Source organism: Panthera leo, chromosome A3 (assembly GCF_018350215.1).
Source record: "Panthera leo isolate Ple1 chromosome A3, P.leo_Ple1_pat1.1, whole genome shotgun sequence".
Classification (NCBI taxonomy): domain Eukaryota; kingdom Metazoa; phylum Chordata; class Mammalia; order Carnivora; family Felidae; genus Panthera; species Panthera leo.
Genome location: NC_056681.1, coordinates 91423632 through 91567810, shown reverse-complemented (window position 1 = coordinate 91567810; position 144179 = coordinate 91423632). Strand labels below are relative to the sequence as shown.

General features: G+C 38.4%; 2 protein-coding genes and 1 pseudogene across 5 annotated transcripts; 2 read left to right on the top strand and 1 right to left on the bottom strand.

Annotated features, from left to right (window-relative positions):
- Positions 1–39570: 39570 nt before the first annotated feature.
- Positions 39571–86867, top strand: GCFC2 (GC-rich sequence DNA-binding factor 2). 4 transcript variants are annotated; one of them, XM_042932816.1, is made up of 14 exons: positions 39571–39913; positions 43004–43129; positions 47391–47615; positions 48740–48837; positions 51849–51964; positions 64352–64538; positions 66711–66834; positions 67808–67889; positions 68377–68489; positions 69694–69893; positions 72855–73005; positions 78229–78350; positions 81203–81277; positions 84994–85070. In XM_042932816.1, exons 1-13 carry the CDS (start codon positions 39643–39645, stop codon positions 81203–81205), a joined length of 1818 nt encoding a protein of 605 aa, XP_042788750.1. In that variant the 5' UTR covers positions 39571–39642; the 3' UTR covers positions 81206–81277; positions 84994–85070. The 4 variants fall into 4 exon arrangements, with proteins under 4 accessions (XP_042788750.1, XP_042788751.1, XP_042788752.1 ...); XM_042932817.1 differs by lacking the exons at positions 78229–78350; positions 81203–81277 and adding an exon at positions 86845–86867; XM_042932818.1 differs by lacking the exons at positions 81203–81277; positions 84994–85070 and having other exon boundaries at positions 77971–78238.
- LOC122216249 lies at positions 55918–56501 on the top strand (annotated as a pseudogene).
- Positions 86868–115581: 28714 nt separating the features above from the next.
- MRPL19 (mitochondrial ribosomal protein L19) lies at positions 115582–125931 on the bottom strand. Its single transcript, XM_042932815.1, has 6 exons — positions 125825–125931; positions 125534–125651; positions 120440–120558; positions 120091–120225; positions 116125–116306; positions 115582–115970 (listed from the first exon to the last, which is right to left on the bottom strand). The coding sequence occupies exons 1-6, from the start codon at positions 125925–125927 to the stop codon at positions 115749–115751; spliced, it is 879 nt and encodes a 292-aa protein (XP_042788749.1). The 5' UTR covers positions 125928–125931; the 3' UTR covers positions 115582–115748.
- Between the last annotated feature and the right edge of the window lie 18248 nt (positions 125932–144179).

Here is a 144179-nt window from a genome sequence, read left to right as displayed (position 1 = left end):
TCAGCATAACCTAGTCTATTCCTACTGATACATTTATAAATCTTTTTCCAATATTTTTCCTCTAATTCAAATTTAGTTTGGAATTTTTTGACTTTATAAACATTTTTATAATGCAAATATCTCCAGTTTTGAAAATTGTAGGTTCTTTCTTTGCTTTTCCTCACTGAAAGCTCTTTGCTAATGATGAAATAAATATTCATCTATATCTCTTTCTGGTTCTCTTATGATTTGTTTTTCACATTTAGTTTTTCTTTTCTAAATAGCATTCATTATATATTTTTCTAACTATGGGATTAACACATACTTAAAGCAAAAAAAATCCTTAAAAATGTAACAACAAATGACATAAAGACAAAAATCTTATATCACCACCCAAAGATAAGCAGTGCTAAATATTAAATTATATATGTTGTCAATAAGTGTTTTTCCTATGCAGAGATATACATTTAGGTGAATAAATGGAATAATACTTTGTGTAAGATTTTGAAACCCATTTTTCAATTACAGAAAACAGCATAAATATTTTCTTAAATGCTTTTTAAAATCCTACTTAGTATTTTGCCATGTGCAGATACCAAATGTAATCTTTTGAATTCATTCATTTGGGGGCTTAAAATGGTTTCCAATTGTTCACTTTTATAAATAATAGCATGAAGACTATCCTTGTACATGCAACAGACAGCAATAAGAAAAAAAAAACTGGGTACCCACTTGATCCTGGTGTTAGCAAAGAATGATTGCTCCTTTGAAGGCTCACTGAAATCCCCAGATCTTATGGTCTCTTGTCTCTGTATCCCTCCCCATTTCCTTTTCCCTACCTGTAGTGTCTTTTCCCTACTATGCATGTAGGAAAAGTAGGATTTCTGTCTACCTGATTGATTTCATTCTCTCTTTGGTCTTGTTTTCGCTTTATTCCAGAAACATTATTATGACTTGTGTTCATCATTTCAGAAGGCCTCATTTGTGTAAATTTTCAGTCTCCCAATCTTGTTCCAGTAACATATCTCATGTCTAATTAGTTCCATATATTTCAATAGCAGCTGATAGTCTGGCTCAGACTAATTACAGCTATTAATGCAAGATAATGATATAGTGGTAATAAAAAGACCACATCTCTTTTCATATTTTGGAATTTACTATAAGCTCCTCTGTAGCTCAAAGAGGATCATGTTTTCATCGCTCAGCTCTGAGACTAAAAGAGATGTCAGAAATCACATTTCAGTACATCATTAATATTTTTTTGCCCAGCTGGCTGTGTGGGCTTTCAGATTGCAATCTAATCTGTTTTGCAAGCTTTGTACCTAATTCTTGGCTTTATCTCCAGATTAGATATTGAACACTGTTTTAGTTGCTAATTTCCTTGGACAGGCCATCAGTACTACAAAATAGAGGCAACATTTGCAGTCATTTCTCAAGTCACAGAGATAACCGGTATAGTTTGCTGTAGAGCAGCTAGAGAAATGTATCAATTAATATCCTACCATTCATAGATCTCTTAAAGGTCCAGGGACAAGTAAAATGAATAATAAAGAGGTTGACAACTGCCTTATAAGAAGATTGGGAATTCTTTTATGTTTGTTTTTAACTTAACGCAAAGTCAGACAAGATAATGTAATTAAAATCTCTAGCATCATAAACTCCATGAATACAAATGACAAGGAATTGTTCTAGAAATTCCAAAATTCAGTAACATCTGTATCAAAAAAAAAGGTGAATGAAGAGGCATAGAGGTCACTGATAATTCCAGATTAAAACTCGTCAAAGCACAGTACAAAATGGACTTGACGTGCACTTAATCATTCTATAGATGATATGCAAATGTGTTTTTTTAAGATACAAAAGATTAAAATAGTCTGTTGTTATGGTTTCTTATGAGAATGAAAGACTGAGAAATGAGATCTGAACTTAGAACACTAAACATAGAAATTTACCAAGATGATTTTAAAAAGCAAGGCCTACCCCCATTGCCACATACTTCTCTGGAAAAAAAAAAGCTAAAACCCTAAAAGTTCTAGTGACCAACCTGCTTGAAAACCCCATTCTATGCCCCTGAAACAATTGAAAGTGACGGCAACCAGCCTATGTCACCTAATCCCAAATTGTAAAATTATACCCTCGAGTCACCCAAGCTTTCAACCCAATTCCAATCCTAGGCTGATAAAAACCATTCTGTAAATTCTCTTTTTTTAAAATTTATTTTTTAATGTTTGTTTATTTTTGAGAGAGAGATAGAGCACAAATTGGGAGGGGCAGAGAGAGAGACACACACACACAGAATCCAAAGCAGGCTCCAGGCTCTAGGCTCTAAGCTGTCAGCATAGAGCCTGACACGGAGCCTGAACCCATGAACTGTGAGGTCATGACCTGAGCTGAAGTCAGATGCTTAACCGAATAAGCCACCCAGCCCCTGTAAATTCTCTTTCAAAACAGCATTGAGCCTTTGTTCTCAGAACATGAGTAAACTAGCATGTATGGTTGACATGGGTTTCCCCAATAATGTTGGAGAGGTCTATAACACATGTTAGCCGAGCTTTCTTTTTCTTTTTTGATGAGAGACAGGGAGAATGGGTTTGTTTACCTTCCTCTATTTGCTTGTTGGGATTTTTATTTATTTTTTTATTGTGATAAGAACACAACCTGAGATTTATCCTCTTAACAAATTTTAAGTGCACGATACCATATTGTTAAGCCTGGGTGCAAAGTTGTACAGATCTCTAGAATTTTTTCATCTTGCAAAATTGAAACCCTGTACCAACTGATCAACACCTCCCCAGTTTCCCCCTATCTCCGGCCCCTGGCCATCACTACTCTACTCTCTGTTTTATGAGTTTGACTACTTTAGACATCTCATACAAATGGAAGCATGCAGTATTTGTCTTTCTGTGACTGGCTTATTTCGCTTAGCATGATGTCTTCAAGGTTCATCTGCATTATCATATATGGATATCACGTAGGATTTCCTTTTCTCTTAAGGCTGCATGATATTTATTGTATGTGTATACCTTATATTCTTTATCCATTCATTGGTGGATAAACGTTTAGATTGTTTCCACATCCTGGCTATTGTGAATAGTGTTTCAATGAACATGGGAGTGGATGTATGTCCTTGAGATCCTGACTTTAATACCTTTGGATAAATATCCAGAAGTAGGATTACTGCATCATATGACAGTTCTACTTTGAGTATTGTAAGGAACCACTGTACTGTCTTCCATAATGGCTACACCTCTTTACATTCCCATCAACAGTGTGCAAGGGTTAAAATATCTCCAGATTCTCACCAACACTTGTCTTTTTTTTATATACACTGTTATAACAGTGATTCTGAGAGGTATGAGATGATTTATCCTTATAATTTTAATTTGCATTTCTCTGACAATTAGTGACATTGAGCATGTTCTCATATACCTGGTGACCATTTTTATGCCTTCTTCAGAGAAATGTGTGTTTAGGACCTTTGTTCACTTTCTAAAAAATTGTTTTAAGTTTATTTATTTTTGAGAGAGAGAGACAGAGGGAAGGAACATGAGCATGAGCAGGGGAGGAGCAGAGAAAGAGAGGGGGAGAGAATCCCAAGCAGACTCCGCAATGCCAGCATAGAGCCGGATGCAGGGCTCGAACTTATAAACCATGAATTCATGACCTGAGCTGAAATCAAGAGTCAGATGCTTAACCAACTGAGCCACCCACATGCTCCTCCTTTGCTCATTTTTTAATCAGGATTTTTTTTTTTTTTTTTTGCTCTTGAGTTGTAAGAGTTCCTTACATATTTTGCATATTAACCCCTTATCAGTGAATTTACAAATATTTTCCCCCATTTTATAGGTTGCCATTTCACTCTCAATTATTTCCTTTGCTGTGCAGAAGCTTCTTAATTTGATGTTGTCCCACTAATCAATTTTTGCTTTTGTTGCTTGTACTTTTCTTGTCATAGCCAAAAAATGATTGCTAAACCAATATCATGAAGCTTTTCCCCTGTTTTCTTCTAGGAATTTAACAGTTTCAAATCTTATGTTTAAGAGTTTAATACATTTTGAGTTGATTTTAGTGTATGGTATGATGATCCAATTTTATTCTTTTTTGTGTAAATATCGAGTTTTTCAACACCATTTGCTGAAGCCGACTGTCCTTTCCCCCACTGCCATTCAAGGTACTCATAAAATAAATTTACACATATACGATCAACTGATCCTTCACAGGGGTGCCAAGATCATACAGTGGAGTTTTTTAATTGAGGATTTAAAGAAAATCAATGCACCATTAGCTTTCCACTGTGCAAACTGTTCTCCTCACCTCCTAAACACTGCAACTACTGTCTTAGTAAGCAACTGAATGTTCACACAGCGTATCTTGCTCACCCTTCACGCTGTGCCCCCTGAAGCATCTGCCTAGTGCTGTGAAACCACGGTTCATCTGCAACATGCTTAAGACACTCATTCAAAAGTTCCATCACCCCCCTCCTCAATGTCAGAGCCTTGCAGTTTTTCTTTTCTTCCTCACATTGTCTTCCGAGCCTAGAAATATTGTATAAGTGTGGTGAAAAAATATTGGATCAAAGTTTAAAAGACAAGTTCTAGCCTACATTCTTCTTCTTTCTTAAAATATGTATTTATTTTGGGGAGAGCACAAGCAGGAGAGGAGCAAAGAGGGAGGGGGACAGAGGATCACAAGCGGGCTGACAGGCTGGCAGCAGCAAGCCCGATGTGGGTCTCAAACTCACAAACCACAAGATCAGGACCTGAGCCAAAGTTGGACGCTCAACCAACTGAGCCACCCAGGTGCTCCTGGCCTATATTCTAACTGCTGTCCAGACTTTGTTACTCAATACCACCATTTTCCCATTTGGGCAATTATACTTGTGGAGTAGAGAATGAACAGATATATGCCTATAGATCTCATAAATTCAGTCACATGTACTCAGAAAAGTGCTACTAAACACACACACACACAACAACAACAATTACAACAACAACAACAATTTCAGAATGGCTCAAATCTTTACTTGGGTGTCTTGAAAACCAGAAAGAGATCTTAGTACCTAATCCACAGAAATTCTAAATTAAATCTTTACCTCCTTCATATACCACAGCTGCTCCTGGGCCTCTCTCTGAAACTCCTTTTCCACCCCCAGCCCACTGGATTTATCTGTCTTCTCTCTCTTTTCCTATCTCACTAGTGTGTTATATAATGTGTTTAATGTGCATCAGGATCACTTGGAGAGCTTGTTAAAACACAGATTACTGGGCTCATCTCAGAGTTTCTGATTCAAGAGGTCTAGGATGGAACCAAAGAATCTGCATTTTTAGCAAGTTCCCTAGTGATGCTGGGTGTTCCAGAGATCCCTCTTTGAGAATCTCTGATGTATATCATTCTAGTTTCTCTGGCTGTGTTCTCTTTTCCTCCCACCTCTATAATCTCATCTCCCACTTTCCATTCTCCCAATTCTCTGCCACAAAAATACCAAAAACACAAGCTTGAGAGATACTTCACTCTTTTGAGATGACAAGGCTGAATTCTTCTGGGTGGGCAGATTAATAGGAGAAAATGAAGTGGTCTCATTAATAAAGATTGTGCCATGATTTACATAAAATATGCAATACCATGGATGAATCTCAAAAACGTCATGCTAAGAGAAAGAAATCAAACACCAATTACATGCTGTATGATTCTCTTCACATAAAATCCTAGAAATAACAAAAGTACAGTGACAGAAAACAGATTAATGGTTGCCTCAGGCTGGGGACATGGGGAAAGGATTGACTCTAAAGGGGCACAAGGGAACTTTTCGGAATAATGGAAATGTTCTAAATATTGATTGTGCTGGTGGTTTCATAGATGTATACAACTGTCAAAACTCACTAAACTGTGCACTTAAAAATGAGTGCATTTACCACATATAAATTATGAATCATTAAATCAGGGGAAATATATGTGTATATATAAAATGAAATGTCTCCAAAAATAAAAAGATTCCATTTAATTCAGCCTGTGGCTTCTGCCCACTTTCCCTCTGACTTTGAAAGAGTTTTCTTATTTTTATTTGTTTCTCTTCTGCCACATCAGGCGGAAGGACACCTATGCAAGCCCCATTACACAAAATCCATGTCTGAATTCATGAAAGTGGGTGAGACTCCTCCCCCTCTCCCCAGCTTGGGTTCAAAGGAGACTGTGGAACTTCATTTGTGAATCAAGAAATACTGACTACAGTAGCCTTAGACCGAACATGGTTTACCCTATGGAGAAAATGTAAACAAAATTCAACCGAAGAAACCGTGTGGTTTAGGGCAGATCTTCCCAAATCTTTCTCTGTGGCAATGCTTGATGTGGTTCCTTCTCTTCCATCTCCCAGAGGAATAATTACACAAGTTCTGCTTTCTGCTCACCTGCCTCCTCATGTCAGATTTGGCATCTCTATTGCAAGATAATTGCTGCCTAGAATATTCAATTAGCTTTTAATTAAATATTGCTCATTAATATAACTGCAAGACAATAAAACATATGTCATTTGATTAGCCAAAAATTCAAATATAAATTACATTCATTTTTATGCCAACATGCACTTTACCTAATGAGACATTTGTCACCCTGCTATAAAAAGATTGTATGTGATCTTATTTTCTGTTAGAGATTTTTTAAGTGCCTGCAAGCAAAGTTTTTAAATTGCACACAACTCCTATTCTTTTCCTTATCTTTACATTAACTGTCTAGAACAGAAAGTTATACACAGTTACATACAATGAAATTTCATAACAGCAGGTGTTTGGGTATTAGCTTAACCTCCAATTTTTGACTCTGCTACTTTATATATCAAAATGTATCATCTGTTAAGGGACAGATGTCTTTTAATTTAACAATGTATTTTTATGATTGTAAAAGTAATATGTATTTATATAAGAAATTTTTGAAAATATAGAAGAGAAACTTATTAATACATTGAATATTTTCTCCCAGTTCTTTTTTTCTAAGAATGTTTTCAACATTTGTTAATCTGCTTTAAAATTTTTAAATTATAGCACATATTGTAACATTTAACTATGCTTTTTTCCATTTAGTATTACACTGTGACCATGTGCCATGTCACTAACTATCCTGAGAATAAAAGTTATATGATGTTCTATCATATAAATGAACTGTAAGTTTTGGACATTAGGGGTTTTCTCCTTAAATTTTTTACTATTATAGGTAAAAGTTAAGGCAAACATTTATGCATAAATCTTGACCACATCTCTGATTATTTCCTTAGGATTGATTTCCAGAAATAGAATTATTGGATTAGAAGTGTTAAGAGAATACTCTATTTTCAGCTCCCCATGTCTTTACAGTGCATGGATAGGCCAGGTGCAAACACTTCCAGACCCTGCATAGACCCTGAACTTGGCCCTCCCATAGGAAGGAAGAGTGCTAATATGGTTGGAGAATTAGAGAAAGTGAGCCTCTGGTATAGGTTTGGAGGTTTGCTTACTGTGAAGTACATCCCATCCCTTGACATCTTCTCACTTAGCTCCTGAAATAAGATCACCAGGCTGGGACCCCACCACAACCACCACCGCAGGAAGGAGTGACTACGTTTTTTGTTTTGGGGTTTTTTTTTTTAAGTTTATTTATTTTGAGAGAGAGAGAGAGAGAGAGCAGAGGGGCAGGGGCAGAGAGAGAGGGAGAGAGAATCCCAAGCAGGCTCACACTGTCAACACAGAGCCCAATGTGGGGCTCGAACTCACAAACCATGAGATCATGATTTAAGCCAAAACCAAGAGTCTGATGCTTAACTGACTGAGTGACCCAGGCGCGCCGGTGTGACTGCATTTTTAAGCCTCACGACCTATAAGTGAGATGGGTGGGGGTGGGCAGTAGGAAGTCAGAATTAGCAGATCCCAAGGTCTAGGATTGGAAGGAGAGGCGCCACCAGTTCTTCAATCCACTTTACTCAACAGGCTTATACTTCAGGGGCACGTGCAAGGCTCAGTTGGTTAAGCGTCTGACTCTTGCTTTCAACTCAGGTTATGATCTCACAGTTCATGAAATTGAGCCCTGCATCAGGCTCTGCACTGACAGCCTGCAGCCTGCTTGGATCTCCTTTCTTCCTCCCTCTCTGCCCCTCCCCCACTAGCGCACTCACACTCTCTCTCTCTCTCTCAAAATAAATTAATTAGTTAAAAAAAAAAAAAAACAGGCCTATACTTTAGAATGCTTTGAACTCCTTGACTCAGTTTGGGACTCTACTTCATCTACAAAAACCTAAATAGGGAATAGGGGCAATTAGCAGGATTCGAACAATAAACTTCACTAAACCTCTAACAAAAAGATACAAAGCAAGAGCTCAGGGAAGGGAGAGCAGTAAATTCACACTTTGAAACACTCTTTCTGCTGCAAATACATAGCAGTAATAATTTAAAAAATGAAAATGACAAAACAAGCAAAAAGTGTTCAAAAACAAAAGATAAATACCTTCATAGGCCATACATGGAAAAGAAATGCAAAATGGGAGCTGAGCTCTGGATCAAGAAGCAGAACAGGAGCTATTAGAAAGTCAGTTCCAGGGCGCCTGGGTGGCTCAGTGGGTTAAACGTCCGACTTTGGCTCAGGTCATGATCGCACAGTTTGTGAGTTCAAGCCCCACGTGGGGCTCTGAGCTGACAGCTCCGAGCCTAGAGCCTGCTTCGGATTCTGTGTCTCCCCTTCTCTCTGCCCCTCCCCTGCTCATGCTCTGTCTCTCTGTCTCTCAATAATAAAAAAATAAACATTTAAAAAAAAAGAAAGAAATGCACTTCCTAGGAAGTAATGGGGAATAAAAATGATTCACTAAACCAGGCAGTGAATCAGAGCACACCCACTGCCTAAGACAGGGTTCAGTAAAGGATCCTCACTTCACGAAAGCAGGCTAAAGAAAACCATCAGCTCTGGCTGGACTGCAGATAATAAGAGCCATGGGGAGGCCAAAGACACAGATAAAACACAATTCCAAATACAAGATGATATCTAATGCTAAGAAAGACATTTAACAAACTGAATATGAGCTTGAATTCATTCCAAGTGAGATTAATTTTATAGAACAGTCTGAATGAGTCTTAAATAAACATTTTAGGCCTTTCAATTACATAAATAAAGGATATACAGCCTTAAAAAAGAAAAGGAAACTATAGAATAAAAGCAAGCAGAAGTTTTTTAAAGTATAGGTGGATATAGAAAAGATACTTGGAAAAATTAAAATATGAAAATATCAAAAAACTTTAAATCAATGAATGAGACAAACTGTAGAAAGGATATAGCTGAAGAGAGAATTGATTAAGCAGAAAATAGCCTGAGATTCACCACAAGTACAACAGTGAGGACAGGAAAAAATTATACATACACACATTTATACATGTGCATATATGCACATACATACACACACACATGCATGCATAGAGAGAGAGAGAGCAGTAAGAGACATTGAGGAAAAATTGAGAGCTGTCAAGGTATGTCTCATAGGAATCCCACAGACTAGAGGGAGGAGTGGAAGAGCAATTTTTGAGAAATTAGTGGCTGAAATTTTTCCAGCATCAAAAGCATACGTCCTCACATTAAACACATACTCCAACTACTGAGTAAGATATATAAAAATAAACCCAGACTTAACTAGAGAGAGGAATTATAGAACATTAAAAAAAAAAGAAAAAAATCTTAAAAGCTACCAGAAAGAAAAGATATTATTTAAAAAAACACTGAGATTGGGGTGCCTGAGTGGCTCAGTTGAGCGTCTGACTTCGGCTCAGATCATGATCTCACTGTTTGTGGGTTCGAGCTCTACATCAGGCTCTATGCTAATAGCTCAAAGCCTGGAGCCTGCTTTGGATTCTGTGTCTCCCTCTCTCTCAGCCCCTCCTGCATTCACACTGTGTCTCTCTCTGTCTCTCAGAAATGAATAAATGTTAAAAAAAATATATTTTTAAGGGGCGCCTGGGTGTCTCAGTCGGTTGAGCATCTGACTTCAGCTCAGGTCATGATCTCGTGGTTCCTGAGTTCCAGCCCCGTATCCAGCTCTGTGCTGACAGCTCAGAACCCGAAGCCCGCTTCAGATTCTGTGTCTCCCGCTCTCTCTCCGCCCCACTCCTGCTTGTGCTCTCTCTCTCTGTCTTTCAAAAATGAATAAACATAAATTTTGTTTTAATTTTTTTAAATAATAATAATAGAATAAAAAATACTGAGATTGACAGCAGATTTATCTCTTCCAGAAAGACATTTCAGAAGACAACAGAATAAAATCTTAAAAGCATTGAGAGATACTGTCTGTCTTGCATTTATACATGTAGGTATGTATGTATGTATGTATGTATGTATGTATGTTCTTCATGACCTGTCCAACATGTAAATGGTGGAACAGTCCAGGGTTCAATCTTTGGATCTCTTCCTTCCTTTATCTCTTCTTCCTTATGAGCTCCTCTGGCCTCATAGCCTTATGCCATCTATCTAAGAATTCTGTTTCAGTTATCTACTGTTGCACAACAAACTTCTCTACTACTTAATGGCTTAAAATAGCAATTTACTATTATCTCTCACTATTCTGGGGTTGACAGACTCAGCTAGGCAGTCTGAAGGAGGAGGCACATAAAGTTTATTTATTTACCAATTTGGTGCCTAGGTTAGGATAACTCTACAGTTGAAGGCCAGTTAGGCATCTCTATCACCATGAAGTGTTCTAACTTCCTCACAGCATGGTAGTCTCAGAGTAATAGATCTTTCTTACATGGTGCCTGATGCCCAAAGTAAATATTTAAGAGACCCAGGCAGAAGTGCAAGGGTTCTTATCACTCAGCCTTGAAAGTCCTAGAAAAGCACTTTTACCACATACCATTGGTTAAGAAACATCACTAAGGTTTAGAGTGTGTTTTCAACACAGTTACTAGAGTGGTTCTTTTCTTTTTTTTCTTTTAAAATTTTTATTTAAATTCTAGTTGGTTAACATACAGTGCAATATTGGTTTCAGGAGTAGAATTCAGTGATTCACCAACACTTACATACAACAGCCAGTGCTCATCACAACAAGTGCTCTCCTCAATGCCCATCACCCATCTAGCCCATTCCCCACCCACTCCCCATCAACCCTCAGTTTGTAGAGTGGTTCTTTCTTTTTTTTTTTTAATTTTTTTTAACATTTATTTATTTTTGAGAGACAGAGAGAGACAGAGCATGAGCAGGGGAGAAGGAGAGAGAGAGAAGGAGACAGAATCCAAAGAGGCTCCAGGCTCTGAGCTGTTTGTTAGCACCGAGCCTGACGCGGGGCCGGAACCCATGAACTGCAAGACCATGACCTGAGCTGAAGTCGGACACTCAACTGACTGAGCCACACAGGTGCCCCAGAGTGGTTATTTTCAATCTATGATCATGTTACTTCTTTGACCAAAACCCCTCAATGGCTTCCCATTATCATTCAGAATGAAAAGCAAAGCCCTCATACTGAATAACATTACCTTATCTAATCTGATTTTTTGTTCTACTTAGACTTCATCTCAAAGTGTTCTTGTTCCACCACCTCCCAGCCTTCATCTCACTCAGAAGCTCAATAGACAACTTGATGTTCTTTGAACACAGCAGACGTCACGCCTTCCCGCATCAGGGCTTTGCAGTTGTTTTCTCTACTCAGACCACTCTTCCATCAGATATCTGCAGTCCTCACTCCCTCACCTCCTCTGAGCTTTGCAAGAGTGAGTGAATCTTCCCTTGCAAATCCACCCACTTATCCAACACTCCTTATCCCCTCCCCCACTTTATATTTTCACCACAGCAGTTATGATCATTAGAAATACTATTTATGTATCAATTTATTTAATCAATTCTTGCTATCTCTGTCCACTAGAGTGTTAAGTTCCCCAAAGTCAGGATGTTTATCTATTTTGATTCCTGATGGATCATACAACTAAAACAGGACCTGGCATACTATAGGTGCTCCATATATAGTACTGTGCTGATAAATGTTTAGTGACCAGCTCTCAGAAACAAAAAACAAAAACAAAACTCTGATTTGTAGCATTTGCCAATTTCAACGGGGAATATACTCCCACCATCCAATTTCAAGCTATGTGACACTAAATATGGTTAAGGAACAATAGGGACAATTGGTTCTCATGAGCCAACATAAGTTGGCTTCAGCACACCACTGTTATTTGTTAAAAGAATGGAAAAGAAAAAAAAAAAAGGAAGGAAGGAAGAAAAAATATATCTATACTATAATTCCAAGATGGAAGGAAATAAAGACGTTTTCAGATAAGCAAACATTATGGGAGTTTGTCAAGAACAAACCCTCACTGAAGGAACTACTAAAAAATCCTTTATTAGGAGAAGGGCAAAACCAGAGAGATTTCAGGGAACACAAATAAATAATGGCGGTGCAGCAAGTGCTTAAATGTGCTGATAAATGTAATTAGCTATCAACTGTAAAAATGTTTTGAATAGGAACTAATTTTGTATGTTTAAAAATATGCCCACTCGGGGCGCCTGGGTAGCTCAGTCGGTTAAGCTTCGACTTCTGCTCAGGTCATCATCTCGTAGTTTGTGAATTCGAGCCCCGCGTTGGGCTCTGTGCTGACAGCTCAGAGCCTGGAGCCTACTTCAGGTTCTGTGTCTCCCTCTCTCTCTACCCCTCCCCCATTCGCGCTCTCTCTTTTTGCCTTTCAAAAATGAATAAATGTTAAAAAAAATTTTAATAAATAAATAAAAACATTTAAAAATTTTAAAAAAACCCAATATGCCCACTAAAACTCTAGACAAAAAAGGAGGGTTCAATGATAAACAGATGATTGATATGGCCCTTGTCCTGTTTAGGAGTTGATTAGAGATATCGAACAACTTTATATTAAATATGTAAGGAAAACCAACAAAAGTCTAAAAAATACAGTCTATAGTTTCCAAACCTCCTTGGGAAAAAAATAGGGAGAAAATATGGAAACCTTCACCTTCCAGTATATGGGGGGAAATAAAGCAAAGGAAAGGGACAATAAAGAGAAAACATAAAATAAAATGGTAGAAATAATTCACGATACATATAAACAGATTAAATGCCTCTCTTAACTGACAGAAGTATTTTTTTGATTCTAATTTTATATCTAAGACATGCACCTAAATGAAAACAATACGGGAAGGTTGAGAATGAAGGGATAAAAAGCTATACCAGACTTGCAGGTAAAAAAAAATGACAGATGAAACACATGAATTTATTTGTGATCCAGTCTGAAATTCCACTAAAAATAGCAGTAAATGCTTTTAAGGCCTACACCTACAAAAACAAAGACGAAGACAAAAGAGACATTAGCCATAAAATCTTGGAAGCTGTAAAGCAAGTGGGTTCTTGGTAACTGACTTAGCTGGTAGTGAAAAAAACAAGAAAGCAACGTGATTTACACTGCAGACACAAATGCTTAGGATTTGGTAGCACCAGGGATCTCTGGAATGGGGAGAAATAATGAAAATTATACTGCAAATAGAACACTGGCTGAAAGTGTTTAAGAAGCAGTTCCCCAGATCCCCTCATAGGACTATAGAGGGTTATATGAGTCATGTATGTAAAACATGTAAGAGTAGTGTCTGCCACAAAGCAAGTCTTCTATATATGTTTGCTGTTATTGCTCCATAGTGAGAAGCCAACAGATATATTTACAAAAAAAAAAAAAAAAGTGGAGAAGGAGCAATATTAGCATACTACGGAGGGAGAGATAAATACTAAGAGACTCATCTAAAAGAACTTAAAGGTATTTCATCTAGGAGGAGAGAAATAGGGTGTGCTAGTTTTTTTACAACAAGCCTCACAGGATATTTGACTCTAATTGTGTTTACAAAAAAAAAAAGAAGAAGAAGAAGAAGAAGAAATAAAAGAAAACGAGGAATAAAAAGCCAGGGAAGCTGGCAGGCACACTGACAAATACTAACCCGAAGAAAGCTGGTGTAACAATATTCATACCAGATAAAATGGAATTGAATTATTTAAAAGGGATAAAGAGGGGCATTACATAATTACAAAAGAGTAATTCTTTTGAACTTGCGTGTAGTAGCAGCAAAGTTTTACAGTAGATAAAGCAAAACTTGACAGGATTAGATGAAGAAATGTTTTTAAAAACAAAACAATCATGTTACCACAGTCAGAAGTTAGTTTATTAAGCAAAGGAAAAAAATAGTATATGGATTATTTGAGCAAAAAACTTATAAACTAAAAAGTCTCAACAAATAAAGTAAAATTTGGGGTGCCTTGGTGTCTCGGTTAACCATCTGACTCTTGGTTTTGGCTCAGGTCATGATCTCATGGTTCATGAGATCAAGCCCCATGTCAAGCTCTGTACTGACAGCACTGAGCCTGCTTGGGATTCTCTCTCTCCCTCTTTCTGCCCTCCCCCCACTCATGTGAGCACTTATACACACACACACACACACACACTCTCTCTCTCTCTCTCTCTCTCTCTCAGAATAAATAAACATTTTTAAAAATAAAGTAAAATTTAAAAATCCGTATCATACAGACCTCTTTCTATGACCACAATGAAGTTGAATTACATATCAATAGTAAAAAGAACATTTTTTCAAAGATATCCATATGTTTGAAAACCTAGATAAAATGGTTTCTTAACTCATAGGTTAAAACAAAATAATAATAGAAATTCCTAAATAAATAAAAGGATAATGATGAAAGTTCTATGTATTGAAACAAGTGAATGTTGACAAGGCACCTGACTGGCTCAGTTGATGGAGCATGAGACTCTTGATCTCAGTGTTGTAAGTTCAAACCCCACGTTGGGTGTAGAGATTCCTTTCAAAGAAAAAAAACAACTAGGGGCGCCTGGGTGGCTCACTCAGTTAAGCATCAGACTTTGGCTCAGGTCATGATCTCATGGTTCATGAATTCAAGCCCTGCATCGGGGCTCTGTGCTGACAGCTTAGAGCCTGGAGCCTGCTTCAGATTCTGTCTCTCCCTCTCTCTCTCTCTCCCTCCTCTCTCTCTCTGTCTCTCAAAAATAAATACATGTTAAAAAAAAAAACAACTATTGGATATAACTAAAGCAATGTTTAGTGTTACAGTTATGTCTTTAAATGCATATATAAAAAACCAAAGAGATAAAAATTAAATGAGTTAACTATACATCTCAAAAATCAAAAAAGTTGACAGAAAATAAAAACTAAGGAAGACTCAGAATTAATTCATTAATTAGAAAAAAAAGCAATAGAGACTATCAACAAAACAAAAAGCAGTTTATTTGAAAATATGAATAAGATTTAAAATGTCTGGCAAAAATGACCAAGAAAAAAAAGTAAGAAGTATTAGGAACAAAAAAATACACATAGAATTGAGATTTTTATATAATAGAATAGTATTAAAAAAATACCTTGTCACCCCAAGTTTACTCATAAGCTTGAGTAAAATGGAAAATTTCCTAGAGAAATATAAATTAGCAAAATTGACTCAACATGAAATAAAAACCAAAGTGAACCAATAACTATTAAATAAATGGGATGGGCTAACCCAAAGCAATCTACACATTCAATACAATCCCAATCGAAATTGCATAAGCATTCTTCTCAAAGCTAGAACAAACAATCCTGAAATTTGTATGGAACCACAAAAGACCCAAAATAGCCAAACTTATGTTGAAAAAGAAGACCAAAGTGGGAGGCATCACAATCCCAGACTTTAGCCTCTACTACAAAGCTGTAATCATCAAGACAGCATGGTATTGGCATAAAAACAGACACATAGACCAATGGAATAGAATAGAGACTCCAGAATTGGACCCACAAATGTATGGCCAACTAATCTCTGACAAAGCAGGAAAGAGTATCCAATGGAAAAAAGACAGTCTCTTTAACAAATGGTGCTGGGAGAGCTGGACAGCAACATGCAGAAGAATGAAACTGGACCACTTTCTTACACCATACACAAAAATAAATTCAAAATATATGAAAGATCTAAATGTGAGACGGGAAGCCATCAAAACCCTAGAGGAGAAAACAGCCAACAACCTCTTTGACTTCAGCCACAGCAATTTCTTACTCAACACGTCTCCAAAGGCAAGGGAAATAAAAGCAAAAATGAACTGGGACCTCATCAAGATAAAAAGCTTCTGCACAGCAAAGGAAACAATCAACAAAACTAAAAGGCAACCCGATGGAATGAAGAAAGATACTTGCAAAAGACATATCAGATAAAGGGTTAGTATCCAAAATCTATAAAGAACTTACCAAACTCAACACTGGAAAAGCAAATAATCCACTGAAGAAATGGGCAGAAGACATGAATAGACACTTTTCCAAAGAAGACATCCAGATGGCCAACAGACACACAAAAAGATGCTCAATGCTGGAAATACAAATCAAAACCACATTGAGATACTACCTCACACCAATCAGAGTGGCTAAAATTAACAAACCAGGAAACAACAGATGCTGGCCAGGATGTGGAGAGATGGGAACCCTCTTGCACTGATGGTGGGAATGCAAACTGGTGAGGCACTCTGGAAAACATGAGGACGTTCCTCAAAAAGTTAAAAATAGAAATACCCTATGACACAGCAGTAGCACTACTAGGAATTTACCCAAAGGATACAGGAGTGCTGATGCATGGGGGCACTTGTACCCCAATGTTTATAACAGTGCTTTCAACAATAGCCAAATTATGGAAGGAACCTAAATGTCCATCAACTGACGAATGGATAAAAAAGATATGGTATATATATACAATGGAATGCTACTTGGCAATGAGAAAGAATGAAATCCTGCCATTTGCAGCAATATGGATGGAACTGGAGGTTATTATGCTAAGTGAAATAAGTCAGTGAGAGAAAGACAGATATCAAATGTTTTCACTCATATGTGGAACTTGAGAAACTTAACAGAAGACCATGGGAGAAGGGAAGGGGAAAAAAATAGTTACAAACAGAGAAGGAGGGAGGAAAACTGTAAGAGACTCTTAAATACAGAGAACAAACTGAGGGTTGATTGGGAGGAGGGGGGAGAGGAGAGGGGAAAATGGGTGATGGGCATTGAGGAGGGCACTTGTTGGGATGAGCACTGGGTGTTGTATGTAAGTGATGAATCACAGGAAGCTACCCCCCAAAACCAAGAGCACACTGTATACACAGTAGATTAGCCAAGTTGATAGTAAATCATAGAAATAAATAAATAAATAAATAAATAAATAAATAAATAAATAAATGGGATGGGCTAAATGGGTGATGGGCATTAACGAGGGCACTTGTTAGGATGAGCACTGGGTATTATATGCAAGTGATGGATTACTAAATTCCACTCCTGAAACTAATATTACACTATATGCTAACTAAATGGAATTTAAATAAAAACTTGAAACTAAATAAATGAATAAACAAACAAACCATCAAAAATATCCTCTCTCACCCAACAAGTGACAACAGGCCTAGATAGTTTCGTAAATGAGTTTTACTAAACCTTAAAGGAACATCTAATCTAGTGTTTTTCCATAGAAATATTATGTGAACCCCTGTGTGATTTTATTTTTTCTGGTGGCCACACTATAAAGGTGACATTCATTTTAATAATATTTTTATTTACAATAATGAAAATATTTCATTTTGATAATGGTTGTAGAAAGTTTATTTTCAAAGCATTAGTGAGAGGAGTGCCTGGGTGGCTCGTCAGTTGAGCATCTGACTCTTGACTTGGACTCAGGTCATGATCCCCAGGTCGTGGGATCAAACAATGCATCGGCCTCCGTGCTGAGCACGGAGCCTGCTTGAAATTCTCTCTCTCTCCCTCTGCCTTCTCCCCAGTTTGTGCACTCTCTCTTTCACACATAAAAAAAAAAAAAGTATTAGTGAGACAATTTACATACTTTTTTTCCACACTAAGCCTTTGAAATCCACTGAGTATTTTCTATTCAGTTCCTAGTAGCCACATTTCAAGTGCTCACGAGCCACATATAGCCACTGATTACTATAATATATGGCATAGGTGTAATTCCTATATTAGATACACCGTTTCATATAATAGAAGAGGAAGAGCTGTCCAACTTATTTTTTAATTTTTTTAATGTTTGTTTAATTTTGAGAGAGAGAGACAGACAGACAGAGCACAAGCCGGGAGGAGCAGAGAGAAAGGGAGACACAGAATCCGAAGCAGGCTCCAGGCTCTGAGCTGGCAGCACAGACCTGACGCAGGGCTTGAACTCACGAACTGCAAGATCATAACCTGAGCTGAAGCCAGATGCTTAACTGACTGAGCCACCCAGGTGCTCCTGTCTGATATTTAATGAGGCATAGAAAACCCTGATGCCAAAACCAGACAGGAACAGTATAAGAAAAAATATGTAGCCCAATCTCACTTAAAACATAGTAAATAAATTCTTTAAATATATACATATAATTCATATGAAAAAATTAAGGCCAAGAATATTGAAGATGATTTGGAAACAAACAACAGAGTACAATTTGCCCCACCAGATATTAAACTCATTTAAACTCATGGTAATAAGATTGCATTGTACTGGTACAGGACCAGACAAATAGTCCAAAGGAACAATATAGAGAACATGGTATGTGACAGAAATAACATTGAAAAGCAGAATGTCCTGTTCAGTCAATGCCATTAGGACAGTTTATCCACAATTAAAAGAGAAGAGAAGGGAAGGGAAGGGAAGGGAAGGGAAGGGAAGGGAAGGGAAGGAAAGGAAAAGAAAAGAAAAGAAAAGAAAAGAAAAGAAAAGAAAAGAAAAGAAAAGAAAAGCAAAAGAAACTGAATTACATTCCTACTTTCCATCCTATACAAAAATATGTGCTAAGTGATTTAAAGACCTAAACATAAGAAAGGAAACTTTAGGAGCACCTGGGTGGCTCAGTTGGTTAAGTGCCTGACTCTGGATTTTGGCTTAGGTCATGATCTCATGGTTTGCAAGATGGGGATCCCCGCTGACAGTGTGGAGCCTGCTTGTGATTCTCTCTCTCTCCCTTCTCCCTGCCTCTCTCTCTCTCTCTCTCTCTCTTTCTCTCTCTCTCTCAAAGTAAGTAAATAAACTTTAAAAAAAAAGAACTGAAATTTTAAAAGAAAATACAACTTTGTACTCAGGTATCTTAAACAAGATTTCTTAAACAACATCCCCCAAAACACAACTTACTTAGGTAAATATTGATAAATTTTACTACCCTAAATTTTAAAAATTCTGTTTCTGTTTCACAGAAAGAATGTTTAAAAACCATGTCCAGTCCAGGCTAGGAGAATATATTTATAATGATAAAACTAACAAAGGCATAGATCTGGAATGCATAAGGTATACTTAAATATTAGTGAGCAAAAGATGAAAAATCCAAAAGAAAAATGGACAAAGATTATGAAAAGAAAAATGTTCACACCAAAAAATGAAAAACAAATGGCCATTAAGCATATGAGGAAATGTTCAACCTCAGCAGTGACCAGGTTAATGCAAATTAAAACAATAATGGGAAAACATGCACACTCATGAGATTGGTAAAGTTTAGTTTGACGATTCCAGAGATCAGTGAGAGTACAGAGCAACAGGAACTCTTCTGTAACTGCAGACGCAAGTATGAATTTGAACAAGCACTATGGAAGGCAATTTAATAATACCTAGTAAAGTAGAGAATGTGAGACTGCATAACCCAGCTAATTACACTTCTAAATAAACACCCTTGAGAAAACTTTCTTATCTATTATGCAAAATGATTTAATTTTCTTTTTTTATCCTACCTTTACCCCCTCCAGACTAGGTCAGAGGAGGCTCCAATCCCTCAACCCCAAAACACATCAAGCTATATTACGATGGTCTCTTTTAATAATTTCTTTTAGTACATTTGACATACAGTGTTACATTAGTGTCAAGTGTACTGCATAGTGATTCAACTTCTCTATATGTTATGCTACTCTAACCACAAGTATAGCGACCATCTATCATCATGCAACACTATTGCAATATCATTAACTATATTCCTCATGCTGTGCCTTTCGTTCCTGTGACTTGTTCATTCTTTAACTGGAAGCCTGTATCTTCCACTCCTGTTCACCCATTTTGCCCATCTCTCCAACTTCCTCCCCTCTGTCAACCATCAGTTTGCTCTTTGAATTTATAGGTCTGATTCTACTTTTTATTTATTCATTTGTCACGGGGCGGGGGGAGCTGATTCCACATGTGAGTGAAATCATATGGCATTTGTTTTTCTTGGTCTGACTTATTGCACTTATCATTATACCCTGCAGATCCTTTCATGTTGTCCCAAATGGCACGATCTCATCCTTTTTTATGACTGTGTAATATTCCAGGGACTGAGTGTGTGTGTGTGTGTGTGTGTGTGTCCATTCATCTATCAGTGGACATTTGGGTTGCTTCCACATATTGGCTATTTTAAACAATGCTGCAATAAATATAGGGGTGACTGTATCTTTTCAAATTAGTGTTTTCATTTTCACTGGGTATATGCCTGGTAGTAGAATTATTAGATCATATAGTATTTATATTTTTAATTTTTTGAGGAATATCCATGCTATTGCCACAGTGGTTGTACCAATTTACATTCTCATTAACAGTTCAAGAGACTTCCTTTTTTTCTACATCCTCATCAAAAGGCTCTTGTTATTTCTTGTCTTTTTTATTTTAGCCATTCTAACAGGTATAAGGTGATATCTCATTGTGATTTTATTTGCATTTCCCTAATGATTAATGATGTTGAGCATCTTTTCATTTGACTGTTGGCTAGCTATGTCTTCTTTGGAAAAAAATGTCTATTTGAGCCCTCTGCCCAGTTTTTAACCAATTATTTTTTGATAATTGTGTAACTTCTTTATATTTTTTGGATACTAACCTTTTATTAGATATATTATTTATAAAATCTTCTCCCATTCACAAAGTTGTCTTTTTGTTTTCTTGATAGTTTCCTTCACTGTGCAAAAGCTTTTAATTTAGATATAGTACCAATAGTTTATTTTTACTTTTGTTTTTCTTGCCTTAGGAGTCCTATCTAGAAAAAATGTTGCTCTGGCCAATGCCAGACAAATTACTGCCTTTGCTCTCTTCTAGGATTTTTATGTTTTCAGGTCTCACATTTAGGTCTTTAATCCATTTTGAGTTTATTTTTGTGGATGGTTTAAGAAAGTGGTCCAGTTTCATTGTTTTGCATGTAGCTGTCCAGTTTTCCCAACATCATTTATTAAAGAGACTGTCATTTCCCCACTGTGTATTCTTGCCTCCTTTGTCGTAGATAATTCGACCATATAAGTGTGGGTTTATTTCTGGGCTCTCTATTCTGTTCTGTTCACCTATGTGTCTATTTTTGTGCCAGTGTCATAATGTTTTAATTATTACAGCTTTGTAGTATATCTTGAAATCTGGGATTGTAATACCTCTAGCTTTGTTTTTTTTCTCGAGATTGCTTTGGCTATCTTTTGTGGTTCCATGCAAATTTTAGTATTATTTGTTCTAGTTCTGTGAAAAATACTGTTGGTATTTTGATAGGGATTTCATTGAATCTGTAGATTGTTTGGGGGAGTGTGGACATTTTAACAATATCAATTCTTCCAATCCATGAGCATGGAATATTTTTCCATTTGTTTGTGTCATCCTTTTTAAAAAATTTTTTTAATGTTTATCTTCGAGAGAGAGAGAGAGAGAGAGAGAGAGAGAGAGAGGCAGAGCACGAGCAGGGGAAGGGCAGAGAGAGAGGGAGACACAGAGTCCTAAGCAGGCTCCAGGCTCTGAGATGTCTGCACAGAGACCGACATAGGGCCCGAACCCACAAACCATGAAATCATGACCTGAGCCAAAGTCAGGTGTCTAAATAACTGAGCCACCCAGGCACCCCCGTTTGTGTCATCTTTAATTTCTTTTGTCAGTGTTTTACGTTTGCAGAATATAGGTCTTTCACTTCCTTAGTTAAGTTTATTCCTAGGTATTTAATTCTTTTTGGTACGATTATAAATGGAATTGCTTTCTTAATTTCTCTTTCTGCTACTTTGTCATTAGTATATAGAAACACTATCAATTTCTGCATATTAATTTTGTATCCTTCAACTTTACTGAATTCATTTATCACTACAAGTAGTTGTTTGATAGAGTCTTCAGGGTTTTCTATGTATAGTGTCGTGTCATCTGTAAACAGTGACAGTTTTTCTTCTTGACAAATATGGATGTCTCTTGTTTCTTTTTCATCTCTGATTTCTGAGGCTTAGACTTCCAGTGTAAAGTGGATGGACGCTTTGAATAAAAGTGTAAAGATAGACATCTTTGTCTTCTTCCTGATCTTAGAGTTAAAGCTCTCAGTTTTTCACCATGGAGTATGGGGTCACCTGTGGGATTTTCATCGATGAGCTTTATTATGTTGAGGTATGTTTATTATGGTGTTTTCTTACAACAAATCCAAAAAAACACAAAAAAAACAAAACCAGCTTCCCTGAGATTATACCACTGCCCGATAATATAAAAGTTGCTACAGTCAATTTTGCTTAAAATAGTAGTTTTCCTTCTCATCACAGATATAAATCCCATTATAGTTAGAAAGCATTGCCAGAAGGAGAAATAAAAATGCAAGTTATCTTTGAGTCGTGCTGCATTTAGAATAAAGCCCCAAATGCTTAGCAGGGTCAGTAAAATTATGGATGTCTCTCACTGGCCTGCCTTTCCAGCACCATGTAGCCCCACTCCCTAGCTCTTCCCCACTCCAACACAATGAGCATCACCTTGCTCCTTGAACTCACCATGCCTCTCCCATCAAAAGGCTCTTGTTTTCCCTTCTGCCTGAAGGCTGCCTTCTCTACCTCTTTGTCTTACTAACTAATACTCAATTTACAGGTAGCACTTCTCGGCAAACAATAAACGCTCACTCAATAAATATTTTGATAGCCAACATGGATTGGCTAAGCACTCAAATTATTTGTCCTGTTTGACCATGTGTCTTCAGGAATTGAGTCTGATATAACACCCTTCAAATCAGGCTACAAACTAAGAGTTGTGTCCAATCCCAAGGGGATTAGCAGCCTGAGAAGGCAGACAGCAGGATGATATCAAGACGCCAGTGGGATGAGATGCGTGCAGGATCATGTCTGGTATGGCATCTTAGAGAAAACGTCCATCACTCCCAAAGCATGACATGAATGGAAACATGAAAAGGAATGTCCTGTAAAGCAAGACCATCTCAAGGGGACACAGCAGCTCTTTTAGGTACAGGGGTCTTTTCATGGTCCTGTCAAAAATATCAGAAGTGATGATGTTGTGCCTTTGATCCAACAAAAGCCCATTTGGATCATCTTTTGTGATTCAGCTAGCCAGATGGTATCATGGCATAGTCAAAGTGCCTGGGTAAGGTATCCAGAAGGGATACACAGTCTCCCACATTCGAGACTAGCTCCCCTACCTATTTGGCCCCAGCCAGTCCGGCAGCTGTGAGCAACTGGTTCTCAGAGCAGCACTCTTGTGTGTAGTTATCTGCCTGCTGCTCTTGCCAAGCTGCAAAAGCTCAGGTGACAGGGTTGCTGAGGGTGCAAGTGTCTGCTCGAACCCATAGCACCCTAGATTCCAGGATAGAACATGCCTTGGCTGTTCAGGCTGACAGTTACAGGATGATAAGAGATTCAGATAATACATCTCTGGAGCACTGTGAATACCCCAGTCTCCCTCAGCTGCCCCGACCTTAGGTCGTCTGCGTGTCTTGTTCTGGCATGCTGTGCCCTCTTGGGGCGGACTTCATGCAGCCTAGTGTCAGTGGCAGCTGTCTCCTCATGAGATAACTGGCCTTAGATGTGCCCAGCTTCCTGGGCCTTGGGTCAAAACACTGGGTCCATCATTATTTAAATGCAAACGCAAGAACAAATCACCCAGAATTCCATGAAGCATCAGTTCCTGTAGCCAGAACCTAGGATGTGGTACAAAGTTCCGGAGCGTTCAGTCTTGTATTCGAATGAACGTCCACCCATAGACCCAGCACCCTTGGAGGAATTTGTCTGCCCACAGGAGTGTGTGCTTGCCAGTGGGATTTGTAGTAATTAGGAGAATAGATGGGCCAGCAGTCCCGGGACAATAGCCAGTAAGTTGTAGACATGGTACCAAATGTACTCCACTATTTGCAGTGAATGTATCTATTCAGAAATCCTCAGGGCCTCAGAAACCTTATCTAATACCTCACCCAGCAAGCCTTGAAGCTGACCCATAGATATTGCCAGTCACCCAAGTTCTGCCAGGGTCTATGGGTGGCATTGTTGACCATCTATGTCAGGCCAGGCCACCAAACAGATTGCTTGGCTCAGGCTGGAGGACCACACTGTTTTCAAACAACAGACAAGAGCTTTTGGAGAAGTACTACCCACTTTTCCTTTTCTATAAGGCAAGGACCTGCCATGCTCAACTCCCACGTAAAACTGCAGCCTGACAGTTACAGATGCAGTAGAGTTAAGCAGATCTAGAAGGGGTGCTACGACAGCAATGGGCAAAATGGGAAATGTGTCCTCAGAGAACTGCCAAAGCCAAAGTAGACAGTGCCCTCATGTGGAAAAAAATATATATAATTTTTAAAGAAAAACAGTCCTATGGGTGACCTATTGCTATTGAGTATTTTTCAGAAATATGCAGGAAGCTGATTATACTCTACAAACCAAGAGTAGCCAGCTAACAGTCCTCCACAGATCAAGATGGCTAAAATCCTGAAGCCAAATACTACACGACAAAATACTATGTGCAAAGAACAAATGATTAATGTTATCCTATAAAATTTAAGAAGTTGTATGGGGCTCAACAAAACCAGGTAAATTATTTTTACTATAAAGAAGTAAATATAGCATCTAGTTAATAGAAAATCCACTTTTCCTGTCCCCAGTAAATAAAGGTGAATTTTTATTTATTTATTTTTACTTTTTTGATATCATATTTTCTTTTTTAAATATTTTTATTTATTTCTGAGAGAGAGAGAGAGAGAAACAGGGCATGAGCAAGGGAGGGGCAGAGAGAGAAAGAGAGAGACACAGAATCCAAAGCAGGCTTCAGGCTCTGAGCTGTCAGCACAGAGTCCGACCTGGGACTTGAACTCATGAACCGTGAGATCATGACCCGAGCCGAAGTCCAAGGCTCAACAGACTGAGCCACCCAGGTGCCCCTATATCATATTTTCTATTGCATAGAAGTACACACCATATGAATTTTTATTTATATATTTATTTATTTAAATTTTTTTAACATTTATTCATTTTTGAGAGAGAGAGACAGAGCATGAGTGGGGGAGGGGCAGAGAGAGAGGGAGACACAGAATCCAAAACAGGCTCCAGGCTCTGAGCTGTCAGCACAAAGCACCACGTGGGGCTCAAACTCAAGGACTGGAAGATCATGACCTGAGCTGAAGCAGACACTTAACCGACTCAGCCACCCAGGTGCCCCTAAAGGTGAATTATTTTTTAAAGGCAGCTTGAATGGATATCCAATTATTTATCTTTCCTAGGGACACACTTATTGGTACTGGACCGTAAGGCATGGTCACTGGCAAGGGAAGAGCAGCAGAGTTTCACAAGTGATTTTCTTTCTGGGAGAGGCAGGAGCAGTGTTTGAGTGCAGTCCAGTGTTTGAGTGCACTGGACACAGAGACGGATCTTTGCTCACTGAACACAGAGCACCTGCAACAGAGGGAAGAGGTGCTCTCTGAAAGGGGAGGCAGAGTTAGAAGAAGAGAGAGGAGGATCTGAACTTTCAGGGAACTGAAGTCTTGCACGGGTCTTCAGCAGCAGCTGAAGGGGCCAGCTAGGTAAGTGTGACAGTATCTAAACCAGTACCGTGGAAAGCAGCAAAACCCTACAAATTAGGGCTTTTCTCCTGAAGAGCTGGCTGTTTACCAAAACACCACTATTCTTATTACTTAGTCTTCCATTCCTTAAGCTCTCTTACACTTTGATTCCTGCTGCCTTAACTCTTCATCAGCTATAGACTTTTATTCCTTTCACCTGTCCTGTCTGCTTTGTCCAGGCACCTTCCCTGGGCCTCTCTTCCTTCTGTAATTAGTCTGGACTCAATCAATGCCCCATCAGACTTCTCTGTTGTTTGCCCTTAACTACGTAGCCCTACCCTGTCTCAATGTCCCCAATTATGAATTCATCGAATCTATGACTTTCCCCACTCCATTTCATGGCATCCAATGGTACCCGAGTATTGCTGGAGAAAACGCCATAGTCCTGAGCGTTGGTGTCATTTAAATCTGTGGTATACAGCCTCACAGTCTCCTCAGTGTGTCTGGGAATTCTACTTGTACTTGACCAGCTTAGGTGTTCTGCAACTTACAGCTAATAAGGTTTCAGTTCATCCCTCTTTCCCTTCTGACATAGGATGAGTTGTTGAGTCATCTCACAGGACAATGGTCATGCTGTAACATTTAAGATTCTGGATGATATACATTGGCCAACTGCAAAAATAGAGAGAAAGAAAGAAAGGAAGGAAGGAAGGAAGGAAGGAAGGAAGGAAGGAAGGAAGGAAGAAGGAAAGGGCAATTACCTGAAACAAAATGATTATTTATTCACCTTTGTAATAAGTCTCAGAGCCAGGGGCCTACAATATAAATCCTAGGCAATGAAAATATGTCCCAGAATCTACCTGAGTCTATTTTAGAAAGCCAGGTAGCTTTTTCCTTAGCTTAGTCATGCACTGTTTTACTTGCTTTCTAGTACATAAACACAAAAAAATAATTGCTATAGCGTATGTTTTTCCTTCACTAGTTAAAAATAATTCTAAGGCTATGTGACTTTCTACAATAACTCTAGCTAATGAACTTAAATTTAAACTGGTTTATCGGTTTATAAGAGGCAAAGGTGTATAATTTGTGAGTTTTACTAATTTTTTACATTGTTTTTCAGTAGTGCTTTTTTTTTTTTTAACTGTGGGAATTGTAGCCTATGTATAGAGGGAGTTAGTTTTCCTTTATGCTTTCCAAGCATAAAGAGGGAATTCGTTTTCCTTACCCGAAATTTTTCCAAATAGCCAGCCTGTGCTTGCTTCTTTTTATATATTCTGGACATTGTTTTCAGGGAAACATGATTTCCCAATACTTTTAATTTTCTGGAAATCTTTAACCATTATTCTGAATGCATAGATTACATGAGTGCGTGGAAAGCAGGTATATTTCATGTAAGTAGTACTCTAACAGAGACAGTATACGAAGAGTGTAAGTATACATTAATACAATAGGAACAGGCAAAATTTTTGTTCCTCAAATTGGGCAGATTCCTTGAGTGGAGTTAAAGGAGGTGCAAAGTAGTGTATCTCTGAAGAGAACAAACTGACTGCTATAGGAAGAATGCCCCTAATATTAGTTCTTATTTTTGAAAGGCTAGGTTTTGCTGATATACTTGTAATGATTTTAGCAAAAGCATTTTTCTAACATGAAATCAAGGTTTCATTTTTGCAAGACTAAATAAAGTTTGAGATTAATGTTGTGAGGAAAATTTAAGTTATGAAAGGTCCTATAAAAGATAATCTACCTTTTGAAGGGTTTGAGGGAACAGTTATTAAATTTGTCAGCAGACAGTTAAATTCACAGCCTAGCTGTGATCTGAGAGAAACACATCAGGAAGTTTCATTTTTTTCTTAAGTGGCAAACACCATACAGAGTCCAAAATAATAGAATAAAGATAAGGGAGATTGCACTGAGAAGTCTTTTACTTAGTTCAGAGAGGGTATCAAAAATACAATAATAAATAAGATTGACAGTACAGTAAAGGAAAAACAAACGAGTGATAAAAAAAATTAGAAAATAAATCTTTTCTTGGGTGGAAGCTACTTTTTCTGGAATTAGCAATGTGTTCTGTCATCTTGGGTAAAAGATTTCTGTAGTCAGAGCCTTCTGGACAATTCCTAAAAATTATAAATTTAAGGTCTCTGAATGGAATGGACATCAAATAGTCAGAGGAAAGTAATATATGTCTTTTAAGTTGAGATCAAAACCTTGGAGTGTTACCAAGATGTCAGTTGTTGGCATCATCAGGTAATGTCTATTCCATTGAGGCTTCAGGAAATTTTTTTCTCTAATGTTTCCTTTACAAGACTAAATATCCAGGTTTCAGATCATGCAGAGTCTACCTAGGTGGGTAGGTTTTAGAAATGCAGCTTGTTGATAATTAAGTTGGAAGCTCCGTATTAGTCTCCAGTAGCATTCAGTCTTAATCGGCTTATAATAGGCTAGAATTTAGGATTGAGAACAATGCCTAAATTCTCGAAGCAACCTCTTTTTAACTCACAAGGAGATAACTTTGGGTTCCGAGAAGGAGAATCATTATCGCTATCTTGGCTAATGGCAAGAATTCAGCCTTGAAAATGTGAAGTTTCTTGAAACTTTAATAGTTATAGTTTTAAAAAATTTTTTTAACGTTTTATTTATTTTTGAGACAGAGGGAGACACAGCATGAACGGGGGAGGGGCAGAGAGAGAGAGGGAGACACAGAATGGAAAGCAGGCTCCAGGCTCTGAGCCATCAGCCCAGAGCCCGACGCGGGGCTCGAACTCACAGACCGTGAGATCATGACCTGAGCCGAAGTCGGACGCCCAACCGACTGAGCCACCCAGGCGCCCCTTTAATAGTTACAGTTTTAGAGTTCCTTATGTTCTCTTTTTTCCTGAGGCTTCTCAATGATAAGAATAGTGGAGGTTCTGAGTAAAAGATAAAGCTAGAATGGAGTAAAACTCAGAAGGATTTCTACCCACTATGAAAATTAAGAAGTTGAGAGAATGAGTTGATTCATTCCTCATGAGAGATAAGGAAGCAGACATGCCAACAAAAGATATGGAAAGAGTCCAATTTCTACTTTCCAGGTCTGTACAAGAACTACCTATATTGCCATTCATAAAACACCCTGTATTTTGATAATATTTCCCCTTCCTCCTCCTCCTCCTCCTCTTCCTCTTCCTTCTTCCTCTTTGCCTAAGTAACATTGGTATACGTTATTTGTTTCCCTTGGCTAAAGTGGCGATAATTTGACTATCAATTAGAAGAACAACTGTAGTGCTCTGAAACACATCCTCTGTGTTTAAACTGTGAGCACATATAAAACCTGAAAAATACTAATTGGTCATTATAGGGGGATGTTATGAAGCAACTTTTTTTTGAAAATGTTTAAATAAAGAGAAAGGAATAAGCATTTAGACTCTTTTTCTCCTGCATGAATGATACTATTCAATACCCAATATTAGATGAGAAGTTTCTCCTTTTTATTTTTATTTTTTTATTTTTTAGTGTTTATTTATTTTTGAGACAGAGAGAGACAGAGCATGAGCGGGGAAGGGGCAGAGAGAGAGACACACACACACAGAATCCGAAGCAGGCTCCAGGCTCTGAGCTGTCAGCACAGAGCCCGACGCGGGGCTTAAATTCACAAACCTGTGAGATCAAGACCTGAGCTGAAGTCAGACCCTTAACCGACTAAGCCAACAAGGCACCCTTATTTTTTTAAAAAAATTTTGAAGTGTATTTATTTATTTTTGAGAGAGAGAGAGAGCGCGCGCACACACAAGCAGGGGAGGGACAAAGAGAAGGAAAGAGAGAATCCCAAGCAGACTCCACACTGTCAGTGCAGAACCTGAAGCAGGGCTCAAACTCATGAACCATGAGGTCATGACCTGAGCTGAAATCAAGAGTCAGACATTCAACTGATTGAGCTACCCAGGTGTCCCAAAGTTTCTTTTTTAAAAAACCTTCCAGCTAATAAGTTTTTTTAAATGAATGATAGAATAGCACCATTTTCAAACCCTATTGAATTATCAGATCTAGATATTAAGCTTTGATGGCAGTTGTTACCACACACACACACACACACACACACACACACACACAGACAACTAAACACTATATGCCTTTTGATGGCAGAAAATAACCCTATCTATGAGATATCCTTGCTATAAAAGTTGAACCTGAATCTGAGTAAACCTCTACTTATAGGAAATACAACAGACAAAGAAGCATGTTAAACATGACAACATGTACATAGCAATCAGCAAAAAACAACCAGACTCTGGAAAACAAATCTGCAGTGTTTTAAACAGATGAATTATAAGAATGCAAGGGAGGGAAGCAAGACCAAGAGTGAGAGAAAGAGAGATTATCACAGATTAAAATAAACTTAAAAGATATAAACTAATCACTATCTTGACCCTCATTTAGATCCTGATTCAAATTTAAAGTAAATATATACACACATATATGTGCGTATATATGTATATATATTTATGAATATTTGTCATTTGAACAGTAATTGACATTTTATGATGTTAAAAAGTATTAATTATTTTTAAGTGAGATAATTGTATTATAATTATGGTTTTTAATAGTGTAGTCCTTACATTTTAGAGATACCTGAAATATTATGGATGAAAAATCACGTATGAGGAGAAAAGTGAACTGGAGTAGATGAAACCAGTTACCAATAAGTTGAAAATTATCAAAGCTGAGAGATAAGAGTACATTAAATTGTTCTGTGTACTTACTATATATGTTTGGAAGTTTTCCATAATTTTTAATTAATTGGATCAATTGGATATTCATAGAAAAACATTTTTAAAAAACCTAAAATTTATATGGAACCATAAAGCAGGCCAAATAGCTAAACAACCTTAAGAAAGAATAACAAAGTTGGATACTTCATATTTCCTGATTTCAAAACATATTACAAAGCCACCATAATTAAAAGCAGTATGGTGCTGCCATAAGGACAGACATATAGAACAACAATACAGAATAGAGGGCCCAGGGGTTGCCTGGGTGGCTCAGTCAGTTGACTGTCTGAGTTGGTTTCTGCTCAGGTCATGATCCTAGGATCATGGGATCAAGCCCTGCATCAAGCTCCATGCTGAGTGTGGAGCCTGCTTGGGATTTTCTCTCTCTCCCTCTGTCCCTCTCCCCCACTCACACTTGCACTGTCTCTCTAAAAAAAAAAAAAAAAAAGATGGAACTTAATTCTACACCACACACACAAACTAATCAATTCAAAATATGTTAATGCAATGAGTTCTAACCTTAAACTACAAAGCCTTAAACTATAAAACTCATAAAAGAAAATGTTAGGGATCTTCATGACATTGGTCTTGGCAATGATTTTTTTTTCAATAAAACACCAAAAGCACAGGCAACAAAATAAAAAATAGATAAGTGGAATGATATCAAACTAAAAACTTTCTGTACAGCAAAGGAAATATGCAACATAGAGAAAAGATCACCTATGAAAAGGAAGAAAAATATTTGCAAATTGTACATATGATAAGAGACTAATACCCAAAATATACGAGGTACTCCTATGACTCATTTGCAAACAAATAAACAAATAATCCCATTTTAAAATGGGCAAAGTTTTGAATAGAGTTTCTCCAAAGTAGTCAATAGGTATGTAAAAGATACTCACCATCACTAATCATCAGGGAAATCCAAATCAAAACTACAATGAGATATCACTACTCACCTGTTAGGACAACTAGTACTTAAAAAACAGTAAGTGTTGGCAAAGTTGTGGAGGAATTGGAACTCTTGCACACTATTGGTGGGAATGTAGAATGGCAGAGTCAATGTGGACAACAGTATGGAGGTTCCTCAAAAATTTAAAATAGGGGCACCTGGGTGGCTCAGTCAGTTAAGCATCCGACTCTTGACTTCGACTCAGGTCATGATCTCTTGGTTCATGAGTTTGAGCCCCGCATTGGGTTCTGTCCTGACAGTGAGGAGTCTGCTTGGGATTCTCTCTCCCTCCCTCTCTCTGCCCCTCCCCCCCCCCCCCCTCTCTCTCTCTCTCAAAATAAATCAATAAACATTTTTTTTAAATTAAAAATAAAACTACCATGTGATCCAGCAATCCCACTTCTGGGTATTTATCCACAAGAATTGAAATCAAGATCTCAAATAAATATATGCACTCCTATGTTCATTGCAGTACTATTCACAATAGTTAAGATTTGGAAACCACCTAAATGTCCTTCATCCAATAACTGGATAAAAATGTGGTATACATGTATAATGAAATGTTCAGCATTAAAGAAGAAAATCCTGCCATGTGCAACAATATGGATGAGCTTTGAGGATGTTATGCTAAGTCCCAGAAAGACAAATACTATATAATTCCACTTATATAAGGTATCTAAAATAGCCAAACTCTTAGAAGCAGAAAGAAGAAGGGTGGTTGCCAGAATCTTGGAGGAGAAAGAATGGGTAGTTGATGTTCAACAGGTATAAAGTTTCAGTTACACAAAATGAAAAGGTTCTAGAGATCTGCTGTACAATATTGTACAGTACACTTATAGTCTCGTTAAAAGGTGTGTGCTTGGCTGGCTCAGTTGGTAGAGCATGTGACTCTTGGTCTCAGGGATTATGAATTCAGGCCCCATGTTGGAATTACTTAAAAATATAAAATCTTTAAAAAAATTTTAGTGGGGCACCTGGCTGGCTCAGTTGGTCAAACATCTGACTTTTGAAAACGGCTCAGGTCATGATCTTACAGTTCAGTTCATGAGATCAAGCCCCACATTGAGCTCTGAGCTAATGGCCACAGAGTCTGCTTGGGATTTTCACTCTCCCTCTCTCTCTTTCCCCACACTCTCTTTCTCAAAATAAATAAATAAACTTTACATAAATAAATGTTTGTTAAAAGGGTAGAACTCATTTTAAGTGTTCTTACCACGTTTTTTTATTATTGAAATATAATTGACATACAGTATTATATTAGTTTCAGGTATATAACATATTGATTCAACAATTCTATACATTACTAATACTCGCCACAATAAGTGTAGTCACCATTTCTCACCATACAATGTTCTTAAAATATTGACTATGTTCTCTATGCTGTAGTTTTCATATCCATGACTTATGTGTTTTATAACTGGAAGTTTATACCCAAAATTGTTTTACATCTATTTTAAATCATCTATTTTATATTAAATATATTATATTTAATATATATATAAATATATATATTTATATATATTTAATATAAATATATATATTATATTAAATATATATATTTATATATATTTAATATAATATATATATTTATATTTAATATAATATATATTATATTAAATATATATATATTTATATTAAACATATTAAATAAAATCATCTATTTTACCCATCCCCTTACCCACCTCCTCTCTGGCAACCACCAATTTGTCTTCTGTATTTGAGTCTGTTCATTTTTTGTTTGTTCATTTGCTTGTTTTTTAGATTATAAGTATAAGTGAAATCACATGGCATTTGTCTTTCTCTGTCTGACTTATTTCACTTAGCATAAGGCCCTTTAGCTCCAGCCATCTTGTCACAAATGGCAAGATTTCATTCATTTCTATGGTTGTGTAATACTCCATTGTATATATACACCACATCTTCTTTATCCATTTATCTATCTATAGACACTTGGGTTGTTTCCATATCTTGACTATTGTAAATAACACTGCAGTGAATATGGAGGTGCACATATCTTTTCAAATTACTATTTTCATTTGTTTTGAGAGTAAATATCCAACAGTGAACTTACTGGATAATATGGCATAACTATTTTTAATTTTTTGAACAACCTTCATACTATTTTCTAGACTGGTTGTACCAATTTACATTCCTACCAACAGTGCATGAAGATTTCTTTTTCTCCACATCCTTGCCAACACGTGTTATTTCTTATCTTTTGATACTAGTCATTTTTACTGATGTGAGGTAATATCTCACTGTGACTTTGATTTTCATTTCCCTGATGGTTAGTGATATTGAGCACCTTTTCATATGTCTCTTGACCATCTGTATGTCTTCTTTGGAAAAATGTCTATTCAGGTCCTCTGCCCATTTTTTTATTGGATTCTTTAGAGTTTTTTAGTGTTGAGTTGTATAAGTCCTCTACATATTTTGGATATTAACACCTTATCAAACATATCACTGGCAAAAATCTCCCATTCACTAGGTTGCCTTTTTGTTTTGTTGATGGTTTCCTTTACTGTGTAAAAGCTTTTTATTTCAATGTAATCCCAATAGTTTATTTTTGCTTTTGTTTCCCTTGCCGGAGGGGAGACATCCATAAATATGTTGTTAAGGCCAATGTCCAAGAGATTACTGCCTATGTTTTCTTTTAGGAGTTTTGAGTCTCACATTTAGGTCTTTAATCCATTTTGAGTTTATTTTTATGTATGGTATAAGAAAGTGGTCCAGTTTCATTGTTTTGCAAGTAGCTATCCAGTTTTCCCTACATGATTTATTGAAAAGACTGTCTTTTCCCCATTCTTGCTTCCTTTGCCCTTTCAAAAAAAAAAAAAAAAAAAGCATTTCCAGTAAAGTCAACCTCTAGGGCTAATTTGGCTAATAGCACTTGACCATCAGAAGCAGGATCCCATGTATGTTGTGACTCTCTTGTCCCACCACAAATTTTCTATCATAGTAAGTGCTCAAAAATTAGATACAGAAAAGTGACAGTACAATTAGGTCCATATTTTATGGATGCATTTCCACAATAACTTCTTTTTTTTTCAATTTTCAGGGGAGAGAGTGATACTTATAAACATGACTGTGCAAAATTTTGTCATGTGAGAAATTTTGACATAGTTTGGCTTAAAAAGTGAATATATACCCATTACTTGTAACAAGAGTGAAAAAAAATAGCTCTACAATAAGAAGGAAGCAATTTCCAAATGATTATTTGACACAATTCTTCTGTAAGTAGCCTGTGTCTCACTAGAGGGAGCTCGGAACCCACAGATCAAGGGCAAGAGAAGCTAAATAAAATGTCATTTCATTTCAGGGGAAAAAGTTGAGTAAATATGACACTGATTTCCAGAAGCTGATATTTTTCATATGCCAATTACTAACTTGGAGTTTTTAATTATATAACAGGTAAATAATACAAAGCCTCCTAATAATCAGTGGATTAATTTAACAACCTATTATTGTAAATAGGGTGTAGGGCAAAAAAGAGATCGGCATTATCCTTGCCCTCTTTGGAGAAAAACTCCTAGCATTCATGAAAAAGAGCAATTCTTGCTCTCTGGCTACTCCTTTCCTATCTCCATGTGTAAACACGTGGGGCATCTTCCCCTTTAAAGTTGCAACTTCTTGGGTACACTTGGGGAAGGGGTCTTTCTCACAGCTGCACCAAAGTTAGTATGCTCAGCAGCCTGTTTCTCCCCTGTCACCCACTACATCTCCTCGGACACTCTCACCTGAGAAACTAAAGAGCCACCAACCTTCCTCATGTCAAATGTGTTGCCACTACCCTGGCCTCAGCTGTCAAGTTCTTCATTCCCAGCAGCAGTGTTAACTCAAGATTGTGTGGAGACAATAAATTGTGGTTCATTCTCAAAGCTAATATCCTAGTGAAAGATTCTATTTCATCTGCCATGGTTAGGTATCTATTCTGATCCTGCTAGCCTTCTCCCAGGAGATGGACATAGCTACAGAAATCTGATTTGGGAAAGGGGGTGGATTTCTAGAGGAGAATTGGCTTACTGATAGGATATACCCTTAAAATGCACTGCAATGTCTATTTTAACTATAACTCTACCCTCCAATCAATTTTAAAAATACAATCCTTATTATGACACTTTCCAGGCAAGAAGTGTTCTTTCTGTCTTTTGAGCAACTGGGGTTTCCATGGTCAGTAGAAAGAAGCTAGAGGTGCTATAGTCATCTGTGATGGTGAACTTCACACTTTTTTTTCCTTTAATACTCATTCAGAAGTTTTAAAATTCCATTATCTCAGGGGCGCCTGGGTGGCTCAGTCAGTTAAGCGTCTGACTCTTGATTTCAGCTCAGACCATGATCTCACTATTGTGGGACCAAGCCCTGCATCGGGACTCTGCAATGACAGCACAGAGCCTGCTTGGGATTCAATCTCTCTCTCTCTCTCTCTCTCTCCCTTTCTCTCTGTCCTTCCCCACCCTCTGTCAATAAATAAATAATAAATCCATTATCTCATCACATTTTCAGGTATACATTTATAAGTTCTCATCATAAATTTTTACAGTTGCCAAGGATGTAATTTCTGGTGTATTGTACATTTTGGCATTTTTATTTTAAATGGATGTGTTCTATCATTCATTTAAATGTACCTAATGTAATCTAGGGGCGCCTGGGTGGCTCAGTCAGTTAAGTGTCTGACTTCGGCCCAGGTCATGATCCCACAGCTAGTGAGTTCGAGCCTCAAGTGGGGCTCTGTGCTGACAGCTCAGAGCCTGGAGCCTGCTTCAGATTCTGTCTCCCTCTCTTTATCCCCCTCCCCCACTGGTGCTCAATCTCTCTCTGTCTCTCAAAAATAAATAAATGTTAAATAAAATAAAAAATGCAAGCCCTTTACACCATTGTTTTTCTCCTCCAATTCATATTCTTATGCCCTACAAAATTTTATCTAATAAAATATCATTTATGCTTAATTTTTTTTAATTTTTAATTTTTTAGTGTTCTTTTTAATGTTTATCCATCTTAGAGAGAGAGCCCATGCGTAATAGAGAGCAAGCGGGGCAGGGGCAGAGAGAGAGGGAAACAAAATCTGAAGCAGGGTCCAGGCTCAGAGCTGCAGCACAGAGCCGGATGCAGGGCTCAAACTCATCAACTGTAAGATCATGACCTGAGCCGATGTCAGATGTTTAACCAACTGAGTCACCCCAGGTGCCCCATATTTTTTAAATTTTTTAAATTTTATTTATTTTGTGTATGTATGTGTGTGTGTGAGAGAGAGAGAAAGAGAGAGAGAGAGAGAGAGAGAAGCAGAGAGAGGAGAGAGGGAGTCCCATCCAGGCTTCGTGCTATCAGTGCAGAGCCCAATGCAGTGCTCAGTCTCAGAACCGTGAGATCATGACCTGGGCCGAAATCAAGAGTTGGATGTTTAACTGACCGAGCCACCCAGGTGCCCTTTGAAAGTCTCTTATTTATCAATGTTTATTTCCCTATAAAAGTGTGTGTGGTGTGTATGTATACATTTTGTATATGTATCTGTGTGGTGTGTATATTTTACACATATATATAATTTTTTGTGATGCAAAGCTCTAATTTTTTATCCTGGATTGAGTCATCATTCTAATTTTAATAATAAGAAAGTGAAAATCAACTCAACTGGAAGTCAAGACCATACTGTAACTGCAAATTTTCTTCTGAGTGACTGCCACTTTCTTGCCAATGACACTCCAACCCCAGATTCTTGTTCTGTTCCTCCCATTTCTTGAAAAAAGTTACTAAAGTACCCAGGTGCTGAACTCTCCCAGCTTTTTGACATTATGCAATCGAAATCTGACCCTGCTTCCCCGAGCTCTCAAAAATCTCCTAGCAGAAAGTCAGGCTCTGTGCTGACAGCTCAGAGCCTGGAGCTTGCTTCAGATTCTGTGTCTCCCTCTCTCTCTGCTCCTCCCTCACTCACATTCTCTCTCTCTCTCTCTCTCTCTCTCTCTCTCTCTCTCTCTCTCTCTCAAAAATAAATAAAACATTAAAAAAAAAAACTCCCAGCAGAAAGGGAAATAATTCAGTCAGAGAAAGACAAATATATAATTTCACTCATAAGTGGAATTTAAGAAACAAAACAAAGGAACATGGGGGCAAAAAGGGAGGAAACCCAGGAAACAGCCTCTTCACTATAGAGAACACATTGATGGTTGCCAGAGGGGAGAGGGTAGGGGAATGGGTTAAATAGGGTGATGGGGATTAAAGATGGTGCTTTTGATGAGCACTGGGTGTAAGTGATGAATCCCTAAATTCTACACCTAAAACAAATATTACATTGTATGTTAAATAATTAGAATTTAAAAACTTGGGAAAAAAAAAGTTCCTACCACAAACTTAAATCTTTTAATAAGCCACACTCTACTCCCTCTTACAAAGAAATGCATGGTTTCTTTGGTCTGTATGTTCTTTTTTTGAGACAAGGTAAATAAACTTTATTTGACTTAGTGTCCTCCTGGTAGCTTTTGGCCAGTGGACTTCAACACACTTGAAAAACACACTATAAATACATCAAAACACATGACATTTTTTTGACAAAAGAACATTTTTGTTGGGAATGCATCCCATGATGACAAAGATGGTCTGCCCACACACATTAGTTCATGCATCCACAGACAGCTGTAACTTATTGCTACAATGGTATCGTGTTAATTGTTACATTATTATATTTTGATTTTATATTACACAGGCACTGAGAAAACCCTCCACATATGAAAGGGTATGTTTTCTCAATGCCTATCTATTCTTAGAACTCTGTGTGAACTCCATGCAAAAATCAGTGATTCATAATTAAACATTATTTTGAGTAGTTGACAGCTCAAGTTGGCCCTCCACTTTTTAAAAAGTTTTTTGTTTGTTTGTTTTGTTTTTGAGAGCCTAAGCACGTGTGCATGCACTCAAGCAGGGAAGGGGCAGAGAGAGGGAGGCTGAATCCCAGACGGGCTCCATGCTATCAGGGCAGAGGCTGACACAGGGATTGATTCCACAAACCGTGAGATCATGACCTGAGCCAAAATCAAGAGTCTGCAGGCTACTTAACCAACTCAGCAAAGCTGACGCTACTGGTCCTCCATTTTTGTTGCAAGTAAGCCATTGGAAACCTCTGACTTCCAGAATTATTATGATGACTTCAGAGGTATTTTTTTTCTTGTCCTACAATAAAATTTTACATGCTGCAAAGGCTTTTACATGTGGGGGTATGTACTGTAGTACATTTGGAATGGACAAAGAATCGTGTCTCTTCTTCACAAGAAGGGGAGGAAAGCCTACATTGGCAGAAGCTGCATGAATGTAGGGGTTCTCAGGCAGCTACGTACGGAGGGAGGTGAGCACCTGGAAATTTATCTCTTAAAACAATCTTTTCCACGAGCCTCTTGGAAAGACTTCCTGAACTTTAAAGCATGGACTGAAAAGCCCAGCAAAAGAATTTAATTGAAATGAATGGTTATTTGCTTCAGATGGTATGATCAGAGGCATCCAATAAGAATGGGCTTTAACCAAGGAGACCAACAACGCAGAGTCCCTGGTGAAGGCTTCCTCTCTCTCCGAAGAGCTAATGAATACAGTCCAAGTTTCCCACGGTTTTTGCCATCCTTCTTACAGCTGTGCATCTTTGTCAACACCACTCTCTGTTCTCAGATATTCTTTTTTCTTAAGGACCAAGGCATTTAACCAGGTTCTGTTGAAACCTTGCCACCTGAGAGCAATTGTTTGATATTTGCTCATTCGTGCACCTATCATTTGTGTAGATTTTACTGTTTAGCTTTCAGAAGCAATCTCCCCACCCCCCACCCCCACACACTTCAGGTTTTTTGTTTAATTCTTCGTTGGAGAGAGAAAAGCAGATGCAGTTCCAGTCTAGGATGTGGGTATTGTGCCTGATTCCTAGATAGGGTTTGCACAAGGAGAGCCTGTGAGTGCTGCCCATCGTGGCGCTCACCGCGAGGAGGCTACGGGACTCTTTCAACCACGTAACACTCCAGCACAGCCAAGCCTTGCAAAGAGAACGCTTTGCAAGGCCAGCGCAGGGAACCAGGGTGGCCCTGGGAACCGAACTCGATAGAAAGAGCAAAAGAGGCAGAACACGCATGCGCAGGGCGAAGGCGGAGCGGACGGCGCGCGAAAGGAGCGCGCGCACGCGGCGGCCAGGCCTTATAAGCGGGAGCGCGCACCAGCGTGGACGCCAGAGATCCCGCAGGCGGGTACCGGAAGAGACCGCGCGCGTGGCGCCCGGGCCTCAGCCATGGCTCACAGGCCGAAGAGGACTTTCCGGCAGCGCCGAGCCCACTCCAGCGATAGCGATGACGCCGAGGAGCGGTCTGCTGAACCCGAGGCTCCGGGGGAGCAGGCGGCCCCGGGCCCTCCAGAGGAAGGGCCGCCCAGTGGCGTGGGCCGCGCGGAGGTGACGGACTGGCGTGCTCGGGCCCGGGGCCCTCGCGGTCGTGGCCGAGTGTGGGCAACTTCCCGGCGCGCCGCGGGGGCGGCTCCGCGCGCTGAAGGCTCCGACGTCCCAGGTGAGGCTGGGCTGCTGGGGAGCCGACGTGACGCGGGGCGAGGGGCGGGGCTGCGGGAAGAGGCCCTCGGGCTTCTCCGGTGGTTCCCGTGATCGCTCTAACTTCCAGCAGTGCTGAATTCCGGCGACCTGGAGCCAGACTGCACGCTTCCCAGCACTCGCTCGCCCGCTGCCCGCATCTCCAAGTCGGGCTCCTTGGGGCGACCAGAAAGAATCCTTTGGGGTTTGTGGCTCGTGTGTGTTCGCACCGTCGGGTGAACTCTCCCCAGTTATAGGTTTAGTGCGGTACTTGCTGTTTACGAAGAACCTAAAAGTCATAGAATTAAAAACAAAAAACACAAAAAAAAAACTTTCTGGTACTGTTAGGGGGAAGTTTCATGTACTTTTGGGAACGTCCCCAGTTAGCTTTCTAGAAAACACTTAAGCAGAATAGTACATCAGAAGAATCTAGGTGACAGACTTCGCACGTTTCCTTTGCTTGTTGTATTTTTCATCAGTTATTTGCAGGAACGCAGATTACAACGACGGTGGATGTCACCAGGTAGCACAATGAATTGAAGACGCCATAGACTGTACCAATAATGGCAGGAACTACAGTGCAGTAGTTTTGAAGTACCTTTGCGTTTTTAAATCTAGAATTTAAGCAGCATTAAGATGTTTACATAAAATGTGTTCCAGTTAGAATTGGAGCTTAATAAGAATGCAGTTTTCAGTTAGTTTTGAGGTTAAAAAAAAATTGTCTCTCCCACGTAACTATTTTACAGAAAACTAGTGAGTGACATTGTTTTCCATTTGCAAATCTTGATACTTCTGCATTCAGCCTTGTGATAGGTTGTTTCATTTGAAATATGAAAAGAAAACCGCAGGTACAGGGTGTAATAGGAATACTTAATAGGCTTTTAGATGATTGAGGGTGTCCTGCTTTGGTGTAACAACAAAGGTCAACAAACAGTACTTTCTTAAAGGTCAGTTTGCAACAAGCAGCTGAAACAGTTATCTGTCAGGTTTTTTTCCCCAGTCTGTTACATTAAAATCCACTGGTCTGTTTTGCACTTGAATGGAACTTTTGCCCATGCATGATTGGTTACATCATGCACGGACTATGAAAAGCATTGGTTCACAGAGTTTCCAAATGTTGGTACATTTTATGATACAGTATCTCCCCCCAGATCTGTTACTGTTAGTGTGTTACTGCTAATCATCAGTCTTTTAAGTATTGCAAAGATGCTCACGGTGCAGGATATGTTTTCCAAAATTCCAGTTTTCACTTGAAATCTCTAATTCTGGAAGTGATAGGCACAGCTTTACTCATTTCTGAGACAGTTTGTCAGGTGTACATGTAGAAATAACTAGAGTTTGTCATTCTTTCAAGTAAAATGGTGTTGCTCCTTGAAGACCGAGGCTAGTTCACCTTGCATCTGCTCACACAAGTGCTTTTCAGTGAGGCAACCATTGTGTTTCAGCGTGACCCGGAAGTGCTTTATACACACTGCCATTTTGTTCCACAGAATATTTAAAAGATGTGGACTCAAAGGTCACGATTTAATAAAGTTAGTGACTTTTAACTGCTGCATTGAGGATGGTAAGTGCAACTGGATTTTTTTTTTTTTCCTGGCAATGCATGGTGGTGAAGAATACAATGGCTACTACTACATATTGCTGTCACTGTCTTGATTTATACTAAGAAGCCAAGAGTTTTACCCGCCTCTGCTATTGCTTCATTATATAAATAGCATCAGATTAAAATGGGCAAATAACATGCTAATATTGTGATGAGAGTAGTTTTGAACTTGCAGACCCTCTGAAAGGGTCCTAGGGACTTCCAGAGGTTGATGGACCATGCTCCGAGAACCACTGCTCTGGTGTTCATCCACTTTGGGAACAGGTAGGGGTTGTCATAAATAGTAGCAAAGAAAGAGGGAATCTGTACTTGTATTCCTTTGTCTTCTAAGTTTTGATCTTACTCCAGATTTTTTTTTTTTTTAACTCTACATAGGTCTGTTAATTGCAGGACATTTTTAAGATAAAGAGTACTGGGGTGCCTGGGTGGCTCAGTTGGTTGAGCGTCCGACTTGGGCTTGGGTCATGATCTCACAGTTCGTGGGTTCGAGCCCCGCATCCGGCTCTGTACTGACAGCCCAGAGCCTGCTTCCGATTCTGTGTCTCCCTCTCTCTCTGCCCCTCCCCCACTCACACTCTGTCTCTCTCTCCTTCAAAAATAAACATTAAAAAAAAAATTAAAAAAAGAGTACTATGTATGTAGTCTTTAAGTTTTAAAATTCATAAAAAATACAAAATAATTGTAAACTGACAAGCCCTTGTCAATAATACCATGAATTCCTTCACATTTTGTTCATTCAGTTCTCACAACACCCTTATGGGTGTTATCTCTTAATGTTATCTTTGTTTAATAGACTGTTTGGCAGACTGTCCTTCCCAAAATCACAGAGTAGAAGCAAAGAGATTCGTGATTTGAGACCACAGTGCTCATTACAGGACTGCTTGCCACCAGCCGTTGAAGTATGGTATAAAGAGAGTCTCAATTCCGGAGTTGAGTGAAATTAGATTGAAAGCCCTCTTCTCCACTTAGTAACTTTGTGACACTGGACATGTTACTTAGCCTCTCTAGTCCCTAATGTCCTCATCAATAATAGCAGGCATTTACTTACGGAATTGTGAAATTCTACAATTGTGTGAAATAGACCTTGTAAAGCAGATTTCAGTGCCTACCATATAGTAGGTGTACATTAGGTTTTTTTCAACTTCACCACCATAATTTTTCTTTCTTGTTTTAAATGTGCCTTCACTTTTTGTTGTCTCTTTTTTCTGTATGGTTTCCTCTTCTCATTGCATCTTTTAAGAGAATATTTTATTAGATAAGTGGATTGTATAAATAGGGTAAGTCTGTACATGTATTAGATCATCCATTGGTTTCAGAAACAATGGAAATGGAGAAAGATCTGTACATTGCTTCAAATACATGGAGGAAAATTAAAACACTGTACTGTATATATGCTATGTGTTGTGTAGAATTTAGGTTATTGATTACACTATCTTGACTCTTTGTTATATTCAAAAAATGTCCTGTTAGAATCCAGAATGGTTGATCTTTCAACGGATGAAGAGAGTGAAACACATCATTCCCCAGAAAGTAAAGATGATCACAGTTCATCATCCAACAGCTCTAGCTCTCTGGAAGAAGAATTTTCGTCAGTAGGTTGGTAAATATTGTGATTTTGGTTAACTTTATTTCTAATAGTATTTTCTATACCAGTGGTTCTTATTATTGGTAACACAACTAACTCTAGTGAAGTATGAGGCAAGTACATCATTACTAATGATTGTCTAAGTGCCAGATTTGACTGCTCTTTTCCATTACATGACATGCCCAAGCTCAGACTGCTTGTAAGAGGCAGAGCCAGGATTCAGACCCAGGCAATCTGCCCCAGAACCTGTGTTCTTAACCAGTGTGCTACACTTGGTGATTAGTGCCAATATCTGAAGGGTGGTAAGAATTTGTTAGGATGTTTGGGGTACAGGACATAGCAAATGTAAAACTCTAGGGAAGACAACATAGCATATGCAGAGAACTAAAAATAATTGTTGGAATGAAAATATTTGGTTGGAGCGTAAGATAGAGGAACAACAAAAAATGCAGAGAGACAAATTGGAGTCAGATAATACAGGATTTGGGAGAACTACTGAAAATTTTATGCCAATAAATGGCATGACCATCTTTGTCTTTTAGAAAGATCAGTCCAGTTCAGGGCTTGGTAAATTACCACTTGTGAACCAAATATGATCCATCACCTGCTTTTGCAAATAAGTGTCTGTGGCTGCTTTTGCTCTATAGTGACAGAGTTTAAAAGCTGTACCAGAGACTTGATGGCTCACAGAGCTGAAAATATTTTTCTGGCTTATTACTCAAGCTTAAGGATTTGTAACTTGTTTTGTGCTGTGGACTCTTGTCAGTCTCATAAAGTCTGGGACCCCTTCTGAGAAAAAAGAAATAAATTAACTTAAAATGTAATTGTTTAAATGCATTTTTTTTATTTTACACATTTTTTTTTTTAACATTTATTTATTTTTGAGAGACAGAGAGAGACTGAGCATGAGCTGGGGAGGGGCAGAGAGAGAGGGAGACACAGAATGCGAAACAGGCTCCAGGCTCTGAGCCGTCAGATCATGACCGGAGCCAAAGTCAGACGCTCAAACGGACTGAACCACCCAGGCGCCCCTAAATGCGTTTTTAAACACTTGCAACATAGTAATAACTGCTTTATCAACATTAAATAACAAGCAGTAGCTCTTGTAATTTTTTTTTCTTCTACAAGTTCACAAGGTACAAAAGTGCTTAATGATGAAACCAGTATTAAGAATTGAAACCTAGTAGATAGGTGAAGCCTTGTCTAGATTCTAGATAGAGGGCTGTCCAATAAAACTTTCTTTGATGATGAAAACGGTCTGTATCTTCATTGTCCAGTACATTAGCCGCTAGCCACATATAGCTGTGGAGCTCTTGAAATGTGGCTGATGCAGCTAAGGAACTGGATTTTGAAATTGGATAAATTTAAATGGTCACAGTGCTGCTATAGAAGATGGTAGATTAGAGGCCTTTTACACCAGTAGTTATACAGTGTTGGTAGCAGTGTCCACCTAAGGACAGAAGACAGTGTTTGCAAATGTGTGGCATAGTTTTTAATCATCATTGTGACTGAGGTATTGTTGGCCTGTAGTGCCCTAGAGACAAGAAATGATAAGTGTCTCTCAGAGTACAGGACAGCACAGCACAGAGAATTTTCCGTTCTGAAATGTGCATTTCAGAAACACTGAGAGTTGAAAACTTGTTCTGTGAGGGATACATTTTTTTTTCTTCTGGAGAAAATATGAAGGCATGGGAGAAGTTTGGAGATTGGTACGTGGACCAAGGAGTGCATTTATTTTTTTGTTCAGACAGTGGAATTATTAGAATGATCCAGTAGTGAAATATCTGCCTTGATATTGTTGCAGATACAGTGTGTTACTCATGGAGCATGATCTCAATCTCTACTCCTTAGATAAGATGATATATGTGAAAATTATTTAACTTATAAATCTGCATGTTGTTATTATGCAGCAATATGCTAACTTTATTAATTCATTCCATGTCTGGCCAGCATCTGCTCTGTGGGAATCTTTGAGCTAGATGTTGGTGCCTAGACAAGAGAGGATAATACTCTTGAAATTTTACTTCTTTATTGTAGCTTGAGAGAGGATTAGCTTTATGTACAACCAGTATCTCACTGCTGAGTCCATTCTTGTGACTTATTAAACCCCGCCAAGTCATTTGCAAACATCATTTCCACTTCAAGTATTTCTGTTTTTGTATTCATACACTTGAGTATTTTAACCTGAGTGTATCATCTTAACCCTGATTTTACAATAAGTTTCCCAGAGGGCTGTAAAAATACACTGTTGCTCAGCTCCACCTCAGATCAACTGAATCTGAATCTCTGGGATGGGGAGCTTGGGTACCAGTAGATTATCAAGATCCCCAGGTGATACTAATGTGTAACCAGCATCAAGAAATGCTGTATAGCCTGTTGTGAAGGTTTTGAGTCTTAATTCTGTTTTAGGTTATATTAGCTGTCCCTCCCAGCTTTAAAGACATGTCTTTTTATCTTCATATCACATTAAGATCATTAAAACAGGGGCAGTGCAGACAAGACAAAATACAGAGGCCTTGTAGCTGATGACTACAGTGCTTCATGATCAACTTTTTTTTTTTTTTTTAGTAATTATTCAGCCACTTAAGAATCCCAGTGCAATATGTAAATTTCCCCACGTATTTTAACATTATCCACAAGGAAACTATTAAATGCTTTGGGAGGATGGAGAAACATCTGACCTGCATCATTTCCGTGATCTTAATCTATAAATTAGTACTAGTCTATAAAAAGTAAATCACTTGATTTGATATTCCTTGTTCTTAATGAACATACTGATTTTTAGTGATCACCACTTATCACTTCATAATTCAAGCACTTTTTGTTTTCCTTAGGACCGGTGTCAAGCATTTTGGTCAGTAATTTCTGAATTGTCTCTTTTTTTCTGTTTCAAAAGTTGGAACGTTTTCACGTCTCCAGGCACATGACCTTTTCTATTTCTCAAAGAATTTGGACCATGGGTGCCTCGGTGGCTCAGTCAATTAAACATCTGACTTCAGCTCAGGTCATGAACTTGCAGTTCGTGGGTTCAAGCCCTACATCAGGCTCTGTGCTGACAGCTCAAAGCCTGGAGCCTGCTTTGGACTCTGTGTCTCGCTCGCTCTCTGCCCCTTCCCTGTTCATGCTCTGGGTCTCTTTCCCTTTCTCTCAAAAGTAAACATTAAGAAAAAAAAACTTAAAAAAAAAAAAAAGAATCTGGATCAGTTTGTGGTAAAGTTTAGAACATTTTACTTGAGCCTTGGTGGCTTGACATCCCTAATTAACATTTTAAAGTGCTTCAAATAGTGAAAATTTCTTTTCCCATTTTGTTTACCTTAGTATTTTGCTTAAGAAACTGTTCTTTTTCCAGAAAGTTAAGGTAAATTTCAGCTTAGATCATGCATGAAGAAACTTGTTTTGAGTTGGAAGAGTCCACATTAATGTGGTTTATACTCTATAAAATAACTAAAACTAGGGGCGCCTGGGTGGCTCAGTTGGTTGAGCATCGGACTTCGGCCCAGGTCATGATCTCACAGTTGGTGAGTTTGAGTCCCACATCTGTGCTGTCAACACAGCACTTGCTTTGGATCCTCTGTCTCTCTCTCTCTACTCCACCCATGCTCTCACTCTCTCAAAAGTAAACATGAAAACAAAAAACTAATAAACTAAAGCAAGGCTCTATTAAAAGTTGTCACTTAAATATTCTTCAATGAACCTGATTATTTTCTTTACACTTTTTCACTTATTCACGTGGAAATCACCACAGGACCTTAGAGACTGACTTGGCTGTGTGGTTTTAGTTTCTTTCTCACTCCCTCTATGCTTGGATGTTCTGGGGTAGGGCAGGGCATAATACAGCGTCCGTCTTTGTGAGTCTTAACTGGCCTCTCCCCCATCATTCTCACGTCTACAGTTCTCATTGACTCAGCAACTCCATGTTCAGCTCTCCACATCCCTACTCCCCTCACAATCTCAGAGCTTCTGGAAGTGAGAAATACCCCTCAACAAAAAGTCAGCAACAACATCTGATGAATAAGAGAGCTCAAAGATAAAATGAAGTGGTATCAGTATATTTTCTGAAACTTCTAGACTTGGTTAATTTTCTAATTTATATTTAATCTCTATAAAAATAATTTTCTTTCATAATGGATATAAGTTTTGAGCTGTGTAGTTAGATTCTATCAGAACAGTGAAAAAAATAGAAAAATGTGCCTTTTTATTTTATTTAAATACAGGGAATATGTATTTCTGTTGGTGTTTGGTTTTCAGTGTCTCCTTCTTTGTTTCTTTCAGTAAATATCCCTGATGCAGCTTTTATTCAGGCAGCCCGCAGGAAACGTGAATTGGCCAGGACCCAAGATGACTATATTTCTTTGGATGTAAAACATACCTCTATCATCACTGGGATGAAGAAAAACAGTGATGAAGATCCTGAGAGTGAGCCTGATGACCATGAAAAGAGAATACCGTTTACCCCAAAGCCTCAAACACTTAGACAAAGGATGGCTGATGAAACAAGTACATACTTAATTTATTTACAATATGTGAACATTAAGGGATTTTTCGCTGGAATATACTATCGTGATCAAATCTCCATAAAAACTTAATGTAATGTCTCATATTTTAAAAGGTGTTAGAAGTTGGTTTTTATTTAATACCAATTTGGTCAATGACATCATAGTCTGTAAAAGATAAATCTATTAAAATACTATTACCAAACATAATGTGTAATAATATTTAATATTGTCTGACCTCCACTTGATCTTTTTTGACAGATTAAAAAATTGTGCAGTCTTATTTTTGATATTGAAAACTTTCATTATAACCTTTGTAAAGATTTTTTTTTTAACATGGAAGCATATACAGAGATTTTAGGCTTCATTTATTAAAATCTCCCCTGCTCTAATAAAAAATTTCCTCAACCAATAGTCTTTGGATCTCAAAGGACTATTCTCACATTTCTCATTTATAAACAATAATATGTTTTACCAAAATTTTTTCACTTCAAATAATATTTTTTCGGAATGAGACTTTTGGTTCTTTATAACCCAGAAATTATTTTTCAATATTTAGATTCTCAGGTAGAATTTATAATCTCTGGGAGCACCTGGGTGGCTCAGTAGGTTAAGCATCTGATTCTTGATTTCCGCTCAGGTCATGATCTCATGGTTCATGAGATCGAGCGCAGAGCCTGCTTGGGATTCTCTGCTTCTCTGTCTGCCCCTCCCCTGCTCGTGTGTGGGCTCTTGCTGTTTCTCAAGATAAATAAGCATTTAAAAAAAAGAATTTATAATCTCTGTTAAGGAATACCAAAGGTTTCATTTTTTTTCAAGTTTTTTTTCTCCATATGTGAAACTATGGAAGTGTTTTTAGTGGGACAGTTTGGTGATGAGTACAGATTCCCAGATTCAGGTCTCCACTTCAGCACATTCCTCAGACAAGTTATTATTAAATTCCTGATAGCAGTGTCCTCATTATAAAATAAGGATGATAATAGTGCTTTCTTCCCTGAATTGTGAAGGATAAGTTAACATATGTAAAGCTGCTAAGCCAGCAGCACATTATAAGCCCCCCAAAAATGTTAGCTGATGCTATTAGAATGCAAAAATACCATTCATGATTTTTTTTTTTTTTTCCCCTAGCACCTAGAAATGAAGAAACAAGTGAAGAAAGTCAGGAAGATGAAACTCAAGATATTTGGGAACGGCAGCAGATGAGGAAAGCAGTTAAAATCACAGAGGTAATAATTTTTTTATACCATGTGTATTAATTTTCTGTGGCTGCTATAACAAATTATCACAAATTTGATAGCTTAAAATTGACATTGATTTTCTCACAGTTGTGGAGGCTAGAAATCTGAAAGCAAGGTGTTAGCAGGACTGTGCACCCTTTGAAGACCTAGGGGCAAGAATCTTCTCTTGTCTTTCAAATTCTGGTCACTCTAGGTGTTCCTTGCTTTGTGACTGCATAACCCCTTGCTGTCTCCTTCACATGGCCTTCTTCTCTGTGCTTCTATGTGTCTTTTACAAGAACACTTAACATTGGATTTAGGGCCCACTTAGATAATGCAGGATGTTCTCATCTTGAGATACTTCGCTTAATTACAAACAGAGAGACTCTTTTTCCAAATACGTCATATTCACAGGTTCTAGGGGTTAGGACATAGACCTATCTTTCGGTCACTGTTCAACTCACTACACCTTATATACCATGTTCTTTTCCCACTAGATTATAAACACCTTCCACATATTATTAGGCCATTTAAGGGGACCATTTTTTTTAATCTTTAGTTTTATGGTGACTGCAACGTACGGTAGGTGTGTAAATATAAAGTTTAAACAAATATGTTTAGAGTTAAACTAATAAAAAATAATTGTTCTTGAGCTCAAAAGTCCTGGATTTGGGTTCTGGCTACACCACTGAAATATATGCTCCGTGAGGTCGAGAATTATAAACTATTCAGTGTTTTATCCTTCTGTGCCTAATGTTGTGAGTGGTCAATAAATATTTGTGAAACTTTGAGCAAATTATTTAATTTTCTTTTTTTTTTTTTTTTTTATAGTGTTTATTTTTGAGAAAGAGACAGAATGTGAGCGGGGGTGGGGGGCAGAGAGAAGGGGAGACAGAATCTGAAGCAGGCTCCAGGCTCTGAGCTGTCAGCACAGAGCTCGATGCAGGGCTTGAACCCAGGAGCCATGAGATCATGACCTGAGCTGAAGTCAGATGCCTAATGAACTGAGCTACCGAGGCTCCCCAAAGTTTCTAAATCTGTTTTTTCTTCAATAAAATGGGAAGATAATGTTACCTACATGAGTAGGTGGCTATAAGTCTCAAAATCATAATGATTTAAAATAAAGTGCTGATACATTACATAAATATAAAGTTATTATTTTTTAATCTGTTTAACAGTAATGCTTTGAGGGGCACCTGAGTGGCTCAGTTGGTTAAGTGTCCGACTTTTGATTTCAGCCCCAGTCATGGTCTCATAGTCATGAGATCTCATGTTGGGTTTCACACTGGACATGGAGCCTGCTTAAGAATTTCTCCCTCTGCCCCTCCCCTGCTTGCACACACACAAGAAACAAAGCAAAAAACAGTGCTTTGAAAGATTATTTGCTCTTCTAAATAAAGTATTGTTAAGATCTCCGTGTTATTAAAACTAAGAAGCTAAGTAAAGGGAAGTCTTTGGTTGTAACAATATTTAGAAATCTCTGACCAGAGAAATGATTTAGAGGGCTATTTTTATAACTATAATAGGTTTAGGTTCCCCCTCCCCTTTTTAGTAAAATCAGTGTAACAACAGAATGAAAAAAAAAATACTTGGAGAAAAAAACATGTCACAGTCCTTACTCTGCTCAGGTTTGCATAATTCCTTTTTAAGTATTTGTTTAATTATAGGCATAGTGTATATCAGAAATTCCCAGACTTCCCATTCATGGAACCCACAGTGTCTTTAACTTTATTCTGATGCCCTTAGGCCAAAAGAAGTACTAAAGCAATTCCATTTATTGAGTACTTAGGACGATAGAACTTAATACTATTTATGTCCTAATAACTCAGTAGTCTTTGGAAAAAATAACACTGATAGATTGAAGAAAAAAAATCTTTTAATTTCATTTTTAAATAACCACACTTACTAATGAAATGTGTGCACCTCTTGGGCACTGCATGACATCTCAAGATTAGACACTGCCATTCTCCTTTCTAAATTGATTTTCAGTAGGTACTTGCTTTTTATTACATCCACCAAAAACCCACCTTCACTAATAAGACTTCATCAAAGGACTGTAGCACAATCTAATGTTGGAGCTATGAACTAGTTAAAACTAGTAGTTCAATAAATGATGAATATGTATTCCCTGAAAATATTTAAAATATTTATATTTAAAATGTATATTTAAGAGCACCTGGGTGGCTCAGTTGGTTAAGCGTCCAACTTCAGCTCAGGTCATGATCTCGCAGTTCGTGGGTTCAAGCCCTGTGTCAGGCTCTGTGCTGACAGCTCAGAGCCTGGAGCCTGCTTTGGATTCTGTGTCTCTTTCTCTCTCTGTTCCTCCCCTGCTCATGCTCTGTCTCTCTCTCTCTTTCTCAAAAATAAAGATTAAAAAAAAATTTTTTTAAATAAATAAAATGTATATTTAAGATATTTCATAGCATCCCTCTGAGTTCACGTGGATGCCTTGGCATGTAGTTTGGGAACCACAATAGCATACAATTTCAAATTCTGGTTTGTTTGCTTGACATGTTATAAATGTTTTCCCCTGTTTCTATTACATAGTTATAACTAATTTTAAAATTGCATAATATGGGGAGCATCCAGGTGGCTTTTTGGTCAAGGGTCTAACTCTTGATTTCGGCTCAGGTCGTGATCCCGGGGTCATGGCATTGAGCCCCACGTCAGGCTCCTCACTGAGCATGGAACCTGCTTAAGATTCCCTCTGTCTCTCCCTCTGCCCCTCTCCCCCTCTCCCCACTTGTGCACTCTCTCTTTCTCTCTCTAAAATAAATAATAACCAAAAAGCAAGCTTTTGTGAAAAGTAAGATTTTGTAATTTGCCTCTTGCATGCATATTTAAAGTTCCATATTTTAAAACTGTGAGAATTATAAAAACATTTTATTGTAACTATGAAAAATGTCAAAGGCATGGAATTTTGAGCTGGTGAGACATTGGATACCCAGTCTTCTCTCATGCTGTTGATATTTGTAACATTAATGAGTTTTTTAAAACAATACAAATTTTCATATTTTCAGGGACGAGACCTAGATCTTTCCTACAACAGTGAATCTCAGACAGTGAAGAAGTTTGATACTTCCACTTCATTTCCACCAATAAATTTAGAAATTATAAAGAAGCAATTAAATACTAGGTAAGTAGTATTGATTTTAAAATAATTTGTCCCAGACATTTAATAGTGAAAAAAGCACTGTTCTTTTTAATTATTAAGTACAAACACTAATATTAAACATATTTGTAGGAAAAAATAGCATCACCTGTGTTACCCCACTAGTACAACTGATTTCCTTTCTATATAGGTCATTTTAATCTTTATAATAGATACATACCACATGGTTAAAATTCATAAGTATTAAATTCTTGTTTTAATATTTTTGTAAGCTTGTATCTGCATTGTTAAATAACCTTTAATTTTTAAAAATAATAAGTTGGGAGTGATGGCAAGATGCCATAGTAGGAAACTCCATACCTCATTTCCTCCTAGAATACCAACTTAGCAATATACAGTCCAAAAAGCCTTTATGAGAACTCCAGAAACCAGTTAGAAAGTTGCACTACCCCAAACAAGCTCAAAGCCAAGAAGAGCCACATTGTAATGGGTAAGAAAGCCATTTCATTTCAGTGGCATCAGCCACTCTTGCAAGCCCACACTGCTTGTGAGAGAGCAAAAAAGCCCAGCTCACAGCTTCTCCATTGAGAGGAAAAAAGAAGAGTGAAACATACATCTAATGTTTGGGCTTTTGGAGGAACTGCCTGAGGGACTGTTTCCTGCCTTGTCTATGTCAGCATCCTGAATGTCATACCTTGGATATCTGGGGGCCACAGAGAACAAAAGAGAGCTCAGTTGCTGCACACCCAGAAAGCTTAGAGGACTTCAGACAAACACCAAAGGGAGCAAGAGACTACAAACACCTAAAAAACCCACAAATTCATATAGGGAAGTTTCATATAGAAACCCAGAGGAGATGTATTCCTTGTAAAAGATTTGAGAAGACCTCTCCCTGCCCTCCAGATCTCTAGCCAGGCTGATTGGTGATGTTCTTCCACTATATGAAGCTATTTCCCTTAAGTGCATTTTCAAATGTACAAGACAACAAAAAATAACAAGAGACGGAGAAATCGGGAAACCTGGCACAACCAAAGGAGCAAAATAAATCTCTAGAACCAATTCTAAAGAAACAGAGATCTATGAATTACTTGACAAACAATTCAGAATAATCTACTTCTAGAAGCTGAATGTGCTAGAAGAGAACACACACAACAATATCAGGGAAACAATACATGAACAAGGTGAGAATATCAACAAAACAAAACTATTTAAAAAAAAAATTCTGTAGCCAAACAATACAGTAAGTGAATTGAAAAATTCACTAGAGGGGGTCAACAACCTACTTGATCCAGCAGAAGAAAGAAGCAGTAACATCAAAGGCCATTGGTTTGAAATTACAAGTCAGAGGAACAGAAAGAAAAAAGAATGAAGAAAAATGAAGAAAACATAAGGTACTTACAGGACACATCAAGCAGAACAATGTACACATTATGGAAGTCCACATAGGAGAAGAGAGTGGAGCAGGAACTTGTCTGAAGATCTAATGGCCAAAAACTTACCAATCTGAGAAAGGAAGTAGACATCCAGGTTCAAGCTCAAAAGATTAGAAGGATAAACCAGAGAAGCTCACACTGAGACAATCAAATTTTCAAAGGCAGAAAAAATTTTGAAAGCAGCGAGACAAAAGCACCTTTTCACATAATAGGGAGCCCCCTAAGATTATCAGTAGATTTCTCAACAGAAGCTTTATAAGCTGGAAGGACTGGGATGATATGTACAAAGTGCTGAAAGAAACTCCCAGCCAAGATAATTATAACCAGTAAAAATGTCCTTCAACAATGAAGGAAAAATAAAGACCTCAGATAAATAAAAACCAAGGGAGTCCATTACCACTAGAATTGCCTTACAAAAAATTGTTATTACAAGTCCTTCAAGGACCGCCTGGGTGGCTCATTCAGTTAAATGCTGACTTCAGCTCAGGTCATGAACTTGCAGTTCATGGGTTCAAGCCCCACGTCAGACTCTGTGCTGACGACTCAGAGCCTGGACCCTGCTTCGAATTCTGTATCTCCCTCTCTCTCTGCCCCTCCCCTGCTTGCTCGCTCTCTCATTCTCTCTCATTCTCTCTCATTCTCTCTCATTCTCTCTCATTCTCTCTCATTCTCTCTCATTCTCTCTCATTCTCTCTCATTCTCTCTCATTCTCTCTCTTTCTCAAAAATAAATAAACATTGGCACAAAAACAGACACTCAGATCAACAGAATAGAGAACCCAGAAACAGACCCACAAGTATATGGCCAACTAATCTTTGACAAAGCAGGAAAGAATATCCAATGGAATAAAGACAGTCTCTTCAGCAAATGGTGCTGGGAAAACTGGACAGCAACATGCAGAAAAAAGAACCTGGGCCACTTTCTTACATCACACACAAAAATAAACTCAAAATGGATGAAAGACCTCAACATAAGACAGCCCAAAATCCTTGAGGAGAAAGCAGGCAAAAACCTCTTTGACCTTGGCCACAGCAACTTCTTACTCAGCATGTCTCCAGAGGTAAGGGAAACAAAAGCAAAAATGAACTGTTGGGACCTCATCAAAATAAAAAGCTTCTGCACTGCGAAGGAAACACTCAGCAGAACTAAAAGGCAACTGATGGAGTGGGAGAAGATATTTGTAAACGACATATCAGATAAAGGGTTAGTATCCAAAATCTATAAAGAACTCAAACTCAACACCAAAAACAAATAATCCGGTGAAGAAGTGGGCAAAAGACATGAATAGACACTTCTCCAAAGAAGACATCCAGGTGGCCAACCAACACATGAAAAAATGCTCAACATCACTCATCATCAGGGAAATACAAATCAAAACCACAATGAGATACCATCTCACACCTGTCAGAATGGCTAACATTAACAATTCAGACAACAACAGATGTTGGCGAGGATGCGGAGAGAGGATCTCTTTTGCGCTGCTGGTGGGAATGCAAACTGGTGCAGCCACTCTGGAAAACAGTATGGAGCATCCTCAAAAAATTAAAATTATAACTACCCTACAACCCAGCAATTGCACTACTAGGTTTTTATCCAAGAGATACAGGTATGCAGTTTTGAAGGGGCACATGCAGACCAGTTTTATAGCAGCAATATCAACAATAACCAAGAATGGAAAGAGCCCTAATGTCCATCGATGGATGAATGGATAAAGAAGATGTGGTGTATGTATATACAATGGAGAATTACTCAGCAATCAAAAAGAATGAAATCTTGCCATTTGCAACTACATGGATGGAACTGGAGGATATTATGCTAAGTGAAATTAGAGAAAGACGAATATCATGACTTCACTCATGTGAGGACTTTAAGAGACAAAACAGATGAACATAAGGGAAGGGAAACAAAAATAATATAAAAACATGGAGGGGGGCAAAACCTAAGAGACTCTTAAATATGGAGAACAAACAGAGGGTTACTGGCAGGGTTGTGGGAGGGGGGATGGGCTAAGTGAGTAAGGGGCACTAAGGAATCTACTCCTGAAATCATTGTTGCACTATATGCTAACTACCTTGGATGTAAATTAAAAAAAAAAAAAAAAAGTTGAACAAGAATTAAATAACAGAAAGCTTATATTTGAGTTCTATGTCTTTGACTCAATAAGTAACCTTAAACAGATCATTTTTCCTTTTTATGTTTTAGTTTCTGTTAAAAGAAGGATATAATCCGTATATGACTTAGGTCATAGATGGGATCATGATGTGAAATCGTTTATTACAACCATAAGAGACTCTTAAATATAGAGAACAAACTGAGGGTTAATAGGGGGGAGGCAGAAAGGTTGATGGGAGGGGAGAGGGGAAAATGGATGATGAGCATTGAGGAAGGCACTGGGATGAGCACTGGGTGTTGTATGTAAGCAGTGAGTCATGGGCATCTACCCCCGAAACCAAGAGCACACTGTATACAGTGTATATTAGCCAACTTGACAATAAATTACATTAAAAATATAATAAAATAATAATAAAATAAAAAACAGACAAATATTAGAATTTTTTTTAAAAAGAGAGTCCTTCAAGATGTGACTAAAAGGGCTGCCATTGGACATGTTCCTCCTCGGCGCAACTTGAACACCGGGTCCGACCCCAACCATGGGTCACTGCTAGAGCAGTAAGACTAAGGACTGAGATAAAGATCAAGAGGAGCAGTTGCTACTGCTTGACCCTAGAAGCCCCCCTACCAAAGCCTTCAATGGAGCTGAGCCCAACTACCAGCCTGCCTTCCACTCACATAGATGAGCAGGCCCTGCTCTCCCCATGCTTGCTAAGGGAACCAGCAATATCATTGACATGTCTGCTACAGACTCCCAGGGCATGAAGCAGCACAAGTACACAGGCCAGGCAAGGGAGTACGGCACCCACTTGGCTGTGCTGAGCAGCCTAACCCACTGGGAGAAGCTGCTGCCGCTGCCATGTCTTACCAGCCAGTCCCAAGTGCTGGCCAGCAAGCCCATCTCCTTTTCTGACTTGCAGTGGGTCTCCAGGATAGCTGCTTATGCCTACAGTGCACTTTCTCAAATCCAAGCAGACGCGAAAGAGGAGCTGATTGTATAGTTTGGGATCCCATGAAGAGGGAGATTCTTGGACTGCTCTTTTATCACCTGTCTCTACCCTGCTTCACTGTAGTTCAAGTAGTACCTAACTTCTCTACCCTAGTTTCACTGTAGTTCAAATAGTACCCTAATCTGGTACTAATCACAGAGAAGAGTATGGAGGAGGAGAAGAGTGAGGCTGGAAGTCTGAGCAAGTGAGGATGGGGCAAGAGAGGGTAAAACCATTTGGGACTGGCATTCAAAGCCCTGGCTAGGGATGGGTGGGGGTTAAAAGGTTAGGACTTAGCCTTCACTGTCACTGGGAAGGTAGAGGTACCACTGTGAAGTGATCCCTAGGGGGACTGTGGGAGCCCCTTTCTACCCTTTCTCTTGGCCTCACTCCTGTTCCCCTCTCCATGACTTAGTATTCACATGCACCTCACTAGGGTTTGTGGCCAGGCTCTAGACAAGCTTGAATGTGAATTAATTTTGTATTTCTAGCACCTTGGGTTTTTACATGTTTGGGATTCTGGTTTGGTTTATCACCCTGAATAAAGGAAGTGTACTTTAAAAAAAAAAAAAAGTCCTTCGAGTTCAAATGGAAGGAGGCCAGCCAGTAGCATGAAGCATATGAAAATCTAAGGCTGTCTGGGGTGCCTCACTAGCTTAGTCAGTAGGCGAGCATACAACTCTTGATTTCAGGGTTGTGAGTTCAAGTCCCATGTTTGGTGTAGAGTTTACTTAAAGAAAATAATAATTTGACACAGCTTTGGTTTAAAATATATATATATAAAGCTGGTAAAGATTAAGTAGACAAATAGAGAATCGTGTAGTATTCTAAGGGTGATGTAAAAATCAGTTCAGGTATAAAATTTAAAAGATAAACACAAAAAACTATAACATTGTTAATGAATAAAAATTTTTTAAATGTGATTTGGGACATCAGTAACAAGTGGAAGAAATAAGGAATAAGAATTTTTGTATGTGATTGAAGTTGTTATCAGCTTAAAATAGATTATTAGAACTATAAGATGTTTTTTGTAATCCCCATGGTGTGTGCACACACACACACAAATGCATAGAAGCACAAAAGAAAATGAGAAAAGACTGAGGGCATGTCACGACAAATTCAGAACACTAAGGTAGCAAGAGAGGAAAAGGCACAAAATAACTACAAGCTAGAGAACAATTTACAGGGGCACCTGGGTGCCTCATTGAGCATCCGAATCTTGATTTCGGCTCAGGTCATAATCTCACAGGTTCATGAGATTGAGCCTCACATTAGGCTCAGCACCAACAGCAGGGAGCTTGCTTGGGATTCTCTCTCTCCCTCTCTCTGCCCCTCCCCCAGTAGTGTGCATGGGTGCTTTCGCTCTCAAAATAAACTTTAAAACAAAAAAGCAGTTTACAAAATGGCAATAGCAGGTCCTTCTGTATTAATATTACTTTACAGTCAAAAAGCAGAATGGCTGAATGGATTAAAAAAATCAAAATCCAATTATATTCTGTCTGTAAGAGACGGACGTAGATTTAAGAATACATAGAGACTGAGATTGAAAGGATTGAGAAATATATCACATGCAAATAGTACACTAAAGAACAGTAGTGACATAAAAACTATTTGAGAGAGAGACAGGGTGCAGGAGGGGGAGGGGCAGAGAGAGGGAGACACAGAATTTGAAGCAGGCTCCAGGCTCTGAGCTGTCAGCACAGAGCCCAACGTGGGGCTTGAACTCACGAACCATGAGATCATGACCTGAGCCAAAGTTGGATGCTCAACTGACTGAGCTACCCAGGCTCCCCGTTAAAAACTATTTTAAAAGACAATGACATAGGATATAAAGGGATCAGTTTATCAGGAATTATAGTAAACAATTATATATGCCTCTAACATTACAGCACCTGTGTAAAGCAAATACTGACAGAGCTGAAGAGAGAAATAGTAACACAGTAATAATATTAGACTTCAGTATCCCACTTTCTATAATGGATAGAAAATCCAGGCAGAAAATCAATGAGGAAACTGTGATCTTGAACAGAATGGACCTAACCAGACATACAGAACATTTCTACCCAACAGCAGCAGAATATACATTCTTTTCAAGCACACATGGAATACTCTTCAAGGTAGATCTAATGTGAGGTAGCAGACAAGTCTTAACAAGTTTAATATTGAAGTCTTTCCAAGTATCTTTTCCAAACACAATGGAATGAAACTGTAAGTCAGGAAGAAAAGCAAAAATTCATAAATATGTAGAAATTAAACCACATTTGAACAGCTAGTGGATCAAAGAAGAAATCAAATTAGAAATTTTAAAATCTCTTGAGAAAAATGAAAGCAAATGCTCAATATACCAAAACAGGGAACACAGCTAAAGCATTACTGAGAGGGAAATTTATAGCAATAAACACTTATATTAGAAAGGAAGAAAGATCTCAAATCAACAACCTAACTTTACACCTCAGTGAACTAGAAAAAGAACTAAGTGCAAAATTAACAGAAGGAAGGAAATGATAAAGATTAAAGCAGAGGTAACAGAAAATACACAACAAAAAAATCAACAAAGTTGGGTTTGTTTTTTTGTGTGAAAGATTAGTAAAATTGACAAAAATTGACCTTTAGCTCTATACTAAGTAAAAAACGGAGTGGGCTCAAATCAAAAACTTAAAACATGTCACAGAAATTAAAAGGATCATGAGAGAGAGACTAATATGGACAATTATACACCAACAAATTTGATAACCAAGAAGAAATTGTTAAATTTCTAGAGATGTACAACCTACCAAGACTGATTCATGAGGAAATTAAAAATCTAATCAAACCTATTACTGGTAAGGCGATTGAATCAAAACCTTACTAGCTAAAGCCCAGGATAACATGGTCTCACTGGAGAATTCTACCAAGCATTTAAAGATGAATTAACACTATTCCTTCTCAAACCCTTCCAGAAAACTGAAGAAGAGAGAACACTTCCAAACCCATTTTATGAAGTCAGTGTTACCTTAATCCCAAAGCCCAGACAAAAATATTAACAAGAAAATTATAGGCCACTAACCCTGACTAATACTGATACAAAAGTCCTCAACAAAACACTAGCAAACCTAATTCAACAACATATTAAAGGGATTCTGCATCATGACCAAGTGAGATCTACTTAATACAAGGATGATTGGTAGCAAAAATCAGTTCGTGTGATACACTACATTAACAGGATGAAGGACAGAAACCACATGATCATCTCAGTTGATGGCAGAAAAAGCACCTGACAAAATTCAATACCCTTTCATGATAAAAACAACCAACTAGGGATAGAAGGAAATTTATGAACATAATAAAGTCCATATAGGAAGAGCCCACAACTAATATAAGCCATGGTGAAAAACCAAAAGCTTTTCCTGTAAGATTAGGAACAAGGCATGGACCCCTATTCTTGCCACTTCTGTGCAACAAAGAATTAGAAGTCCTAGCCAGAGAATTCAGGCAAGTAAAAGAAATAAAGGACAGCCAAATAAGAAAGGAAGAAGTAAAATTAACTCTATATAGATATGATCTTATATGTCATAAACTCTAAATAGACTCCACACACACACAACTCTGTTAGAACTAATTCAGCAAATTTGCAGGATACAAAATCAACACAAAAAGTTATGGTTCTATGGACTAACCATAAAAAATCCAAAGAGTGTGTTTAAAAAAAGTAATTTACAATAGCATCAGAAAGAATAAAATTCAGGAATAAACTTAATGAAGGAGTTAAAAGATTTGTACAATGAAAACTATAAAACATTGCTGGAAGAAATTGAAGAAGACATAAATAGACATTTCATGTTCATGGATTAGAAGACTTAATATTGTTAAAATACCCAGTTTTACCCAAAGCAGTCAACAGATACAGTACATTCCCTATCAAATTTTCAGTGGCAATTTTTGCAGAAATAGGAAAAAAATTCTAAAATTCATATGGAATCTGGAAGGACTCAAGACTGTTTTGATTATTCAAACCAATAATCAAAACAGTCTTGAGAAAGAAAAGCATAGGCAATACAAGCAAAAATAAACTAGTGGGACTACATCAAACTAAAACTAAAGAGCCTCTGCTCAGCAAAGGAAATAATGAACGGTGAAAAGGCACACTGTGGAGTAAGAAAAGAGTTGCAAACTATCTGATCCAAAGTATCGGAACTCGTACAACTCAGCAACAACAAAAATCCAACTGAAAAATAGACATTTCTTAAAGTAGACATACTAGTGGCCAAAAAAACATATGAAAAAAATGGTCATCACTAAACATCAGGAAATTATAAATCAAAGCCACAATGATTAGGATGGCCACTGTGAAAACAATAAGTGTTCTCATGGATGCAAAGGAAAGGGAACCCTTACACGCTATTGATGAGACTGTAAAATGGTGCCACAGCTGTGAAAAGCAGTATGGAGATTCCTCAAGAGATTAAAAATGGAAATACCATAAGATCCAGCAATTCCACTTTTGTGTTTGTATGTATGTGCACAAAATAACACAAGACAGAAAACAATTTACAGGGGCGCCTGGGTGCCTCATCAGTTGAGCATCCAACTCTTAGTTTCAGCTCAGGTCATAATCTTACGGGTTCATGGGATTGAGCCCTGCGTAGGGCTGAGCGCTAACAACGTGGAGCCTGCTTGGGATTCTCCCTCTCCTCTCTCTACCCCTCCCCTGTGCACAAGCATGTGCTTATCTCTCTGAGAATAAATAAACCTTTAAAAAAAAAAAATATCTTTACATACAGTGGAGTATTATCAATCTTAAAAAAGAAAATCTCAGTATATGCTACAACAAGAACCTTGAGGACTAAATGAAATAAGACATTCACAAAAGGTAAATACTACATTGACTCTATTTACATGATCTTTCTAAAGTATCAAACTTTTAGAAACTGAAAATAGAATGGTGGTTGCCATGGTTAGGAGGAGGAGAGGAAGGAGGAATTGTTGATCAGTGGGTATAAAGTTTCAGTTTTACAAGATGAAAAGTTCTAGAGTTCTGTTCACAACAGTGTGCATAAAGTTAATACTGTACTGCACACTTAAAAATAAGGTTAAGATTATAAATTTTGTTACATGTTTTTTGACTGCAGTAAAATAAGCATATTTTGTTAATATACTTGATTTATAATAATTTACTTAAATATTTCTCTGTTGGACATTCTGACTTCTAAGTTTTCTCTCATAAATAATGCTAAAGATAATGAATGTTCTTGTAAGTTATTTAATCTGTTACATTATTTCTTAAATGTCTGAGGAAAGGTGACCTGGGTAAAATTATGCATATTTTTATGGCTCTTGAAATAGATTGCCAGTCTGGACACATCTAACTTTTATTCTCCTACTATTAAAACTTATCTCTTAAGTGGAGAGTATTAATATAAATAGTATGTTTTGCTAAAGATAAGGCAAACCCATCATGATAGGTTGTTTTGTCTTAAATATTTTTCTGTTTTACTACTCAGAATCTAGTGTGCTTCTTTAGATATTTGAAAGAATGAGTATGATAGGAAAAGTTTAAATAGTCCTATGTAACATGTGATACAAAGAGAGAACTTGGTTCTCCTGCCAAAGTTAGTATTCATAAAGAACGTTTTCTTTGCCTTTTTTTTTTTTTTTTTTTTAATACTTAGGAACTTTTCTTCTAATACTTGGTAATAGGTTCAAAATTTTCTTACCCTGTGTCTTTTATATAAATCAGCTTTAAAGTAGCTTCACTTCTTAATTATATTGCAGCTAAAATATATTGGTCATAGTTGTTCATTTATATGGTTTGACAAAGAAAAGGACATTCAATAGCATTGTATAGTGAAATAAACATAAAAGTCTTTAGATGATACCAGTTTTTAGATATTAGGCTACCTCTGTATTATAGTGAGTTGGCAAACTCCCCACCCACTCCCTGTTTTGTAAGTAAAGTTTTATTGGGACACAGCCATACTTGTGCATTTACATATTGTCTGTGGCTGCTTTAGCTACATCACAGAATTGAGTAGTTGCAACAGCAACCATATTTCCTATCTGGACCTTTACAGAAAAAGTTTGCCAACCTCTATTCTAGATGATTAGTTTTCAGTAGTGATGTTAAATGATGAAAATTGCCTTGATTCAGTATTATTTTTGTAATAACTTCCCTATTTACTGTCCTTCTGATAGTCCTTCGTTAACTGAAAGAAAAGAGCTAGAATTACAGCTGTTGCATGTAGAATTGCATATAATTCAGGACTTAGCAGTTCTTGTTTTTTTGCCTTTTTTGGAATTGTGTTTGAGAGAGTTGTCTTGCATGCATTATAGGGAAAAAAGGTAGCAGATCACTAATAGAGAGTAGCATTTCATTTTATCTGGATAGGTTTTATTTTTAAATTTAGTGTATTTTATTTTTTCATTAACTGAGTTTATTTTAAAAAGAAAATACGTTTTTATTGTCTAGACAAAATCAAATGGTACAAAAGGATATACAGAGAAAAGGAAGTCACCTTCCCCAAAGAACCACTCCTCCCGGTTTCCTATGTTCCATTCCAGAAGTAGTCTGTATGTATGTCTATACAAGTACATATATACTTCTATATTGCCCCATTTTTTATACACAACTAAAGCACATTATATCCCCTGTTCTCTACCTTGCTTTTTTCATTTAATATGTATTTATGATCTTACTGCTATAACCAATAATATTCCACTTAATTAAAGCAGCTTTTTAATGCTTTCTGTACATTATTGTCTTATTTCTTAACTGTCTCTATTCTTTACATAATGCAAAGAAAAACTTGGAAAGACAAACGCATTAGTCATTGTTCCAGGGAAACTTAGAAGACATTTTTGGTCTTTAAGAAAAAAAAAGATGACATTTGGTCTAAGCAAGTGTTTACTAATGATTTTTCATTATACACAGCAAGTTAGCTGAAGGAGTTGAATTTTTTTTAAAAAGTTCAAGTCTACATACTATGAATTTGTTACTTCATTTGTAGTTAATTCTCAAATTGTAATGTACTCACAGTGTCGAATATTAGTGGAAAACACATTCCAGATATTTTTAAAGAAATAGTGTTTCTTATTCCTCTACTGGCAAATATACAGAGAGATAACTGACTTCTAAAAAATAAGCAGACATTGAATTATATTTGACATTTGTTTCTTGCTACGTTAGTTGATACATGTGATACTAATAAGAGTTAAAAAAAAAAAAAAAAGTAGGCTGTTGGGTAACGGGCACTAAGGAATCTACTCCTGAAATCATTGTTGCACTATGTGCTAATTTGGATGTAAATTTTAAAAAATAAAATAAAATAAAAGTAGGCTGTGTTATCAATAAAGCAGTGTATGGGGGACTACAGCAAAAACAGGAAATATGCCTGAAAGAACATCAAATTCTAATGACAGATAAAACCATCGAGTCATAAAACATTAAATTGTACCAAATCATAACATGTTCAAATGGTTTTAATACCAGCTTATTCAGTAATACCCATATTCGAAGAAAGACCACAAACTGATTTAACAGTAACTCCACATGGATTCCCGTATTTCAAATATAAGACCTTGGATTGTCTCGCAACTCACCTAGTTTACAAATTCTGATCAATCCACACTTACTAACTTTCACTGTAAAATTATCCTCTGATTAGCTCAAGCACCTGAAACCTGTAAGTGTCCTTTCCTCCCTTTTCCTTTGAGACCTTTTTCATTGTGGTGTCCTTTGCTCAGCACGTCTCATAAACACAGGTTTATAGGCTTGTCCGTTTCCTTGGTGGGCTCTGTAAGATAGCTTTAAAAAAAATTTCATTAGATTGATAGTTATCGTGGTAGAAATCAAAGTTGGAGAAACAAGGCAGTTTTCATTTATTTTTATTTTGTTTATTTAGATTAACACTGCTACAGGATACTCACCGCTCACACCTGAGGGAATATGAAAAATACATACAAGATGTCAAGAGTTCGAAGAGTACCATCCAGAAACTAGAGAATTCATCAAATCAAGCTCTAAATTTTAAATTCTATAAAAGCATGAAAATTTATGTGGAAAATTTAATTGACTGTCTTAATGAAAAGGTACATGGTCATAAATACAATATTTCCTTTTTATAAAGAAATCCCCTTACCGTGAGATTTTTTTTTGAAAGTCTAAAATCCCACAACTAATTTCCTTCAGGGTTTTCCTACACATTTTTGACATGCTGTGATATTAAGTATCCCCTTAATATTGGACAGTTGGGGTTTCTTTGCAATTATTTTGGTATTATAAATAACAAAGTTTTGTATATAAATTTTTGTGTTAAAATTCCATTTGTTTAAAAAAATTCCTAGAAAGTGAATTATTAAGTCAAAATTTCTAAATATCTTTTAAGGCTTATGAAACATTGCTAAATTATTTGAATACCAGAAAGATTGCATCAGTTTTACTTTTAGCTTACTTCATTCAAAAAATGATTTTTGCAGGGGTACCTGGGTGGCTCAGTCAGTTAAGTATCCAACTTTGGCTCAGGTAATGGTTTCATGGTTCATGAGTTTGAACCCCACATTGGGCTCTCTGCTGTCAGCACAGAGCCTGCCTAGGATCTTCTGTCTGTCTCTCTCTCTCTCTCTCTCTCTCTCTCTCTCTCTCTCTGCCCTCCCCCCCTCCACTTACACTCTCTCTCAAAAATAACATTAAAAAATTTTTTTAATAAATAATGTTTTTTGCTTGTACATACTTATTTTGATCTCAAACAAAACCTTTGTTTTATTAACACATGCAGTCTCTTTTTGTGAGTTGTCTTTGCCTTATCTTTTTTCATATTGGCAATTTTTCTTTTTTTTTTCCTTATATGGTGAAAATTCTTTACTGCTTAAAATTTTTAATGCCACTTGATATAGGTAAACTTTCCAGTTTGTCTTTTGATTTCATTTGCAGTGTTTTTTTTGACATCCTGATCATTTGACATTTTTGTGTTAATCAGATTTATGAATCATTCTTTCCCTTTATAAGTCTGCTTTTGTTTTATACATACTAAGTCCTTACATTTGGGTCTTGAGTTGACTTTTTTTTTTTTAAGTAGACAAACCGTTTAAAAAATACACTCTACTTTCTTCATTGCTTTTTATTTACATTTAAAATATTACCAAATAATTGGATTTTTTTCTCTCCAGTTGTTTCAAGTTGACTGCCTTTTACTGTCACTTGGTAGTTACTTTCTGAAGTATTTATTGCAATACAACTTAATTCATCGATCCTTGAAGAATTAAAGTTTCATTGGCCTACACATTGATGTACCCAGGGCAGCTGCTATGGGAACATCATTGGAGTGGGGAGAATTGTTGCTCAAGAAATGTAAGAAACTAATCATTCATTTTTGCTTCATAGCTTTCTTACCTGTCTGTTTAGGTCTCTTCCATTCTCCCCTTTTTTCAGATTTAACAGTTTCCTCAAGTGCTCTCCTACAGTCTGCCCCCTTGGCTTATGAAAAATATCTGTACCCTTTATTTTCTCCTCCTAATATCTCAAATAAAAAAGAATCCTATTTAGGGGTGCCTGGGTGGCTCAGTTGAGTATGCGACTCTTGATTTCAGCTCAGTCATGATCTCACAGTTCGTGAGTTAAGGCCCCACATCAGGCTCCACACTGACAGTGCAGAGCCTGCTTTGGATTCTCTCCCCACCCCACCCCCCACCCGCCCCTCTCTCACTCACGCACGTGTGCTTTCTCTCTCAAAATTAAAAAAAAAAGGGGCGCCTGGATGGCGCAGTCGGTTAAGCGTCCGACTTCAGCCAGGTCACGATCTCGCGGTCCGTGAGTTCGAGCCCCGCGTCGGGCTCTGGGCTGATGGCTCGGAGCCTGGAGCCTGTTTCCGATTCTGTGTCTCCCTCTCTCTCTGCCCCTCCCCCGTTCATGCTCTGTCTCTCTCTGTCCCAAAAATAAATAAAAAAAAAAAAAAAAAAAAAAAAAATTAAAAAAAAAAAATCCTATTTCTTATCTATTCACTCCTATCCATGTTCCAGACTTGAACCCATTTGCTTTCATTTTTTATGATATTTATAGCTGTTTCAGTGCAGTAAGTTGATTATCAATATTAAAGTATTGGCAGCCAGGTCTGTATCTCACAATCTTTTTTTAATTAAAATGTGGTAGTATTGGAAATGTTTCTTTTATATGAGTATTGAGCACATACATATGCTTATCTGAGTATTACTTTTTATAATTGATTATTGATGACCTACAAAATGTTACTTATATGTGTATTTCAGATTATCAGAATCCAAGAAATAGAGTCATCCATGCATGCACTCCTTTTAAAACAAGCCATGACCTTTATGAAACGCAGGCAAGATGAATTAAAACATGAATCAACGTATTTACAACAATTATCACGTTAGTGTTTTTAATATTCAATATCATTTATGATTTATCAGCTAGAGAATAAAAATATTTTTATTTCTGTATAAAAAAATGCCTTTTTGTGTATTTTCCCACTAACCTTTCACCTATTTCTTTGCAAAAACCCCAAAATATTTAGAACTAAGGCTTCAAAATATCTTGAATTAAGCCTAAGACAAAAAAAAATAAAAATTACAACTTCTAATCATTTGGTATTTGAGACAGTATATAGCTATATAATGACTTTGTTGAGATGAGTTGACATAAGTCTGTAGGCTGTGTCAGAAATCTAACTTAAAGATTTCATGGCTGATCCACGGATTAGGTGTGGAGGTTAAAGACATTTTGGTGGGTTTTAGTAGAGAATCATCTGTAAGATCTCAAATAAGATTTGGATGCTGCCTTTTAGTTCTCACACTGGTTTTGTATTTTCAGAGATGCCTTCCTTTGATTAGGTTCTGTTGGGGAATAGTGAAGGAGATGAGATCGTAACCAAGTAGCTGATTAAAGCAAAGTGACTTTCAAACACATGACTTGTAGTTAGTTATAAATTATGGTACATACCAAAGTAACAAATAATATGAATAACTTACTGGTAATGCAAATATTTCTAGTAATTCAGGGATGAGAAAAAAAAAAAAAAAAAAAAAAAACAACTGGTGAAAACACCTGAAAAAGAATACAAGAAAAAGAAACACGGTAGAATTTTATTACTGTTCTCAAGTGCTGAACTATATTCACCAGCCAGGGTATCTTAGGCTAGCAGACTCAATGCCTATCAATATTGTGATAGGGAGTTAACATTATAATTTCGTTATATGATGAAGTATGCGATTTAAGCAAAGTAAGTGTGTTTATATATATACCTACATGTATATACACCCAAAATACAACTTTTGTTTTCAGAATGTTTCATTTTATTTCTTTTAAGAATTTGCAGCATGAAATTAATTTTATTTGTTAACAGGCAAAGCTGAGACATCAACAAATGGAAGTTTGGCTGTAGGTGAAAAAACTCCATGGATTTTGGAAGAGATTGAATCTCGAAGGTAGCTATATATAAAGTGAAGACTTGAGCAAGTATTTTTCACTACTTAACCATAGTTAGCCCATATGGTATAATAACCGTAACTGAACATTAATTTGTGAGAATGACATAAAACCAAAATTTAGTTAAACAGTCCTTACCCCCAGGGTTTAAAAGGAATGGGTAAGATGGCATTTATTGGTCTGGGACTTGCTTATAACTAGAAGTTATTATATTGTTACCCCCTCTTTAAAATCTGGGTAGCCCATGGGAATGTACTTTAAGAAAAAGAGGGAGAACCACCAATTCAGATTAACGAAGCTAAAATGCCAAAAATAATAACAAAATTGTGTGCTAATAATAATAATATGGTATATATTCTAGACATTGTAAATAAATGATGACTCCTAGTTTTTGTTTTAAAGTATTTCTTTTCAGCAGGAACTGGTTTTTTTTTTTTGTTTTTAGGAACTGTTTTAAATTTGTTTTTGGTTTATTGCAAAACATAGGTCACAAAGAAGACAAGCAAGGGCACTTTCTGGGAATTGTGATCATCAGGAAGGGACATCTAGTGATGATGAACTGTCTTCAGCAGACATGATTGACTTCCAAAAAACCCAAGGTCAGTTACCAGGTTTCTAATATGTCTTAATTTGAAGTATCGAAATGGTAGGAAATGCTTTGCTGTGATTGCTCTTAAATATCGTTGGGGAAATTCAAGGAAAAAGGAACACATTTTTTTCCCCTTTAAGACTTCCTGGGGTGCCTGGCTGGCTCAGTCCATAGAGCATATGACTTGTGATCTTGGGGTCATGAGTTCGAGTTGCACACTGGGGGTAGAGTTTACTTAAAAAAAAAAAAAAAAAAAAAAAAAAAGATTTTTCCTACCTTTGAAAAAATGGGATAAAATGGAGGAACATTGTGAGTTTTCTGCATCCTTATAGTTTTTTCCCTCAGCTTTTCTTATTTTTTATAAAGGAGCCATGAACAATTTGGTTTCATTTCTCTATTGTATACCTTCTATATTATCATTTTTAATTGAAAACAATTAAATTTAGGGGTGTCTGGTTGGCTCAGTTGGTAGAGCATGCGACTCTTGATCTCAGGGTTAGGAGTTAGAGCCCATGTTTAGGGTAAAGATTACTTAAAATCTTTTGAAAATAAATAAAACATTTAAATTTAATAACATTATTTTAGTGATTCATAGGTAAAATGTCACATATTTGAAAGAACGTGGGCTTTACAGGGCCGCCTGGGTGGTGTAGTCTGTTAAGTGCCCAACTTTGGCTCAGGTTGGTCATGATCTCACAGCTCATGGTCTCGAGCCCTGCGTCAGGCTCTGTGCTGACAGCTCAGAGCCTGGAGCCTGCTTCAGATTCTCTCTCTCTCTCTCTGCCCCTTCCAATCCCCCACTTTGTCTCTCAAATAATAAATAAAAGTTAAAAAAAATTTTTTTTAATGTGGGTTTTACAGTCAAACAGATGGGTTTGAAGACTGTCTCTATTTTGTGTGATCTTAGATCCATAGACCTCCCTGAGTATCATGTTGTTTGCTCGTTTTTTTGTCTTATAAATAGTCACACCTACCTTGTAGAGAAGATAGTTATGATGCTGAAATAGCAGGGAATCGATAAGTGGTCGATTTTGTTAGTGTCAGTATTGCTATTAAAGTGATTTTTTAAAAATAAAAGGTAATTTATCTGTTAATATCAAAGGAAAGTTTTCAGCTCTGTTGAGTACATACGTCGTTACACGTGATGATGTTTACAGGAAGCAAAGCTCACAAACTTAAAATGCAAAATATACAGAGACTCCTTTTGTTTACAGGTGAAATTTTACGGGATCACAAGCAGATTTTTGAAGATGTACATGATGATTTTTGTAATATCCAAAATATTTTGTTGAAATTTCAACAATGGCGAGAAAAGTTTCCTGATTCTTATTATGAAGCTTTCATTAGTTTATGCATACCGAAGCTTTTAAATCCTCTAATCCGACTTCAGTTGATTGATTGGAATCCTCTTAAGGTATTTAAGCTTAACATGTGAAAGAAATAATTCTGTCCTGTTCATTACTGAAGTGCCCTTGTTATTAGGTTAGCTTTAAAATACACAGAGTTGGGATTGATAATTAGTGCTTTGGGGTAGTAGTCTGTATTCATGTTTTCTTGGTTCTTCCCTTATATTTAAGGCTGAATAGCACTAAACGTCTGTCAAGGAAACACTTTTTTGTTGTCTTTCAGCTTCTTCTATGGTAAGTTAAGGTCATTTTTAAATCATTGAAAAATGTGAAGGTAGTATTAGCTTTTAAGAATTTTAGTCTGTGTGATATAGGTACCAAGAGTTTTGAAGTTGGAGATGCTATATTGGGACTATTTGGTTTGGAAAGCTACACTGAGGAGGGATTTAAATGAGGATTTGAAGGTTATATAAGATTTAAAACAGGAGAAAAAAAGGAAAACTTTTTTTGTAAAGGTACGTAAGGAGAAATCCTAGTTCAGGAGCTAGAGGCTTCATAGAGGTTCAGATCCTAAATTAAGAGATAGGAACTTATTTTGATAAATAATGGGAAGAGTAGAATTATGAAAGTAGTGTTTTAGGAAGTCCTAGCAGCTGGCTAACTTGGAGGGAAGAAACAGGTGAGATAATACTGGAAGGCTATTGCTGTAGCCCAAGTCCAAGGTAGTGAATCCCTTACATACAGTGATAGTGATAAAGGGAAGAGAAATAAAGGGTTGATTATAGGAGGTTTTGTGAATTAAGAATCAGTAAAAAGCTTCTGCACAGTGAAGGAAACAACAAAACTAAAAGGCAGCCTACTGAACAGGAGAAGATATTTGCAAATGACATATCTAATAAATTAGGGTTAGCATCTAAAATGTATGAAGAACTGGGGTGCCTGGGTGGCTCAGTCGGTTAAACGTCCAACTTCGGCTCAGGTCACGATCTCGCGGACCGTGAGTTCGAGCCCCGTGTCGGGCTCTGGGCTGATGGCTCAGAGCCTGGAGCCTGCTTCCGATTCTGTGTCTCCCTCTCTCTCTGCCCCTCCCCCGTTCATGCTCTGTCTCTCTCTGTCTCAAAAATAAAACGTTAAAAAAAAAATTTTTTTTTTAAATAAAATGTATGAAGAACTTACACAGTTCAACACCCTCAAAAAAACAAACAATGCAATTAACAATTGGGCAGAAGACACGAATAGACATTTCTCCAAAGAAGACATCCACACAACCAACAGACACATGAAAAGATGCTCAACATAATTGATCATTAGGGAAATACAAATCAAAACCACAGTGAGACATCACTTTAAACCTGTCAGAATGGCTAAAATAAAAAACACAAGAAACAAGTGATGGCGAGGATGTGCAGAAAAAAGGAATCTTCATGCACTGTTGATGGGAATGCAAACTGGTGCAGCCACTATGGAAAATGGTATGGAAGTTCCTCAAAAAGTTAAAAAATAGAACTACCCTCTGATCCAGTAATTACACTACTGGGTATTTACTCCCAAAATACAAAAACGTTAATTCATACACGCACCCCGACGTTTGTAGTAGCGTTATTTACAGTAGCCACGGTATGGAAGCAGCCTAAGTGTCCTTCGACTGATGAAAGGATAAAGAAGATGTGGGATATGTGTGTGTGTCTCTATATACACAATGGAATATTACTCAGCCATAAAAAAGAATGAAACCTTGCCATATGCAACAACATGGATGGAGCTAGAGAGTATAATGCCAAGTGAAATAAGTCAGAGGAAGACAAATACTATATGACTTCACTCAAATGTGGAATTTAAGAAACAAATGAGCAAAGGAAAAAGAGACAAATCAAGAAATATACTTGTAACTGTGGAGAACAAACTGATGGTTATCAGAAGGGAGAGGGTTAGGGGAATGGGTGAAGTAGGCAATGAGGATTAAGGAGTGCACTTGTGATGAGCACTGAGTGATGTATGGAATTATGGAATCACTATATTGTATACCTGAAACTAATATAACTATTTTAACTATATTGGAATTAAAATTAAAGAATTAGTAAAATACCAAGAATAACCTTAACACACCACATTGAAAGGTGACCCCAGTGTTTTGATTCTGGGTTATTAGAACAGCGGTAGTTCCATTAATAGAAACGGGAACTTTCCAGAGGGAAAAAGATTTTGAAGGAAGTTTTACTTTGTACATGGATGCTGAAATGATAGTGGAACATCCATGTGGATGTGCCTAGTAAGAAAATGGAAATGAGAAAACAAAGTTGTAAGAATAGAGGAAAACTGAAGATAAAAATTTAACGAAGTGAAGGCAACAGAACCATGTCCTTTTATCTTTCTCTGCCCCAGTCATGCATGTCTGTTGTTCACTGTGTTGGGTTCAGGGCCAGGCAGTCTTCATAATATAGAAACTAAGCTTATCCCTAAGAAAATGGTAAGCAGTTTGTTGCACAGGAGCCTCATTGTTAAGCACTCAGGCCAAATTGAGTACTCTGTTACACCTAGTGGAGGTCTGTTCATTCATTCATTCATTCAACAGATCATAATTGGCCATCTGCTACTTGCCTCATAAGCTAAACCACCTATAAAATACACATTTGTGCCTATGAGAATTGAGGGAACCAAAAGTGAATTTTGTATGATGTAAATTGAATTTTTGTAAACAAAATCTGTATTTATTTTAAGTGATATTCTTACAAATGTGTATTTTTTTTTTCAGTAGTAAAGTGTGGTAGGTTCTGAATATGGCATTTTTGGCATGTTTGTCATATGAATGATGCATGGAATGTAGTTTTCTGTCATATTTTTGAGACATCTTGTCCTAGTCATGCCATCCTGCCTACCCTTGGTCTAGTGCTTTATACAGGGGGTTAAAATATGGAATTACTCTTTTTTTTTTTTCCTCAGAAAAGCTCTAGTGATTACTGAAAAAATTAACTTTTTAAAAATAAACTGTGTAAGAATTTATTGATAACTTTAATAATTTTATTTATAAGTTTGATGCTGTAGGCTTAAAACAGATGCCATGGTTCACATCTATAGAAGAATATATGGCTAGCAGTATGGAAGATTCAAAGAAGGAAGATGGTTCTGATAAGAAAATCATGTCTGCTATCATCAATAAAACAGTTATTCCTCGACTTACAGGTACTGCTTTGTAAACTTGATAAAATTAAATTGTTCTCTGGCAGAGGCAGATCGAAGGTCATTAATTTCTGTTACAGTCACAGATTCTTTTATCAGAAGTTTTCAAATACAGGGAAAGTAATATGCATTAAAAATCAAGAGATGTCATAATTGAAGGTGGTTAAAAGAGCTTGTTTGCACAAGTGATTGGCTACCAGACTAGCTAGTATTCTTCAGCCTTTAGCATTTGTGACATTAGTGTTGCTTTTATAACCCCTAAGTCATTTATTTGATTCCTACTGCATGTATTTCTTCCTTTCCCTTGACTTCTTCCCCTTTCTTGTTATTTTTTTTTTAACGTTTGTTTATTTTTGAGAGAGCAAGACAGAGCATGAGCAGGGGAGGGGCAGAGAGAGAGAGGGAGACACAGAATCCAAAGCAGGCTCCAGACTCTGAGCTGTCAGCACAGAGCATGACGAGGGGCTTGAACTCAACCAACTGCAAGATTGTGACCCCAGCCAAAGCCAGACACTTAACTGACTGAGCCGCCCAGGCGCCCCTTGTTATTTTTTCTTTAAAAAACATTACTACATCTTCATATCTGCATTTAGCATTGATGCTTGTGCTTCAGTCTGAAGGCTTATTTAAACTGAAATTGTACTTGATAAAGATCTGTTTCACCATGGCCCTGAGAATGGATTTTGATAGCAAAGTCTATAGAACTGTCTTAAATGATGAAGCAACTACTTTCTATTGCTTCTTAGCCAATTTGGCTAAAACTTTAAGATTTTTCTCAGCATATCTTGCAGTGCAGTCATGGTTGTATTAAGTTACTACTTTTATCTAGTTGTCTTAATGATAGCACAGAATATATATGACTGATTTAAATACTCTTCTGAAAACTCCAAATACTTCACTTAAAATTAAACCTCAAGTAAGTAGAATTATGAGAAATTAATACTGTGTATTTATTCTTAAGTTCTGTCCTGGATGCCCTTGTACTCTTCATGAACCCCTAGGCTATTTCATACTCTGTTTTAGTGTTATCTATATTTGTGTTCATTGTGGTAACCAGTAACTGTGGTTATTAAAATACACATTTCAACGAAATAAAAATTAAAATTCAGTCCCTCAGTCACACTAATGACACTAAATTCTTAGTAGTCATATGTAGGTTGTGTCCATCAAATAGTGCAGATATAATGTGTTTTTTCCATCATTTAGAAAGTTACTTTGGATGGTACTCCTCTACACAATTTTAAGTCCAAAGGAACTGGAGAAAATCCGGATCTTTCTTATCAAAGTACCTTCCGAATACATCCACTTGGATGTTCAACAGACACCTCACAGTCCACATGTCAGATCATACTTAAATCCTTTGCTGTAGATCTGTTCTTCTTATATTCCTTGTCTAGAAAGTGACATCTCCATCTATCTACCCGTGTATTCAAACCAGGACTTTCAAGTCATTTGCTCCTCCATCTTCCTTCCTTCCTTCCTTCCTTCCTTCCTTCTTTCCTTCCTTCCTTCCTTCCATAAGCAATTGCCACATCTGGTTTTTTTCCATTTTCTAACCTATTTTCTATACAACAACCAAAGTAATCTGTCTAAAATGTGAATCTCCTTCTGTCATACCTCACTTAAAACACTTTATTATTCTTAACTGCCCTTGGGATGAAGTCTAAACTCTTTAACATGACTTTCTTAGTCTTTCAGAATCACCTCTCTGCTTAGTAATTCTCCAACCCCATCTCTTGCTAAGCTCCACTCCTCTTTTCCCTCATCCCCACTTGTGTATTTCAGCTGTATTCTTCTTGTATCTTCTGTGTTTCATCCTTTTGACAAACCTCCCAGCCCACTTCTTCTATCTTGCTAACTCCTCTTTATCTGTTAGGACTCAGTATGAACATCACTTCTAGGAACTGGTTTAGGCACACCTTTCTGGGTTCCTGTAGCACTCTGAACTTGTAGTGATACTTACACATTGAATTGTAATTGCTGATATAAATGTATTTGCCATTAGAGTTCTTCAAAGGCAGCTACCTACCTAATAATCTTGTTTATGCTGTCTCTTGTACTGAACATTAGGTACATAGTAGGCTCTCAGTATTAGTTGACCAGTTATCTCTAAAGTTGTTAGAAGCCTAACTTACCAGATGCTTGAGAAATCACTGTTTTGTTTTTTGCTTTTTTTTTTTTAACCTATTTCATTTTTTCTGTTATTTAACTTGTGTTTTACAAGGGTCTGTCCTATGTCAGACCCTGTTGTTGCTTCAGCATATATAGTGAATAATAATCCCTTCCCTCCAGGAGCTTATATTCTGTAAAAAAAAAAATAAACAAGATAAATAAAATCTAGAACATATTAGTTATGAGGGCTAAGATGAAGAGGTAAGGGAAAGGGATACGAATTATTGAAGAGGAGTGCAATGTAAAATAGATTGGCTAGGGGTGCCTCGGTGGCTCAGTCAGTTGAGCGTCCAACTCTTGATTTCAGCTCAGGTCATGATCCCAGGGACATGGCATAGAGTACCACGTTGGGCTCTTCCCTAGACTAGAGCCAGCTTAAGATTTTCCTTAAGATTCTCTCTCCCTCTCCCTCTCTTCCCCACTCATGTACGCTTTCCCTCTAAAATAAAAAATAAATAAATAAAATAAAATAGATTGGCCAATTCCGAAAGGAAGAAGTGGGCCATATGAATATCTGAGGAAACAGAATCCAAGGCAGTGGAAACAGCAAATACAAAGGCCCTGAGGCAGGAGCTGGCCTAATTTGATTGAAAAACAGCACATAGGCCAGTGTAGCTATACTAGAGTGAGGAAGGGTGGAAAGCAGGTAGAAGTTAACAAAATGGCATGAGCTACATTATGTGAGTCCTTATAATCATTTGTAAGGACTTCATTTTTTTTATTGTAAGTGAAAAAGTGAGAAGTAATTGAAGAGTTATTTTTTTTAAGTATACTTACTTTGAGAGAGAGAGAACAAGCAGGAGAGGGGCAGAGAGAGAGGTGGACAAAGAATCCTAAGTGGGCTCTGTGCTGACAGCAGAGAGCTTGATGCAGGGCTTGAACTCATAAACCACGAGATCATGACTTGAGCTGAAGTTGGGTGCTTAACTGACTGAGCCACCCAGGTGCCCAGAGAGTTTTGAACAGAGGAATGATACTATCTGCCTAACATTTTAACAGAATCGCTGTAGTTACCGTGTTGAGAATGAACAGTGGGCAGACTACTTAAGCTTTTGCAGTAATTAAGCAACAGGTGATACTGGCTTCGACTAGAGTGTTAAAAGTGGAGGTGCTGAAAAGTGGTCGAATTAAGCATACATTTCAAAGACAGCACTAACAGTTTGAGAATGGATTGGTTGTGTGAGCAAGAGAGGAATTAAGAATGCCCGCATGGGATTGGGCCTGAGCATTTGGAAGGACAGATTCGCCATTTCCTGAAATGGAAAAGACTGAGAGGAGCTTTAGGGTCCAAGGAGGTGTTATCAGGAGCTCAGTTTGACAAATGTTGAGTTTCTGATGCCTACCATCCAGGTAGAGATATCAGCTAGGTTGTTGAATATATCAGCATAAAGGAGAGGTCCAAGTAGCAGACATAAATTTGGAATTTATCAGCACGTGGATGACATTTAAAGCTGCAAAACTGACCTTAAATACTAAGGGATAAACATGAATAGGAAAGAGAAGGTAAGTGAGCTGAGTCCTGAGGTACTCCAGCGTTTTTAAAGTCAAAAGAGATGAAAGGCAGCCAGCAAAGGAGACCAGAGAGGTAGGTGCGAAACTCGGAGTGGTATCCCGGACGCCAAGAAAAAAAATGTTTGGTGATGCCTGGGTGGCTCAGGTCATGATCTTGTGGCTCGTGGATTTGAGCCCAATATGGGGCTCTGCACTGATAGGGCAGAGCCTTTTGGGGATTCTCTCTCTCTACCCCTCCTGCATTTGTTCTCTCTCTCCCTCTCTCTTTCTCTCTCAAAAATAAATAAAAATTTTTAAAAATGTTTGTGAGGGAAATAATCAACTGTTGCAGATAAATCAGATGGGGACTAGAATCAACCATTAGGTTTTGCGATGGTAAAAGTAGTTGTTTAGGTAGAATGGTTGGAGATGAGGCCTAATTGAAGTGTATTCGAGAGTTAATAGGAGGAGATAAATTGGAAATAGACAGTTCAGAGAGTTTTTTGAAGAATTATTATAAAATGAAGGAAAGAAATAAGGCCGTAGTAGAGGGGAAAGAAGGGTCAAGGGAGGCATTATTTTTAATATAAGAGAATAATTGGAGACTGATGGGGAAGATCCAGTAGAAGCAATGGCAATACCGGAGTTAAGAGGGCAGAATTCTGGGGGTGCCTGAGTGGCTCAGTCAGTTAAACACCTGACTTCAGCTCAGGTTGTGATCTCACAGTTTGTGAATTCAAGCCCCATATTGAGCTCTATGCTGGCAGCACAGAGCCTGCAGCCTGCTTCGAGTTCTGTGTCTCCCTCTCTGCCTGCTCCCCGCCCCCCGCACCGTCTCTCAAAAATAAATATTTTAAAAATATTTAAATAAAGAGGGTAGAATTCTGGGAACAGAATCTTCCAGTAAGCCAAAGGGGTTGATACCTTTTGCACAAATAAAAGATTGGCCTTAGCGAGGAGTGTGGTGCTTTATCCATGAGAATGGAAGACAAGAATATGTGGGTATAGATGCAGGTAGGTGTGTAGATTCTGTGGTAGTCCTTTGTAGAACATCTCTTCTGATCTATTTTCTCATCGTTGAGGAAGTAATCAGCTGAAGATGAGAGCAAGGGAAGAGAAGAAAAAAAGTAAATAGTCATCTAGAAGAGTCAAGTCCATTAACAGAGTGAAGAGGAAGGAAAGCACAGGAAATAATCATCTGCATGGGAGGGAGGGGGAATGGGCCAGGGAAACAATGATTACTAGACAGCTTGAAGAGTTCACTGGGGTTTCACAGTGATAAATTTAAAGTGTATTTTTTTCTAGCCATGTTTTAGCCACATAGTTGGAGCCACAGACTCAATAACCAGTGGATTTAACTAGGGCTGTGATTGAGTGAGCCAAGTTCAGCAGAGCCCAAAAAGGACAAGGAAATTGAAAATGTATGCAAATACATAATGGTAATGAATGGCATGGATTTTAATACAAAGGAGGGAAGTCTTTTCTGAAGACCTGAATTATTTACACGTGACAGGCAAAGCAATCTAGGAAATAAATTGTACACTACTGAAACTTTTGTTTCAGACTTTGTAGAATTCATTTGGGATCCCTTGTCGACCTCACAGACAACAAGTTTAATAACACACTGCACAGTGATTCTTGAAGAACTTTCCACTTGTGGAAATGAAGTTAGTAAAGGCAAACAGGTAATAATTTCTAAAGTTACAAACTTCTTGATTTATTTATAACTTAATGTAATTTTGTTATAAATGTTTGTTTACAGAAGATGCAGAAGAAATAATTACCAGAACGCAATTTGGTGAAAGATAGATTTACTTTTGATTTATAAAAACTAGGATTGACCATTTCTTGCTCTTTGTAATAATTAGATGAAAGACTATACCTTGATATTTATGAACACTTTAACAGGGATGGCAATCGTTATTAATTATAAAATACACATACATGTAATAAGACCCATATTATCGCTTTTATTCTAATTAGTTTATTCCTCTCAGTTCAGTGGTCTGGTTTTTGTTCTCATGGTCCAGCCAGCCATCTTTTAGGTTTGTGAATATACATTGGCACTGCAGAGATGAGCAGGCATAAATGAATTAGTGCAAATTTGTTCCTTCTAAAAGAAAAGAATTCTTTACCTTTGTTCTTTTGGCAAAAATCTAGTAGTATTTTGGCTTTGCTTTAATGGTTATTTTAAAATTGGGTTAACATTCATGATATTAACTGTATATTTGTAGTCTGCCAAAGTTAAGAACAGTAATCCTTTTAAGATTCAAAGTTCAATACGATATGGGGCACCTGGTAGGCTCCAGTTGGTAGAGCATGTGAGTCTTGTTGATCTTAGGATTGTGAATTCGAGCCCCACATTGGGGTGTAGTTGTACTTAAAATTAAAAAAAAAAAATCCTTAAAAAAAGTCCAGAGTATAGGTTTTCATCTTACCATGATTTAGAATTGAGTTTTACTTAACATATAAGGAGGGACCTTATAGAGGCTTTGATGAGAGTCCAGTAAATCTTATACTTTTATTGTGGTACTCTGTTTTTTAATCATTCTGTTGATGAGAATGTCATATATTCATGTAGTTAATTCAGTAAACCAATTATATGTTGAACTTTAAAGAAATTGAGAGAGATTGACTATCTAAAGAGTATCTGGAGTAGAATAACCAAGGTGGTTGAGAAGCAAGGAGACATGTCACATTCATATTCTGAACACCATTAAATTTTAGCACTTGGAATTATGAAGGAGGGAAGCTGTAAGAAGTAGGAGGGAGAAGAGGGAAATTGGCATGATTCTGCCTTCAAGAAGCATGTAATCTTAAAGGAAATAAGATTTACATAAATTGTTACTTAAAATAGGAAGTGAGGAGCATCCGGATGGCTCCTGGTTAAGCAACCAACTCTTGATTTTAGCTCAGGTCATGATCTCATGGTTTGTGAGTTCAAGTCCCACATTGGGCTCTACTCTGACAGTGTGGAGCCTGCTTGGGATTCTCTCTCTCCCTCTCTCTCTCTCCCCTTCCCATCTGCTTTCTCTCTCCCTCAAAATGAACTTTAAAAATAAATTAAATAGGAAGTGAGAGGTGGAGGAGAACAAGGAACACTTATTTAATTCCCACTGTGTACTTGGCACTCTGTTAGGTCTTATACCTGTGACACCTCACTTGGTTCTAGCAGCTCTATTAAAAATTGGATGATAGCTTCATATTACAGATGAAGAAACTGAATGTCAGAAATTTGTTCATAGTAATATCTTGAGTCAGGAGCCAGGATTTGAACCTTAATTAATCTTATTTTAAAGCCTAAGCCCATGTCACTGACCACGTGGCCTTCCCTGAGCACCCCAGATAAAATGCTATGAAACTTCAAAAGAGAAACAGGAGAAAGAAGTTATGTTTCACAGTGGAAGACTTTATGTTCAAGGTGCATTTGAACTGGGACCTAATGGAAAGTAAAGGATTTAAACATAGCAACTGATGGGAAAGAGGGCATTTTTCACCTTTCTCCAAAAGGATAAAGACAGATAACATATGAAAATCATTGCAGAAATTAGAGATATTTAACTTAGAAGAAGATATGCGTGAAGATTCTGTATTTGAAGAAGGAATAGATTTATTCTGTGTTGTTACAGAGCATGGAACCAGGATTAGTAGAGAAGACCTATAAGGAAGTAGATATGGAATCCTGTGTTTGCTCCTTATATGAGACTATGTAATTATAACCTAAATATAAATAGTGCTTTACCATTTTTTTTTTTAACGTTTATTTATTTTTGAGTGAGAGAGCACAAGCAGGGCAGGGACAGAGAGCAGGGGCGAACAGAGGATCCAAAGCAAGCTCTGTGCTGACACCAGGGAGCCCTATGTGGGGCTTGAACTGACAAACTGTGAGATCACAACCTGAGCTAAAGTCAGACACTAACCGACTGAGCCACCAGGTAACCCCAGTGCTTTACCATTTATTAAACACTTTCACATTATCTCACTTGATGTTCACAACCTTGTAAAATGTGTTGACTTTAACTGCATTTTACAGATGGAAGAAGGTGGGGCCCAGAGGGCCATGTCACTTGTAAAAGGTTACTTGGGTATTAAGCAATAGGCCTGACACTTTGCAACTTATAATAACTAAAATCTTTCAAAAGTGTTACAGATAGACTCATGAAGTTTTTAGACCAGTAATTTTTTATTCTGGAAGCCCTCCTACTATGAATATTGAAAATGGGTTCTTTGTGTGATTAGTAAGACACTTGACTATATCAGGATTTTTCAGTTTCAGCAGCCTTGGCACTTGGAGCAGATAATTATTTGTTGTGGGAAGTTGTCCTGTGCATTGTAGCATGCTAGCAGCTTTCCTGGCCTCTACCCACTAGATGACAGTAGTGCTCCCCAGTCTTGACAACCAAAAATATCTCCAGACATCGTAAGATATTCCCTGGGCATGGCACAGTCACTCCTAGTTAAGAATCACTGAACTACATAATGTTTCTGGCTACTAAGACGGTTGGCCTTGCCAGTGAGATCACTGTATTTTTTTCAGTGATGTGTAAGAAATTGAAGAGATGAAAAAGGTTCCAGAAGAGTGGAATCATACAGCATAGTTCCTGTTTTCGAAGTAAGAACCAGATGATTCTGTAAGCTAATCCCTGGTGAGAATAGTTTTGATTCTTGTTAAGTTCTAAAATAGATTACAGAGGTGGATTATGAAGACTTTTTAAAAAAAAAAAGTAGTGATTACTGTAATGTGTCATTGATAGAGTGCCTAAATACAGGTGATTGCTTATAAACTCAAATTCTCTCATACTGTCTCGGTTACTTTCATGATAAATAAGGTACTGTGCAGTTAGAGCAGGTGATATATTTAAGTATGCTATGATCGTTCTTATGGATCAAATGGAGAATGATAAGCTTAACAGTGGTATGGTGAGATACAAGAAACTGGTAGCATATACCTAAAGAATACTGACCAAGAGGGATGTGGCTACCTATGAAGGTAGTCTTTTAGTATGAGATATCTTCTCAGTATTTGCCCTGTTCAATATTTTTTTTTTTGAACCAGATGAAGATGTAAAATGCATGGTAATAAAGTTTGTCAATGGCACAAAGCTAGGAATTCTATCACAGACTTCTGGATAGTAGAATAGTATCCAAAAAGATTTCAAATACTGAGAAAATGGACTCTCAAAATATGCGATGTGAAAGGAATATACATTATGTACTACCCTTGCATTCAAAAATTCAGCTGCATAAATAAAAGGAAAGAAATAGCTTTGAAACAATATAGGTAAACCAGAGATCTATAACCAACAGTAAACCCAATATGAGTCAGCAGTGTCACTTGAGTAACAGACTAAGGGGAATTCTTTTTCCTGGGTGTGTGCTATTTTGAGTAAAAATGTTATATGTGCTATACTCATGGATAAGATTTTCCTGGGTGTGTTGCACTTAATTCTGGGTATAAGTATATTAAATGGAGAGTATCTAAGATGGTATGGGAAAGAGAAAATGTAGAAAAGTGAGGTATTAGTCTTAGAATCGAAAGAATTGTCATGTGGAAGGGAAATTGGATTTGTTTGTTCTGTATAATCCTAAGAAGTAAATTAGGACCAGTGAGTGGAAGAACAGGAGAGAAGTTTGTTTCTCATTGTTAACTGAAATCTAATAGTTAATAGCTGCCCAAAGATATGGGTGGCCTCACGAGATAGTGATTACCTATCATTAAATGTTTTTAGGCATAGGTTAGTTGACTAGTTAGTGCAAATGTGAAAATAATATCAGTTATGTATTTAGATTGCTAATTTTCAAAATTTTTTTTTCATCAACAGACCTTTTATCAAATTAGTTCTTACATACCCCTATACACAAACACACAAAAGCACAGCTGCTCGTGCTGTAGTGAATGCCTGCCCACACTCTCCCTTGAGGACCTCAACATCTGCCCAAGCCACCCAGGATTATCTGTGAATATAAAGAGCAGTGTAAAAACCAGCTAGCTAAAGCTTATGAGTCTTTTCAAAGCTAGTTTAAAGCATATATAGAGGTGTGTGTGTGGTTGTGTGGTTACTGTTTGGAGAACTTTTTTTTCCCCACAAAATAGTGTATTTTGAATACTGAAAGTTAATAAGCTCAGAATTTTAAAATATACTAATTTGTTTTAAACAGTCTTTTTAGAAAAAATGTCAAACTTAGAGAAAATTTTCATGAGTAAAAATAGCATGCTCATGGGCCCTTTACCCAGATTCACTTATTATTAATATTTTGCCCCATTTGCTTTACTATTTGCTGTCCCATTGCATATATACACATGATGATTTGTTTCTCCTGAACAAATTTGAGAGTAAATTGCCTAATTGCTAAAAATGAAGATAGTCTGTTACATAACCATGGGACACTTAATCATTTTCAGTAAACTTGACTATATTTAATCTACCATCCATGTTCCACTTCCATTGTTTGACTCAATAATGTCCTTTATAGCATTGTTTGAGAGAACTATTTTTAAGAAACAAAAATTCAAACAATACGGAGGGGTGCATGGGTGGCTCAGTCGGTTAAGCATCCAGCTCTCGATCTCAGCTCAAGTCTTGATCTCAGAGTTGTGAGTTTCAAGCCCAGATAGAGCCTGCTTAAAAAAGAAAAAAACTGTTTGTCCGGGCCAGCACTCAAAAACATTTAAATTAAATGGGAAAAAAAAAAAAAAGCATAACTTTTCTAGTACAAACACTAACTCAGTAATTTATATATATATAAGTTCAAATACTACTCCATGGAGACAATGCCTAGAAAAATTATCTTTATTCTTTTAAAATATCAGAATGTTTAAGAACTGGAGTATAAAAAAATTGAATTTTTGTTTTTAATATTAATTAAACATTGATATGTGGCCATGGAGGAATATGTCATAGATATCTGGAAAAAGAAACAGGACTTCAGTTAGAAATACTTTTTATGAAAAAAAATATATTTGGTTGAATTCTACATTTATGAGTAATTCGGTCAGTATAGAGTTTTTTGACAGCTTAATTTGTACTAACACACATTGTCACTGACTTGAAAAATAGCCTGTTGTGTGGAATTTTTATTTTTCAAATATGGATTTCTTTTTAAGAAGGAGGGTAATATAGAAATTTTGGTAATACATGAAGAAAAATTCAAACTCCCTTTATATTTTCATCCTAGTACAAGGACTAGACACCATTGTAGGATGTTCTCATCCAGCCTTTTACTTCAAAGTTATAATCTTAGTGACTGTGTACATTTGTATCCTACTTCTTTCCCTTATCTCATTAAATATTTAATTTTGTATGTTACTACAGTAGTCTTTATAAACTTTAATATTTTCTTGCAATGGATGGATATATCATGATGACTAAAAAGTCTCTATGATTGAATATTTTGGTTCCCAATTTTTGATACACAAACAATAAAATGCATGTGCCAAAGTGAATTTACTACATCAAAGTGCATTGATAAACCAACAGAGGACCCATAGCTAGAATATATAAACGGCTTCTACAAATCAGTAAGAAAGAATCTAATTTTAAAAAAAGAATAGACAAGCAGCTTTTAATCAGGTACTTAGCAAAATGGCATGTCCAAATGCCAAATAAGAATGAGTGGACGCTCATCATGACATTACTCAAAAGGAAAATAAAAATTAAACCATAACAGGGGCACCTGAGTGGCTCAGTCAGTTGAGGGACTGACTCTTGATTTCAATTCACGTTGTGATCCCCAGGTTGTGGAATCGAGCCCCATACTGGGTCCAGGCTGAGTATGGACCCTGCTTGGGATTCTCTCTCCCCGCTCTTGACCCTTTCCCCCCAACCTCTCTCTTTCTCTCTCAAAGTAAAAAAAATATTTAAAAAACATAATAAAGTATGACTGCATATCCCAGGAATTGCAAACATGAAAAACAAAAGGATACCACCTATTAGTAAAGATGTAGGGAGGCAGGATTTCTTGTACGTAGCTGGTGGAAATGTAAATGGAATATCACTGCTTCAGAAAACATTTTGGCATTGTGTACAAAGTTGAATGTAGAGACATAAACTAAATTCCATTAGAAATTTATACCTATGTATGTTAAAAGACAGGTACGAGAACTTTTATGCAGTATTGTGTATAATAGCCCCCAAACTCACAACCACCTAAATGTCCCATTATTAGTATTCATGCAACAGAATATACTATACAGCAATGAAAATGCACCAACATGGTGAATAAAGTTCTCTTGTACCTAATTGATATTTGTACTATACTGTTAAAATTACTTCTTTTGGTAAATAGACCTGTGACTATCACTGATGCTTTTAAATTTTTATATAATAGGACTTACTTAAATCCATTGTTTTGAGAGTGAAGAAAGCAATAGAAGATGATGTTTTTATTCCTCTATATCCAAAGAGGTAAGAGCTGTTAATATCTAGATTATATGAAATAGCTAATCATGTAATACAGATTTAAGAAAGTAATGCAAAAGGAACTATATTAAGTGTTCTCAAATATAAATACACCTATTAAGATGCAAGTTAAGATTTCAAAAAAATATTAGTCACATTTTGTATGCCATGTATGATGCCTGACACCTGGACAGAGGTTTTTTTATGTTAAGAACATGACAGGTGGCATCACAGAGTAGTTAAGTCCACAGATTCTGGGAGCCAAGAGTTAGCATTACTAGATATTTGACTTTGGGCCTTTGTGTGCATCAGTATCTTTGTATGTAAATTCATGCCTACTTTACAGGACCTTTTGAAGATAAAGAGAGCGCTCAGAACAGTGCCTGGCACAGAAAGCCAGAAAGTATCTGTGAATTGTGGATTTACTTTATGAAACAAGTAGGGTATTTTTGGTTTTTAGTTTTCCTTGCCTGAGAAGACAGATCTAGAAGAATGTTGCTAAGGTCGATGTCAAAAAATTATTGCCTATGCTCTCTTCTAGGATTTTTGTGGTTTTAGGTCTCACATTTAGGTCTTTTAATCCATTTTTGTGTATGTGTGGTGTAAGTTTATTTTTGTGTGTGTTGTTAGAAAGTGGTCCAGTTTCATTGTTTTGCATGTTGCTGTCTAGTTTCCCAGCAGCATTTGTTGAAGAAACTGTCTTTTTCACTTTGTATATCTTGCCCTTTTGATTGTACATCAGTTGACCATATGAGCTTGGGTTTAATTCTGGCTCTGTATTCTGTTCCATTGATCTATGTATCTGTTTTTGTGCCAGTACCATACTGTTGACTACTACAGCTTTGTAATATATCTTGAAATCTGGAATTGTGATACCTCCAGCTTTGTTCTTCTTCCTCACAGTTGCTTTGACTTTTTGTGGAGTTTCTGTGGTTCCATACAAATTTTAGTATTATTTGTTCTAGTTCTGTGAAAAATGCCATTGGTATTTTGATGGAGATTGTATTAAATCTATATAGATTGTTTTGGGTAATACAGACATTTTAACAGTATTGGATCTTCCAGTCCCTGAGCATGGAATTAACTTTCCGTGTGTTCTTGTCGTCTTCAGTTTCTTTCTTTAATCCATAGTTTATAATTTGCAGAGTATAGGTCTTTTACCTCCTCGGTTAAGTTTATTCCTAGATATTTTATTCTTTTTGGTACAGTTATAAATGGGACTGTTTTCTTAATTTCTCTTTGTGCTACTTCATTATTAGTGTAGAGAAATGCAACAAACTTCTCTATATTAATTTTGTATCTTGTGACTACAGAATGGATTTATCAGTTCTAGTAGTTTTGGTGGAGTCTTTATTTCCCCCCCTTTTCTATAGGAAAGGAGTACAATTGTAACCATTGTCTTGTACCTTACTTTTTTTTGACTTAGTACATCTTTGAGGTCATTTCACGTCATCACAAGAGTAGTTTCTTCATTCTTTAAGCTGCATAATATACCTTCATATAATGTACTGTAACTGGTGGGCATGTGAGTGATAAACCATCAGCAACAATGCTAGGAATAATTTTATAGATCTACCATTCTGTATACGTATAGAAGGCATTCTCAGAAATAGGGTTGTTGGATCAAAGTGCACTTGTAATTTCGATGTCATCAGAGCATTCCATGTACATTCTGTTAATGTGTTAAGGCTTAGTTTGGTTAAAAAAAACTGAGTTTTTTTAAACTCTGGTTCTGGAAGATTAACAGTTTGCATTTTGTTCTTTCTCTGTTTCAAATTAGCACTATAGAAAACAAAACATCACCACATTCAAAGTTCCAAGAAAGACAGTTCTGGTCGAGTGTAAAGGTAAGCAAAAACTACAAAAATAAATTTTTTTAATTTTAAATCCAGAGTACTATAGAGCAGAGATCATCAAACTTCTGTAAAGGACCAGATAGTAAATATTTTAGGCTTTGAATGCTATACATTCTCTGTTGAACCATTTAGCTCTGCCTTTGTAGTGCAAAAACAGTTATAAACAATTTGTAAACAAATGAGCATGGCTGTATTTCAGTAAAACTTCACTTCTGGACACTGAAATCTCAACATCATAATCTTCACGTTACCCTTTTACTTTTTTTTTTAATCATTTCGAAATATAAAAACCATTTTTAGTTTATCGGCTCTACAAAACCAGGCAGTCAGCTAGATTTCACCCATAATCCCTCATTGTCCTATCCTGGTCTAAAAGATAAAGGAAGGCGAGCACCTGGTTGGCTCAGTCAGTTAAGCATCGGACTCTTGATTTCAGCTCACATCATGATCTCACAGTTTGTGAGTTCGAGCCCCACGTCAGGCTCTGCAATGACAGCACAGAGCCTGCTTGGGATTCTCTCTCTCTCTGCTCCGCCCCTGCTCAGGCGCATGCTTGCTTTCTCTCTCTCAAAATAAATAAATAAACATTTAGAAAAATAAGATAAAGGATGAAGTCATGGCTAAATTAGTGGTAATAGGGAGGGATGGTAAGAAGTTGGGTTCAGAAGATACTTAGGATAAAGCACTGAAAGTACTTAATGACTAATTAATTACATATGAAGACTATGTAGGGTGCCAGCCAAGTTTCTGACTTTGGCAACTTGGTAACTTATAATGACATTCTTTGAGGGCATTGGAGGGGATACAGTAGGAATAGGTTTGGAGAAAGATAAAGGTCTGTTTCAGATATAGTGAATTGAAGATACCCGTGAGACAAATACAGGAATAGATATAGGTGTCTGAATTGCAGGGGACAGATCTGAGCTGGAAATTTGGGAGTCAGCCACATCTAGGCAGTGTTTGGAGCCATGGTCAGAAATGACAGCCTCTAAGGAGAGGTTCATGAGGTGAAGTACGAGAAGAAGGCTCAGAACATTGGGAAACACTGACAAAAGAGGCAGGCAGAGAAATGAAGTCTTAAAAGAAACCTTAGAATTTATTGTGAAGCTTAGAGTGGTCACAAGAGGGTGGCATCATGAGAACTAATCAAAGGGTTTTTAAGAATGAAGGCAGGGTATTAAATGCCACCGAAGAGAATTGGGAGAAAGACTGAAAATGTTTACTGGATTTGACAATTGGAAGGTTGTAAGTGACCTCAGCAAGTCTAGATTTTAATAGGGTGAATCCATTATTTATCACATGGTTGAGTCAGGGAAAAGACTTCCCAGGAAGAGGGAGCAGCATCAACAATGACACGAAGTGTGGAAAGACACTGCAGTAAATATAGCACAAAGTGTGGAAAGAAAATGGAAAACACCATAAAATGCACTGAAAGAGATGGATTTGGAGGAAAAAAGGCAACCAGTGTTAATTTTGTTAGAATTTCTTATGAGTGTTTTACCCAATTTATCTCCAGACTCACAGATTATTAATCTTATATATCAGAGCAATAAGATTGTCCGCTTTGATGGTATATCAGGATCATCCATTGGTAGCAGTAGCACTGGCTGTGTTTTTTTGAGTTGTCTTTTTCATTCTTTTTCTTTTTTTAAGTGTTTATGTTTGAGTGAGTGGAGGAGGGGTAAGACAGAGGGAGACAGAGGATCCAAAGCGGGCTGTGTGCTGACAGCAGAGAGCCCAGTGCCAAAGAACCTGATGCAAGGCTTGAACTCACCAAGTGTGAGATCATGACCTGAGCCAAAACCAAGAGTTACACGCTTAGCTGACTGAACCACTCAAGTGCCCCAGTACCACTGGCTTAACAGTAGTCCTTTATGAATCCTTCCTTGAGTCCTGTGGTCTTCCCCATGGCCCCAGGCTCTGGGCATGTAAATTGAGGAGGAAAATTTTTGATCTGGAAAGGAAGGCTCCAGTTAACTTATTTGAGATGGATTTGGGGTGATAGTCCTAAAAATTGAGATAGGATGAGCAAATATATAGAGTTTGGAAAGAATTAGGTAATTGATAAAAAATCTTTTCTGCTGTTTCTAAAATTGACACGTCTGGGGTGCCTGGGTGGCTCAGTCAGTTAGGCATCCGACTCTTGATTTTGGCTTAGGTCACCATCGCACAATTCCTGAGATCGAGCCCCATGTTGGGCTCTGCACTGACAACATGGGAGTCTGCTTGGGATTCTCTCTCTGCCTCTCCCCTGCTTGCTTGTTCATGATCACTCACTCTCACTCTCTCTCAAAATAAATAAACTTTAAAAAATAAATAAAACTGACACTTCTACCAGTATTAATAAGGAGAGTTTAAAAGAATTTGACCAGTGTTTTATGTTTGCTGGAAACTATTACAGTTTTTCTTTAGAGAAACAGCTACACATACTCACTTGATACTGTACTTTAGCTTTTCCGCAATATTCTTCTTTGGAATGGACTCCTCCCAGATGACACATTACAAGAACTAGGACTCGGGAAGCTGCTGAATCGCTACCTTATGACAGCTCTTCTTACTGCCAGTCCTGGGCCAGATGTTGTTAAAAAGTGCAGCCAGGTAAGTATGTAGGAATGGATTCTTAAAATCTGTTTTGTGAGGTACAGCTCAGTCAGTAGAACACGTGACTCTCGATCTCAGGGTCATGAGGTCAAGTCCCATTTTAGGTGTAGAGATTACTTTTTTCCTTTAAAGTTTAAAATCTATTTTGTAACAGAATAATTAAAATTGTGGTACTCACATAATAACAAATCAATTTAATAGACTAGAAACCCAAAAGCAACCAACACCTCAGTAAGAATTAGTATACTGGTTTGAATTATCACCAGCAGGGAGAAGAAAAAGTAGTAAATAGTGGTAAACCAACTAAAATAGTATTAATCCTCACTTCTCAGTAAATACCAATATAAATTTCAGATGAAATAAAGTATAAAAATGAAACTATAAAATATTGTACCAAGAAGATAAATATAGCTGATGGTAAGGGAATCCTTTTGAACTTAAAAAAAGAAATGAGCAAAAAAAGGTAAGTGATTTGATGATGAATGTGTAAAACTTCAGTGAATCAGAAAGCATTAAATATCAGGATTATTTATTTGATTATTGTTAAAACTGAGGATAGGTTCATTGGAGTTACCATACTTATTCCTTCTCCTGTTTGAAATTTTCTACAATGAAAAGTTTAAAAGAAAGGGAGCTGAAAAACTGATAAAAGTTGTAAACCATAACAAGGATTAATATCTACATTTTTAAAAAGCTCTTTAAAATTAGTAAACAATTCAGGTATTCCAATTAAAAATGGCCAAAAGACATGTAACAGGAAATTCACCAAAAAAAGAATATATAAAAATAATTTCTAATAATTCCTAAACACATAGAAAAGATTAAGAATACTAATCAGAGAAATGCAAAATAATACAGTAAGGATATTATTTTACCTGTTATGCTGGCTGGGTTTTGTTTTGCTTTGGTTTTTTTGTTGTTATTTCCTAATTGCTTGTATTGTCAAAAGCATGAGGAAACCACAGTCACATCATGTCAGGGGCAGCTCCAACGTGTGGTGCAGAGGTTCTGAGAAACAGTCTGCTGCTGCAACAGGGGATAGAACTCTGGAGACTTCTGGCATGATGGCTACAAAACCTTTAAAGTTCTTACCTTTGACTTAGTAATTTTACCTCAAGGAATTTATCCTAAGTGAAAAATCCGAGATGCACATAAAAATTTGTTAAAACAGAAAATTCAGCGGAGTAAATTTGAGATCTAATGAATTGGGCAGCATTCCACATAGCAAGCAGAGACATCTCTCAGGAGTTGTACAAAATGGAAGATTTTCATAAGAAAGAGGGTGGAACAAAAAAGCTATTAGCAAAAGAAAAGGATTGTTTCAGGCCAGGAGTTTGTCTTATACTGGGGAGGAGAAGGCCACCTTTTTAATCATGATGACAACCTCACTAGTGCCTCTCCAGAAATTTCAGGATTGAAGGTTAAGAAGTGGCATTCCTGGGCTGACTTGAAACTACAGTGAAGTCTTGGGTTTGCTGTTGTAAAGAGCTGTTTCTACTGGAATTTAAGTACAAAGAATATTATTGTAGCATTACTTATAATAGTCAGAAACAACTTAGATATCCAAAAACATTGTTCATCAGATAAGTCATTTTTAAGAATTTCAGAATATGGAAAAATGTTTGTAATATAAACTTTAAAACAACATAAAACATTGGATAGCAATTCCTACCCCACTCTGATTTCTTGGGCTATGGTTTTTATATCACATAGTTTTAAACTACATTATCTCCCCAAAATTGAATTCAATGCCCATGCTCTGTACTTCACGTTCAGTTTAGTCCTCTTTGACCAGAAGAGTCTATTATCAGAAGTAGAGAAGACGACACAGGACATTCTCTCCACAGCTTGTGGCTAGATAACCATGCTAAGACAGTGAGGCTTTAAGTCCTGGGATCATTTATGGAAAAGTGAAGGAGTTTTGTGGAAATCTTATTGAAATTGGTGATACAAACAAGTGAAAAGCGTGTGCAAATAACTTTACATTTCAGTCCAGTAAGGGCTAGTATTTAAACCTTGGAAAAGAGCTAAATATTTCTACCCCTCGGCAGTCCATGTTTCCCCATTTTTTCTGGATAATTGAAAAAGGTGATTAAAGAATAGGCTAAATCTTTGCCTCAACTGTGTTTTGAAAAGCATACATTCCAGAACTTCCACTTAACATTTTGTAATGTGTACAGGGTATATATTCCCCCCCAACTTTACATTTGTAAGTACTGATCTTGATATTACCAACTATAGCATAACCTGTTTGTCAAAGAGTTTCTTTGTATATGATCTCAGGTTTTTCCTTTCTCTCATTCTCTCTTTCCTTCTAGTCTTCTGCTCTGAGGAAATTTTCTTTTTTTACTTAAACATTTTTCTGTTTTTACCAAACTTTCCCCCAATCATGCATTACCTATAGCATAATGGTAAAGTGGTATTTTCCCCAAAAAAGAAAAATTGAATGTAACTGACTCTTTATGCTGCCATGAACTTTTAAAGCAGTGTATTAAATTAGAAGATCAGAGCCATAATTCTTTTATTCTGTACCACTAAATTTATTCTGTACCACAAATACCACTAATGATTAGTCATAAAGAATAGCCTATTTTAAGCTCTTAGCATTAAAATATAGGATTTTTTTGAAAGTATAACCCTTGACCGAGAAAACTTCTCAAAATAGAATCAACCATAAGCCATAAAATGGGAAAATATACAACCTGCATGATCACTATAAGGATTAAATGAGATGATTGATGTTAGCAAAAGGCCTTAGATAACTGTTGTTACTAAAAAATGTGTATTTTGATTAACAGATAGCAGCATATTTACCAGCAAAATGGTTCCAAAGCTCTGCCATGAGAACGTCTATTCCCCAGCTAGAAAACTTCATTCAGTTCTTGTTGCAGTCTGCACAGAAATTATCCAGAAGTGAATTCAGGTAATTGTGCACATTTGTATCTCCATAAGCATAGTTCAAGGTTTCTTTTTTACACTCAGCAATTTTTAGGAAAATTTGTACTTTCACTCTACTTCTGGAAAAACTCTGTGGAGGGGCCCCTGGCTGGTTCGGCTGGAGCATGCAACTCTTGATCTCGGGGTTGCAAGTTCAAACCCCACATAGAAATAACTTAAAAACAAAATCTTTAAATCAATATATAATAAGTCCTTAGAGACTACCACTATAGAATTAATAGTGATTCCTAAGATTGCACATGAAAATATCTATTTTATACTCACACCTCACGCATAATAGCTCATGTCTTTTTTAACATTTACGTATTTATTTTGAGCAGAGAAGGGCAGAGAAAGAGGAAGAGGAGAGAATCCCAAGCAGGCTCTGTGCTGTCAGTGCAACACAGAGCCTGACACGGGGCTCGATCTCACAGTTCCTGGGATCATGACCTGAGCCAAAATCAAGAGTCAGACGCCTAACCGACTGAGCCACCCAGGCGCCCCAGTAGTTCGTATTTTTAAATGTAAATCTCTTCCAAAGTAAGCATTTCCAGAAAACTATTGCACAGGGGATTTGGGAAACTATAAATCAAAAACCTCTTATAGCATGTTTTCAAAGTGTTTTTCATTTTCCTAGCCATTTTAAAACCTCAGTAATTGTTAAGTGCAGGTCTGCAGCCTGATGTTTACCCAGGAGTAGCTAGATCTGTTTTGAGTGTCTCATTCACCTCACTAGATGTTTAGGGGTTTAAGTACAGTTGCGTTCTGATTAAGCACTTCTCCAAAATAAAACTAAAGCATTTTTAAAAATAAAAAACCAAGGGGCGTCTGGGCAGCTCAGTCGGCTAAGCAACTGACTTCGGTTCGGGTCATGATCTCACGGTTCGTGGGTTCGAGCCCCGCGTCGGGCTCTGTGCTGACAGCTCAGAGCCTGGAGCCTGCTTTGGATTCTGTGTCTCCTTCACTCTCTGTTCCTCCCCTGCTCATTCTAGGTCTCTGTCTCTCAAAAATAAATAAATGTTTAAAAAAAAATTTTTTTTAATAAAAAAACCTAGATTTGTAGCATTTCTGTGGGTAAATATTCCCACTGAGACTCCCACCATAGTAGCCCATATAAGCTGATAGCCCCCATGCCGCAACTCAGCTTTCTGATGATAGCTTTAACTTCTTACAGCCATTCACATTAAAATTTGCCAGCATACACATCTAATAAGAGTCTATATTGGAATGCTTATTTGGAAAAGGTAAAGTCTGGAATATGAGATATTGGCTTAAACTTTTTTTCAGGTTAACAATTAATGATTCCCTGTCTCATGCACTTCGTTTTCCTTTTTTTGTTTCCCAGGGACGAAGTAAAAGAAATAATTCTTATTCTGGTGAAAATAAAAGCTTTGAATCAAGCAGAATCCTTCATAGAAGAATGTCACCTAGACCATCTTAAAGAAGTTTGAGCAAACTATGGGAAGTACTAACGTGAGATTTTAATATAATCACTCATGGCTCATTTGCTCGGGGCGGCGGTGCCCGCAGGACTCCATTCCTTCGCCTTATTTTACCTTCTGATATCGCGAAAGGCTGCCCCTCTGTGGTGTTTGCAGGAAGTAAGCCCACAGGAGCAGGATCCTTTGGATCCAAAGCAGGATTCTTTGGACTTCTTTTCCACTGTAAGAGAGGAGTTGGGGAAACCTTGCTGCTTTGGCTTTGGTGAGTCTTCTGAACTGACCGTAGCAACATCTGTTAGTTCTCTTCATCCCGTCTCTATTCACAAAAAATTAAAATGGAAATCTTAATTGGAATGAATCATTTGCTAAGTGTTAACTGATTAAGGTATTTTAAGGCTTTCAATAACTATTGATTGTCAAATTGTCCTTCAGAAATCTGTACCAATGTATTGTGCCAAAACAAGTGTAATAAGCCAGCAAAACCCCCCCGCCATAGGTTTTTTTTTGGTTTGTTTTTTTTTTTTAACTCAGTACAAATTCAGTAAATGTAAAAACTGTTATTCTTTTGGCTGTTAGTACTTTTTTGGCCATTTGTAATTCTTTTTGAAATTCACTCATGTTAATAGCTTTGTAAGAACTTTGTTTTAAAGATACCAATGTTTTGTCTATCCTATGTTACTGTTTTCCGTATTGTCATTTTTTCTCTTAATGTATGATTGTCTTGTTAGGTACTTAGATTTCTCTTCTGTTAGGGTTTTTGTCATTGGTGATAGGCTTAGACAGGATACATGTATTTTAAATATTCAGAACATGTAATAAACTTTCCAATAAGATATTTGTATAATTGAAAAGAGACTGAAAATTTCTCAAAATGAGCTTACTAATAATTTTTTCTTAAGTCTATTCATTAAATAACTCCAGGGCGACCCTGAATATATATTTTGTAAATTATTGCCCCAAAGAATATCAGGAAAAAAAAATACCATATTGTAGGACTTCAGCATGTGGCTTCTGACATTTTCACCTCTAGTTTTGAAGCTGCGTATTTTTTTTTTTTTTTTAACATTTATTTATCTTGAGAGAGACAGCATGAGCAGGAGAGGGGCAGAGAGAGAGGGAGATAGAATGCTAGCAGGCTTTGCATGGTCAGCATACACAGCCCGACTTGGGGCTCGAACTCACGAAACCATGAGATCATGACCTGAGCCAAAATCAAGTGTCAGATGCTTAACCGACTGAGCCACCCAGGTGTCCCTGAAGCTGTGTATATTTTAACAGATTGATGTGTTATTTCTATTTGTGATTCACTAGTATGAACAGTTTGAATGCTCTTTTAGTTACGCAAATTATATAAGAATAGGATCTCTTCTAGAAAGCATTTAGCATTCCTGCACCAATTACTGTCCCAGAGGTAACTGCTGTTTTCATTTTAATGTTACCATTTCAGACTTTTTCTCTACTTACACAAACGTATGTGTGTGTGTTAACACAAAAGGCAGATCTTTATTGCATATGAAATTTTAGTTTTAATGAAGTGTACATTTGGAAATTTCCCTGACTTTTGTATTTTTTTTAATTTTTTAAGTTTATTTGAGAAAGAGAGCACAAGCAGGGGAGGGGCAGAGAAGAGAGACAATCCCACAAGGCTCCCCACCATCAGCACAGAACCCAACGTGGGGCTCGAATTCATGAGCTGAGATCAAGAATTGGACACTTAACCAACTGTGCCACCCAGGTGCCCCTGCATTTTTAATTAAAGCTGTGTTGGGCGTGTTCCTTTACATTTTTAACTTGGTTAGAGAGATTTTTCTTTTTGTAGAATGGGAAATATTAGAACTGCTTTCAAAACTACAAATTGCTTTAAACTCCCAATAATTTAAATTTCATTATAGTAGGCTTCATTATACTTGGAGTTTGAACCTCAAGATTTTTATCCGTCATATACTATAATGGAGGATAATCAAAAACATTTGTGAAACTTCCTTAATCCCCAGTGCAGATTTTTTTCTCTTCTTCCTGTTAACAATTCATCTCACATCTCAATTCTCTCCCTGGATTTTTTTCAGCTTTTCGTTCACATAAAGAATATGAAATTTTAAAAAGTCATCTTTCTTATTCTGTAAAAAAAAAACTTATATTGGCTCTTAGGAACCCAAAAATGGACACTAAAAACACCTCAAAACAATTGATTTTTGCATTTCTTAGGCCTGTGACAAAATATGTAGAGGACCTCCAAGAAATACCATATCTGATTCAAAACCTGAAAAAGCTGTAACAATAACAGACCAATATCCCTCATGAACACAAGAATAAAAGTCCTTCAAACATTAGCAGATTGAACCTAGCAATGTATTAAAAGGATAATACATCTTGACCAAATAGGTTTTATTCCAGGAGGGCAAGGTCTATTTAACATTAGAAAGTCAATCAATATGATTTACCTGTGAACAGAGGAAAATATCCTATCAATGATTATAGAAAATGCACTGGACAAAATTCAACATCCTCTCACAATACAAACCCTAGGAGTTAAATTCCTCAGTCTTACAAAGAGCATCTGCAAAAGAACATCTACACTTAACATCATACTTCATGGTGAAATACTAAGCAAACCAAGGATGTCTGCTCTCACCATTTCTGTTCAACACTGTTCTGTAAGTCAGAGCCATACAGTCGGTCAAGAAAAACTCATAAAGATTGGAACACAAGAGCTTAGAATAGTCATTCACAAATGATATGGCTGTTTACACAGAAAATCTTACTCCGCAAGAAAAAGAGAACCAGCCAGAACTAGTAAGTGAATTTAGCAAGATCTTAGAAAAATCAAAGCCTGGGGCATGCTGGTGATCTGATTAGAAACTTAAAGTTTAAAAACAGTAACATTCTAGTAGCAAAAAAAACATCAAATACCTAGGAACAAATTTATAGATCTATGAGACCTCTGCACTAAAGAGCAAAACTTTGCTGAGAAGATGAAAACTTGGACTTGAGAGACATCACGTTCGTGAATTGGAAAACAGTTTTCGGTTAAGGGGTCTATTCTCCATAAATTGATTTATACTTCGCAATCCCTATCAAAATTCCATTAGACTTAAAAAAAAAAAAGACTGGTTTGTTAATATATTAAAAATTATGTAGAAGTGCAAAGACCTTACAAGAGTCAAACAACCTTAAGTTGGAAGACATGCTTATCTGCTGTCAAAATTTAAATGAGGCATCTGGCTGGCTCAGTGGAAAGAGCTGTGACTCCTGAACTCACGGGTGTGAGTTTGAGCCCCACACTGGGTGTAGAGATTACTAAAATAAACTAACAAAAAACTTACATGAAGTTTAAGTAATCAAGACTGTGGTATTAGACTCAGCCAAGAGTCCAGAAACAGATGTACACAAATTTTGACCAAGATGGCAAGTTAATTCAGTGGGAAAAGGAAAGTATAACAATATTGGTGAAACGAATGTATGAAATAAAAAGGCTTGACTCTTATTCTCTACTCGGACACACACACACACACACACACACACACACATACACACAAAATCATGGATTTAAATGTAGAACCCAAAAAGTATGTAGGAAAAAAAAATATCTTTGAGATTTCTTGGACACAAAGTACTAAACGAAGAAAAAAAAAAAAGGACAAGTTAGACTTAATCAAAATTCAAAATTTACACAACATCTTAGGTCCTCTGGGAAGTACAAATTAAAACCACCATGATACACCATTTCACATGCACTAGAATGACTGGGAAAAAAAAAAGAAAACATCCACAAATGCCAAGAATGTGAAGCCACTGGAACACTCCTATGTTGCTGCTGGAAGTTTAAAATGAACAACCTCTTTGGAGAACTATTCATCAGTTTCTTAGTAAAGTTAAACATTCATTTGCCATACGATTCAGCAAAACCACTCCTGAGCATTTATGCAAGAAAAAATATGTCAGGGCACCCAGGTAGCTCGGTTGAGCATCTGACTTTGGCTTAGGTCGTGATCACACAGTTTGTGGGTTTGAGCCCTGCGTCAGGCACTGTGCTGACCTCTCAGCCTGGAGCCTACTTCGGATTCTGTGTTTCCCTCCCTCTCTGCCTTTACCCTGCTCCCCCTCTGTCTCTCTCTCCCTCTCTCTCAAAAATAAACATTAAAAAAATATATATGTTCACAAAAACATGAGTATACATAACTGTTGATAAGAGCCTTATTAATAGCCCAAAACAGAAGGTATAACTGGTGTATTCATAAAATGGAAAACTCAGCATTAGAAATGGACTAATGCATATAACTTAATCTCAAAAACATCATTAAATGAAAGAAGTTAGAAAAGAATACATACTTTATGATTCAATGTAAGAACAGACCTAAAATGGAGGAATGAAAATAGACGAGGAATCTGGTAGTGATGGAAATGCTCTATAACATGATTTGCATGATGGGTACAGGAGTGTATTCAAAGTTAATTCATTGAATGGAAAACCTAAGATCTGTGTGTTTTATTGAATGTTACAGTGGTGCATCAATTTTTTAAAATACTTTATAGATCAGACAAGTGTCTGGAATAGTGAACTATCTCACACACTGTTACCCATGGGCCGAGTACCGTTGAATACCATACTAATTGTTCTTCGTGATACTTTCTGAAGTCATTAGTAGATGTTAACCGAGGAAAACTGGTAGGGATATCCAGAGATACTTTTGTTTTTAACATACCTAGTCCATTAGACCAGTGTTGGATTTGTTTATTATTATAATTGAGAGAGACAGACGGAGTTTGAGTGGGGGAGGGGCAGAGAGAGGGGAGAGAGAATCCCCATCTGCACTGTCAGCGCAAAGCCCAAACTCACAAACCAGGAGATTATGACCTGAGTCAAAATCGAGAGTCAGACATTTAACCGACTGAGCCACCCAGGCGCCACTAGACCAGTGGTTTTCAACCCCTTTTCCACCCAAATGAACCTAAACTTAACACATTTCCATCAAGAATACTACCTTAGAATCACTGCCCTGAAGGATTTCACATAAGGGATTCAGTGTGATCTGCTAACCAGAAATGCCCCCAGGAAAATTCTGTAAGAGAATCAAGGACTAATTTATGTTGACAATATTCTCTTAGTCAAGTCGCATGGAGTTAGTCCAGAGAAATGTGGATTAATGTCAATAAAGATTTGACATTTAATAAAAAGCCTGTAAAAAGAGGATTAAGGTTGACGATTCAATTGAGTATTTTCATGTAGATGGTTTCAAGACAGAATTAAGTATCTATAGACCCAACAGTTCCCAAACTGAGCTGAGATGCCCTGGGCACTGTTGTAACCCGCAGGATACTGTGGGACATTTTAAATTCTCAAGGGAGACAGCAGTACTCAACACCACTCACAAACCACTGGAGCGTCTAGCTCAAGGCTGTTCAGTGTCAACGTTAGATCATGTTACAGTACTTTAGAAGACAACACGTATTTGTGAAGCTGGGTTTCCAGAGGCCGCTGTTAAAAGCAAATGGAGGGGTGCCTGGGTGGCTCAGTCGGTTGGGCGGCCGACTTCAGCTCAGGTCATGATCTCGCGGTCCGTGAGTTCGAGCCCCACGTTGGGCTCTGTGCTGACCACGCAGAGCCTGGAGCCTGTTTCGGATTCTGTGTCTCCCTCTCTCTCTGACCCTCTCCCGTTCATGCTCTGTCTCAAAAATAAACGTTAAAAAAAATTTTTTTTAAATTAAAAAATGAAATAAAAAAAACAAAGCAAATGGAGACCAGCCTTGAAAATTCCCTAAGCAGGCAAAACCAGTTTAGTCCTACAAGCAAAGCTTAATTTAGCGTATTTTGCCAGACTGACTTGACCTGGGTCATTTCTTATTTACACCTCTAAAAATCATAAATAAAACTTAAACTGTTTCCCAAGGTTGGTAGGAGGTAACCACTGACCAATTCACTATCATTTAAGAAAATTCTAATATAACCAATGAATTTAGAATAAACTGTCACTGCATTCTCACTATATAAACTGCTCACACCAACATACAACTGAGGGGCATCCAGCTGCTCAGTCAGAAGAACTTGAGACTCTTGATTTCGGGGTCATGAGTTCGAGCCCCACATTGAGTACAGAGATTACTGAAATAAATAAAACTTAAACACACACACACACACACACACACACACCCCTGAGCTTTATTCCATGTTTTGGTTTCAGTGCTCCCAGTTTACAAACTATTTTTAATTACTACTTTGGTGATTCACTGGTTTTGTTATTTCTGAACTTCTGACACTGTGATAAAAGCAAGTACCTCATGAAATTCCATGTGGAACAGAAAATGAGTAGTAATGTCCAATTTGATTCCAAGGTTTGATAAGTTGCTTAGGGGCAGATACACACAACCCAATTAGTAATTATAATTTAAGGATGCAATATTTTAAATGTGTAATATTTTTAAATATTTAGACCTAACTGGTTAATAAATGGTGCTAAACATGGGGCACCTGGGTGGCTCAGTCGGTTAAAGCATCAGACTTCAACTCAGGTCATGATCTCACGGTTTGTGAGTTCGAGCCCCGCATTGGGCTCTGTGCTGACAGCTCAGAGCCTGGAGCTTGCTTCAGATTCTGGGTCTTCCTCTCTCTCTGCCCATCCCCTGCTCACACTCTGTCTTTAATAATGATTAAAATTTTTTAAATAAAGTAATAAATGGTGCTAAGCATTTCTTGTGGTCTAGGGGGCCCCATTAAGAATTCCTTAAAAAACAGGGGCATCTGCAGGGTATAAAATCAATGCACAGAGATCGGTTGCATTTATATATACCAATAATGAAGCAGCAGAAAGAGAAATGAAGAAATTGATCCCATTTACAACTGCACCAAAAACCATAAAATACCTTGGAATAAGCCTAACCAAAGAGGTGAAATATCTACACACTGAAAACTATAGAAAGTTTATCAAAAAAATTGAAGACACAAAAAAATGGAAAAATACTCCATGCTCATGGATTGGAAGAACAAATATTGTTAAAAATGCCAATACTACCCAAAGCAATCTATGTATTCAATGCAATACCTATCAACACCAACATTCTTCACAGAGCTAAAACAAACAACCCTAAAATTTGTATGGAACCAGAAAAGACCCCAATAGCCAAAGCAATCTTGAAAAAGAAAACCAAAGCAGGAGGCATCACAATCCCAGACTTCAAGCTGTACTACAAAGCTGTAATCATCAAGACAGTATGGTACTGGCACAAGAACAGACATTCAGATCAATGGAACAGAATAGAGAACCCAGAAACGGACCCACAAACATATGACCAACTAACCTTTGACAAAGCAGGAAAGAATATCCAATGGAATAAAGACAATCTTTTCAGCAAGTGGTGCTGGGAAAACTGGACGGCGACATGCAGAAGAATGAACCTGGACCACTTTCTTACACCATACACAAAAATAAACTCAAAATGGATGAAAGACCTAAATGTAAGACAGGAAGCCATCAAAACCCTCGAGGAGAAAGCAGGCAAAAACCTCTTTGAGGGGCGGCTGGGTGGCTCAGTCAGTTAAGCGTCTGACTTCAGCTCAGGTCACGATCTCGTGGTCCATGAGTTCGAGCCCCGCGTTGGGCTCTGGGCTGATGGCTCAGAGCCTGGAGCCTGCTTCCGATTCTGTGTCTCCCTCTCTCTCTGCCCCTCCCCCGTTCATGCTCTGTCTCTCTCTGTCTCAAAAATAAATAAACGTTAAAAAAAAATTAAAAAAAAACAAAACCTCTTTGATGTTGGCCACAGAAACTTCTTACTCAACACATCTCTGGAGGCAAGGGAAACAAAAGCAAAAATGAACTATTGGGACCTCATCAAAATAAAAAGCTTCTGCACGACAAAGGAAACAATCAGCAAACCTAAAAGACAAGTAACAGAATGGGAGAAGATATTTGCAAACGACATATCAGATAGAGGGTTAGTATCCAAAATCTGTAAAGAACTTATCATACTCAACACACAAAAAAATAATCCAGAGAAGAAGGGCAAAAGGCATGAATAGACACTTTCCCAAAGAAGATATCCAGGTGGCTAACAGACACATGAAAAAATGCTCAACATCACTCATCATCAAGGAAATACAAATCAAAACCACAATGAGATGCCCCCTCACTCCTGTCAGAATGGCTAGCATTAACAACTCAGGCAACAACATGTTGGAGAGGATACGGAGAGAGAGGATCTCTTTTGCACTGCTGGTGGGAAGGCAAACTGGTGCATCCACTCTGGAAAACAGTATGGAGGTTCCTCAAAAAACTAAAAATAGAACTACCCTACAACCCAGCAATTGCACTACTAGGTATTTACCCAAGGATACAGGTGTGCTGTTTCAGAAGGGCACGTGCACCCCAAAGTTTATAGCAGTGCTATCGACAATAGCCAAAGTATGGAAAGAGCCCAAATGTCCATCGACAGATGAATGGATAAAGATGTGGTATATACATACAATGGAGTATTACTCGGCAATCAAAAAGAATGAAATCTTGCCATTTGCAACTATGTGGATGGAACTAGAGGATATTATGCTAAGCGAAATTAGAGAAAGACAAATATGACTTCACCCATATGTGGAATTTAAGATACAAAACAGATGAGCATAAGGGAAAGGAAGCAAAAATAATATAAAAACAGCAAGGGGACAAAACATAAAAGACTCTTAAATATAGAGAACAAACTGAGGGTAGCTGGAGTTGAGGGTGGGGGGCATGGGCTAAATGGGCAAGGGGCCCATCCCACTTGTTGGGGTGATCACTGGGTGCTATATGTAAGGGATGAATCACTGAATTCTACTCCTGAAATCATTGTTGCACTATATGCTAACTTGCATGTAAATTAAAAAAAAACAAAAACAAACGAACAAAACAGGAGCACCTGGGTGGTTCAGTTGGTTAAGCATCTGACTCTCAGTTTTGGCTCAGGTCATGATCTCACGGGTTCATGACTTCAAGTCTCAAGTCAGGTTCCATGCTGTCAGCGAGGAGCATGCTTGGGATTCTCTCTCTTTTCCCCCAACCCCTTCTCTCTCTCTCAAAATAAGTAAACTTTAAAAAAAAAAAAAAAGATTTAAAATGCCTTAAAAACCAAATGTTCTGTAAAGTGAGAAAGAACCACAGATAGCTTTTTCACTGAAAAACACAGAATGTTCCTAGACACATTTGGACTTATTTTTGTATAAGATTTTATTTTTAAGTAATCTCTACACCCAATGTGGGGCACAAACTTACAACCCCAAGGACAAGAGTTGCACGCTCTATCCACTTAGTCAGCCAGGTGCCCCATTTGGATTTCTTAAAGCTAGAGAGGGAAAAACATAGGGAAACGACTTCCCTATTGTGCTCAAATTTTTAGGAACACCTCTAGGATTTTTAAATCATAAACAACTATTATAGAGCATTAAATTTCATAAATATCTGCCTGGTAGGGTGGCCAGCCTTCCCAGTCTGCCCGGACTAAGGTGTTTTTAAGATACAGGGCTTCTGGTGCTAAAATCGGAGAAGTCCCCTGCAAACCAGGACAATTTGGTCCCTCTACTGCCTTCACTGAAAATGCCCCAAGCATTTTAGTTAGAGGCCTAATTTAAAGCAAAATGACCTGCCTTGAATTTCACCTCCATTCTGCTGTTTCTATAGAAGGCAAAATGTTAAATGCAGTGATTCTCAGAACTAGTTGTACATTAGAATCACATCAGGAGCTTTTTAAAACACTAAAATCCAACACTGTCCTTGGTATTTTGATAAAGTCTGGAGACTTTTTTACATTTTTTTTTTTAAAGCTTTTATTTTTAAGTAATCTCTACACCCAACATGGGGCTCAAACTCACAACCCCAATATCAAGGGTTGCAGGGTCCACTGATTAGGCAGCCCAGGCACCCCTGGAGACTTTTTTAAAAACCGATTTTAAAAGAAATCTCAGGGGGTGCCTGGGTGGCTCAGTCAGTTAAGCATCCGACTCTTGGTTTCAGCTCAGGTCCTAATATTGCAGTTTGTGGGTTCCCGCCCCACATCAGGCTCTGTGCTGACTGTACAGACCCTGCTTGGGATTCTGTCTCCCTCTCTCTCTGCCCCTCTCCTTCTCATGTGCTCTCTCTAAAATAAACATTTATAGATAGATAGATAGATAGATAGATAGATAGATAGATAGATAGTTCTGGGGTGGGGCTCTGTCAGTTGAGTGTCTGACTCTTGATTTTGGCTCAGGTCATGATCTCACTGTTCATGGGTTCGAGCCCCATGTCAGGCTCTGCCCTGACAGCACAAAGCCTGCTTGGGATTTCTCTCTCTCTCCCTCTGTCTGCTCCTCCCCACCCCCTCTTTCTCAAAATGAATAAATAAACTTTAAAAAGAAAACCAAAGAGATCTGACTCAGGCATTTGTGAGGTTCAACATTAGCCCCACCAGCCACCATCTGTGCCACTTCAGAACAGCTGCTTACCTCTCTAAAGCGATCTCATTTGTAAAATGGAGTAGAAGCACCTGTCTCATAAGGTTTTATGAACAATAAGAGACATCAGATGCCTTGCACAGTGTCTGGAACAGAGGAGCCCTTCTAATGGGTTAAAGACTAGCTTATCCCTGAAAACTGAAAAGTTAAATATATCATTCTTTTTCTAATAGGAAAAACCTAACAGTTTGAATGCTGTGCATTATACAAAAGACTCAGGGAGTTATTTCTTTTAAACCATTAATTGCCCTACTGCAACGCTAAATGGAGGTTTAAACACAACACACTCTTGAGCAACATGATGGAATGTGCAGATTCAAGGTCTTGTCCTCCCACAGAAACATTGAAAGACAAGCAGGAATGGTCACAACCAACTTTTGCAGAACTGTGGGAAGCAGTCATGTTTATATTAACCAAGCGAACACAGGATCAAATAAAAGGCAACTTATAAAAAGGCAGGAAGTCACCAAGATACCAACATAGGTTGTTCCAGACTTCGCGCCTCCTCACGAGAATTGACAAGTATGCATGGACACCACTGAAAAAACCTGGAACACAGAAGTGAGGCTGAAGCACCCTACACACACACACCACAGGGACCAAGACAGACTCCATTAAAAAAGAGAACCATCTACACGCTCACCACGTTGCCCCTCTTTAGGCTGAGGCAGCACCACAACAAAAGGCCTTCCCTGAGCCTGTGGTTCCTCCAGGGGGAAAAGAGAACACAGGACGCACGTCCGGCATCCCCCTGCACATCTGGTCACTTACTGGGACTCCCACCCAGTCTTACCTCCAGGAAAAGCCTGGTCAGGACACTGGACACTGTGCTCGAGCCGAGAGAGCAGCAGGGCAGAGTTGACCATCCTCCGAGCAAAGCCAGTGGCACCATTCAGCGGGAGAACCTGGGGGGCAAGTCAGCTTTGGTCAAGACCACAAACAGCCTACTTATCCAGACTTCAAGCTAGGCCCCCTGCTCCACCCAGGGTGGAGAAGAAAAATTTGTAACACTGCCGAGTGTAGCTCCTGGTCCCTCCTAACCGGGAAGCCTGACTACGAACACCTAAGAGGATGCTGAGAGCTGGCTTTCCTGCTTTTTCTGGGCGGGAAGCTACATCATAGGCCCAATCACTGCTGAGTAGCTCTTGGCCCCATCTGAGTGGGAAAACTAACCAGGAACAGCTGGGAGGCTGCTTGGAGCTCACTCCCCTGCTCTATTTAGGTAGGGAAGCTAGTTGACAGCCCTTCCCACTGCTGAGGGTGGCTCCTGAATCCCGCTGGCCCAGAAAGCTTGGCTGGAACACCAGGAAAGCTCCATAAGCCTAGCAACACTTAAGTGGAGATTCTAGCAGGGTCAGCTGGTTCCATCGGGCTGGAGACTTCAGTGCACAGTCTTGTCCCATGTACGTCCCCAAACAAGTTGCGGTGTAGGACCTGGGACCTGTTCTGCTGCCCTGCTAGCACAGGGGGGCTAATTCATAATCCTACCTGCTGCTGAATATAGCACCTCATCCTGCCTAGTAAGCCTGACCAGAGAACCCAGGCAACCACAGAGCCCAATCTACAGCCTTGCTTGATCAGGGAAATAAGCCAGCAGTCCTATCCAATCTTCTCAGCCAGCAGCATCCCACGCCCACCTCAGAGCTCCAGCAGTGGCCTCACCCCAAAATAGACCCTGATAGCAAGTCCTGCCTGCCCAAGGATGCTACCAGCTGACAAGTCTAAACATTCAAACTGAGAAGATGGTGAAGAGCTTTCCCTGCCAAAGCAATCCTAAAAAGTCTAGAAGAGAGACTGCTTACTCAAATGTGTAGATACCAACATAACGAGTCAAGGGTTGCAAAAAAAACCAGATAAACATGACACCATAAGGAAACTAGTAAAACGCTAAAAACTGACCCTAAAGAAATGGAGATCTGTGCACTGTCAGAAAAAGAATAATCCTCTTAAAGAAATTTAGTGAACTGCAAGAACACACACACGACTAAAGGAAGTTAGGAAAACAATGCATAAACACAATGAGAAGTCCAACAAAGAAAGAAAAGCCAAACAAACAGGAATCCTAGGGTTGAAAAATACAATGACTGAAGAATTCAATAGACAGCTTCAAAAGCAGACTCAACCACGCAAAAGAAAGAATCAGTGACCTTGAAGATGGGACATTTGAAATTATCCAGAGGGGAAAAAGAAAAAAGAATGAAAAAGAGTGAAGAAAGTCTATGGAGCTTATGGGATACCATCAAAAGAAACAATATCATTATGGGAATTCCAGAAAGAAAAAGGGATAGAAAGTACAGTTGACCCTTCAAAAATGCAGGGGTTAGGGGTGCCAACCCCTACACACTTGCAAATCTACATAAAACTTTCGACTCCCCCAAAACTTAACTAATAGCCTATGACTTAACTAATAGCCTATGAGTGTTGGAAACATTACTGATAACACAATTAACACATATTCTGCATATGGATTTAATATATAATACATATACTGTAATCTTACAGTTAAGCTAGAGAAGATAAAATATTAAGAGTATCACAAGGAAGAGAAAAATATTTACAGTACCACAGTGTCGAAAAAAAAACCCCACGTACAAGTGAACCCACACAGTTCAAACCTGTGTTGTTCAAGATCAATTGTATATTTAAAGCAATAATCCTTGAAAATTTCCAAAACCTTGAGAGAAAAATGAACATCCAGATCTATGAAGACCAAAAGACCCCAAATAGGTTGAATTTGAATAGACCTACACTGAGACACATTATAAATTGTCAAAAGACCATTTATGGCAAGTCAACAGCTAACATATTCAATGGTTAAAGGTTCAAAGCTTTCCCTCTACTAAGATCAGGAACAAGACAAATGTACCCCCTCTCAACAGCTCCTATTCAACGTAGTACTGGAAATCCTAGCCAGAGCAATCAGGCAAGAGGAAGAAACAAAGGCATCAGATTGGAAAGGAGGTAAAATTGACTTTACTCGCACATGACATGATTTTATATGTACAAACTCCTAACAGTTCTACCAAAAAACGTTTAGATCTAACCAAAGAATTCTGTGAAGTTCCAGGAAACAAAATTAACATACAAAAATCAGTAGTGTTTCTATAAACTAACAATGATTCTTGGAAAATCAGTGAAGTAAACAATCCCACTTACAATAGCATCAAAAATAATATAAATACTTAATAAATTTAAACAGGAAGTGAAAACTCTATACACTGAAAACTATACAATGCTGATGAAAGGAATCAAAGAAGACACAAATAAAGGGAACTGTATCTCATGTTCATGTATTGGAGGGATTAATATTGTTAAAATGCCCATACTACCCCAAACCATCTATAGATTACATGCAATTGCCATTAAGATTCCAATGGCATTTTTTACAGAAAAGAAAAAAAGATCCTGAATTTACACGGAAAACAAATAGCCCAAGCAATCCTGAGAAAGGAGAACAAAGTAGAGGCATCAAACTTGCTGATATCAAGCTATATTTTAAAGCTATAGCAATCAAAACAGTATGGTCCTGGCTTAAAAACAGACATATAGACCAGTGGAATAGAATTGAGAACCCAGGGGCGCCTGGGTGGCTCAAAGGGTTAAGTGGCTGACTTCGGCTCAGGTCATGATCTCGCAGTCCGTGAGTTCGAGCCCCGCGTCGGGCTCTGTGCTGACAGCTCAGAGCCTGGAGCCTGTTTCAGATACTGTGTCTTCCTCTCTCTCTCTGACCCTCCCCCGTTCATGCTCTGTCTCTCTCTCTGTCTCAAAAGTAAATAAACGTGAAAAAAAAATTAAAAAAAAAAAAAAAAAGAATTGAGAACCCAGAAATAAACCCATGCCTACACAAGCAACTAATACATGACGAAACAGACAATACTCAATATAGTCTTTCAATAGATGGTGGTGGAAAATTTGCATATTCACATCCAAAAGAATGAAACTAGACCCCTGTCTTTCACCATTCACAAAAATTAACTCAAAATGAATTAAAGACTTAAATGAAAGACTGGAAACCATAAAACTCCTAGAAGAAAACAGAGGAAAAGAGATTCTTCACGTAGGTCTTGGCAATGATTTTTTGGATATGCCACCTACATAAAGCTCAAGGAACAAAGTAAAAATGATTGGGACTACATGAAATTAAAAAAACTTTTTGCACAGCAAAAGAAAAGACAACCTGCAGAATGGGAAAACACACACAGGAATCTTATTCAGCCATAAAAAAGGAATTCCTGCCATTTGTGACAATATGGATGGAACTTTTCCCATTTTTTTGTTGTTGTTGTTGTTGTTTGTTTTGTTTTATGTATGATTATTAATAAACTTTTTGTGGTAATTATTTCACAATACATGAAAGTCATATCATTATGCTGTATACCTTAAACTTACACAGTGCTATAGGTCAACTATATTTCAATAAAACTGGAAAAAATAATAAACATAATGATAGGAAATCTTTGTGACATTTTTATTTGCCCTTTTGATGTGGCAGCAGTCTTGAAAATGGCAGCGGTAGTTTCTGTGTTGGACCTTGGTCCCCATTGCTGGAAGGAACAGAACAGACCACTGACAAATTATGGTTTGTATCTACACTAGCCTATCCATGGGTGGAAGGACTGAAGCGGAGCACTCATCTCTGCTCTCACCTTAAACTCAGTCCAGAAAGCAACAGGTATTGCTCAGATACGGGTGTAAGGCAAACCAACAATCCACAAAGACCTGGGTGAAAAGATTATCATTGAGATACACAACAGATCACCTAAAGACTGGGAGAAAAGGCTTGGCGGGGGGGGGGGGGGGGGGGGGGGGGACGGAGGGGGAGTTCCTTTGGGAAATTAAGATACTCAAAAGCATATATTCAAAAGAAATTTAGAAAGCCACACGTACGCCAAGGGCAAGAAGCATGGTAAGAAAAGATCCGAGAGGATCCTAAGTTTTCCACTCGGGCTGTTAGGCTTAGTGCGAGCCTGGGTAAGTGTTGAGGGAATAACCCAGAAGAGACAATTGGCAAAGACTGGGAGAGGTATTTGTTTTAGCTCCTGGCTTTCAAGGAAATACTATCTAAGTACAAGTTAAGAAACAGACTCAGTGATCACACACAATAAGGAATCAAATCTCTGCAAAAATAGCTTGGAAACATCAGTAAACAAATGGACTGCAGTCCCATAATCGTAATAAAGGAAACCCTGGGGAAGGAGGGGAAATCTGATATCCAGAATCATACCATAATATTTAAATGTTCAGTTTTCAACAAAAAAAGTCAAAAGACATTCAAAGACACTGGAAAGTATGGCCACTCAAAGGAACAAAATAATAGAAAACATCCCTGGAGAACCACAGACATCGGAATTAATAGACAAAGCCTTCAAAGCAACTGTCTTAAATATACTCAAAGAACTAAAGGGAACCAGGGACAAGGAATTAAAGAAAATCAGAAAAGGGATAGGTGAACAAAATGAGAATATCCATAAATACACAGAAATTATCAAAAGGAACCAAACAAATTCTGAAGCTAGAAAGCAAAATAATTGAAATTAAAAGTTCACTAGTAGAGTTTAACAGCTAATTGTACCAAAATGGAAAATAGAATCAGCAAACTTGAAAACAGGACAATTACAGTGACCAAGTCTGAGGACTAGAAAGAAAATAGAAAGAAGAAAAGTGAATAGAGCCTGAGGAACTGGAGGGACACCAGCAAACAGACCAGCATATGTATTATCAATGTTCCAGAAGAAAGAAGCAGAAGGCATATTTGAAGAAATAATGGCCAAATACATCCAAAATTTGAGCAAAGACATGAATTTGCAAATCCAGAATCTCTGTGAACTCCAAGTGGGATAAATGTAGAGGCCCACAACAAGACAGTAGAATGAAACTGTCGAAAAACAAAGGCAGGGAGAATCTTGAGAGCAGCAAAAAAGAAACGCTCTTCCTCAAGATCAAAAGATCCTCAATAAAAGTAACAGCCAATTCTCAGCAGAAACCATAGAGGCCAGAATGCTATGGGGTGACTATTTAAAGTGCTCAAATAATAATACCGCCAACCAATAATCCTGTATCTGGCAAAACCATCCTTCAAAAATAAGGGAGAAATGAAGATGTTCCCAGATAAATAAAACCTGAGGGGGTTCCTTGCAATCAGAGCTGCTCTACAGGAAATGCTAAAGGGAGTACTGTGGGCAGAAAAAAAAGAACATCAGACAGTAACCTGAATCTGTATGATGAAATAAAGATCTCCAGTAAAAGTAAGTACAGACAAATGCATACAAAACAATTATAAATCCATTATGGAGCACACACTATATAAAGATAAAATCTGTGACATCAATAATATAAAGGCAGAACAGAACTTTGTAGTAGAGATTTTGTATGCTATGGAAGTTATGTTAGTATCAGTTCAAACTAGATTATTATAAATTTCGGATGTTAAATGTAATCTTCATGGTAACCACAAAGGAAACATTTAACAAATATACCTGTAAAGGAATGAGAAGACAATCAGTTCACTACAAAAAAATCAACAACACAGAAGAAAGCAGTAATGGAGAAAACGAGAAGCAAAAGGGGTATAAAATATAAAGAAAACAAATAACAGAATAGTAAGTCCATTCTTTTTACTAACTGACTTAAATGTAAATGTATTAAACTCTCCAAACAAAAGACAGAGATTGTCAAACAGATAAAAAAAAACAAAACACAAGATCTAGCTCTATGCTATCTATAAGAAACTCACTTTAGTGCCAGACACAAAAGATGTGTGTGTGTGTGTGTGTGTGTGTGTGTGTGTGTGTGTATATATATATATATATATATATTTTTTTTAAAGTAAAGTCTACCCCCAACATGGGGCTTGAACTCACACCTTGAGATTAATAGTCCCATGCTCTACTGGGGAGCCAGCCAAGCTCCCCGAAAAAGATACTCTCTGTAAACAGTAACCAAGAGAGCAGAGGTGGCTGTAGTAATATCAGGCAAAATAGACTAGGAGCAAAAAACTGTTACAAGAAACAAAGTATATTACATATTGATAAGTCAATTCATCAAAAAGAATAATTTATGTAGTGAACAATATGCCCCCAAAATACATGAAGCAAACACTGACAGAATTAAAGGGAAAACTAGAGAGTTCTATAATAATTGTTGGAAAATTCAACATTCTCCTGTCAAAATGGGTAAAACACTTACAAGGTCAATAAGAAAACAGAAGACTTGGACATTATAAATTAACTAGACCTAACAGATGTTTACAAAACACTCCACCCAGCAACACAATCTAGTTTTCTCAAGTGCACGTGGAACACTGCAGGACAGACCACATGTTAAGCTACAAAACAACTTTCCATAAATTTTAAAATGATACTTTGAAATCATACAAAGTATCCTCTCTGACAAAAGGGAAAGTGGAAAATTCATAAATAGGTGGGAATTAAACAGCCCCAATGCAAATCCAGAAAAGGAGTTAAAGAAATGGAAAGGAATATTTAAATATATATGTACCAGCAATTACATTCCAGGGTATAAACCTGGAATATGTTTAAAAAGAATATAAAAATAGCAACTCAAAGAGATACCTGCATGTCAGTCTTCATTGCAGCATTATTCACAATAACCAAAAGGTGAAAATAACCCAAGTGTGCATCAAGAAATAAATGGATAAACAAAATATAGTAATTATACAGTAGAATATTATTTAGCCATAAAAAGAAATGAAATTCTGATGTTATAACACGGATGAATCTTGAGAACATATTCGCGAAATAAACCAAATGCAAAGTACAAATATTTTGTGATTCCACTTAAAAGAAGTATCTAGAATAGGTAAATTAATAAAGAGTAAAAAATAAATAAGGAGTAGAATGGGATTTACCAGGAGCTTGGAAGAGAGGGGATAGGAATAGAGTTACTTAATGAGTTTGTTTGTGGTAAGGAAAAAATTCTAGTGGTGGCCACACAGCATTGTGAATGTAATTAATGCCACCCGAAACATACACTTAAAAATTGTTAAAGGGCAAATTTTGCTATATATCTTACAATACAAATTTTTATCCTATACACATTAATATATTAAGATTTACTTTGTTTCTGGAGGAAAACTCACAAGAATTTTAAAGATAATTTTAGAGTGAAAAACAGTATTCATTGTGTTATGAACACATGTACTTATGAGCTGATCATATTTACCCAGCTTTAGATCTTGAAATGTATCATTCATCTGCTCCTCTGCCAAGGTTGAATGAAGTATGTTTACCAAGGTAAAAAATGAACAGGCTTTAATGATTATCTTTTGACAAGTTAAAGGGAAAAAAAGTATCGGGCACCTCGGTGTGGCTGTCGGTCAAGCATGACTCTTGATTTCAGCCTCAGGTCACAATCTCATGGTCATGAGATTGAGCCCAGCATCGTGGAGCCTGCTTGAGATTCTTGATTCTCTTTCTCTCTCTCTCCTTCTGCCCCTCCCCCACTCATTCTCTCTCTCTCTCTCTCTCTCTCTCTCTCTCAAAAAAAAAAAAAAAGAAAAATATCAGACTCTTGTTAAAATTTTTGAGCTTTCTCAGCAAGTAATACATATAAGTGGTAAATTCCACTGCTTCCTAAGTGTAATCAGAATGTTGTGTAACAACTATTAGTAAAAAAGATCAAGGATGCACTGAATGTTGAGAACCCCAAGGTTAATATCTAAAAATTTATTTTGGAGAAGAAATCTATTATTGAAAAAATGGCTACATAGGCTAATTTGTCAGATGAATTATTCAAATTACCATTAAAATACACCATAGGAAAAAAACAAATCCACAAGGACAGAGAAAACAGGACAAGAGGCAAGCAGTACAAACCACTGAAAGCCTATGAATGAGACACAAAACCAGAGGAGAGAACAGGACACGAAACAATCAGAACACAATTCTGACAAAGCAAACGGATGGATTAGCAGACTCAAGAAAGGCAAATCAAGCCAGCAGTGGAGAAAGGTGAGAATCAACCTAATTCACCCTCATAATTGTCCAGTCAGCAGATTCAATACCCCGGCAGCTGGGGGTTAAGGACAGTGGCTAATAGAAGAACCTAATGAGAAGTATTTGGAGGTTATATGCCTAAAATCCCTTCCTCTATTCCTCACCATTGCTTGTCTAGCCCTTCCCCACACCAGTAAAAGGCCAGAAGTTTATTCTCTAGACATCTGAAAGACGGTTTTTCTGGACTTCCGGTACTGAGGGTAGCAAGCCAGTAGCGTGTTGGTGGGGAGGGGAAAGTTGGACAAGCTAGCACATACACATATAGTGACTGAAACCCCATGCTTCTTCCCCCATCAGGTTCTCACAACACCGGCAGACAGATCCTTGCCATCTAGGAGGGAGACTGGAAGCCTCTACTCTGGAGAATGTGACCAATCCAAGACATTCACATACATGGAGGACAGAACTCCCAAAACAAGTCCACCCCAATAACCCTAAAAACAACCCTTCTCACAAGTCCAAGGCTCCTAATCAGCTTTTTAGTCCACTATTTGACCAGAAATAGACAGCCAAGAATTGTCAGATGTCCTGGAAAAGCCTAAAACAGGAAAAGAAAAAAAAAAAATGTGTGCGCGCACACACACACACACACACACACACACACACACACACACACAAAGAAGAAATTTGAAGAAAACAGATCCTACAGAAAAACAACTTCATAAAAAACCCCAACAAAACAACAACACACAAACACTATCATGAATGTACTGAATGGTAACAGAAGACATCCATAGGCAAAAATATAAAATAAGAACAAAGTACCATGTAAGAAAAGGAACATCCAGAAATCAAAAAGGGATCTTCAGATTTAAAATTATGAGAGCAAAGAAGAGTTAGAAAACTGAATTAAAGAGAGATGAGGTTGGGGAAGGGGGGAAAGAGATCCAGTCCTGGAGAACCAACATCAAATTAACTTCTCCCAAAAGAGAAAAGCAGAGGAGAGGAAATCATCAATGAACAAGAAGTTTCCCAGAAACAAAAGACACAAGTTAGCATACTGAAGGGCTCATCAAATACCAGACATAATGGATACAGACCCACACCAAAGCACATCACTGTGAAATTTCATTACCTTGAGGAGCAAGATAGTCTACAAGCTTTCAGGTCACAAAGAACTGAAATCGAAATAGTTTTGGATTTCTCAATGCAACTGGAAACAAGACAGTGTAGCAGTATCTTCAAAATTTGGAAGGAAAACTACTTCACACCTAGAATTCTATAAAATTACCAAATAGGACAGACATGCAAGGACTCCAAAGATTTACCTCCATACATACTTCCTCTGAAAGCTACCAAAAGATGTGCTCCACCGAAATAAATTAGTAACCAATAAAATAAAAAAACAAAACATCCAGAAAAAAATCAGCACAGGAGAGAAGTCAATGCAAATCCCAAATTAGCCAGGCACCAGAGGGTAGATCTGAGCAGCATAATTCAAAACAGGTTGAGGGTTGCCCTCAATACCATATGCCATCATATGCCAGATTTCCATTCCACTCTCAGCTACATGGATCAGCAAGGACACACACATTGTCCTACAGAAGCATAGTTCTGACCTATCCTGTGAGCCGGAGCTTGATTCTTCATGAGCTGAAAACCAGCAAATATAGAAGTCTACTCCCTCCAACCCCATTTCTGCCAGACATCAATTGTCAGATGCCCTGTGGTGAGCCTTCTTGTTAAGCAGGTCACTGCTTAACACTCATGACCTTGGCCACGAACTACCTCAAAGTGACTTTTGCAAACAATCAGAGAAAATGCAGCCAGACTATGAGCAAAAGACTGTTACCTTCTCCATGAAGCCTTCATGTAATAATGATAATTTTGTCCTTTTTTATCTGCCAACAGGTTTTCCAAAACTACCTATGTTGTTTTAGAATGTATATGTATACAATAAAATCAAACGAGACACAAGGGAATGATTAACACAAAGTCAGGATAGTGCTTGTATCTGGGAGGGGAGAAGGATGCAATTGCAGACACATAAGAAGCTTCTCAAACCCTAGTAAATGTTCTATTTCTTAACCTTCCTGGATCTTACTACATGTTTCACCTCTTAACCCTGAGGTGGGTACATCAATACTCACTCTATTATTACTCTTTGTATCACAAACTTTTTATAATTTATTCCACAAACTGAAAGAAATCCCATCACTTCCGTGTTCAGATTCCAGGCTCAATGAAAAGAATTTTGGTAATGATTTGACTCTGAAGTAATAAACTGACATGCTAATTTTATTTTTTTGCAACAGTACTCATAAACTAATGAATGTTTAATTGATTTGATGACTATGTCCTTATATATAAAATTAAATTGGTCTTTAAGTAAATCCTCTGGGAGTCAGTACATCCTCTGCAAATAACCAAACTGAGTCTCAGAATCAGGATTTTCTCGATGCTTGAATTTCATCCCATATTGCAGCTTCAATTTTTGAAGTGTCATATTCCCTCATCATATCAAACTCAAGCCACGGCTGACTCCACTTCTGAGCTTCTTTCATTTGCTCTTCAGTCAAACAAAGATCAAATCTGATTCCTTTAATATTAAATTTTGGACGTTCCCAGCGTTTGGACCAGGGCTTAGGCTTCATTTTTACTTTCAGCTACAGATGATATTAAAAAAAAAAAAAAAGAAAAGAAAGAAAAAGAAAGAAAGAATTTTGTTTAGTAGCAAGCAAAATTCTTCTAAAAGTTTTCATTAAGGTGACTCTTTCTTACTCTATATAGAACTTACAGTTCTACAAATACAACTCATACCTGATTAACAGGAACGTCGTGGCTAGTTTCTTGTACGACTGGCTTCATATTCATATCAAAAGTGCTATATTCAGGAAGGGCATCTCGTAAGTATAGCAAACTATCGTCCAGCCGTTTCTCTAATTTGACCACTTGGATCTCTTGGATTCGAGGATTATAAAGTTCAAAGCAAATCTCAACACCTAAACAGAGAAAACATATTCTTACAATCTGAACCCAGACGCCTGTATACTATGCCTTATACAACAGTAAAAACTATTTTATAATGGAACTAGCACAGGGTTTTGCACATAGGAAATGTGACATAAATTTGTAATTTTTAAGATAAAGATTACCGAAAGAAAAAGAAATAAATTAAAGTCCATGTAGATTAAAAAGTGAAAAAAATCTGAGTTAGAATGATAGTCTAAAGAAAAATGTCTTCTATAAATACAGTCACACATCTCTTCACTTCTGGTACTATTTTTTTTTTTTTGTCAAATCCTTTTTTATTTATTGGTCTGGCCCAAAAAGATCTTAAGAGACCATAATAACAGTGTTAAAATTGTTTAGGGTCTAGTATCAGAAGAGGGATTAGATCCTGAGAATGTTTTCTTCATCTCCTTTTCTTTTTAGTTTTTAAATATACATCCAAGTTAGTTAGCATATAGTGCAATAATGATTTCAGAAGTAGATTCCAGTGACTCATCCCCTATGTGTAACACCCAGTGCTCACCCCAACAAGTGTCTTCCTTAATGCCTCTTACCCATTTAGCCCATCCCCACACTCTTCACTTCTGATACTATTAACCTGGAGAAAATTTGAGTAAATTCTTCACTGTCACATTTTTGTTTGTTTCCCAACTACTTATAAAACTTGATCTCCTACATTAAGGGCAACAGGAGTAATGATGCAAAGAGTTAATACATTTTTAAGTTCTAAGTTTGGTTTAGAAGTCCCTCCTAAGGATGGCCTAAGTTTTATTTATTTATTTTTTAATCCAGATCAGTTCCTTTTTAAATTTTTTTTTTTATATTAGAGAGAGAGAAAGCACACAAGTGAGGGAGAGAGGCAGAGGGAGAATCTTAAGCAGGCTCCACACTCAGTGCAAAGCCCAATGCAGGGCTCAGTCCCATGACCCTGGGATCATGACCTGAGCCAAAATCACGAGTCGGACACTCAAACGACTGAGCCACCCAGGCACCCCAGGATGGCCTAGGTTTTAAAACACGCTGGGGCTCAGGGCACCTGGGTGGCTTAGTTGGTTAAGCGTCCAACTTTGGCTCAGGTCATCATCTCACAGTTCATGGGTTTGAGCCCTGTGTCGGGCCCTGTGCTGACAGCTCAGAGCCTAGAGCCTGCTTCAGATTCTGTGTCTCCCTCTCTCTCTGCCTCCCCTCCGCTCACACTCTCTCTCTCAAAAATAAATAATAAAACATTAAAAAAAAAAACATACTGGGGCTCTCCATATGAAGCAAGCTAGGAACAGCACTGCTGTTTCAAGATGCTACAAGTAATAGTTTAAGATACATCCTCTGTTAGCACCAAACGCTTAAGGGAAAGAGTATATTCTGAGGTTTCCTGAAATAATCCCAAGAGAAATACAAATATGTATGAACAACATTAACATCCACTATTTAATACCAGGATTTAATCCATTATTTCCTATATACCTATTCTGTTCCAAGTAAGGATCTAGGGACTGTGCCTATAGTGAACTCAAAATAGATCAAATCCTTCTCCTCTCATAGAGCTTATATTCTAGTGGATGACAATAAATAGACACACCAAAATTTCATTTACAATTCATAATTTAAGGTAATTTCATATAGTCAATATAAACAGAGTGGCTGGGGAATAAATAGTATATGAATAGTATAGCCAGGGAAAGCCTCTCTAAAAACACAATTTAGACTGACACTACAAATAGCCAAGAGTGCTCAAGGCAGAAAGAACAGCAAATGCAAAGGCCCTGGGGTCTTAACAAACTTGCTATATTGGGGGGAAAAACAAAACAAAACAGAAAAAGGTCTTTTTGGCTGGAGCACAGTAAGTCAGTGGGCCAGGAAAGTTAACCAGGGATACAGCATAGCTGCAAGCAGGAAGGAGGCAGGGCGGCATGGACACGAGTGGTGGCCATGGAGACGGAGAACCAATCAAAACTGGAATATATTTTTTGGAGATTAAGCCAAGAAAACCTGACTGACTGGATATATGAAGAGAATAATTAAAAATAGCTCCTGAATTTTTGATTAAGTAAGTACGTACGCAGTGGTGCCACTTATGGACATAGAAAAAACCAAGAGGAACACACTGTGAGGAAAACAATCTTATTCTGAGCTTGTCGTATGCTTAAAAGATATCCACCCGGAAATGTCAAAGAGGTAGTTGTATGTACAAATCTGGAACCTGGACAGGGTCAGTCCTTGAGATCTAAATTTGGGAGTTCTCGGGGCGCCTGGGTGGCTCAGTCGGTTAAGTGTCTGACTTCAGCTCAGGTCATGATCTCACGCTCGTGGGTTCAAGCCCCACGTCAAGCTGTGTGCTGACAGTGCAGAGCCTGGAGCCTGCTTCGGATCTGTGTCTCCCGTTCTCTGCCCCTCCCCTGCTCATGCTCTGTCTCTCTCTCTCAAAAATAAACATTAAAAAAAAAAAATTCTTTTTTTTAATTTGGAAATTTTCATCATATGGATGGTATTTAAAGCCAGTGGACTAGGAAAAACACCAAAGAAAGGAGTATCGATGGGGAAGGTTGAGACAGGTTGTAACAGTCAAAAGTACCTTAGAGGAGGGCAACAGGGAGTGAACATTTTTGGAGTATTCAGTGTTCAGTACTTCATGTAGAATATCACCCACAACGGACCACAACACTAAGGCAGAAACTATTATATCTCAGTTTTAAGAAAGAATATCAGGGGCGCCTGGGTGGCTCGGTTGGTTAAGTGGCCGACTTCAGCTCAGGTCATGATCTCGCGATCTGTGAGTTCGAGCCCCGCGTCGGGCTCTGTGCTGACAGCTCAGAGCCTGGAGCCTGTTTCAGATTCTGTGTCTCCCTCTCTCTCTGCCCCTCCCCTGTTCATGCTCTGTCTCTCTCTGTCTCAAAAATAAATAAACATTAAAAAAAAAAAAAATTTAAAAAAGAAAGAATATCAAACCAAGGTCCATCTCACACACCTATGATCATGGTTTTCTATTGCAAGCCTTCTCCAAACACATGATCTGATCGAAGGCACACATTTCTGCAACTTGTAAGCCCTGCTAAGCTCCGACATGCACGGCACCACAGGTCATTACAAGATGAGTCCCACATCGGGCTCTCTGTTATCAGCACACAGCCCGCTTCAGATCCTCTGTCCCCCAATCTCTCTGCCTCTCCCCTGTTCAGGTACTTGCTCTCTCTCTCAAAAATAAATACACATTTTTAAAAAAAAGAAAAAAAGAAAATTTTACTGTTCTGCCATGTCGATTCATAATGTTTCTAGAATTTTGCCACTTGGGCCTCTGTCTTATTTATTAGGCATAACAAACAAGTTTTGCCTTTTTAAAAATTCCTCTAATTCTTATCAAACAATGATTATTGTGGTGACTATCATAATATAAAGCAAAATGGGGGCATTCATTTTAGGGAAAAGTGACTCATACAGACATCATTATGTTTGTCTTAATGTTCTCATGGGTTATTGCCCCCTACACTGAATGTTCCCCACACTGTTAATAGTCACTTGTCTCCTCCTGTGATGCTGGCGAAGGTCGGAAAATCTGACAGTGGTCGTCCTGTGATGAAAGAAGCCCTCAAGGGAAAGCACAGCACTGACTACTTACTCAGCAGCCTCCAGTCTCATCCCATTCTTAGGCCACAGGCCCAGGTCAGGCCTCGGAATCCCTTTCACTTTCAAGTTCCAGACGTTTTCTCCCAGAATGCAGAACACAAAATAGAACCTGAGATACCATTTTCCAGAAAATTAAACTAATGAAATGGAAGCTACCTTGTCCTTCAATAGTATTCCTAAGGATAAAAGTAGCTCCAAGGCCTGCTCCTGATCTCTGGATACAGATCCCTAGAAACCGGCTGGTTTTTCCGCTGGCATATGGGTCAGCTGTCGTAACACGAAGTATGCTTCCTACAAATTCAAAAGAGAAGTGAACTTTTACAAGACTTGCAGAAACACACAAACAGCATTTCTAGGTAACCTCCTAACTTCCTAAATATTTTAATATATTAGGAATAAGTATCTCATCTGGGCAAAACCCAGATCTGTGAAAAACACTCTTCCCTCTGTGAAAAAAACTAAGCCTGCCCACCACCAATAATGAAAGTGTGCAGCTCTTACTGACCAACGTAGAACTCTGGAATGTGGAGTATTTTTCTCCTCTCTAACATATCTTTTCTTTCCATCTGAAATTTCAGAGGATTTGTTCTTCCCCTTGGAGGAATAAATTCAGGACTCAAGAACCTGTGAAGAATATAAATTAAAAAAAAATTAAAGGCAAACTTAAAAATTAAAGATTATGATGTTGACGTGTTTTATTCTTTCTTCCTAAGAAAAGTTGATTATTTATTTCTAAAACTGTTGTCGATGCTCAAGAAAATAGCTAACAATTCCTGAGTACTCACCTCACATCCTGTTAAAGGTTTACGACACACCGAGAGCATAAATTAATCCTCACGACAATTAGGCGAGCATGCTGTCATCATCTCCTTTCACAGATGAAAATGAAGCTTGCAGAAGGTAAACTAACGTACTGTTATATTAGCTACAAACTAATCAAGTCAAGATTTAAACACAGGCATGTCTGTCAGACAACAAAGCCTATGGCCATAAACCACAAGCCTCACATCGAGTTATGCGTGTTAAAATAAATTACACTGGATGGGCACTTGGGTGGCTCAGTCGGTTGAGTGTCCAACTTCGGCTCAGGTCGTGATCTCGGTTTGTGAGTTGGAGCCCCGCGTCGGGCTCTGTGCTGACAGCTCAGAGCCTGGAGCCTGCTTCTGTGTTTCCCTCTCTCTCTGCTCCTCCCCCATTCATGCTCTATCTTTCTCTCCTTCAAAAATAAACACTAAAACAAAATTTTTTTTTGAATAAATTTAGTCTGGAAAAATACAAATATAAATCATTAACTATGACCTTAAAAATAATCTCCCTCTTCTCCTCTTTAACTTCTCTAACTTCTTCCTTCCTTTCTCCTTCCTTTCCTTCTTTTCTCTCTTTTTAAATAGGCTTCACAACAATCACACAGCCCAAGGCAGGGTTTGAACTCACGACCCTGAGATCGAGACCTGAGCTGAGATCAAGAGTCAGACATTTAACTGACTGAGCCACCCAGGTACCCCTAAGCTAACCTCTTTAAAAGCATAAATGACATTACAGTGAAAAATCATGTCCCTATCACCCATCCTAAGAAATAAATGATCAATACAGTTGAAGCCCCAGTGCACCCTTCCCTCCCCCACAGTTAATTACTATGGGGTAATTCATTAAATTTGGTGATGATTCTTCCCATGAAGTTTCTTCCTTTTGCTGGTTCACCCCTTTCTCAGGAGCTTCCCAGGTATACTCTGAAACTGGGCCCCATACTCTAAGGACAAGGAGATACTGAAGAAAGAGGCAGGCCACTCAGGGTGGGTAGGTTACAGTTTTAGTAACAGCAAAGGGAATTCACATACAGGCTTGTCCTGGGTGGCAGCAAGACACCAAATCTTAAAAATGTACAAAGAGTGGCACAAAAACAGACACTCAGATCAATGGAACAGAATAGAGAACCCAGAAATGGACCCACAAACTTATGGCCACCTAATCTTTGACAAACCAGGAAAGAATATCCAACAGAATAAAGACAGTCTCTTCAGCAAATGGTGCTGGGAAAACTGGACAGTGACATGCAGAAGAATGAACCTGGACCACTTTCTTACATCATACACAAAAATAAACTCAAAATGGATGAAAGACCTAAATGTAAGACAGGAAGCCATCAAAATCCTAGAGGAGAAAGCAGACAAAAACCTCTTTGACCTCTCCTGCAGCAACTTCTTAACATGTCTCTGGAGGCAAGGGAAACAAAAGCAAAAATGAACTATTGGGACCTCATCAAAATAAAAAGCTTCTGCACAGTGAAGGAAACAATCAACAAAACTAAAAGGCAACTGACAGAATGGGAGAAGATATTTGCAAACAACATATAAGATAAAGGGTTAGTATCCAAAATCTGTAAAGAACTTATCAAACTCAACACCCAAAAAACAAATAATCCAGTAAAGAAATGGGCAAAAGACATGAAGAGACAGTTCTCCAAAGAAGACATCTAGATGGCCAAGAAACACATGAAAAAATGCTCAACCTCACTCATCATCAGGGAAATACAAATTTGGCTAACATTAACAACTCAGGCAACAACAGATGTTGGTGAGGATGCGGAGAAAGAGGATCTCTTTTGCACTGCTGGTGGGAATGCACCCACCCTAGAAAACAGTATAGAGGTTCCTTCAAATAGTTAAAAATAGAACCACCCTACGACCCAGCAATTGCACTACCAGGCATTTATTCACGGGATACAGGCGTGCTGTTTCGAAGGGACACATGCACCCCCATGTTTATAACAGCACTGTCAATAATAGCCCAAATGTCCATCGATTGATAAATGGATAAAGAAGATGTGGTATATATATATATACAATGGAGTATTACCCTGCATCAAAAAGAATGAAATCTTACCATTTGCAACTATGTGGAATGAACTAGAGGGTATTATGCTAAGTGAAATCAGTCAGAGAAAGACAAATATCATGACTTCACTCATATGAGGACTTTAGGATAGAAAACACATGAACATAAGGGAAGGGAAGCAAAAATAATATAAAAACAGGGAGGGGGACAAAACTAAGAGACTCTTAAATATGGAGAACAAACAGAGGGTTACTGGAGGGGTTGTGGGAGGGGGGATGGGCTAAATGGGTAAGGGGAATTAAGGAATCTACTCCTGAAATCATTGTTGCGCTATATGCTAATTTGGATGTAAATTTAAAAAAATAAAATGAAATAATTAAAAAAAAATTTACAAAGAGGCCCTAAGTGGTCTCAGTCACATACACTATGTAGGTATTTTCAATACCACACCATCATCTCGAGGCTATGTCTTTGGAGCAGCCTCTAGGAGCAGAAAAGGCAAGCAGAACCCACATTCCAAGGACAAGGGAAGGGGTGAGGAGCCGGGGTTCAGCCCATGGGTCAATCAGCAGTCATGTCTTTTTGATGATGATCCCCAACACTCATTTCCTACTTTGAAACTTTTTAAGCCCACCAAAAAGTTGAAATAGTAATACAATGAATACCCATATACACACCATCTCGTTTCATCAACTGCCAACATTTTGACATATTTGCTTTATATATACATATAATTTTTTTCCTGAACTATTTGAAATGTCAAATAGCAAGGTATTTCATCTCAGAATACTTTAGAAAGCTTCTAAGAATAGGGACTTTCTGCTACATTTATCACAATACCTTTATGACACCTAAGAACTTCTGCAATAATTCAACAACAAAATCTAATATGTAGTTTGTATTTAAACATATCTGAACTAACAGTATCTAATTGTCCTGGAAAAGGCCTTTTGTTGCCCAATCCAAGCTACCATCAAGCTTCACACATTATATCTGGGTATTACTCGCTTTAGTTTCTTAAACTGCTACTATTCCCCATCTTTGTATTTTCATAACACTGACTTTTCTGAAGAGTCAAAAAACCTACTGTCTTATACACCTTCCCTGGATTCTGGAAATGTTTATTGTTTCCACATGCCTAGACCAAGGTTAAACATTTTGGGTAAAAATATTATAGAGGTGATCATCTTATCCTATCACATCAGGAGGTATGTAATGTCAGCTTGTATGGCTATTGGGAAAGCCATAGGTCTGATTTCTCTGTGGAGAATTTCCCTTGTACATTTTATACTTTACATATGCATGTATGTATGTAAAATGTACATATGCATTTTATACTTTACATTTGCATGTCTGAGCAATATAAAAAATGCTATCATACTATATCAATTTTTCTGCAGGTTGTTTTTTCTCCACACATATTCATGAAGTTTATCCATGTCAGCTCCAGTTCATTTATTTTTCACTGCCATATAATACTCCATTATATAAATGCATTTGCCTATTCACCTACTGATGGATATCGAGGCTACTTCCACATTTTTGTTTGTTATAAATACCTTTTGTATTCATTTCTGTACATATTTCCTTGTACATATTACTTTAAGTTTTGTACCGACTGGGTGGAAAGGTATACACAACCTCAAAATTACTAAATTTTGTTCAACTGTTTCCCAAAGTAATTATACAATTTACATTCCCATTTAACTGAATTATAATAACTGTTGCCATTTAAGAGAGATATTCCTTTCTCAACTTAAAAAAAAAAAAAAAAGTTGTGTAAGGAAATGTTTTCTGAATCTCTACCTTCCATAAATTCAATGTTCAACTTAGAACAGGATATTTGCAATGTTAAACACACACACATAGGCATGCGGAGATAATCCAACCAACAAGGAATAGCCAAATCACACCAACTTTTTCCTGCTAAAATTGGCTTTTTAATAAGGTTGTTATACAACTAGGTTACCTAAACTTACAGATACCTCCAAAGTTGCCACCATTCATTTAAGTGAACCAGGCTTTTAAACACACTGGGTTTTATTTGTTGTTGTTGTTTTTAAGTTTATTTATTTTTGAGAGAGAGAGGGAGAGAGAATATGAATGAATATGGCCGCAAGCGGGGGAGAGGCAGAGACAGGGAGAGAGTGAATCCCAAGCAGGCTCTGAGCTATCAGCTCAGAACCCGATGCTAGGCTGGATCTCACCAACCTTTAGATCATAACCTGGGTGGAACTCAAGAGTCCGCCGCTTAACAGACTGAGCCACCCAGAAGTCACTTAAGCACACTGTTTTTAAAAGCAAATTTAAGACACCAATTACCGGAAAATGTTATCACTGTATAGTATTTTCAGGAAACTAAAACACGTGTGTAGGGAAAGGAAAACAGGGTGAGCTCTGGCCAATCCATTTCCACCGAGGCAAGGAATGATCAGTTTCTCAAACAAGTAAAATACTATGTACTTGAGAGGAAAATTCTTGATACAAGCTGAATGCTGAAGCAAAGAGCTTCAAATAGGGAGAATCCTTGCTTTTAGTTCTGATTTAATAAGGCTGCAGAGAAAGTTCAACGCTAGAAAAGGGGAAAAGGGGGGAAGACAAACCTGAGGTGGTTGAGCTTTGCACACGAGCTCATGAATCCTGCACACAAGCTCGTGCAGTGGGGGTTCCACCTCTGCTTTAAAGGCGAGATCTCCAAAGTAAAGGCAGGTTCGCAAGCGCACAGACCCAAAAAGCGGGAACCGCGCGCCGACCTGGGCCTCACCTCCTTTCCTGACGAGGGGGACCGCGCTTGTCCACAATGACCGGTTTCGGCGGCGGCTTGAACGCGCCCGGCTCCGAAGGTCCGGTGCTCTGCTGTCGGCCCGGCCCCACGCGGGCCCCTGCAGTAGCGGGCGACAGAGGTCAACAGAACTCGCCCAGAACTCCCGCTGAGCCCTGCAATCTCCCCAACTCGCGGTCCCACGAAGGTTGCTCCTGACTTCTAGGCTTGCCTCCCTCGAGCCTCGCCCCGAGCTCCCTCTTCCCTCCGGTGTGCAAGCCCCGCTCCACTTACGCCAGGTGACGGAGGCTAGCGCAGGAAGCAGCGCCCTGGCGGCACGAAAACTTCGAGACAGGTCCCTTGCGGCCCCGCAGGCCCCTGCAACGGAGGCCGCCATGACTGCTCGCTAAGGTCAAGACTACAACTCCCAATAATCAGTGCGACGAGGTCGGGACTTCTTGAGATAGGACGGCGGCTGCTATGGGACAAATCAACCAAGAGCTTTTTTTTGTTTTGGTTTGGTTTTTCCTCTGTTCCTTTTCATCTCCACTTCCCCCAGTAACCCTCAACCCTGGCCTAAGTATTTTAGAGAAAGTGTATATTTCTCTAGTTCCCCCACAGTGTGCCAAGTTTTACCCCTCCATAGGAACACTTTCCTCCCTCTGTGAATCAATTCTATCTTCACTTTCTCAGGCTTCGCTACATCAAAACCCCGGTATAGGCTCTTATCCTTACTAGGTACTTTCCATTAGCACCTCTGATATCGTTTGCAATTCTATTTTTAATTTAATTTAATTTAGAATTACTTGTGTAATTATTGGATTATTGTAATTATTGTCTAGCGCAGAAAGTGCATGGACGAGGTCATGTTTTGCTCACCATTTTATCCCAGCACCTACCAGTTATCTGGCCCTCACTCTTTGTTGAATGCAAGAAAAAGAAAAGAAAATAGTTCCTGATGCAGTTGGCACAGGGTCCCTGAGACTCCAGAGAGCATGCTAAAATTGACTTTGGGCTGGGCAATGTGGCTGGGATAGGTGGCAGAAATGAAACTCAAAAGGGTTAGGTTATAAGTCCTGCTGAGAAATTTGGAATTTGTACCCTTGACAATGGTGAGCCACTGGAAGGACTTCACACTCAGAGTAATGTGATTATTAATTACTTATTGGTCATTCCAGTTGAATTAATGTCCCAAACCATCTCAGACTCACCATGTTCATGTTGAATGCATTACATTTACTTCCAAACCCCCTCCCCAGTGTTGGCTATCTCAAGTGATGGCTTCAACATACAATCTGTTGCTTAATGCCAAATATCTTGGTGTCTCCCTGTCTCTCAGGTAAAGTTCCTTAAACTATATGTAGTACCATAAATTATCTCAAGAATCCTTATACTTTCTCATCCTGTCACCCATTATCACTAACCCAGATCACCATCCTGCCTCCTCAGGATCACTGCAAACCACTGTACCTGCCTTCTCATTGGTCTTCCTGCCTCCAGGTCCCTCCAGTTCTTCTCCACGTAGCAACCCAAAAGGTGGCTCAGACATACATACCTCATCCATTGCCTTGCCCCAGTTTAAAGTCTTCCATAGTTTTTTGTTGACCCTGGGATTAAAATCAAATGCCCAAAAAGAAAACAACCTCCTCCAAAAAAATTAAATTAAATTAAATTTAAAAAATTAAAAAAAAAAAAACCACTACAGCCTGCCCCCCATGACTCTATTTTGCCATCTTAAAGATACATGAACTATTACATCAGCCTGAGAAAGAAGGCCATGTTTTGAGGACAGAATTCAAAATGTCATGAGGAGAGACAAGGTTTTCTAATTTAATTCCAACGTCCTTGATTAGAATGGAATTTGTTCTATAATAACAAGGAATTACACAACCAAAGTTTCAGATTAGCTAAATTTTAGACTTTTTCTACCCACCCAAAAAGGAGACTTCAAACGTTTAAGAGAAGAGGAAGAAGGGAGGAGAGACAAACATAATTGTGACTGGTACTGGTGACAAATTTTCTGGGCCAACTAAGCCCCAAACAGCTTGATCATCACTCTTGCTGGGACAGGGCCTCTGGATAGGGGCAGAGAAATGACAGACAGACTTTTACAGGAAGAGGGCAGGACTTTGTGAACATTTCTCAGTCATTCCTGATGTCCCACCCTTCTGAGGATGAAAAAATTATTTTGTAGAGCCTTACAAAACGAGAAGAATGAGCTTGAAGAATCTTATCTTCTCCCATATTCCTGCTTACCTCAAATCCATTCAGTTCACTCTGACATTATCGTAAAGAACAAGCTGTAGTTTTAATTTTTCCACCAAACAACTACAAAGAGCAAAATCGAAGAGCACAGAGATACTTTAACTATTTTGTGGGCTGCTTATAGAACTTTAGATATATTACTTCTATATTTTACACTCACAGAAAGGAGAGCATGAACAACATTACATGGTGTGCAGCCAAGGAAAGAAAGTGCTCCAGGAAAATGCCCCACTTCAAGTTATTTCTCCTTATTTCATCCTCTGTGCCTAGCACAGTGCCTGATACTCAATAAATATTTCCAAATAAAATTAGAAAGATCAGTGTAGGTGCACCTTAGAAATGAATAGGAGGCAGGGAACTACTCCAAAAGAGAGATCTTGCTAACCAAAGCAAACCAAACACAAAACAAGTTTTCAACGTGTGGTCCTTGGATCAGCAGCAGCAGCATCACCTGGGAACAGGTTAAAAATGCAGACTCTCAAGCCCCACCCTAAACCTACTGAGTCGTAAACTCTGGGGGTGGAGCCCAGCAATCTGTGCTTTAAGGAATCTTCCACGTGAGCCTGATGATTCTTCAAGTATGAGAACCATCAGTGTAGAGGCAGGGGAGATAGGAAAAGGCGGTTAGGAAAGCAAATTCAGGCAAAACAAGGTTCCGACATGTATTAGCTGTGAGACTTTAAGCATCTTCTCTCTGCCCTCATTTCCTTCTTGGTACTAGGATATAAGTATACCTACCTCACCTGGTTGCTATATGGAGTTAATTCAGATAATCCATAAATAAAGTTCTTAGGTAGATGTCTGGATCACAATACGTTCTCAATTAGCATTAAACTTACTTTAAAGATGCAAAACAGCTCCTAGACCAACAAGAAGAGACTATAAGCTAATCCATGTATTAACTCACCCAAAGAAAAAAATCTTTTCATCCAAAGAGGGGTTGGTCATCATGGTTGCCTAGAAAACCAGAGTCATAACACAAGATGTTGGCCAGTCACTGCCCACAAAAGGAAGGAGCTTTCACCAAGCGATTTGGGGAAATTCCAGGTCCATTGATGGGGTTCATCTTGGGGTAAAGATAGACTCATGGGGCTGTAACCAACATTTGTGGAGTTGTTTGGCTCCACTGATGAAATTATTCCTAGTATGAGGTGATCCCTTAGACTATTGCCATGAAACATTGCAAACCTATGCTTAACTACCTTTGTTCTGATTCTATGTTTATCAAGCAAGTCTCTCATTCTTATCTGATATGAAATTATGCCTTCAGAGAGAGAAAGTGCTTGTCATAGAGATGTAAGTATTCTGGTATGCTGGCCAGCATGATTTTTTGTCTCATTATAATTTAATAACTAGCCTTCGGTGTTGTCATAGAAGTCTCATAGATCTAGTTCATGTGAGTCTGACTAAAGATGAATCTGTTATGCTGAGCTGACGAATCTATTTCTGGTCTTCCAAGGCAGAGGGCAGACCCAGGGCCATGAAAAATCCTCCAAAGCAAGCATATTACATATGAAGTCTTGTGGCATTTTCTGCCTGGATAAAATACCTTGATATTACCTCAAAATCACACACACACACACACACACACACACACACACACCCTTTATTAGCTATCTATTTCTGGGTGAGAAATTACTCCAAAATTAGCAGCTTACAACAACAAACATTTATTGTGTCACAGTTCTGTGGGTCAGGAATCCAGGGGTGGCTGAGCTGGGTGATTCTGACGCAGGGTCTCTCTTCAGGCTGCGATCAAGTTGTGGGCTGGGGCCACAGTCATCTCAAAGCTCACCTAAGACGAGATCCACTTTCAAGCTCTCTCACGTGTCTGGTGGCAGGTCTTGCTGGCTGTTGGCTGGAGACATCAGTTGCCTACCACAAGGGCCTTTCCATAGGGCATAATCTGATGGCAGCTTCCCCGAGAGTGAGCTAGCAAGAGACAGAAAGCGAGTGGGGCAGAAGACACAGTCTTTTTGTTATCTAATTTAGAAGTGACATCCCTTCATTATTGCCATGTTCTACTCGTTAGAAACAAGTCATTAGGTCCAGCTCACACTCAGGGAGAGAGGACCACAGGATCATAAATACTAGGAAGCAGGAATTATTGGAGGCCACCTTAGAAGTTACCCGCCAGAGAGCCATTTTTGTATTCAAATGTGTGTAAGTTTAATATTTGTCTTCTATAAGCAGCTCAGTATTGCCTCTCAACAGAGCCTGCTCCACTGGGTCATGGAATAGAAACGTGGAGAAAGATCCCACCCTGTCTTCTGTACATGTCCCGCAATTGTCCTTCCTTGTTGCCTCCTCTAACGTCTTCCCTTCATAGATATAATCACGCGTGGTAGTCAAATATTTAACAGTCTTATGGCAGGGGCATCACCCAGTCAGAATGGACCTGCCAATTCTTTCACATACCTGCTGCCCCTCTCAGCCTATTATCAATCACTCTATAACAAAAGCTATGTAAACGTATGACCTTGAAAAAATCTTTGGAAAAAGGATATACTCAGGCAGAGTGTCTTCTGCTTTCCAAATCTGAATTAGCTTTTCAGATTGTGCTGGGGCCAGGGGTAGCATGGGCAGCAGATTCTGGGCTATCTCAGCTCAACCAAAGAAAGCAGTTCCATGGTTTATCTGTTCTGTGAACTAGACTTCCACAGTAAGATTGTGTTTCCAAAAAAGGTAGCAAGGCTAAGCATGTTTGAATCCACTGAGTTGCACACATTAATTGATGCTGAGAGCTGAGACCTCCTGCATCAACAGAAACTGAACAGAAGAAAAGACTGCAAACTAACAACTTTACTGTGTGCTTCAGAAAACTGTTGTTCACGGAGTTACCTGGGTGGCTTGCTCCCTGGTCAAACAGCTGTCTTATCAAGAAGGCAGTTTGTTCACTGACCCAGTAAGTCACTTCTCAGGAGGAGGTTTTGCTCATAAAAGCGTGCCTTCAGACCCTCACCTTGCCATGTCCACTAATCCTAAACTACTATGCCAGCTAGTTTCCTGCCTTGGAAAACCCACCTTAAATCATGAGAGCTTAGACTCCAAAATTCTGTAAGTACCTTCGACCTACTTTCCCCTTTGACTCTATCAAGGTGGTGTTTCCCCTTGCTGCAATAAGTAATAATCAGCTTTGCTTGGTCAAGAGGTTTTTATGTTGGTCTCTGTGCAGAGTCAACAGTTGACCATCGATTCGTTCAGCAAATATTTAGTAAGCCCTACTAGGTGCCAGGCACTATTCTAGGTACTTATCACATATCAATAAGCCAAACAGGGGGCGCCTGGGTGGCGCAGTCGGTTAAGCGTCCGACTTCAGCCAGGTCACGATCTCGCGGTCCGTGAGTTTGAGCCCCGCGTCAGGCTCTGGGCTGATGGCTTGGAGCCTGTTTCCGAGTCTGTGTCTCCCTCTCTCTCTGACCCTCCCCTGTTCATGCTCTGTCTCTCTCTGTCCCAAAAATAAATTAGAAACATTGAAAAAAAAAAATTTTTTTTTTTTTAAAATAAGCCAAACAGGTGAGAAACTCCCTACCTCGTGGAACTTACACTCTAATGGGAATAAACACAATAAACCAAACCTAAGTGTGGAAATATAACTCTATTATGCACTACATTCTGATCAGTTCTCTGAAAGGAAACAAAGCAGGAAGGAACAGGCACAGTGGCACCTGCAGTGGTTCAATTTAAAAAAAAAAACTTTTTTTACGTTTCTTTATTTTTGAGAGACAGAGTGTGAGTGGGGAGGGGCAGAGAGAGAGGGAGGCAGAGAATCCGAAGCAGGCTCCAGGCTCTGAGCTGTCAGCACAGAGCTCGATGTGGGGCTCAAACCCACGAACCGTGAGATCATGACCTGAGCTGAAGTCGGATGCTTAACCAGCTGAGACACCCAGGTGCCCCTGCAGTGGTTCAATTTTAAGTGAGATGGTTTACAGTTCACCAAGAAGGTAAACGTTGAACAAAGACCTGAAGGAGTTGAGGGAATGAGCCATGTGGCTATGTGGGTGTCTAGAAGAGGAGTTTCCCAGTGTTAGAAAACAGCAAACACAAGGGCCCTGAGCTGAGAGGGTCCCTGCTCTGGACAGTGCAGAGGGGAACAGCAAAGAGGCCAGCGTGCCTGAGTGGATAGAGTTCAGGAGACGAGGTCTGAGAGAGAATGGGAAACCAAATTCTGTCAGACCCTATAAACTTCTGTAAGGACTTTGGTTTTATTCTGCATGAAAAGGACAGCTGCAGAGGCATCTGAGCAGAGGGACCCTGTGTCTCACATTAGCAGGATCGGTCTGGCTGCAGCATAGAGAGACAGAGGCAGAGACAGACGGAGGATGGATGCAGGAAGGATGCAGGGTGGATGCAAGGGGACCAGTTAGGAAGCTACTGAAATAACTCAGATTCTGTGTCTCCCTCTCTCTGCTCCTGACCCACTCTCACTCTGTCTCTTTCTCAAACTTAATCTATGCAAACATGGGGAGGGAAGTATGTTCTGAGGAGGAGGGGTTGCCTCTCCAGCAGATGAAAGCTGCTCCACAGGTCTGCTGTCTTGTTTCCCAGGCAGGCAGAGAAGAGCAAGAGGTGCTCTGGAGAGAGTTCTGCAGAGAGGAAACAACCAAAGGAAGGTGTGGTGGCTTGGTGGCCCTGGGTCTCCTTGTCTCCTTGTCCCTAAGTCCCCCGATTTCAGTGTATGGAGTCCATTTTAAACTGTGGGTAAAATAAATCAATAGAAATTAAATACAGACATTTGGAAGCTAGTGGAATCAGGTTTTTGGCCAAAAAGACAACATAGCTACCCATTCCCACACTAGACATCTAATTTGTTATCATTTTCTACCACTATTTCTCTGGACTGTGGTGCTTGCTGGTACACAGGAGTTAACATCTGAACATCCTTTCCCTTCTGGTTCAAAACATTGTCTTTGATATTTACTTACTCGCATAACTATGCGAGCCATGCCTGGACTCGTGTTTTAATTTTTTTTCAGCTTTATTGTTTTCAGTAACATACCAATTTGTTTCTTCTCTTTCTCTGTGTGTGTGTATGTGTGTGTTTAATTGTGGTAAAACACACATTTTACCATTTTTTTAAGTTTTTATTTTGAGACAGAGAGAGTGAGAGAGAGTGTGAGCAGGGAAGGGACAGAGAGTGAGGGAGAGAGAGAATCCCAAACAGGATCCGCACTGTCAGGGCAGAGTCTGATGTGGGGCTCAATCCCACAAACTATGAGATCATGACCTGAATCAAAATCAAGAGTCTTATGCTTAACCAGCTGAGGCACCCACGTGCCCCAAATTTTGCTATTTTAATTATTTTTATTTAGGGGTGCCTGGGTGGCTCAGCCGGTTAAGCATCCAACTCCAGTTCAGGTCGTGGTCTCACGGTTCATGGGTTTGAGTCCCGAGATGGGCTCTGTGCTGACAGCTCAGAGCCTGGAACCTGCTTCGGATTCTGTGTCTCCCTCTCTCTGCTCCTCCCCCACTCGCACTCTGTCTCTTTCTCAGAAATAATAAACTTTAAAAAATATGTTTATTTATTTAATTCTAGTAAGCTTTACACCCAATGGGGGTCTTGATCTCATGATCCTGAGGTCAAGAATCACATGTTCTACCAACCGAGCCAGCCACACGCCCCTAATTATTTTTAAGTGTACATTTAGTGACAATTCAATTGCAGTGTTGCACAGCCATTACTACTATCCATCTCCAGAACATCATCCCCGATGGAAACTTTGTACCTATTAAACACTCAATCCCCGTCACTCTCTCCCAAGCCTCTGGCAACTTCTACTTTTTTCCATCTATTAATTTGTCTATCCTAGGCACCTTGTTTGCATGGAATCATACAATGTGTAGCCTTTGATGTCTGGCTTTTTTCCCTTAGCAAGATGTTTTCAAGGTTCATCCATGTTGTGGTATGATCAGAATTTCAATCTTTTTAAGGGCTGAATAATATTCCCTCGCGTGTATGCTACATTTTGTATATCCATTCATCTGTTAATGGACATTTGGGCTATTTCCTCTTTTGGGTTATGGTGAATAGTGCTGCTACAAACATTGATGTAAAAGTATCTGAGTTCCTGCTCTCCATTCTTTCGGGGAGTGGAATTGTTACATCATATGATAATACTATGTTTCAGTTTTTGAGGAACCTCCTTTTCACAACTGGCCACAACATTGTACATTCCCACCAACAATGTAGGAGGGTTTCTCTATATCCTCACTAACACTTGTTATTTTCTCTTTCTTTCATTTTTTTTCTTTTTCTGAAAATAGTCATCCTAATAGGTGGAAGTGATAGATCATTGAGGTTTTGATTTGTATTTCCCTAATGATTATGAGGTTGGGGATCTTTTCGTGTGCTCATTGGTCATTCGTATGTCTTCTTTAGAGAAATGTCTACTCAAGTTATTTGCTCATTTAAAAATTGGATTGGTTGTTTTGCTGTTGGGTTGTAGGAGTTCTTCATATATGCTGGATATTAATCTTCTATCAGATATATATGTTTTGCAAATAGTTTCTCCCATTCTATAGGTTGGCTTTTTGCCATCTTGATAGTTCCTTTTGCTGCACCAAAGTTTTTAATTTTGAAGAAGTCCAATTGATTTTGTCTTTTGTTGACTATGCTTTTGGTGTCACATCCCACAAATCATTGTCAAATCCAGTATCATAATGGGTTTCTCCTATGTTTTCTTCTAAGAGTCTTATAGTTTTAGCTCTTAAGTGTAGGTCTTTAATCTATTTTGAGTTAAATTTCCTATGGAGTGTAAGGTAAGGGCCCAATTTCATTCTCTTGCATGTGGATATCCAGTTTTCCCAGCACCATTTGTTGAAAAGACTCTCCCTTTCCCCTTGAAAACAAAGGTTCTGTTTGCTATGGGTCTTGTCACAGTTCTTACCAGCAAGTTCACATTCTTCTCCTAACTCTTGTCACACACACAGCCACCGCATACAAACTATCGTGGGGATGTTCTGCAGAATAGCATTACCAGGATAGAGAGGCAAGCTTGTTGGGCAGTAACATGTTCGTGAGAAATGTCCAATCTTTAAGGACCAAAAAGTAATTCTCAACAGGATTCAGGGTACCTTGTTGATCTTTGCTATCCGAAGGGAGTAGAGCCCCCCACTCCATCCTCTTAAGTCAGAGGAATGAAAAAAATTCCCTTCACCAGGAAAATGCAAATGAATTTGCTTCCACTGAAAAGATGCATTGCATATAAGATGATGGTTGTGGTGATATTTTTCCAATATGTTACTAATGTTAAGTGATTATTCTTTTAAAAATGTAAAATTAGACTCTCATACAAATATAAAACAAACGCTTGTGAAATGTTCTATGCAGCTCATTAACTAATGAGGAAAACAAGAGGATGTTATATAACCCATCCAGAGGAGACTCAACACTGTCCACGCTTATATTCAGATAAGCAGTGCTGAAGTGAATTCGCAGATAGATGCCACAGGATGATCTCACATTCCTCCCAACCCTATTTGTTTTCCATGGACAAGAGTTACTTGTATTACTATCCATTTTCTATAACTTTCAGAGTTGTAGAATACCACAAAGCAAGGAAGGCTGGAGGTAACACTGATGGGTGAGCTCATTTCAGTCTTTCCAATTTCCCTACAGAAGAAAAGTGTACTTGAACCTATAGTACGTGAGTTTGCATGGTGGGAGATTTCGCTTTTCCCGGAGAATGAAGCTTCTTATTTGACAGCTGCTACTTGTCATGGATGATTTTCTTCTCTTTCCTTGGAATAAATAAGAGGAAGAGAATGGGAGCTGAATGGGTACAACTGGGTTTCTTTCTTTTCTTATTTTATTTGTCAGTTTTCCAATAAAATATTGGATGTTCCAATAAATGCCCTACATGCTATAGCAACCTTACTCCATTGTTTGCTTTAAAAAGTATACATATACATATTTTTTTCTTAAAACATCTCTTTAATGTTTATTTATTTTTGAGAGAGAGACAGAGCACCAGCTGGGGAGGAGCAAAGAGGGAGACACAGAAGCCAAACCAGGCTCCAGGATCTGAGCTGTCAGCACAGAGCCTGATGTGGGGCTTAAACCCATGAACCTTGAGATTACGACCTGAGCCAAAGTCAGTCGCTTAACCACCTGAGCCACCCAGGCACCCCTATCTATGCATTTTCAATTACAAAGTAAAAGCAAAGTTGATAACTCTCATACTCGTTCCTTTTACGTTTTCAGAAGATATTTATCAAGCATCTCCTGTGTTTTAAGAACTATTACAGGCACTAGAGATCCACCAGTGAGCAAAATAAGGCCCCTGCCCTCCTTGAGCTTACATTCTTGTGGGGGCACACAGACAATAGGTGTAATATGACATCAGACAATAGTAAGTGCTCTGAAGGGTAAGAGAATGAAGTGGATAATGTGAGCAGAAAACGGAATGAAGTGAAGGAGGAGGCCACGTGAATACCTGAGAGAGGTTACTAGCACAGGGACAAAAACTTATAGGGACATCAGTAGCCCAGCAAAATCATAGAGGTTCATATTCATACACGAACAAACTTTACCTGCGCCCCCACCGTGTATCAGGCACTCTGCTGCGTGCTTACAATACAAACCCTTGGGGAGGCCAGAATATTACTATCACTAAGGATTCCTAAAGAGGAAGGTGTATTTCTGTCAGCTGATTTCTTGTTTCCTCTACCTGCCCCCCCCCCATCATACATGGGTTTCCAAAATCCAACTTCATTGATTGGCCCTTCTTCTAAAAAGCATTTTCTCTCAGCCTCCACTGTATGCTCTCAGAGAACTTGGTGCATATTTGCATTAAAGCCCGCATTATGCTTGATTATAATAATCTCTTTGTTGTCCGTCAGCCTTCCCCACTGGACAGCAAGCACTCCCTAAAAGCAAGCTCATCACTGTATTCACCTCTGCACTTTTGAGGCCCAGCACAAAACCTGGAATATTCTGGCTCTTGATAAGTACAGGCAGAGGGGACAAAAGTAGTGAGAGTTTGTGGTCGGGGGTGGGGGAGGGTCTCACTACTTTTTCATTTCTTCCCTCTAAATCTTCTGGAATAAGTCTATTTTGGCTTTACAAAGGAAAAGCAATCCACTTTATTTCTAAAACATGAATGCTCAGACTATGGCTAGCTCTTCCTTTAGACAGTTTTTCTGCATGACGGCGGAAAAGCAGCAATAGTCTCGAATGAAGCTAATCCAATGACAGAAAATGGTGACAGTAACTCACAGGAAACAATGATAACAATATTCTTATAATGGCCAGAAGATCATGTAATACATTTTATAAAGATTTTCATCCAAATGGCTGGGAGGGGTGGGGGGAGGGAAGTTGCTTGCGAGCTATCTGAAAAACACTGCATTCTGAGGGCCCTGAAAGGCAAAGCTCCACAACATTGATGTTACACTGCCCTCTGGTGGATATGACACCACACAGCAAGGCCGGAAGTTGTAGGTCCACTCCAGTGTTTCTAGAGCTTCCCTTCAGAAGTCTTGTCTTTTTACAATTGAATGGTACTCTCTGCAAATACCCCAGGACATAAGTTGGAGAAGAAATCCTCAAGCAAATATACCAGGTTCTGAAATTCCAGATAGTCCTTTGCTTAATAATCCTATTCTTATTACTAATATGCATAAAACAGTTGATTAAGCCTTCTCACAATATTGTAGGCTGTGTAAATTCTGAAATGATGAGACACCTGAGGCTTGCAGGAAAGCCATGACTGGTCAAAGGTCACACAACACATGTGTTGGATGTTTTACATAGTCACAAGTAAATACTGTGCACCTGCTGTAAGCCAGTCATAAAGATGGGCCTAGAGAAATAGTTTACTCTGAAAAAAGCATGACAGTACAGAATGGAGATTGCTGGGGTGGAGGCGTGCATCTCAGTTCCCATGGCGATCAGAAAAGTGTTTTGACCAGACTGGGGCAGTTGGGAAAGTTTCCCAGCAGAAAGGAGAATTGCGCTGAGCCCTGAAGATACAATGTATATAACTGAGAACGTCAAAAGACAAGTCAGAAGACTAGAGAAGGATATCCTTCCCTCCCTGACACATGCACAAATAGGAGACTCCAGCTGGGAGATGGATGGATGTAGAATGCTCCTTACTACAGGCAGTGCTGGAGTCTTCACTATATTGGACAAGTTTTCTGGAAAGTTGAGTAACTGCTTTGGGCAATATAAATATATTTTGAAACCAGTAGCCAGTACTTTGAAAATGTGTTACAGATATCCTTATTACCAACATCAGATCTTTATAATATTCCCTCAGATTGCTCCTCCTCTTGGTCCTTTATCTTAGGAAACAGCAAACCAAACCTGACCCCCCTCCCAATGGAGTCCCTAATTATTCCTGTTTCCTATTTTAATAACACTTGGATTAAATGACAGATACTCTTTCGGTGCTTCGTTTCTTTCTCATTTGCCTCCCTCACCAAACTGAGATGTATGACATCAGGGAACAGGCCTGAGCTCTTGGGAAAACACTGCAGACTCAGACTCGGAGCGGCAGAGCTCCACAGCACTGCTGGTTAGGCTGCCCTCTGGTGGACAGGGCACCACACAGCAAGCTGGAAGTTCTCGTTCAGAGAGGAGGATGGGGAGGTGGGTGCAGGGCATGAAGGGATTTGGAAGTCATAATGACTTCCTCTTTGGGAGGAAACTGAGGGGTGTTCAGAGATTTAAAGAAAAAGAATGACAAGGGTTTCATATCCCAGATGAGCACCGTCTCCCCTGGCAACAAAAAAAAACAAGAAAGAAAGACAAGATCAGGTTTGCACTTGAGAAAGGTCTTTGTCACTGCGGAGTTGAGAATGGGCTGCAGCTGCAGTTTAGGGAGATGATTTGATTGAGGTAGGGGCAGTGATCTCAGCAAGACATGCCAGTGCCCTGGGCTCAGGTGGCATCGGAGGGTAAATGAGAAGTGACAGTAGAAATGAGGACAAAGAATCAACAAACCGCACTGACAGGCAATGGGAGAAGCTCTGACTCCTTCCTGGTCAATTGGGTGGATGGTGGCATCATGTGCTGATAGGGGTTTGAGGTGGGGGGTGGGGAGCTGATTTGGGGGAACAGGCTCAGTATATGTTTTTGAACCATTGACTTTGGGGTGCCTATGTCACACGCAAGCAGAAAAGTCCTCTAGAAAGCTGGGGGGGGGGGGGAGCCTGGAGCTCAGGAAAGAGGAGGCAGGGAGTGGGGCGGGGGAGGGACGGGGCTGCAAGAGCCACTGGAACCACGGAGACGAGACCACTCAGGAGGGGCTGGGATGTGAGACGGGAAGAGGGCCTAGGGCAGAGGCCTGGAGAACAGCAACTTCTAAGATTTATGTCGGTGAATGAGCCATCAAGGATCCAGAGAAGGAGCTGCCAGAGACAAAGAAACTTGGACGATGGGCAAGCTGATGGGAGAGAGGAAGTGGTAGGTAGGTCAACGAGTACCAAAGGTCCTGAGATGTCTCCTGAGATGGAGCTGACAACTGGCTCTTGATGCAGTTCCAGAGAGTTGAGTGGTAACCTTAGTGAGCACTGTTTAGTAAGAAGCCCCACAGCGGTTTTAAATTAATACTTTTTAGAAAGCGTATGAGAGTCAAGGGATTGAAAACACTGAGGAGAGATGTTACAGAGTAACTTGCTGAGATACAGCTAATTAATCTTAGTGCTTCCTTTTCCCACCCCCACTGGAAGGCAAGCCTCCTTCCTGTGTCTAAAGCTGGGAGATGGCCTCCCCTCCTTCCAACCCCAGGGAAATCCAGAGCTTATGGTTTTAGGACCCTGAGGAGATCATGCTTCTTTCTCCCCAGGGAGACAAGGGTAGAGACAACTTTGGAGGAGAGGTTGAAGCCTCTGGATCTAGAGAGATTAGCACATTTAGCTGCTACTGAAGAAGGGGGGCCGGCGTTTGGAGGAATGCACGGTGCATGGGCAGAATCCCTTGCCCACTCTTAGGCATATAGGAAGCTAGATGGGGAAATCACTACAAGACGCCAGCTATGGGGGCACCTGGGTGGTTCAGTCCATTAAGTGTCAGTCCTTCTGACTTCATCTCAGATCATGATCTTGTGGTTCATGAGTTCAAGCCCTGAGTCAGCTCTGTGCTGACAGCTCAGAGCCTAGAGCCTGCTTCAGATTCTGTGTCTCCCTCTCTCTCAGCCCCACCCCAGCGTGTTCTCTCTCTCTCTCTCTCTAAAAAATAAATAAATATTAAACAAAAACAACCCCCCCCCAGAAAAAGATGCCAACTATTGAAAGGAGTGGCTGCAGGGATTGGCTCCAGAGTATCCAGAATTAGTTTTACTATAAAACTGAATTTTGCTGAGATGCTTGAGAAATATATGTTTTCTAATCTGAAAGGCAATAGTCATAAAATGTAATGACTTAGGCTCCCATTTTCTGTCCTAGGTATTTGGGTATTTGTTTATAGAAACATATCAATGCATTTCAGTCGATTTTATTTTTTATTTTTTTAACATTTATTTTTGAGAGAGAGAGAGACTGGCAGAGAGTAAGGGAGACATAGAATTCAAATCAGGCTCTAGGCTCTGAGCTGTCAGCACTGAGCCCAGTGTTCGGCTTGAACTCACCAATGGTGAGATCATGACCTGAGCCGAAGTAGAATGCTTAATTGACTGAGCCACCCAGGCGCCCCTCAATCAGTGTTCACTAGAGAATCAAGAAAGGAAAGTAACAATTTGCTAGAGAAGGATCATTTCTAATTTTATAATAATGTCAATTGGTTTGCTATCACAAAAGTAATACATACTTGAAGGAAGAAGCATTTGATTTTACCCTACTTATAAGCAAATAAGTTAGCCTATTGCTGTTTCTTGGGTACTAGTAGAAAACACAAGACCACTGGCCAGGCGGCAAGGACTTTATTGCTCATGACAGGAAGCAGCATGAGCATGTTTGCAAAAATCTCTTTGCCCCCAGGTCCCACATGGGTGACACCATGGGACAAAAGGGTGGTGCACATGCAGTGGGTTTGCTTTGCATCTGGGGAGCAGTGAACTTGGTAAGGACTCTGCTTTTATAGCAAGCAGTAAACAAGCCTGTTCTTTTTCCTGGTGAGACACAACCTTATCCCTTAAGGCTGCTGACTGCAAACTCAACCTTGAATAAGAATCTGGGCAAAGAGCAGTCAGAGCTCTGCATTCCTGGCAGACCCAGTAAGACATGTAGGAGCTCCAGAGACCTGTGGAGGATTAGCTCTCTCAATAGTACTTGTTATGGGAAAGGTGAAAAAATAAATAACAAATAAAATCTACCCCCACTTATGTTTCCCACCAACTTCATTGTGAATTTAGTTCTACATAATGGATCCAAAGTTGAGCAAGGTTCATGGGCAACCATTGGAGTCACACATCAAGTTTTGGTGATAATATTTTTGAAACTGTGATATAAATACTCTTGTTAGGGATAACTAAAACTCCTCATCATTCTTGTCCTTACGACTTGGGACTGGGATTACTCAGGAAGGGCCACTGAGGGGTCTCCACTTTCCCAAATCTCAAGGATGGTACTTCAGGTGCCCCAAAGATGGTGCTAATGTCCTCTGTCTCAAAACGTGCTGGAAGTTTCCCCACAGAGCCTACGACTGTTCACTTCTAAGCCCTTGTCTTTCACCAGCAGGCTGCCAAACCTCAGCAAGTACCCCCAAAATGGCTTAGAATGAGGACTGATCTCCACAGCAGAACACCCACATTCACTTCTGGGCTCAGAAGACCCCTGCTCCTTGAGCCGTGTCACATTTCAGAACTCTTCCCGTTGCTCCACTTACATTCATTATTTACCCTTCATTCAGTTTATTCAATATATATTGAGATGCTACCAGGCTGGGAACTCTGCTAGGCACTGAGAGCTCACACTTCTGCCCTCAGGAAACCAAACCTGAGGAAATCTCAGGCAAGTATTTTTAAGCCACATATTCACTACTATGGAAGTCAACTATGCCATGTGACCTTTTCATCATAGATAAATAAGGTGCCGTATTGCCATTTAAAATTAAAGGTGCAACAAGCCTGGCAGTGTGCAAGTAGCCCAGACAGGGGCCACGCCACTCCACAGTGAGTCCTGTGCCTGGGAGAGAGGAAGATAAGGTACACACCATTCTGACCGTGGCCCCAGTGGTGGGCTGGGGGCAGACATCAGGCCTGACTGTAGCCCCGCCCACCAACACAAGTTACTCCAGACAGCACAGGGGAAGTGCCCTGCAGTTCAGCGCCACCCCAGGGACTACCCAAAATGATGAAATGGAAGAATTCTCCTCAAAAGAAACTCCAGGAAGTAGCAACAGCTAATGAATTGATCAAAAACAATTTAAGCAATATAATGGAGCAAGAATTTCGAATAATAGTTATAAAATTAATCGCTGGGCTTGAAAAAGGCAGAGAGGACAGCAGAGAATCTATTACTACAGAGATTAAGGGACTAAGAAATAGTCATGAGGAGTAAAAAAAATGCTATAAATGAGGTGCAAAATAAAATGGAGGCGGCCATAGCATGGATTGAAGAGGCAGAGGAGAGAATAAGTGAATTAGAAGATAAAATTATGGAAAAAGAGGAAGCTGAGAAAAAAAGAGAGAAAAAAATCCAGGAGTATGAGGGGGAGAATTAGAGAACTAAGTGATGCAGTCAAATGGAACAATATCCGTATCATAGGAATTCCAGAAGAAGAAGACAGAGAGAAAGGGGCTGAAGGTTTACTTGAACAAATCATAGCTGAGAACTTCCCTGATCTGGGGAAGGAAACAAGCATTGAAATCCAAGAGGCACAGAGAACCCCCTTCAGACACAACTTGAATCGATTTTCTGCATGACATATCATAGTGAAACTGGCAAAATACAGGGATAACAAGAAAATTCTGAAAGCAGCTAGGGATAAACAGGCTCTAACTTACAAATGGAGACCCATAAGACTAGTGGCAGACCTATCTACTGAAACTTGGCAAGCCAGAAAGGAATGGCAGGAAATTTCCAATGTGATGAACAGGAAAAATATACAGCCGAGAATCCTTTATCCAGTAAGTCTGTCATTCAGAATAGAAGGAGAGATAAAGGTCTTCCCGAACAAACAAAAACTGAAGGAATTCATCACCAATAAACCAGCCCTACAAGAGATCCTAAAGGGGATTCTGTGAGTGAAATGTTGCAAGGACCACAAAGTACCAGAGACATCACTACAAGCATGAAACCTACAGACATCACAATGACTCTAAACCCATATCTTTCTATAATAACACTGAATGTAAATGGACTAAATGCTCCAACCAAAAGGCAGGGTATCAGAATGGAAAAAAAAAACAAGACCCATCTATTTACTGTCTACAAGAGACTCATTTTAGACCTGAGGACACCTTCAGATTGAAAGCAAGGGGATGGAGAACTATCTATCAAGCTACTGGAAGTCAAAAGAAAGCTGGAGTAGCCATACTTATATCAGACGAACTAGACTTTAAATTAAAGGTTGTAACAAGAGATGAAGAAGGGCATTATATAATAATTACAGGGTCTATCCATCAGGAAGAGCTAACAATTATAAATGTCTATGTGCCGAAATATATAAAACAATTAATCACAAACATAAGCAACCTTATTGATAAGAATGTGGTAATTGAAGGGGACTTTAATACCCCACTTACAACAATGGATAGATCATCCAGACACAGAATCAATAAAGAAACAAGGGCCCTGAATGATACATTGGATCAGAAGGACTTGACAGATATATTTAGAACTCTGCATCCCAAAGCAACAGAGTGCTTTCTTCTTGAGTGCACATGGAACCTTCTCCAAGATAGATCACATACTGGGTCACAAAACAGCCCTTCATAAATATAAAAGAATTGAGATCATACCATGCACACTTTCAGACCACAGTGCTATGAAACTTGAAATCAACCACAGGGAAAAGTCTGGAAAACCTCTAAAAGCATGGAGGTTAAAGAACACTCTACTAAAGAATGAATGGGTCAACCAGGCAGTTACAGAAGAAACTTAAAATATGTGGAAATTGGGGCACCTGGGTGGCTCAGTAGGTTAAGTGGCCGACTTCGGCTCAGGTCATGATCTCGCGGTCCGTGAGTTCGAGCCCCGCATCAAGCTCTGTGCTGACAGCTCAGAGCCTGGATCCTGTTTCAGATTCTGTGTGTCTCTCTCTCTGGCCCTCCTCTGTTCATGCTCTGTCTCTCCCTGTCTCAAAAATAAATAAAACGTCAAAAAAAATATATATATATGGAAACAAATGAAGATGAAAATACAACAATCCAAATGCTTTGGGATGCAGCGAAAGCAGTCCTGAGAGGAAAATACATTGCAGTCCAGGCCTATCTCAAGAAACAAGAAAAATCCCAAATACAAAATCTAACAGCACACCTAAAAGAAATAGAAGCAGAAC

What these genes read in the sequence shown, in the direction of transcription:
- GCFC2 (XM_042932816.1), top strand. Translation starts at nt 39,643, where the DNA reads ATGGCTCACAGGCCGAAGAGGACTTTCCGGCAGCGCCGAGCCCACTCC. An exon ending in AGAAGAATTTTCGTCAGTAG is followed by an intron (nt 43,130 to 47,390) that starts GTTGGTAAATAT and finishes TGTTTCTTTCAG; the next exon opens with TAAATATCCCTGATGCAGCT. An exon ending in GTATTTACAACAATTATCAC is followed by an intron (nt 66,835 to 67,807) that starts GTTAGTGTTTTT and finishes ATTTGTTAACAG; the next exon opens with GCAAAGCTGAGACATCAACA.
- MRPL19 (XM_042932815.1), bottom strand. Translation starts at nt 125,927, where the DNA reads ATGGCGGCCTCCGTTGCAGGGGCCTGCGGGGCCGCAAGGGACCTGTCT. An exon ending in GAATACTATTGAAGGACAAG is followed by an intron (nt 116,307 to 120,090) that starts GTAGCTTCCATT and finishes TTCTCTGTTTAG; the next exon opens with GTGTTGAGATTTGCTTTGAA. An exon ending in ACGACGTTCCTGTTAATCAG is followed by an intron (nt 115,971 to 116,124) that starts GTATGAGTTGTA and finishes TATCATCTGTAG; the next exon opens with CTGAAAGTAAAAATGAAGCC.